This window comes from Salvia hispanica, chromosome 2 (genome assembly GCF_029641045.1).
Source record: "Salvia hispanica isolate PSC_SH4W2 chromosome 2, Shi_PSC_v1, whole genome shotgun sequence".
Lineage (NCBI taxonomy): Eukaryota > Viridiplantae > Streptophyta > Magnoliopsida > Lamiales > Lamiaceae > Salvia > Salvia hispanica.
In genome coordinates this window covers 24,463,361-24,603,799 of record NC_142693.1, presented here as the reverse complement: position 1 = coordinate 24,603,799, position 140,439 = coordinate 24,463,361, and the positions used below count along the sequence as shown (strand labels likewise).

General features: G+C 37.3%; 15 protein-coding genes, 1 long non-coding RNA gene and 2 pseudogenes across 28 annotated transcripts; 5 read left to right on the top strand and 13 right to left on the bottom strand.

Moving 5' to 3' along the window:
• Positions 1-28,574: 28,574 nt before the first annotated feature.
• ZR3 (Zim17-type zinc finger protein) lies at positions 28,575-30,701 on the top strand. Its single transcript, XM_048099080.2, has 2 exons — positions 28,575-28,726; positions 30,098-30,701. Exons 1-2 carry the CDS (start codon positions 28,648-28,650, stop codon positions 30,598-30,600), a joined length of 582 nt encoding a protein of 193 aa, XP_047955037.1. The 5' UTR covers positions 28,575-28,647; the 3' UTR covers positions 30,601-30,701.
• Positions 30,702-30,799: 98 nt separating this feature from the next.
• Positions 30,800-33,113, bottom strand: LOC125201129 (Tetratricopeptide repeat (TPR)-like superfamily protein). Its single transcript, XM_048099076.2, has 2 exons — positions 32,768-33,113; positions 30,800-32,269 (listed from the first exon to the last, which is right to left on the bottom strand). Exons 1-2 carry the CDS (start codon positions 33,002-33,004, stop codon positions 31,025-31,027), a joined length of 1,482 nt encoding a protein of 493 aa, XP_047955033.1. The 5' UTR covers positions 33,005-33,113; the 3' UTR covers positions 30,800-31,024.
• A 1,687-nt stretch (positions 33,114-34,800) lies between these two features.
• On the top strand, positions 34,801-39,475 carry LOC125201127 (OVARIAN TUMOR DOMAIN-containing deubiquitinating enzyme 9-like). 3 transcript variants are annotated; one of them, XR_016135785.1, is made up of 19 exons: positions 34,816-34,907; positions 35,962-36,432; positions 36,529-36,602; positions 36,767-36,821; positions 36,910-36,984; positions 37,079-37,152; positions 37,231-37,279; positions 37,361-37,448; positions 37,560-37,616; positions 37,728-37,816; positions 37,913-37,986; positions 38,202-38,256; positions 38,341-38,415; positions 38,508-38,581; positions 38,661-38,709; positions 38,785-38,872; positions 38,976-39,032; positions 39,124-39,241; positions 39,334-39,475. XR_016135785.1 is itself a non-coding variant. In XM_048099070.2 (18 exons), exons 2-18 carry the CDS (start codon positions 36,022-36,024, stop codon positions 39,171-39,173), a joined length of 1,494 nt encoding a protein of 497 aa, XP_047955027.1. In that variant the 5' UTR covers positions 34,801-34,907; positions 35,962-36,021; the 3' UTR covers positions 39,174-39,475. The 3 variants fall into 3 exon arrangements, 2 of the variants coding, with proteins under 2 accessions (XP_047955027.1, XP_088921768.1); XM_048099070.2 differs by having other exon boundaries at positions 34,801-34,907; positions 39,124-39,475; XM_089065642.1 differs by having other exon boundaries at positions 34,831-34,907; positions 35,994-36,432; positions 39,124-39,475.
• Positions 39,476-39,792: 317 nt separating this feature from the next.
• Positions 39,793-42,014, bottom strand: WCRKC2 (WCRKC thioredoxin 2). Its single transcript, XM_048087266.2, has 5 exons — positions 41,590-42,014; positions 40,482-40,556; positions 40,335-40,401; positions 40,205-40,222; positions 39,793-40,133 (listed from the first exon to the last, which is right to left on the bottom strand). Exons 1-5 carry the CDS (start codon positions 41,895-41,897, stop codon positions 40,026-40,028), a joined length of 576 nt encoding a protein of 191 aa, XP_047943223.2. The 5' UTR covers positions 41,898-42,014; the 3' UTR covers positions 39,793-40,025.
• A 1,710-nt stretch (positions 42,015-43,724) lies between these two features.
• LOC125201126 (Transmembrane amino acid transporter family protein) lies at positions 43,725-48,349 on the bottom strand. Of its 3 annotated transcripts, none has more exons than XM_048099065.2 (13): positions 47,704-48,349; positions 47,350-47,595; positions 46,169-46,488; positions 45,877-46,091; positions 45,767-45,790; positions 45,516-45,696; positions 45,222-45,441; positions 44,954-45,089; positions 44,822-44,841; positions 44,480-44,625; positions 44,305-44,348; positions 44,160-44,222; positions 43,725-44,075 (listed from the first exon to the last, which is right to left on the bottom strand). In XM_048099065.2, exons 2-13 carry the CDS (start codon positions 47,568-47,570, stop codon positions 43,977-43,979), a joined length of 1,689 nt encoding a protein of 562 aa, XP_047955022.1. In that variant the 5' UTR covers positions 47,571-47,595; positions 47,704-48,349; the 3' UTR covers positions 43,725-43,976. The 3 variants fall into 3 exon arrangements, with proteins under 3 accessions (XP_047955022.1, XP_088921992.1, XP_047955021.1); XM_089065866.1 differs by having other exon boundaries at positions 47,350-47,598; positions 48,057-48,349; XM_048099064.2 differs by having other exon boundaries at positions 48,218-48,327.
• A 3,271-nt stretch (positions 48,350-51,620) lies between these two features.
• On the bottom strand, positions 51,621-54,511 carry LOC125201131 (DHHC-type zinc finger family protein). The gene is made up of 7 exons (XM_048099078.2): positions 54,134-54,511; positions 53,024-53,116; positions 52,843-52,944; positions 52,698-52,766; positions 52,375-52,473; positions 52,183-52,278; positions 51,621-52,065 (listed from the first exon to the last, which is right to left on the bottom strand). The coding sequence occupies exons 1-7, from the start codon at positions 54,404-54,406 to the stop codon at positions 51,970-51,972; spliced, it is 828 nt and encodes a 275-aa protein (XP_047955035.1). The 5' UTR covers positions 54,407-54,511; the 3' UTR covers positions 51,621-51,969.
• A 6,645-nt stretch (positions 54,512-61,156) lies between these two features.
• Positions 61,157-63,602, top strand: ARA6 (Ras-related small GTP-binding family protein). Its single transcript, XM_048099079.2, has 8 exons — positions 61,157-61,337; positions 61,620-61,696; positions 62,347-62,430; positions 62,511-62,605; positions 62,712-62,817; positions 63,022-63,111; positions 63,202-63,288; positions 63,380-63,602. The coding sequence occupies exons 1-8, from the start codon at positions 61,313-61,315 to the stop codon at positions 63,419-63,421; spliced, it is 606 nt and encodes a 201-aa protein (XP_047955036.1). The 5' UTR covers positions 61,157-61,312; the 3' UTR covers positions 63,422-63,602.
• Positions 63,603-63,864: 262 nt separating this feature from the next.
• On the bottom strand, positions 63,865-67,462 carry AMI1 (amidase 1). Its single transcript, XM_048099077.2, has 9 exons — positions 67,303-67,462; positions 66,416-66,568; positions 65,660-65,784; positions 65,436-65,561; positions 65,102-65,287; positions 64,690-64,837; positions 64,445-64,613; positions 64,215-64,349; positions 63,865-64,141 (listed from the first exon to the last, which is right to left on the bottom strand). The coding sequence occupies exons 1-9, from the start codon at positions 67,419-67,421 to the stop codon at positions 64,004-64,006; spliced, it is 1,299 nt and encodes a 432-aa protein (XP_047955034.1). The 5' UTR covers positions 67,422-67,462; the 3' UTR covers positions 63,865-64,003.
• A 3,865-nt stretch (positions 67,463-71,327) lies between these two features.
• PUB14 (plant U-box 14) lies at positions 71,328-74,816 on the top strand. The gene is made up of 4 exons (XM_048099063.2): positions 71,328-71,913; positions 72,773-72,889; positions 72,980-73,405; positions 73,494-74,816. Exons 1-4 carry the CDS (start codon positions 71,632-71,634, stop codon positions 74,568-74,570), a joined length of 1,902 nt encoding a protein of 633 aa, XP_047955020.1. The 5' UTR covers positions 71,328-71,631; the 3' UTR covers positions 74,571-74,816.
• Positions 74,817-76,005: 1,189 nt separating this feature from the next.
• On the bottom strand, positions 76,006-80,113 carry ATRZ-1C (RNA-binding (RRM/RBD/RNP motifs) family protein with retrovirus zinc finger-like domain-containing protein). Of its 3 annotated transcripts, none has more exons than XM_048116030.2 (4): positions 79,987-80,113; positions 79,705-79,843; positions 76,494-77,005; positions 76,006-76,408 (listed from the first exon to the last, which is right to left on the bottom strand). In XM_048116030.2, the coding sequence occupies exons 2-4, from the start codon at positions 79,816-79,818 to the stop codon at positions 76,162-76,164; spliced, it is 873 nt and encodes a 290-aa protein (XP_047971987.1). In that variant the 5' UTR covers positions 79,819-79,843; positions 79,987-80,113; the 3' UTR covers positions 76,006-76,161. The 3 variants fall into 3 exon arrangements, with proteins under 3 accessions (XP_047971987.1, XP_047971978.1, XP_088921492.1); XM_048116021.2 differs by having other exon boundaries at positions 79,948-80,083; XM_089065366.1 differs by lacking the exons at positions 79,705-79,843; positions 79,987-80,113 and adding an exon at positions 77,098-77,364.
• Positions 80,114-80,623: 510 nt separating this feature from the next.
• On the bottom strand, positions 80,624-84,511 carry SPD1 (P-loop containing nucleoside triphosphate hydrolases superfamily protein). Its single transcript, XM_048099590.2, has 9 exons — positions 83,797-84,511; positions 83,321-83,535; positions 83,066-83,216; positions 82,785-82,976; positions 82,507-82,669; positions 82,060-82,415; positions 81,802-81,978; positions 81,552-81,713; positions 80,624-81,108 (listed from the first exon to the last, which is right to left on the bottom strand). Exons 1-9 carry the CDS (start codon positions 84,289-84,291, stop codon positions 80,824-80,826), a joined length of 2,196 nt encoding a protein of 731 aa, XP_047955547.1. The 5' UTR covers positions 84,292-84,511; the 3' UTR covers positions 80,624-80,823.
• A 1,310-nt stretch (positions 84,512-85,821) lies between these two features.
• On the bottom strand, positions 85,822-89,626 carry LOC125197782 (ACT domain-containing protein ACR10-like). Its single transcript, XM_048096344.2, has 6 exons — positions 89,175-89,626; positions 88,271-88,495; positions 87,779-87,884; positions 87,070-87,391; positions 86,232-86,516; positions 85,822-86,138 (listed from the first exon to the last, which is right to left on the bottom strand). Exons 1-6 carry the CDS (start codon positions 89,326-89,328, stop codon positions 86,001-86,003), a joined length of 1,230 nt encoding a protein of 409 aa, XP_047952301.1. The 5' UTR covers positions 89,329-89,626; the 3' UTR covers positions 85,822-86,000.
• Positions 89,627-92,379: 2,753 nt separating this feature from the next.
• LOC125201390 (uncharacterized) lies at positions 92,380-95,225 on the bottom strand. Of its 5 annotated transcripts, none has more exons than XR_007172893.2 (4): positions 95,121-95,225; positions 93,958-94,600; positions 92,758-93,867; positions 92,380-92,607 (listed from the first exon to the last, which is right to left on the bottom strand). It is a non-coding gene; the product is annotated as an uncharacterized LOC125201390 (long non-coding RNA). The 5 variants fall into 5 exon arrangements; XR_007172894.2 differs by lacking the exon at positions 95,121-95,225 and having other exon boundaries at positions 93,958-94,141; positions 94,390-95,099; XR_016135946.1 differs by lacking the exon at positions 95,121-95,225 and having other exon boundaries at positions 92,380-92,604; positions 93,958-95,099.
• Positions 95,226-97,791: 2,566 nt separating this feature from the next.
• Positions 97,792-100,650, bottom strand: LOC125190057 (receptor-like protein 39). The gene has a single exon (XM_048087256.1). It carries the CDS (start codon positions 100,648-100,650, stop codon positions 97,792-97,794), a length of 2,859 nt encoding a protein of 952 aa, XP_047943213.1.
• Positions 100,651-103,628: 2,978 nt separating this feature from the next.
• On the top strand, positions 103,629-106,384 carry LOC125190047 (receptor-like protein 47). The gene is made up of 2 exons (XM_089064296.1): positions 103,629-103,834; positions 104,008-106,384. The coding sequence occupies exons 1-2, from the start codon at positions 103,757-103,759 to the stop codon at positions 106,267-106,269; spliced, it is 2,340 nt and encodes a 779-aa protein (XP_088920422.1). The 5' UTR covers positions 103,629-103,756; the 3' UTR covers positions 106,270-106,384.
• Positions 106,385-114,069: 7,685 nt separating this feature from the next.
• Positions 114,070-115,381, bottom strand: LOC148931891 (receptor-like protein 33; annotated as a pseudogene).
• Positions 115,382-115,808: 427 nt separating this feature from the next.
• LOC148931890 (LRR receptor-like serine/threonine-protein kinase GSO2) lies at positions 115,809-116,709 on the bottom strand (annotated as a pseudogene).
• Positions 116,710-118,285: 1,576 nt separating this feature from the next.
• On the bottom strand, positions 118,286-122,904 carry LOC125202397 (uncharacterized). Of its 3 annotated transcripts, none has more exons than XR_007173090.2 (5): positions 121,553-122,904; positions 121,122-121,193; positions 118,975-120,045; positions 118,766-118,870; positions 118,286-118,573 (listed from the first exon to the last, which is right to left on the bottom strand). XR_007173090.2 is itself a non-coding variant. In XM_048100787.2 (5 exons), exons 1-4 carry the CDS (start codon positions 122,880-122,882, stop codon positions 118,772-118,774), a joined length of 2,232 nt encoding a protein of 743 aa, XP_047956744.1. In that variant the 5' UTR covers positions 122,883-122,904; the 3' UTR covers positions 118,286-118,573; positions 118,766-118,771. The 3 variants fall into 3 exon arrangements, 2 of the variants coding, with proteins under 2 accessions (XP_047956744.1, XP_047956743.1); XM_048100787.2 differs by having other exon boundaries at positions 118,766-119,529; positions 119,974-120,045; XM_048100786.2 differs by having other exon boundaries at positions 118,766-120,045.
• Positions 122,905-140,439: the final 17,535 nt, after the last annotated feature.

Sequence of the window (140,439 nt, the reverse complement as noted above, 5' to 3'; positions counted from 1 at the left end):
CACACGCCAGTGCATGGCAATGGTTTAGCACGTCTCTTTGTTCCCACTCTGGAATACACCTTCTTATTACTTGATCTGGACCCATTTTCCAGAGGTATGGGTCATCCCAAAAGTAGTACTTGGAATCGCTTTTAATCTTCATCCTCTGGGCCCTAGTGACTTCTGGTGCGGTAGGTAGTTCTCCAGTGACCAAATAATTCGCCAGGTCAGCAAACCAAGGCTCGTCATTCAGCTTGCCTTTTCGTTTCTCTGACTCCTCGGGTCCAGTTAATGCTAATACTGCTACCCATCTGATTGGTCTAGTGAATTCCCCTAAGTAGTACAAGTGTTCCTCTGGAAAAGCATCAGGGACGGCTTCCTCATCTTCTCCCTGGGTAATTATGCTTAAATGATCAGCCACTCTATTCTCGGTCCCTCTCTTATCTCTGACTTCCCAATCGAATTCTTGCAATAGCAGCACCCATCGGATTAGCCTTGGCTTTGATTCCTTCTTGGCTAGAAGATACTTAATGGCTGCATGGTCAGTGAACACTATGGCCCTTGACCCCAGTAGATATGGTCTGAATTTTTCAAATGAGTACACCACTGCCAGCATCTCCTTCTCGGTGGTGTCATAATTCTTCTGGGCCTGGTTGAAAGTCTTCGAGGCGTAAAATATGACATAACTTTTTCCCTCGATTGTCTGGCCTAAAACTGCCCCTATGGCAAAATCACTCGCATCGCACATTACCTCGAAGGGGTAATCCCAGTTGGGCGAGCGGATTATCGGGGCTGTGACCAAACGATCCTTGAGTAGCTGGAAGGCTTTTTCACATTTATCATCAAATTTAAACTCCACATCATTCTGCAGAAGTCGTGTTAGGGGCTGGGCAATTTTTGCGAAGTCTTTTATGAACCTTCGGTAGAACCCTGCATGTCCCAAGAATCCACGAATTTCCTTCTGATTCGTTGGGTATGGAAGCTTAGAGATGACTTCCACCTTTGCTTGATCTACCTCGATTCCCCTCTCTGATACAACATGTCCCAGCACTATCCCCTCCTTGACCATGAAGTGGCACTTCTCGTGGTTTAGCACCAGGTTCTTCTTCCTGCATCTCTCCAAAACAACATCTAGGTGCCCCAGGCAAGCTTCGAAAGAATCTCCATAGACGGTGAAGTCATCCATAAAAATTTCTATGCAATCTTCCAGCAAGTCTGAGAAAATGCTCATCATGCATCTCTGAAATGTCCCAGGTGCGTTGCATAGACCAAAAGGCATTCTCCGGTAGGCATACGTTCCAAAGGGGCAGGTAAATGTGGTCTTCTCCTGATCCTCTAGGTTGACATAGATTTGGAAATACCCACTATAACCATCTAGAAAGCAGAAGTATTGTTTTCCCGCCAACCTCTCCAGCATTTGGTCGATGAAGGGTAGTGGGAAATGATCCTTGCGAGTGGCTGCATTGAGTCTCCTGTAGTCTATGCACATTCTCCATCCCGTGACTAACCTTGTGGGCACAAGCTCGTTGCGGTCATTCTTGACTACTTGTATTCCTGATTTCTTCGGCACCATGTGGACAGGACTCACCCATTCACTATCGGGAATAGAGTAAATGATCCCCAGGGCTAGCAGCTTCAATATTTCCTTTAAGACCTCCTCCCTCATATTGGGGTTGAGTTTTCTTTGTGGATCTCGGTATGCTTTGGCTCCTTCTTCCAAACGGATGTGATGCATACATAGATCGGGGCTGATCCCCACTAGGTCAGACAGAGTCCATCCTATTGCTTTCTGGTTCCTCCCCAGCACTTCTAATAGTTTAACTTCTTGCTCCCGGGTCAGAAGGCTGTTGATTATGACAGGCAGAGATTCGCCTTCTCCTAGGTAAGCATACTTTAGACCCGGAGGAAGATTCTTCAATTCCTTCTTTGGAGGGGGTACCTCAGGGGGTAGTGGATTTTTCTCCAGACCTTTCTTGACCAGCTTGTCCAACTCTGGCAACTTTTCCATACTGGCCAGTTGAACTGATTCCTTGGACCCAGGGGATCTTGCCTCACCACAGAAATCCATTATTGCCTTTGTGATTTCTCCGTCAGATAGCCCTTGTCCCATAATTGCTTCACACCATCCTGCAACTTCTTTCCTCATGGATTTAGTCATTTCCGAGGTGTCCACCTATTCCTGCAATAGTTCGGTCTCAAGAAACTCCTGGACCAGGGGGTTAATGATATCAACAAAATAGAGGTTTTCCACGTCTAATGGTTTCCTCATAGCTTCATCAATGCTGAAAGTGAATTTCTCCCCATTGTAATCTAAACAGATGGTGCCATCAAAAACATCGATTATAGTCTTAGCGGTCCTCATAAATGGTCTCCCTAAAAGAACGCCACTAGACTCAGCTGTTTCATTGTCACTCATCTTTATCACATGAAAATCAGCAGGGTATAAAAAATTATGAACTTTTACTATCACATTTTCTAACACTCCTTCAGGGCTAATGCATGATCTATCAGCTAGTTGGATTACCACTTTCGTATCAGTCATTCTCGCTCCTACCAGTTTTTTGTATATGGAAAGCGGTAACACATTAATAAATGCACCTAAATCACACATTGCATGCTCGATTCTGACACCTCCTATAGTGATAGGTAAGGTAAACATACCTGGGTCAGTTTGCTTTGAAGGCATTATCCTTTTCTGAATTACTGCAGACACATTCTCCCCGATCACGATCTTCCCGTCAGATTTTGCCTTGCCTGCAACGAATTCCTTGATGAATTTGCTGAACGGGGGGAGCTTCAAAGCCTCCAGGAACGGGAGGTTGATCTCCAGCTTTCCAAAGATCTCCATGAAATCAACGGGGTTGTCCTTTTTCTTCTTGGCATCTCCTCTGTAGGGAAAAGGTTTCACCCTTTTTATAGTGTTGGTAGGATCTTCCTTAGAGGGTTCTTCCGCCTCTCCTTCTTCTTTTTTTTCAATTTCTACCTCAGACTCTGGGTCTAAGAAAAATGGGTCTGCCATCCGAGGTAACGATCCTCCCAAATCACCGGCTCGGAGATCATTCTCTGCTTCAACTTCTTCTTTTTGCTGGACCGGGTGGATAACGTCCTCGCTCCTTGGCACTGACCTTTCATCATTTTCCTTCAGCTTGGGTCCTTCATATGCTTTCCCAGATCTCAGGGTAACCTGGCTGATGTTTGCTCTCTCTGGTGGCTTTACTGAGGCTGGAATCCTCCCCTCATTCCCTCGCATGTCGCTCAGGGACGTTGCGATCTGAGATAATTGCTTTGACATCAGATCCATCGCGGCCTTGTGTTCCTGCTGAGCATCCTGGAGCTTGTGGACCACGTCATTATTTGCCAGCAAGTTGTTCTGCATGTGCTGTTGAGAATTCACTAGGTCATGGACCATATCATCCAGATTCCTCTGGACCCGAGTGTTGGGTTGACTACCACTTGGCCCTTGACCATGATTCGGTCCACCCCCTTGATGCGGGCGAAAATTCCCTTGACCTCCTTGGTTATTGTTGTATTGATTCCCTGGCCCATGATAGTTGTTGTTCCTCTGGTGTGGGGGTACATATGAGCTTCCTTGGTTATTTTGGTTCCTATTGTTCCAGCTGGATTGATTTCCTTGACCTCCTTGACTCCAATTACCTTGTGCTCCTTGATTCCAGTTGCCTTGCCCCTCTTGACTCCTTCCGGACCAGTTGGGTTGGTTCCCTTGGTTTCCTTGGTTTCCTTCCGAATTAGTAATCTGGAGTTGAGGATTTTGATTCCCCTCGGACCACCTAAAGCATGGATTGTCCCTCCATGGAGCGTCTTTGATTTTCCACTGGTTCCAATTGTTGCCTTGATTATTTTGGTTCCAATTTCCTACTGCATTTATATGGGCTGGACAATCCATCCCTCCTTGAGATCCGCAATAATTGTAACCATCCTCTGGACCCAGTGCTTGTTTTTCTCTTTCTGTTGGACCCGGTGACTCGTTCTTCCCTAGGGCAGCTAGGATAGTTTTCTCGAGCTGCTCCATTCTGACATCCATCCTTGCATCCACTCGGGCATCCATCCTTTCTTCATTTTGCACTGTGACTGCATCCGCATCCCCTCTCCTTAGAATGGTACGAGGTGAATCGTATGCCTTTTTTGCATCAATTAATCTTCTCAGTATCTCTCGGGCCTCGCTCACCTTCCTCTTGGTGAAATTTCTTCCACTAGCGGTGTTCATCAGATCTTTGGACTCAGGTTTTGCCCCTTCATAGAATAGATAGTAGGTTTCGGCTTCCATCATCCGGTGGTTTGGGCAAGCGTCGAGCAACCCCTTGAACCTGGACCAATACTGACTCAACGATTCATCATATTCTTGCTTACATTCTTGGATCTCCTTCTTGAGAGCATTTGTTTTGTTAGAAGGGAAGAAGTAATCCAAGAACTCCAACTTGAAGTCTTTCCACGTATTGATTGAGTCGGGTGGCAGCCTTAACAACCACGTGTTAGCTTCCCCTTTTAGCGCGAACGGGATCGCGCGCAATCGATAATCCTCCTCTGTTGCATCGTTGGGCCTCTTCTGAATGCTGCAAAGCTTACTGAATTCATTGAGGAACTCATAGGGACACTCATTCCTCCGACCCGAGAAAGTTGGGAGTATGCTCAGCACATTAGTTTTGATGTCGATCGCCCTCTGGCGCTGGGTAGAGACGATGGCCTGGGCAGGCTCGCCATCTAAATGGGCAGTGAGCCAGCCGATCTCTGGGTCGTCGTCGCCTGCGTTGGCCATGCTCTCAACGTTTTCCTCCTCTGTTTCTGAGGTTGACTTTGGTTCCTTCTTAACTGACGAAGTTGACTCCTCATCGCTCTCCGAACTCAGGTGAACTGGATCCCCTGTTGTAAGCCCCGATCTGGTGGTAACTGGGAATATAGTTTCCTTGACCCGCCAACTAGTCTGGGCGCTTCTCCAACCAGGTGAGTTGTTCCAGTGTCCGAACCGGTAGCTCCTGTTCATAAACTGAAAAAAGAAACAAAAGTAAACATGTTAAATAAATTATTTACACCAAAACATTCGCAAGCACACTAATAACACCATGCAGATTCCCCGGCAACGGCGCCATTTTGACAGGTCCTAAGAGTGCAGTGCAGGTTTGTGCTGTGTGTGATATCACTCAATCTAACAGATCCAGAGGATTCTACTAGACTCCAGAGGCTAGAAAACCGTGGAACTATCAGAAAGGGTCGTTGGGTGCACTCTGTCCCTTCAAAAACCTCAACCCACTATACTACAACTAGCATAGGGAAGCAAAGGATCGATCCCACGAGGAAGCAGGTGTTGCGGAACTGTAATTGAGGATGTTTTGGGAAAGGGTTGGCTGCTGCCACGCAATTTTTGTGGGTCGAGAACTTAAACTACTGGGTCTGAGAGATAAGCGAAATTTTAATCTACCTATCGGGTCTAATAGATCGGGAGAACTTTACTCTACCTACTGGGTCTAAGAAACGAAAGCGTACGGAACATACATGACTCAGAGAAAATAAGATATTTTTAAGTTCTAAGACAGCTGGGGTAAACTTAACTAGACAGACTTTCCTAATTTGGACAGACAAGCATAAAGTGAAAAAGCAAGACAAATTCCTTGAACTACCAGGGTCTGGAAAAGCATGTAGAAAAGTAAAAGAGACAAAGTAGATCGTACTGACAGGTCTAGCAGATATGCAGAAAAAGTAAAGTACATGCAGAAAAGTACTGACATAAAGCAGATCTGGTTCTAACTACCAACAACTTCATCTTCTTCAGGAATCAAACGAGAATAGCAGAGAAAACAGAGTTTTAAACACCATGAAAACAGAGTAACCTTAAATCTAACTTAAAATGAGACTTAGAACGAGAAATTAAAGCCTAAACTAACAGATCTACGCTACTGGACCTAAAGGATACAGAAACAGAAAGTAAATAGACATAATCATGCATAACGTAAACATCAAGCACCAAATATGCGAAACTTCAACTCCAAAACACCACGATTCAACAAGTCCAAACATCTTCATATGCAAATTCCCAACCTCCAACAACAAACACAGATCTCAGCTCCAAACATTCAACAACAAACAAAGAACGAAAGCTAAAAACAAGAGATTAACATAAATTCAGAGATATCCAACCAAAAGCAAACATAAACTTCCATAATACTAGAAATAGGTCTGAATCCAGTAGATCAAAGCAAGAAGCTAAAGTTGCGAAACTTAAAACCAACAAAGTACTAAACGAAAGCAAATAAAATTGTTTCTTCGCCTCCTCAAGGCGGTGTTACACAGCAAAATAACTACGATTACGATGAGAACCACGGTGGCCAGAATCCTTCATGTCCAAGTGCGCAGCAGTCGAGAATGAAAATTTAAGGTATGGAACTAGAACTAGAGCTAGGAGAGCATAGAAGTGGCTGTTCACGGATCTCCTTTCTTCTTCAAGGTTGAGCTCTTTATATATGTGAGGCTCTGATCCCTAGGGTATCCCCTCTGGTGATTTTACGCTCCTGCCCTTGAGTAAGAATCTTTAAAATAATTTGCTCTTGCTCCATTCTGCTCCTGTCGCCAACTTTTGATTCTCCCAGGTCCGAACGACGACTCCTGATTTTTGCTTCAATTTCATCTCTTTTGCATCTGCCAGGTCCGGTAACAACAACTCCTGGGTCCGGCAGATTTACTTCGCACCTGAACTCAATAACGCACATTAGTGCCCCAAATGCACAGAATTTTAACCCTAAACCGATGCATGAAACGAGCCTTATCAGTCATTAACCTTCCTGTCTTGCGTGATTACTTCCAAGATCCTTGTGATCCCTTGTCATACTTTTCCTCCTTCTTGGTTGTCTCAACTACTCCTCACTTGCTAACATTAAATCCTGCGGGGGGTTGCAAGTAATTATTGTTAGAAGAAGAGAGATTAGGATGAGGTCGGTTTCCATTATAGTTATTGAAATTACCGCCCCCTGATTACGGCGATAATTGTTGTTGTAATTTCTGTTGGAACCGCCTCCTTGCATGTAGTTGATTTCCTCCACTATCGGGGCAGGAGTTTCGGGTTTAGAGACCGCTATGATGGAGGTCGGTGAAATCGGATCCTCCTTCCTTGATGTATCCATTTGTCCACCCTAACTCTGAGCTTGGCCAATTCCTTCGCAGAAGAAATTTCCTCTGCCTCTTCAATTGCAGCTATCCTCTTCATGCTATGCCTTTCTTTCGTCCACCCCATGTTGTTGGTGGCGAATTCCTCTATTACCGCCATGGCTTCTTCACCTGACTTCCATAAGAATCCTCCATTTGCACCTGAATCAAGCATAACACAAATCTTCTCGTTAAACCCATTATAAAGGATTCTTACCTGATGATCCACGGTGAAACCATGGTTGGGGCACTTTCGGAGAAGAGCTTTGAAACGAGCAAACGCCTCGTAGAGGGGCCCGTCATGGCCTTGGATGAATTGGAAGATCTCGCATTTGAGCTTCAAGATTGTGCCCAGCGGAAAGTACTTGTCGAGGAAGGCAGCTACAATGTCCTTCCATGTGGAGACCTTTTCTCTGGGCATGCATTCAAACCACTCTTTAGCAGAATCAGTTAATGAAAAGGGGAAGAGTCTTACCCTTATGGCATCGTCATCGACACCGTTTAACTTGAGAGTGTTTGAGATCTCCACAAATTTAGAGAGATGGCGATTGGCATCATCTGTAGCCCTACCAGCAAAAGGAGTTTGCTCGACCCTTTGAATAAGGGGCATGCGTAACTCGAAATTGTTAGCGTCAATACGAGGTCCTTCGGGAAAAGTAATCATATTCCCATGATTGAACATGTTCATCACGGGTTGTATTTCCTGATTCTTCTTCTCCAAAGCCTCGCGGTCTGCCCTTTCCGCATCTCTATCGTCCATTAGCAGCTTTACAATTTCTTGTAGCTTCTCGATGTCTGTTCGGTCACCCATTGTTCATGATCCTTTTTCACTTCTTATTTTCCTACGAGTTCTTTCAAGTTTTAAATCGAGCGGTTCTAGGCTGTCCTTCCCAGAGCGCGTTCGCATACAAAACCTGCAAGAATCAAAAACGAAAAAAATTAAAAACTAAAAATAAGAACTGAAAGCAATTAAATTCCAAAGTAGTAAAATTATTTGTTTGAAGATATCACTCCAAAGTGAATTGTCTTCCCCGGCAACGGCGCCAAAAACTTGATGCACTTTTTATTAGCACTAAATAAACCTGCAAGTATACAGAGTATATATAGTATAGCTAAAGGTCAGTACCGGATATCGAACATGGGGAAGGCAAACGCAAAGTGTCTATCCTCTACTAAGACTCAATTACTATCTGGAAAAGCAAATATGTTTTGAAAAATTTTTGAAAACTAGAAACAATAAAAAGCATATAACAACTAAATGCAAATAAAACACGGAGAAAAGAGCGATAGAGATAAGGGAATCCCAGGGATGTGCGTTCACAGTTATGGTTATACAAATTCAAACTACAATACCCGAGCACAGTTTATACTTTGAAAGGACGAGTCACCTAGCTTATGCTCATGCGATACAAACGTTGATTACAAAATTAGGGTTGTCAATCCTAACACGTAACTCCAAAAAGCTCCTAAGACCCTTGAAAAGTCCTCACTCTCAATTAACAGTGTCGTTTTAAGGGAAGCTAACCGTAGCGTCTACTAAGTGAATCTAACTCGCTAGAACTCTGTCACAGTTATGAAGCAAGCTGTATTAAATCATACAAGATTGTGTCACTCAATCATGCAGCATCAGAACTACTTAGGGAAGAAACAAAGTAAAAACAAAACGGATATTAAATAGAAAAAGGAATTTGTATAACCAAAGTCGTTACTAACACATCCCTAGAATCCTATGAGTTTAGTTACACATGATGAAATAAGCTAAACACATAGATTGAAGGGAAGACAATTTGAACATAAAACTAAAGCAAATAAAACACGTAGGTTGAATCCTTGTTGTTCTTGATGTTCTTGAAATCCTTCTCCAACTCCTTGCACAAATGAAGTACTCTAGCTCTTGATCTCTATGAATTATTTTGCAAGTAGAAGCTCTCACTTTTGACGAAGCTTGAAGTCTTATTTATAGGGGAAAGCCAATCCTTGTTGTAGAAGGAAAAGATCTCCAAAATATGGTAAATCTGGGAGTAAATCTAGGGCTTCTCGGATTCGCCGCCTTTCTCCGACGGGCCGCCGCACCTTGGCCGGCGGTCGCCGCGTTGGACTCCAGAGAGTCTGTTCCCTCGGCGGTGGACAATCGCACGACTTCCGGCGGTCGCCGCACAAGACTTCTCTTCCAAGTGTATTTTTCCGAGGCGGACCTCTGCATTGATCTGCCCGCCAGGCGCCGGCGGTTGACGCACACATCTGCGGCGGTCGCCGGTCGCCATCTGACTCCAGATTTCCAGACTTTTCGTTTTGGCTCCCTTTTTCGGCTTAATTATGCATGTTTCTCACAAAACACGTCAAAATACCAAAATAGACAAAATATGTAAATAATGGACGTGTAGAGTGACTTTGACATCAAAAACGGACCAAATAATGGCCTTAAAATAGTGCAAAATCTGAGCGTATCACCATTGCATCTCATTCTTCAAGTTTTCATCGTTCAAATCGCTTCAAACCAAGGTGTGAATCCTAACTTATATTTCTGAGCTTTTGCTTGAATTCTTCCAAGGATTTTGCATTATTTGATGATTTTTTCGGTTGAAAAGTTTGTTTTAGCATTGGGGATGAGTTTGATATTGTTATTTCATGATTCCATTGGCTATAGTTGTGAATTGGGTAATGAATTAAGTTTTTGATAGTGAATTTCCCTCTTGATTTTTGTTGTTATACTTTGCAATCATGTTCATAGCTTTGTGAGGCTATTATTACCTCCATGAATTGCAATACATGTGTAGTTAATAGAGATTGTTGATTTTCGTTGATTATGATGACACGTCTCTGCATGGGGGATTAATTCATGTAGGGGGATGGATTATGGTTTGTTCTTTGGTGTTGATACTGTTTTACATGTCTTCATGAATCATCTTAGAACGCATGTTAGATACAAGCTTGCACAACATGATTTATTTTTGGATTATTATTTGGTTGATAGCAAGTTTGGGGGAAACCCTTGTTTGTCACTTGTTTGTTGCTCTTTTTATTGAGCTTGGTTTTTCTTTGTAGGAAGATGACAACAACAGGCAAGCCCGAGAACGCGAAGAGCTATGGGATTAGTCTTCCGTTGGAAGCACATAAGGCGATGTAGAAGAAAGTCTTGGCTAGAGAGACTACGCCTTCGAGGTACCCACATGATCTTCCCCTCGCCACTTTGGGGATTATTGAAGACTTTTAGGCATTGTGCGACGTCAGTGAGGGGAATGGCCTCGGCCATATGTTTCGTGGGAGGTGGCCATCATACCGGAGACTCACTCTTGAGTTTCTAAGTACTCTTAGGGTCAACAAGGACCGCCGCACCCGCATCCCCGAGTCCATTGACTTCCGCCTCGTCAACCACAACCACACATTCACGATGGTGGATTTGTGCGAGGTGTTCTAGTGCTACAACCCCAACCCCGGCGAGGAGGTGGAGTATGACTACTCCGACATGTGGAGAGCGATGACGATCGAAGGGGAGGACTTTGTGACGGCTTATGCAAAGTCTTCCTCCATCCGCAACCCCGTCCTTCGATACCTCCACCGGGCGATGACGCAGCTAGTGTTTGCCCGGATTGATGGTGGGAGTGTCTCCTACACCAAGATGGACGTGATTTATAGCTTGCTTAATAGGAAGGGGATCAACTTTGGGATCCTCTTCACCATCTACGTCGACCGCATCTCCAAGAAGGACGGGAGCCCTATTTGTTGCGGAGGGTTGATCACGGCAATTGCCGAGTATGTTGGCATCCCGACAGTGGACTTAACTCCGGATATGGGTGAGATGTTCATCACCTATGAGGTTTTGTTCGCGGTGGGACTTCTGAAGACCGACTCGAGCGGCCAAGCATTCTTCCTATAGTCGGCGCAGGATCACTTTCCTCTTCCACTCCCACAATTGACCAAGGTTGATACGTGGGACAACAAGGCAAATTGGAGGCTCGACACCGCCGCCCACCGGAATGCAATTGAAGCTAACCCCATTAACGGGGAGTTTAGGAGGCGGAACATGCCGCTGCCGCCTCTACATGACGAGGACGAGGTAGAAGGCCACCGTCGTCGCAATAGGAGGTACCACCGCCGAGGCCGACCGGATCCCCAAGAGAAGTTCCAAGCCAGTACTTCTGCCCAAATGGGAGAGGTATTCTCCTATTTGCAAAACATGTCTAACACTTGGGACAATCGCTGAGCGGAGCAATAGCAGGTGAACAACTTCAACCAACAAGGTTGCGAGGCCCAAGGCGATTGGCGGGCGGCGGAGACGAACTTTTGGGTTGCTCAAAGGCTCGAGGACCTTCATCAACGACAACAACTTGCCAAGCTTCGCCAAATGGCCACGGAGGCTAAAGAAGACCGTCAAACCATGAGGGAGGACATCACCTACCTCATCGGCGCCTTCGAGGACCTTAGTGCCCGTTTCCCTCCTCCTCAAGAATGATGAAGCCAAGCTCATGACTTTAAATGAGCACTTGTATCATTACTTTTTTTTATGATAATTTGTTTTGAATGTTTTGACAATTTTTTATTAAGTTTTTGGTTATTTTTATCTTGAATTTTCGTTTTTAAGCCTTGAAAATTTTCGCAGGTTTCTAGACTCCTCGCCAGTGACCGCAGCATAGCTCGCAGCGGCCCGCTGGCCATGCACTGGAAAGGTCTGACTCGTCCGCAGCAACCGCTGGAGAGCTCCCAGCGACCGCTGCCCATCTACAGTTTCCAGTTTCCAGCACGATTTTTTGAACTTTTCGAATTTTCGCCCCGTCCGGACCCCACAGGGGAATTTCAAGGTATCTTTATTGCTTTCTAGTTTACTCACGTCCCTACCGACTCTACAAACTTATTTTACACTTTGTTGTAAATAAGTTTGCGGGGATGAAGTGGTGGAACGTGAGTTTACGGTTTTTGTTTTTGTTTTTGCTTAGGTTTAAGTTTTTGTTATTGCTTTGTTTCGAAATAAACCCCGAAGATGAATCCTTGTTGAAAACCTTGAAAAATGTCGTGAACTTAACATGAAGAACTTAGAAACACGCATGCGTAGGGACACACATTAGATCGAGTTGCCGATGATATTACATTCCATCTATGTTTAAGTGTGGCTTAACGTTTTGATTTGATGGTTTGGTGAAAAGGTGCATAATTAGTGAATTTCTTGTTCGCATTGGATCATGCTTATACCTTGTGAGATTTGAGCCTAAATTCTTTCTTGTGTGATTTATCTACATGCATGTATATGTTTCTAGAACTTGCTCCTAGTCTGCCTAAGTCTACATAGTGTTTAAGTTGATTTAGGAGGATGTTAGGCCATCTTTTCTAGCCTACTTTTTATCCTAATTTTCGACCCTCTCAAAATTCAAATTTTTCCCTTTGGAGCCAATTTTGAGCCTTTAAGCCTTTTCTTTGGAAGCCAAATTAAATGGGGACAATTTCTTGGGTTAGAATAGAATTTTATATCTTTTGTAAAGGAATTAGAGAGATAAGGAGAAAAAGTTGAGGAGAAAAAGTTGAGGAATTTTATATCTGAGAATAATTGAGATGATATGCGAATCGATCAACAAGAATGAACGGCAAGATTGTGGAGGAGAGTGGATGAGCTAAGAGAGGAATTATTATTGAACCACTGAATTGGAATCGAATAGAATGAGCTCTAACAAACTCAAATAAAAACAAAACTGAGCTAACGGCTAGTTTTTAGATCTGACGGCTCAGATTCAATCTAACATACTAATGGAGATCTAACGATCCCTGAAACTCCTGAGCTTAAGTCGAGCTCTAAGCTTCATCTTGATGCAGCAAATCAGTTTGTTGATCCATCGATGATTGAGCCATCATAAGCTAACAAACTCCACCTTGATTGCTCAACCACCATCGCTTTTGAATCTGCATAAGTTCACCAAACTCATGCACAAATGAAACTTCTCCTTCGGCAAAGGTTTGGTCAGCATATCCGTTGGGTTCTTCGAAGTATGCACCTTGAACACCTTCACCATTCCCTTTTCAATCTCTTCCCTGATAAAATGCAAACGCACATCTATGTGCTTGCTCTTTTCATGGTAGACTTGATGTTTTGCAAGACTCAATGCACTCTGAGTATCACACCCAATGCTAACTGCCTCCTGCCTCACACCAAAGTCTCCCAGCATACCCTTGAGCCAAAAGCTCTCTTTCACAGCTGAAGTAAGAGCTATATATTCAGCCTCTGTGGTAGATAAAGCCACCACACTCTGCAAGTTCGACTTCCAACTTACACCAGAGCCATACATGGTGAATATGTAGCTCGTTTGAGATCTCCTTGTATCAATGCTACCAGCAAAGTCTGAGTCACAAAACCCCATCCACACATCTCCTTCATGACTGCCAGCACCACTGAATAAGATCTCATAATCACTTGCACCTTTTAAGTATCTTAGCAACCACTTCAAAGCTGCCCAATGTTCCTTGCCATGGTCTGACATATATCTTGAAGTTACACTGATGGCCTGTGAAATATCTGGCCGTGTGCTTATCATAGCATACATTATGCTTCCAACAATGTTGGCATATGGAATCCTTCGCATTTCTTGAGCCTCAGCTTCACTCTGTCGTCTTTGATCAGCAGAGAGCTTGAAGTGGATAGCAAATGGAGTTGAAACCTCTCTGATATTCTCCACCTTAAATCTTTTCAGCATCCTGGAGATATAATCAGATTGAGTTAGCCAAAGCTGCCTATCCTTTCTGTTCCTCATGATATTCATGCCAAGTATTCTTTTAGCTGCACCCAGATCCTTCATTTCAAACGCAGACCTCAGATCATCCTTCACATCTTGCACATCTGCCATATTCTTTCCAGCCACTAACATATCATCAACATAAAGTAGCAGGTAAGCCACATGAACACCTTTCTTCTTCTTGATGTAAACACATCCATCATATTTGGATCTCACAAAACCATTCTTAAGCACATGTTCATCAAAAGTCTTGTGCCATTGCCTACTAGCCTGCTTAAGGCCATAGATACTCTTTTGGAGCAAGCATACCTTTCCTTCATCTCCTGGTTTGATGAAGCCCTCTGGTTGAGACATATAAATAGTCTCTTCCAGCCTTCCATGTAGAAAAGCAGTCTTGACATCAAGCTGCTCCAACTCCCAATCATTCTTTGCCATTAGTGCTAGCAACATTCTGATAGAAGCATGTTTAACAACTGGGGAAAACACCTCTGTAAAATCAATCCCCTCTTCTTGTGTGAAACCTCTAGCCACCAACCTTGCCTTGAATCTGATCAAGTCCTCTGTAGATGACTCAATCTTCTTCTTGAATATCCACTTGCAACTGATGATCTTTCTTCCATCTGGTTTCTCCACAAGAATCCAAGTGCCATTTTTCAGAAGGGATTCTATCTCTTCTTTCATAGCCTGCATCCACCTTTCCCATTCTTTGCTATTCATAGCCTCTCTGTAGCTGGCTGACTCAGAATACTCCATCTCCTCAGCCACACAGAGAGCATAGAACAACATCTCAGAATCAGCAAATTTGGCAGGCACCTTTTTAACTCTTTTTGCTCTATCTCTTGCTAACATCCAATCTTGCAGATCATTTGGGCATTGTTGAGGTGGCCTATCTGTATCATCACCTCCTCCATCAACATCTGAACCACCAGGCTCCACCTCAGAGTCAGTAGCCTCAGGTTCCTGACTATTCCTCTGATCTAGTGATACTTTTGAACTTTGCACAAGAGGCATCTCATCCTCAGAGAACACAACATCTCGGCTGATGACAATCTTTCCATCCCCTGGCTCTATTGACCAGAGTTTGTACCCCTTTACTCCAATCTGGTATCCCAACATGATACACCTTACAGCCTTTGCATCAAGCTTCCCCTGTTTTAAGTGAGCAAAGGCTTTGCAGCCAAAAGTCCTAACTGGCTATATTCCCCATGTCTACCATACCATTTCATGTCAGGAGTCTCACCATTTATGCTAGAGGAGGGACACATATTCAGCAATTTTACAGCAGTAGAGGCTGCCTCAACCCAAAACTTCTTCTCCACACCAGAGGCTAACATCATGCACCTAACTCTCTCCAATATAGTTCTATTAGCCCTTTCTACAACACCATTTTGTTGTGGGTTTAAGGGCACGGTTCTATGCCTCTTGATCCCTTTCATTTTGCAGTAATTATCAAACTCCTTGGACAAGAATTCTAGGCCATTATCTGTCCTAAGGCACTTGAGAGTAGTGCCTTTTTCCCTCTCAACTTCAGAGCACCATTGAGTGAAGAATTTAAATGCCTCAGACGTCTCCTTTAGGATATATATCCAACACTTTCTTGAGAAATCATCTATAATACTCATGTGATATCTACCACCCCCAATAGAATTCACAGAGGCTGGCCCCCACAAGTCACTATGTGCATATTCCAGAGGAGCCAAGGAGGTGTGTTTACCTGTTGGATAAGGCAGTTTCTTGGATTTGCCAAGAATACATTCATCACATGGAGTACCTGTACTGTCCTCTGGAGCATGAATAATCCCTTTCTTGATCAGCTCTTTGACACTTCCCTCTGCAGGATGTCCCAGCCTTCTATGCCAGAGGCTCACACTCTTAGATCTTGCAATATTCACCTCTCCCTCTGAGAACTGCTGCTGTCAAGTAGTATAGGCTGCCTCTTCTTTCTGCAACCATCATCACCTTATTTCCCCTCTTGATAGTCATTGTTCCATCAGCAGAGGAGAAGGTGCAACCTTTTCTCTCAAGTAAACCAAGAGACACCAAATTCCTCTTGACCTCAGGGATATATCTAACTTCATGCAGCACCTTAACAGATCCATCTTGCATTCTCAATCTGATAGATCCAATTCCCTCAACATGGCAGACCACATTGTTACCAAGAACCACAGTACCAGTGCTTTCATGGATCCTTTCGAACCAATTCAAATTAGAGGTGATATGAATCGAGCACCCAGAGTCCATAATCCAAGAACATCCATCTTTCACCTCCATAATATTGAGTGCATCCGGAGCCTCATTTTCTTCCACACAATCCATGGTTTCACTGATTTCCCACCAGCACTTGCTTGTTTCTTCTTCCAAGCATAGCAATCTTTCTTTAAATGTCCTGGTATTTTACACCAATGACATGATCGAGTCTCCTTTTGATCAGAGGAGGAAGCCTTCGAAGTCTCTGCCTCCCTCTTAGCAAACTTCTTCCCCTTATAATTCTTGATATTTAGACTCTCTGGAACCACTGCATCTTGGATCTTTGCACCATTCTTGTGCAAGTCTTTAGCCCTCAAAGCAGACTGCACTTCCAATAGCGTGATAGTCTTCTCACGCCCATACATCATCGCATCATGGAGTTGATCATAAGACTTAGGTAATGCGTTGAGAAGAAGAATGGCTTTATCTTCATCTCCAATCGAGACATCAATGTTTTCCAGATTGTCTACCGCTTTGTTGAAGTCCTCTAACTGTTCCAAAACACTCTTCTCCTCCAAGAAACGATAGGAATAAAGTCGCTGCTTCATATAAAGGCGATTAGCGAGGGATTTGGTCTTATAGAGATCCTCTAACCTTGAAAGTATACCAGCTGCAATGGTCTCCTTCGATACTTCTCGGAGCACCTTATCGCCTAAACTCAGAACAACAGCACCGTGCGCCTTCGCTTCAATTTCGGCCTTCTTCGCGACCGCTTTTTCATCAAGATCGACCTTCAGCTTGTCCTTGCTCTCAACTTCCAACGCCGATGACAGCCCTTGTTGAATCAGCAATGCCTTCATTTTTACTGGCCAAAGACCGAAGTCGTTCTTGCCCGTGAATTTCTCAGCTTCAAATCTAGAAGCCATCTTCGATTCCGCAGATCAACAACAGAGAATACCGATCCCAACCTCAAAGCTTCGATTCCCACAGACGGCGCCAATTGAGAATAATTGAGATGATATGTGAATCGATCAACAAGAATGAACGGCAAGATTGTGGAGGAGAGTGGATGAGCTAAGAGAGGAATTATTATTGAACTCAAACTCAAGAGAGAATTACAACTGAATTGGAATCGAATGGAATGAGCTCTAACAAACTCAACTAAAAACAAAACAGAGCTAACGGCTAGTTTTTAGATCTGACGGCTCAGATTCAATCTAACATACTAATGGAGATCTAACGATCCCTGAAACTCCCGAGCTTAAGTCGAGCTCTAAGCTTCAACTTGATGCAGCAAATCAGTTTGTTGATCCATCGATGATTGAGCCATCATAAGCTAACAATATCTTTTGTAAATGAATTTTAAATGTAGAGAAAGTACAAGTTGTGAGATAGTGAAAAATTCAAAAGTATGTGCTTGATCTAGAAAAAAAAGAGAGAGAAAAGAAAGAAAGGTTGTGAAAAAGAAAAGAAAAAAAAATAATAATAAAAAGAAAAAAAATAGAAGGAAGTTGGGAAGTGAGAAGAAATATAGACAAAGTCTAAGTTTACTGAAATTTGAATTGTTGGTTGGATGCTAAGTTTGATGTGGTAGAAATTGATCACTTTTGCTATGATTGGGTGTAGTCACTTTTTAGCCAAATTTTCCTCAGCTACCAAAGAGCCTACATTACAACCAAAAATAAAGACCTTCGGGACTTTTGATGCTTAATCACATCTAGTAGATAGGGATTAGACTTTGAGCAAGCCTATGGTAAACTTTGCATGATGCATGATTTGAGTGTCGATACACTTAGCCTATATACACTTTGAGAGTGAGAGAAAGAACACTTCTCATCTTTGGAAGTTTGCCACGTGTGAGTGCTTGAATTCAAGGTGTTCCACGAGTTAGTAATGAAAGTGCACTAATAAGCCTTGCTTGATTTGATTGCGTTAATTCATGCTTAAGCTGCTCTTTCATCTTGTGAGGCAATTATGACGTCTAGTCCTTGTGCATTCTGTGCGTCTATTTTTGTGTATTTATTATTTTGTTCGAGGAAAAATAAAAATGTAAGTTTGGGGAATTGATATTGTCACGACCGCACTTTGCTAAGGATACCAAACACGGTTTATCGTGACTAGGGGAGGATTAAAGAAGCGGGGAAGAAAGGGGAATCTCTACAAAACTGGAATGAACGAAATTAAATTGGAATAACTGGAAAAATATATCAGAGTGCGTAATACAAAAGAATATAAGCTCGTTATTTACATTGCAGCGGAAGAGTCAAGAGAGAATGACACCGTGTATGGAGACACGATGCATCCAAGCATTTATCACACTGAAACACATTCGCCATCCCTGCTCAACATCGCCCCTCGTCGTCACCGGTTAACTTGCATATTTAGAAATATATGCAGGACTGAGTACAAAGGTACTCAGTGAACACATTGCCGAAAAATACATATACATTTGAAAATATTGTCAAGCCATCATCACAGTAACACTCAGGGGTTTTATTGAAAAGACCTGAGCTTACTAAAAATCATTTTCCGACTGCAGTCCATTTTCTTTCTGTATTTTGCCATATGTGATCATCTTGTGCCGCTGAGATGGTATTCTCATACGGTCACCTTCCCTGCCCAACAAGTCAGAGGTATCCTTGTGCCGCTGAGATGGTGTTCTCATATGGTCACCTTCTCTGCCCAACAGGTCAGAGGTATCCTTGTGCCGGGAAGGTGGCCACCTTCCACGGTCACCTTCTCTGCCGTCCATTCACGGTCAGAGGTATCCCATGTACACTAGTCCGAGCGGGGACACCACCCTCACTGGGATCCGAATTCGACTTATATATCATCATTCAGTATTCACTTGGCCTTAGCCAATAGATAGGCATCATACACAAAACATTTATGTCAAGACAACATCATTAAAATCACAAACATGTGTTCGAGTTTTCACAAAATATAATTTATATTTTTAGTATAAGAAAGCTCACCTCGTTCGTTTAATTTTCTTAACTTGAAATTCTCGCTCCTATGCAAAGGTAACCTTTTCGGAAACAAAACAATATAATATGATATACTAATCAGACCTCAAGAAATTCTTAAACTTTAATAGGAATGCATGCCTCAATTAATTCTCTTTTCTTATTTCACTTATCCTTAGGAAATTCTAAAACTCATATATTATTTGATGTTTCTTCTTCTATTATTTTCGGGCTTCGACTAAATTGATACTCCATACATGCTACAAATCTTACGCAAAACTTAATAAATCGGATCACAACTAATTATCTTAGCTTACTTAACCATTTTATTTTAGGCCCAAAAATAATTTAAATTTGAAAATTGGGCCTAACCCCTATTTATTTACTGCAGCACCAATTAAAATTGGGCTTACATTCAATTCCTTTTTCCTAGGCCTAAATCACTAAATAATTAGCTCAAATAAAGAACCCACTCATTCCTTCTTCTCCTTCCTCATTCCACCGGGACTAACAAAGAAGAGAAAAGAGCTCTCTCCTTCCTGCCTGCTTCTGACCGTCGGCCAGCCTCCCTCCGGCGCCGCCGCCTTCTCCTCCTCCGGCGGTCTCTCTCTCTCTCTCTATCCTCTCTCTCTCGTCTCCTGCTCACGCCGCCGCCGCTGCTGTGTGCGCGGCGGCTCGCCGTCGTGGCCCTCCACCTCTCCCCCTCGGGATCCGCCGCCATCATCGATCACCGCTGCTACGCACCGCCTCAACCCCCCCCCCCCCCCCCCGCTCTCCCGATTTGCCGCCACCGCTGCTGTGCATGCACAGGCAGCGGCTTCGCCGCTTCTTCTCCGCGCCTCGCGCTGCCGGAGCAGCTCCCCGAAGCCACCACAGTCGCCGCCTCCTCGCCAAACTCCCGAAAGGTAAGGAATGCCCAATTTTATCATTTCCCCCTTTTGTTTTATTTCTAAAGATTAAATGTTGAATTTCAGTTTGGTGTTTTTAACTTGTAGATTTATAAAGGTCTTGAAATCAGTGGCACATCGGGGTTGTGGGGCTGTCCTCGTATCGATGGGGTGCCTAAGTCCATAGCCGGAATCCGGCAGAATTATGCTTATGAGATAAGTTTTCCAGTTGATTTAGTCATTAAAGTGTATGCTTCCTTACTTTCACTTCATGAATTTGGTGATTTTGGGGCATTTGTCTTTCTGTTATGGATGGCTTGGTGGTGGAAGATGATGTTAAACTTGTTGTGGCAGATTCTGATTTCAAATTATATATGTGCATATGTTTGTACATAAATTAGAGAAAAGAAAGGCTTGGGATTTACCTTTTGTTGTGGGAATAAAGTGTTGTTGGATTGAGGACTTGACCCTATAATTATCTACAACTCTCCCTCTTTTGTTTATTCCAAAGATTATATTTTTGGTGTCCAAGCTTTGTAAATTCAGGTTATAAGGAATGAAATCAGTGACGGATTGTTAGAGCTGGGGCTATCATCGTTGGCGGCGGAGTGCCGAGCTTGCTGCCGGAATTGATAGGGTCCTCAAGCATTTAAATCACGCACAAGATCACATCCAAATCTCTCTCAATCTCCAACTTATCTTTTAATAGAATTTGATTTGATTTTGCATATCTTTTGTAATCTTTTTTATTTAATTATTTTGCTTGCTTTGAAGATATGTTTAGGGTTTAGAATTCTATAAATTATAGAATTCTCTAGTATTTTGATTCATTGAGAATTATGAAATAAATTTCTATTCTCATTCTTGGTTCTGTCGGAATTCGCCCCCTAGCACCTCAACTAGGGTTTATCTTTCCTCTATTTGTTCGTTCAAGTCGTGGTGCTCAGTCTTGAAAGGACCTATCAACTGGTTCTTCCATTGATTTACTTTTCTCCCCATTTTTACTGTTCACGTGAAACACCTAGAGCTCAATCTAGGCTTAGTTTTCCTATCACAAACTCACGCCACTTTTCTTTATCTTTTTGCCATAAATTTTGTTGAGTTAAGGTATTAATCCAAATTGATTCCTACGATATCCGAGCTCAATGCCGCTTCTCAAGGAATCACAACAACATGATCTCCGCGATATCAGGGATATGCTCGTGGAACTACGTTGCCTAGTCAGTGCTCATGGAGAATTTCTTGCCACGTTTGGGCAGCAAGCTCAATCTGAGGAGAATTCAGACAGCCTTGACGAGCGTTCGCCTCCGCAGCGTTGGTCGCCCCCTCCGTCGGTCACACAAGAACCGATGGGTTTCAAGTCTTATTCCATGCCACGCCTCAAACCTCCACGTTTTGATGGGAAAATGGCACTGAATTGGATCTGTAAGGTCCAAGAATATTACAACCACTACTACACTCCGCTCGATGATCGCCTTTATCTTACGAAATACTTGTTTGATCCACCGGTAACTGATTGGTTTCATACTTATCAAAAAACTGACATTGATGGTTCGTGGGAGGATTTCTTGGTGGCAGTCTATTACCAATTTTCTCCAGATTTAACAGAGAGGGCCGATGAAAGGCAGTTCGTCACCATCGATAGTGACAAGATGAAAAAAATTGAAGCAGAGAGCACAAACACTGAGTGTGAATCAACAGAAGCAAAGAAAGAGGAGGTAGAACAAACGCCTACTCAAGTGGTCGAAAAGGAAGCTCCTGCTGTGGAAGAGGCTCCACCAGCCGAGCCTACTGAATGTTTAGCCAAATCTGAAGCTGATCCGGTTGAAGAAAATACGGTTGAATCACAACGGGATATGAAAACAGAGGAGACAGCTGCTGGGGCTGAGAAGATCGAACCAAAAAATGACGTGGCTGAAGCAAAAAGTGTGGTAGTTGAAGAGTTGGTAGAGGCTGATGCAAAGCCACAAACTGAAGTTGTTGAAATGGCACGTGGAGGCCAAGCTATGCCCAAATACGTCAAGTCGGTGGAGAAAGACTTGTTCTGTTTGTCTCAGGCCTCGGATGGCCGTGCGATCCCTCCGTGCATGGACGTGACACGTCTGGGATTCTCGAAAGATGAATTGATTTTTGCAGGTTCTTGTATTTTGGACTATAGTTTTATGCTCAAAGCGGCTGCGTGGTGCCGTGCAACTCGTCAATTTGGTGGCGTAATTGGGGTTCGCATATTTGATCTGGGACCTTTTTATGTGTCCAAACTGATCCGCTACGGAACGTTGGAAGACTTCAGTGCAGCCCTCTCAGTAGGCATCCACAATGAAGGAGAACGCAGAACTGCAACTACGGGTGTTGCTGTTGAAGCCAAGATATGGTGTAACTTTAGCAGTGCTTATTTCTTTTTCCCACCTTGAGGACAAGGTGGATTTCAACCGGGGGAGAGCTGATAGGGTCCTCGAGCATTTAAATCACGCACAAGATCACATCCAAATCTCTCTCAATCTCCAACTTATCTTTTAATAGTATTTGATTTGATTTTGCATATCTTTTGTAATCTTTTTTATTTAATTATTTTGCTTGCTTTGAAGATATGTTTAGGGTTTAGAATTCTATAAATTATAGAATTCTCTAGTATTTTGATTCATTGAGAATTATGAAATAAATTTCTATTCTCATTCTTGGTTCTGGCGGAAATCGCCCCCTAGCACCTCAACTAGGGTTTATCTTTCCTCTATTTGTTCGTTCAAGTCGTGGTGCTCAGTCTTGAAAGGACCTATCAGGAAGTCTCTCATGCAGATTTCTATGTCATTTCAAGCTAAGTTCCTATAATTATGTGAGAATCTGCCATTTCTATGTTCTTGAGAGGCTATAGCAACTATGTCCTTGAGGTGCTAAATTTGCCTATGTGAACTCTTGCAATATGTGGAGGTATTTTAGGCAGAGGCTAATATGCAATATGTTGCAATATGTTGAAAAAGTGAGGTGTTGATGGTACTCACCTTTGTGTGATTGTGTAAAGGACTTGCTGAAGTTGTCTCGTTTATGATATGAAAAAGGTGTCGTTGGATTGCTTCCTCCTCCTGCTTCTTCGTTGGGAGAATATTGTGGTAGTTACTTATTGTTTATGTGGGGTGGGGGTATGAAAAGAATGGTGGTGTACATATATGTGAGAAGATAGCAACTTGGCTGACAAATCGCCCTCCAAATATTCTCTCTGTCAGAAAGATATGATCTTCTGTCAGCTTATTAATTGCTGCAGTCACCTTATCCTTCTAGGATACGCCTAACCTATTTTTATTTTTTTTTATATGCATTTTACTATTCTATTAGCTTAGTTATTTGGCCATTCATTCACCTAGTATTTGTTTAATTTAGTGTAGGAGAAATCCGGTTCAAGCTCGAGGCTTTGGCGTAGGAAAACGAATAACATCCACTGTCATCCCTGATGTTCCAGACTTTCTTGAAGTACGAGCACGACCGTTGAACGGCTGCCTGAGCTTGCACGTCTCTCTCTCTAATTGTAATAGGTTAGGATTCGATAAATTTGTATAATAAGACTTTAGTGGACTTCGGAAGGATGTGTTGGACATTAAATCTTTATTTGGTGTTACTTTGTTTTTTTTTTTTTTTCTTTGGTTGTACTTGAAATGTTCTTTTAAGAACGGAGCAACGATTATTTATAATTTATCTTTAGGCTAATAATAATAATAATAGTAATAATAATAAGGTACGAAAGTTCGGGCTGTTACAGATACGCTCGGATTTTGCATTATTTTAGGACCCTTATTTGGTCTGTTTTAAGTGTCTAAACCATGATTCATGTCTATATTTCGTATATTTTATCTATTTTGGTATTTTGACATGTTTTGTGAGAATTGTGCATATTTGAGCTAAAAAGATAGGAAAAAGTCGAAGAAGGAATTCTAGCGCGTTCAAAGATGCCCAGCGGCCCGCTGCGCGTGTCGCAACGACCACTGGACCATAGCGACTGCTGCTTGAAGCGGTCCGCTCCGGAAAGTTGTGCTGAAAAGTCTGAAGACGCCCAGCGACCGCTGGGACGTGTGCAGCGACCGCTCGAGAAGATCCCGTAGCCACTAGACTAATTCGCAGCGACCGCTGCAGGATGCGCAGCGACGGCTACCCAAATCCACAGCGACCGTTGGCCAAGGTGCAGCGGTCCACTGCGAGAAGGCGGTGCACGAATTAAATTAGATTTTCTCCAGATTTTACCAAGATTAGCCAATCTTTTCCTTTCCTCCATAGGATTCGACTTACTCCCTATATATACCTCGTTAAACCTCTTCATTCAAAGAAAACTTTTACACTCTTTGCTTCACAATTCTAGAGTGAAAATATTTGAGAGTTATCACTGTGCAAGAGGTTGAAGACGAAGTCAAGTGAAGATCAAGGCTACAGGATTCTATCTTTTAGGTTTTATCACTTTAGTTCTTATATTTACATTGTTTTCCCTTCAAACTATGTTTTTAGATTATTCTATCATGTGTAACTAAATTCATAGGATTCTAGGGATGTGTTAGTAACATTCTTTTGGTTTATACAATTCCGTTTTCTATTAAATATCTGTTTTGTTAATACTTCGTTTCTTCCTTAAGTTGCTCTGTAATACTGCATACTTGAGTAACACATTCGATGCTGATTTGCTATAACTTGCTACATAATCGTAAGAGGAGGTTGGCGAGTTAGATCCACTTAATAGACACTACAATTAGCTTCCCTTAAAACAGCACTGTTAATTGAGAGTGGGGACTTTACAAGGGTCTTAGGAGCTTCTAAGAGTTACGTATCTAGGATTCACAACCCTAGTGTTAGTAATCTACACTTGTACCACATGGGCAGAACTTATGTGACTCGTCCTATCAAAGTATAGACTGTGCTAGGGTATTGTATGAGGAATTTGTATAACCATAGTTGTGAACGCACATCCCTGGAATTCTCTTATCTCATTTGTTTGATCTCTAGTTTGTGCTGCATTCATCTGCTTTTCTGTTTTCAATTTAATCGCTTTCACAAAATTCTCTGGTTCTCCAAATAGTAAAAGAGGCTTAGTAGAAGATAGCCAATTGGTGATCTTATTCCCCGTGTTCGACAACCCGGTACTGAGCTTTAGCTATACTAGATCTACCATGTATACTTGCAGGTATTTTTAGTGCTAATAAATAGTGCATCATACAGTCACTTCGAAATTAGCAAAACCTCACACAATCAACTAATATTTGAAAGAAAGCACCATGATGAAATACAACTTATTTCTTCTCACTGCTTCATCACGTTTACTCCATGCAACATTGTCTCGGTCTATTTGTTTAACCTCAAATGTTGATATTTATATTCAAAACATTCTCCATGCAGGTTCCCCACCTCTAAATGTTCATTGCTTTTCGGGAGACGATGATTTGGGATATCATGATCTCACTCAAAATGCATGTTTACGATGCGCCTGGAGGTTATGTACGATGCAGTAACGATATATGCAATTATTCTGTGGCGAACGAAGGTTTCTACTTATCAAATGATTACCCACCGAATAAAGGAAGGTTTTTATGCGATTGGAACCCTAATACCTCATGTAATTAGGGTTTCTTTGAATTGCTATAAATAATTTAGTGCTTGATAATGATATCACATGTATGTTGTATTGAGATTATGATTTATATGTGATACTTTTATATACTCTCTTCTCCTTGTCCGACTTATTTTAAGTTCTTTTATATATTTCAAGTATCTCGTTTAATTTTAGTAACTAAGGAAAATGGCTTAAGAAATTACAAAGTTACTTTTTGATAAAAATGAAACAATTTGGACTTGTTTGTTTGACTAAGAAAGTAACGTTATCGGGAAAAATGATTACGGGAAATATCGATCACATTCTGTCTAAAACCTTTGGCTTCTATTGTTAGGTTTGGTATACTGAAAAGCATGTTTCGAGCAAGTTTCGCGCGAATAGAATCTTGCTTAAACTCTACAATCTACTTTAACCCAATTCAGTATTATTCGAGCAGTCTCGCACGAATAGAATCACTATTATTATTACATTGTGTTTGCTTGTGCATTTATAAGATGTTTTACAAACATTTAAATGCATAAGAAGTAAACAAAGTCTAAGTCTTTTGTTTAGTAGACCGGTTGTGGGCGTCGTCCACTTTAAGGTAACACGGTCAGATCTATGCAATGCTTTGCAAAAGAAAAAGAAGAATTTCACAACCTAGATATGCTTAGACTACCTATCGTGAAAGGTTGCAATGCCAGTCCGCATATTTCTAAGCCTTACTGAAATAAGATGACATTAGTGTGGTATAGCACTGAACGGATCTAACAGCAAGACGTGTCTTTATGCTATCTACTGAAAGACTAAGTCTTGATAAAATATTATTTCTTAATCTACATATGTTAGCATTGAGCATACGATATTGATTGTGCACTACTTTGACTTATCAAATGGTGCGGGTTTTTCGCAACCCAATAATCCTGATATATTGGGTAGTGGTGATTAATATCTAGCGGTGCTAGGATTGCTATTATGTTGAATCGTGCACGAGGTGAGTCTCGTTTGATAATGTCCTCAAGAGGAGCTCAGACAAGGTTTTATTATTCAGAAAACTGGTCAGTTGGAGTTTTATCGCTCTATGAATAATAAATAAATGTTTCTTGCTAAGTCCACTCTTGGAATTAATAAGATGTTAATTAATTAAGTCCATAGCAGACATTAATTAATTAACAGACATTTATATCTTAAGCGCGAGAAATAAATAATAAACAAAGTGAAAACCCGGATTACTTGTAATTTCGGATTTGGATGGGGAGAGTTCAATATTACTTCTGTAGTGGCTGCTCGTAATATTCCAATATAAGCTTGTATTAAATTGTGGGTTCAATTTAATTAGTAAAAAGCTAATTGGGGGAGCCCATATCCAAAACCTTACATAGATCTCTGTCTGGGCCCAAATAAGAACTTAATATAAATAGGAGAATAAATGAGACAGAATTATCATATTTCATTCACATGAAATTTTCGTCCCTTCTCTCTAGGAAGGAGAACGAAATTTTCAGCTCCTCCTCCGTGAGGAATTTTAGGGTTTAGGGTTTAGGGTTTAGGAATTTTCTGTCTTCTTTATTCGAGCCCTAGTATTTTGATAAGATCAGCCCACCCTGATATCGAGATACAGTTCGGGAACCAGATAGAAGATCCGTGGTCTAGTATCGAAGATCATCACATGGAGAAGGCGCGAGCAATCGACGATTCTTTGGAGAATCAAATCGGTAACTCTAAACCGTAGTATTCATGTTTTAGGATTTATTTTCTTTGAGCATGAATTATTTGCGTTCTAGCATGCAATTATTTGTTTAACATGTGAATTGAATAATCGGTCAAATAGATCCGTATCTGATTTATTTGTTTTGTACAAGTTTTCCGCTGTGCAAGGGGCACCAAACCCCAACACCTATATTCTCATGTCATTTCAAATGGAACAGAAAGGACAAGGCCGGCGTTCCATCTTCCTCCAAATTCCCCATCTCTACAAGTCAATGCTCATCTAATCCATCCAAAATGGACTAAATCCTAACTGGTTTTTCAATTATACAGGATAAAATAATTCATAAGATAATATTCTTGATATAAACTAAAAAATTATCATATGTTTAGAATCACATTTTGCTTTTAGTCAATCATATCTAATTCAAAGTGTCTTGAAATGAGATGCTTACTAGCTTATTTATTAAATAAGCTATAATGGACTCTTAGCCACACATTATTAGTACTACTTAAAATTATTAAAAAATCCATAATAAGTTAAAGTAACTCATAAACTATTGATGTGACTCTAACACATCTATAATCACTTATTTAACATAAGTAACTTAAAAAGACTCTTGGACTCGACTTTCCACACTTGGACAAAAGTTGATGGGATTCTCTTCAATTTGGGCCATCAAAATCTGATTTGTAATGAGGCCGCTCTTCATGCATGGTTTAGCCCATGAATTTGGATAATATATACCATTTGGCCCAATATTGATTGGTCTTTCATTTGGACTTTTATATCAAAACTAAAATCATGAACTCATTTATCTTCTTAGCTTTACCTCATATAATTGATCCGTTTGAATAATTAAAATGATCCATCTTGTTGTACCTGTCTAGCAGCTTAGTAAAGATAAACCTTCAAACAATTTTTCGTTCTTACATGGGTAATTAGCTTATAAATTCTTAAACTTTTATCAAATTTTGAATTTGCATACCTATTTAAAAATCTTTCTATAAAATTATTGAATTATTGTTTCGTCCTTACTCGCAATCAAAGTATTGATTTGTTCTCATTTTTTAACAATGTAAGATTTTGATGTTAAAATTACTTGATGACTTGCTTACGTGATAATATCGGATGGCGACTAAAACAACGTCACATTTAGGCACCAAAATGACGATATTTTATATTCAAATTAAACAACTCAATTTGTTAGATTACAATTTATATTAACGAGAAAACAAGAAATGATAAAGTAGATAGGAATGAGTACAACAAATGAAATTGGTTATATTAGCATATCACTGTACAATGTTATCTAGTTTTGGTTGACTTTCGATAATGCCATGTAAGCAAATTGATAGTTGCAAAATTAAAAAATGACTGTATTACTTAAATTCGAATATTTGAGAATTTAGGAGTATTAAATTTGCTAAAAACTGCAAAAATGTTTTACAAACATTTAAAAGTTTAAAGAGAATAATAGAGGTAAACTACCATGCACTCTACTGCAATGGCGGCGCGGCGAATTCTCTCTCTCATAGCTGCAAAATATGCGCAGAATCCCCTCCCCAGAGGTAACCTACTCCACGCTCTCTTGTGTGAACTATGCGTGTGTGTAGTTTTTAGGATTGAAGGGGATTCACATATTTGATTTGATTTGTTTTGTTTGAATGCTTAATTTCCTAATTTAGGTTTCTGAATAAGATAAATCGATCAAAAATTGGGGATTCCTCGAATTGAGCTTAGATTGTGGCTGAAATTTTGGGATTTTATGCCCAATTTGTTGCTGAAGTTGACCTAATTTGTTGAGTGAATACCTTTATATACTTACATCTATATATACATATGCTGGAATGTATAAATTTTCTCTGATTAGCTGAGGTGTTCAATTTTGTGGAGATTTACTGGTATATTTGGTTTCTTGTGAAGAAAGCTAATGCTAAACCTTGATGTGCTTATCAATAATGAAGCAATATTTGAGTGTATGTCAATTTGAAATTTTTTATGTGGATTAGTTGCGTAATCAGTTTAATGCTTGACATTTCATTCTGTGGTTTCAGAAAGAAAAATTACGATATTTGCGCCATTTAGACCGTATTCGTTTTTTCTTGTCTATTACTGTGTTATGTGATGAGCAGCTCGATGTTAATGGTTGCCGACATCTGCATAGCTGCTTCTTGTTGAATTCATATCAATATGTGGTATGTGCAGCTTATACAAACACAAAATGTGATTGTGTCTTTGAAATATGGTTTTGATTGGACTTAGTATTTTGCTCTTCGGATAAAGTATTAAAATTTCTTTGATTAGGTTGGGGGAAAAGGTTAAGGAATAACTTTTATTGTATTAACCAGATGCACCGTGGCAATAATGGTGTAGAACATGTACAAGGAGACTGTTGTAGAAGTCGTATTCTGTGGAAATTGTGTGGTGTATCACCTTTTAACGGCGTTTCTTGTACATTACCGTGTTATGTATGGTTCAGCTCGGTGTTAATAGTTGCTGTCATCTATTGTAGTAGTCCTGATTCTGTGGAAATTGTGTGCTGTATTGCCTTTTATCGTTGTTTCAGCTTAGTGTTAATAGTTGTTGCCTGCATTCTTGTTTGAGTTCATATCAATCTGTGGTAATTGCAACTTATACAAACACAAAATGTGATTGTGTCTTTAAAATATGCTTGGGATTGAGACCTTATATTTTGCTCTTCTGATAAAGACAATTAAAATTTCTTTGATCATGGCAATCATGGTGAAGAACATGGAACAGGAAAACTGTTTTAGAATTCAGAATTCTGTGGAAATTGTGTGGTGTGTTGCTTTTTATTATTCCCTCTGCTGCAAGTAACTCGATTCATAATCCGTTTTGTGACGTCCCAAGTTAAAGAGTCAATTCCTATTTTGACAAAAATTAACCTTATAATCTTTATTCACTTAACTATGTTGCAGAGGTCTCTAGGAAGTTTCGTCCTTCTCCAAACTCGTTCTCTCGCAACTGTGAGCAGTACACCAGAGGGTTCAAGTCTCTCTCAGAAGCCAGAGTTCCATCTGTGCAAAATCCAGCCGAAAACGGAAGTTGCAGCTCGAACAGTGTCCAGAGCACGAGCGGATGCGTCTCCAGCTTGAAAAATGACCAGGCTGCTGTGAAGCACCAAGTGAAATCCGACTTGAAGGTTTCGGAGAGGCACGATCTTGTCATGATGTTCACTTGCAAAGTCTGCGACACCAGAAACCTCAAAACGGCCTGTCGTGAGTCGTACGACAAAGGCGTGGTGGTTGCTAGATGCAATGGCTGCGACAATCTGCACCTGATCGCGGACCGGCTGGGATGGTTTGGTGAACCGAGCAGCGTAGAGGAGTTTCTAGCGGCTCGCGGGGAGGAAGTGAAGAAGGGATCAGCTGAGACTATGAATCTCACTCTTGAGGATCTTGCTGGAACAAAAGATGGTTAGTGTTTGAGTTTCTGTTGTTTCATTTCTTATGATTTATTTTGTAGAAGAGATTTTGGGGATAATTACACCATAGAAACAAAAATATTCACCAATGTTACAAATTGGTCCAAAAGTTTTTAAGTTTACATAAATCATACTACAAAAAGTTTACTCCATATCATATTTCAAAGGGCAATTACAACCCCTAAAACCAAGTAAATCAAGAAAAAAGATATGGTGTTTCATTTCTAGAAACTTAACTAAAAATTCCAAGAGATCACATCTACCATTATTCCAAGTTCCAACTAATGGTTGCTGAAAGCTACAAACTTTCATATGAAGAAAGTGATGCCCAAACAAAATCAGCTGCAAATCTTCTACAATGTTCACTTGAAGGATAGAAAGATAAATCTCCAACAAGTGAAATTTCAAAATTGACACAATCTCATGCCGCAGATATTTCATCTAGCAACATTTTCCCTTCTTTACTCAATTCCACCTTCTCCATCTTCACCCGGCGATGCATGATGGGACTCTTCTTCTCGGCAGCTGCGTAAGTTCGAATCAACGACTCGAACACCTTGCCTGTCGGCTCCTTCAGGATCTTCACGAACCCTTCAGCGCCCCCGACGTCCTTGCTCTGCTCAAAGTGCCGCATAACAGCCTCCACGACTTCGGCCGATGGGGCCCACTCAGCTCCGTTAGCCCAGCCAGCTGTGACGGCGTTGTTGACGCATTTCACGAGTGGTTTGAACTCTTCCTTCTTCATGTAGTAGTCAATGTAGTGCTCCCAGGTTTTGGCGTTGGGTTCCGCTCCTCTCCTCTTGGCGTGCCTCCTCAGCTTGTCTGCCTTCTCGGGCGAACCCTCTTTCAGATAAGCGCTGATGAGGACGTTTGCAATACGGATATCGAAAGTCGAGCTACCGGTTGAGTAAGCAGTCGCCCACTCGTGGAAACATTTCTCAGCACCTGGTAGATCATTCAGCATAACCAACACCTGAATCATGTTCAGATAACTCAAGTTTGCGGTTTTGGGAAAAGCTAGCTTCAACGAACGCCACACTCGATACACTTCGAGCAGATTCCCAGTGCGTCCGTACAGTGTGATCAGGAATTGGTAAGCCGAGAGTTCTCTACGGGCATTTCTGCTCTCCAGTTCCTTAAGTGCCGCCTCAGCTTTATCAAACGCTCCGGCATCAGCATAGATGGATGCCAGATTGCTGTATGTCGTCCAATCTGCTGCAACTCGGCCGTCTCTCTTCATCTCATCAATAACCCTCTCGACCCCGTCAATATCACCCTTGGCAGCAAGAGCCCTCATCCACACGTTGTAGGTGTAAACATCAGGCATGACGCCAGCCTCCTTCATTTCTTTGACAAGTGCAGGGACGACCTGTGGCAGCTCGTTTTTCATGTTTAGGGTCATGAGGCTGTTGTACGGCATGGAACTCATCTCCAAATTAAGTTCTTTCATCCTCTCGAACATAGTCTCAGCCTTTGAAGTCATTGAGAGTTTGCAGTAGCAATTGAGAAGCGCGCTGTAAGTGAGATTCGTTTTTGATGACTCCGGCAGAGACACAAAATAGGTCTCAGCAGCAGCAATGCCTCGGCTTTTCGCTATCAGATCAAGATGAATAGCTTGGTCACTCACGGTTTTATTCATACCTCTTTTCTCCATAGTCTCGGATATCTGTGGAAACAAATGACCGAGTCAGATAATCTAGTGCACGTTGAGATAAGAATCGAGCTGTAAACAAGGAAAAATATGAGCAAGCAGATTAGGCATAGTGTGATTTCAAAGGCTACAATGATTCTCCTTCACCAAATTACAATGCTCGATTCACTAACCATTTCTTCCGCCTCACATTTTCCACTCTCCTTCACAAATCACGAGTCTCACAGTTCAAATACTCGAACAACTCTCTTCGATTAATTCATTTTCTGTTCTAATTAAACTAATACAATCGTTTCATCAAATTATTTCAGTCAAGCTGCGCACTTTGCACCATCCAAATTAAGAGCCCTAACCATCAGTCATGATAAAAACACACACACACACACACAAAATCATAAGCTCCAATGCTCGATAACAAAGATCAACAACTTACCCTATCAAAAATCAATCGCACACACACATACTAAAAAATCAACAAAATTAGGGCTTGAAGGTGCTGAAATCAGTGGCTACCTTGACAGCGGGTCCGTACAGTTTGCGGCCGCGGAGAATCTTCACGGTGCGGCCAACCTCCCATTTGTAAGCACTCTTACGCGACTTGAGAAACTCGTTCGTCTTCGCCCTGACGCTCCTCTCCTCGCCGCCATCGCTGAGCAGCTTCTTGTACAGCGCCTCCGTCAAATACTTCTTCGACGATCGCTTAGCTACGGTCTTCTTCTTCGCGAATTGCTGCATAAACGTCGACGCCATTTTCCCTCTCCGATTCAATCAATCCTGAGATTTTGCAAAACTGAGCTGATTAAACTTGAATTTCAGCTTCCAATTTGGGGAAACAGTGGAAGCGGAAGTGAGGTTTGGAAATGGAGAGGGGTGTTTTCGGTAATTCACATTGTGGGGGTTTATAGTGGGCTTTTATTGGGCCTCGATTTATTAATTATCAAACCAGATAATAAAATGGGCACATCAACCCAATAAGCAAACATTTGTGAATCCTAATTATTGGGTATATTAAATTTTATATATTCTATGAAATACTTATGATATACATCACAATATTTTTTTTAATCAAAATCATTATATCTTATCCCATATATATTGATGGATATAAGACAAAATATAATTGTAAAAGTCAATATAATCAAGCATTTGTGACTCATCATGCACAAGTTACGGCGCATGTCAACATTATCATGTCATAAAAATATTGTAGTGTATTAAGTTTAATTATGACTAATGAAATCCAAAGTTTACCTAAACCACAACTCAATAAGTAGTGCATAACCAAACCCCAACACAAATCCCTAAACTCTAGAGTATAAACCTACTTATGTACTCACCTAATGATACTACTTTATCAAAAAAAAGGTAGGGAGTATTTATAAAATCTAAATAATTGATGTTTTTTTATCAAAAAACTAGCAATCCACATTTTAGAGGACCTTGTTTAGGAGTTTAAATTTAGATGCGACAGGTAATTACTTCCCTTAGTTAATTGTTACTTGTTAAGTGATTCAAATTTTTTATTGGAATTTTTTAAGTTAAGTGAATAATTTCATTTTTTGGCATTCTCCCTTTCTTTTTCTTCTCTACTTTTTTATCTATCTTACTTTATTCTCTCCACTTAACAAAAGTATAGAGAAAGTACATAACATATAAAAAGGAAAAAAAGGCTAACTTGCCCTTTGAATTGAACTTTTCTTAATTGCAAACACCCCAAAGGATGGAATTAGGCTATACATAATTGATTGATATGTGTGCGGGAATATAAAAGCAAGAGGCGGATCTAGTAAAGGCATCAGAGGCAGGGACGGATGTACATAGACTTTAAAAGGGGCAAATGCCCCACCTAAACTTCTTTTATTTATGCTATTTTTAATAGTTAATTTTAAATTTTTATGAAATATTCTTATTTTTGCCCCTTCTTAATTCATTCAAATATCTTTATACATATTTTTGCCCCATCTGTGTAGAATTCCTGTCTCCGTCCCTGATCGGAGGGGCAAGGCATTTGCCCCACTATTCCATGTACATATTACCAATTATAAACTTAATTTTTTAGTATAATTTCTCATTTAATGCTCCTCCATAAATTCTTAATTTTCTTCATGATAAATTTGTACTCTTCCTACAAATTTGCTCCTATTCAATTCGTTCTCTATTAAATGAGATGACTTTGCATGAATGTAAAGCAGAGTAAATAAAAATAAGGTAATAAAGTATGAATTCTTTTTAAATATATAATTTTAAAACAAAATAAAGTAATAAATATATGAGATTTATTTAATAAAAATGAAATGAAATATTTAATGATAAAGCGAGTATTATTAAAATTAGATATTTAAGAAATATTATAAGATTGTATCACAAGCTAAAAAAATTAATGAATATCGAATGGCAGATTATAAATAATAATGAGAGCATTCAATTTTATTTTCTTAGGGGTTCACAAAATTTACTTGAATCATCACCGACCACGTGTCCCCTTTTGATTTCAAATCAACGGTTGCGATCACCCCGCGCGTCTCTCAGCCTACCCGCCAACAATTTTAATGCCGGCGTTTCGGCAATTGTGATTACAGTTATAAAAATCCAACCTTTAAATTTATATCCAAACTCTGATTTACAATCTGATTGCTTCGCCTCGAATTCAAAGGTTGGCTACTCAATTTCACACCCTTTTTTCCTTCCCTTTCTATCTTTGTTTCTTTATTGATTTCAACTGTTAATCTTGTTAGTTGTTGGTTGTTAAAAGTTGATTTCTTTAGCAAGGGATTCTTTTGTTATGATAAACAAGATAGATTGATATTGGGATGTGTGAAATTGAGTGATTGTGTTGAATTTCTTGTTATTACGATGTGGGGTTGTTGAGTTGAAAATGGAGAAGCTGAATTTCTGCTGTTTACAATGTAGTGGTTTAACTTTGTTTGCTTCTTTTTAACAAAGGAAATGAAATGAAATAGGGAAAATATTGAGCTTCAAATGTGATATCCTCTGTTTTTTATTAGAAATTAGTATCATTAATGGTGATATATGGCTTTTGATATATCTCCATTCCTCAAAGCATTTGATTTGTAACTTGTAAAGAGTTCTGTATTTCGCGGTCGAGTGAATCGAGGAATGGTTTATTGAGTTAAAGATGATGGTTATGCTTATTGTTGTTGAGACTTACCGTTGTTGAGGTTGGATGATATGATATATTGATTTTTGCCATCTATGATTGTGAATTTGAGGTTATTAATCCTAATGTATTGTAACGTCGGTGAGTAGATTGTGATTCCGCCAGTGGCTAGGTGTTCCAGAACATTCTTTTTACATGGATTCATATGTTTGAGGCCTTGGATATGTTTATACATGTTGAGGTGTGAGCATCACTAGAGTAGTAAACTTAAACTCGTGGTATTTGTTTTCGTAGATGTGCTTTTTTTTGCCATTCGGGCTTTGGATGTAAAGAAAAGTTGCTTGTTTTGTTTAGTTATCCATAATGTGAGTTTGAGTAGGACATGTGGAGGCTTTAGGCAAGCTTGAATAGGAAAGAGTTTACAGATCAATGGGATTGGCGTAGTGTTTTGTTATTTGAAAGAATGCATTCATAACATAGATGGTATCTGGTTCATGTGAAGTGAATAGCTGTTTCTTTATTCCTGTCGATTCTTTGTAGAATTCGATTCATATTGACTTTTCTGAAGTGGAGCTGCATTCGTTTTCAGCCGGTATTAACTCATCAATCGTTTTTGGTAAGATATTTTGCCAAACTTCAGCAAAACTATATGGGGATGGTGTGTGATCCAGATCCTGATGTAGTACGTTGGGGGCTTCACCACCTCTTCGACGTTTCCTCGTTAGCAAAAAATCACTCGCCACCAGCTGTGACGTGCTATGTGGAGGACATGTCAGCAACGTATACATTGAAGGAGGAGTTCTGCAATACAGCAGAATCCGTAGTTGAGAACGATAAGGCAATCGCTCAAGCTCTTCAGGATGAGTTCATAAGGCTCGATACTGCAAATGACCAGGGTTCTGTGTCTTCACGAGAAGAACAACATCAAAATGAATCGATTCTCAGTCAGAATTGGCCCTTCAGCTCTGGTAGGGAAAAGGCTGAATCAGCTGGGTCAGCCTTTTATTCGGTTATTGATGGTGAAATGGAGAAAAGGCTGAATCAGCTGGTTCCTATTCCTGTAAGATGCCCTAATTTCCTCTTTTACTATTGGCAGAGTGTTCGAAGGGACGATGCATTGACCTTAAATCTTTCTTTGTGCTTATTTCCATTACAGCATGTTCCTAAAATCAACGGCGAGATACCCTCCGTTGATGAAGCTACATCAGACCATCAAAGGCTTTTGAACAGGTTTCGTCTCCAAAGTTCCTTATCCATGTGTATTTTTAGTATTTAGTTTATATCTCTTACTATTTCAACGTAATCTCGAAACCATTGCTTTTCACAATATGTGAGTGAATCATTCTCGTGTGCTACGGTTCCTAACTCGTGCATTTTTGGTTGTTCTGTATCAGATTGCAAATGTATGACTTGGTTGAACTCAAAATTTTGGGAGATGGAAACTGTCAGGTCGGTTGTTTTTAGCATGTTCTTGTCTTCTCATATGTATTTGCCATCATACAGAGTTCGTAAATTAAATCAACCTATTCTTGTGCAGTTTCGTTCGTTATCTGATCAAATATATCGGGCCTCAGATCATCACAAATTTGTGAGAGACCAAGTGGTCAACCAGGTTCGTTTACCAATTCAATCGGACTAGGTGTTCTTTGTCTTGAAACCGTATTTACTTTAAACGCTCATTTCTTATATTATGTTCAATCTTTCAGCTGAAGTTACGACGAGACTTGTACGAAAATTTCGTCCCAATGCCTTATGGTGATTACATAAAGAAAATGAGCAAGTAGAGCACCCTTCTGACCTACCATACTCCACTCTATCTTTTTTCGCCACTCGTCTAACAAATTTTCATCGATTTTAGGAACGGGGAATGGGGTGATCACCTCACGTTGCAGGCTGCTGCAGATTGGGTAACGATTTTGTTTCTACCCTGTTACAATGTTCTTGCTCTATAGTCTATAGCTATATATGAACGTGTCGTATTTTGGCAGCTTGGCATCAAAATTTTCGTCGTTACATCATATAAGGATACATGCTACATCGAGATCCTTCCACAGACCGAACAGAAGTCTGATAGAAGTAATCTCTCCACATTTTGTGTTTTATACATCTTGTTTCGTTTCCATCCCAACGATTTCAAGTAACGTATCATTTACTCGTTTTCCGTTGTATCCTTTGTCGTCAATGCAGCTATATTCTTGAGCTTCTGGGCCGAGGTTCACTACAACTCGATATATCCATTAGGAGGTAAATATTTTCCTCGTTTTTTGTTACCATCGTTGTTGAAACGCGTCTTCGAAAGAGCTTTCTTCTCTACCTCGTTTTATTTGTTGTTAAAACTTACTTAACTGATGGCAGAGTGGCTGGAGACACTACCGGAGATTGAAAATGATTCGGCTATTGATGGTGAATTGGGGAAAAGGCTGAATCAGCTGGTTCCTATTCCTGTAAGCTAGCCTAATTTCCTCTTGTGCTACGGGCAGAGTCTTTGAAGGGACGACGCATTGGCTTTAATTCTTTCTTTGTGCTTATTTCCTTAACAGCATGTTCCTAAAACCAACGGCGAGATACCCTCCGTTGATGAAGCTACATCAGACCATCAAAGGCTTTTGAACAGGTTTCGTCTCCAAAGTTCCTTATCGCTGTGTAATTTTTGCATTTAGTTTTTACTATTTCAACGATATCTTGTGCTTCTCGAGCTCTAGTTCTAGTCAATACATTATCATGCTTATGCAAATAATTCTTGAAACGATTGCTTTTCACATTCCGTGCAGTGAATCACTCTCGTGTGCTACGGTTCTTAACTCGTGCATTTTTTGTTGTTGGCATCAGATTGAAGTTGTATGATTTGGTTGAACTTAAAATTTTGGGAGATGGAAACTGTCAGGTTGGTTGTTTTTAGCATGTTCTTGCCTTCTCGTATGTCTTTGTATCATGTAGTAAAATTAAATCGATTCACATTCTTGTGCAGTTCCGTTCGTTGTCTGATCAAATATACCGGGCCTCAGATCATCACAAATTCGTTAGAGAACAAGTGGTCAACCAGGTTCGTTTACCAATCCAACCTGACTTGGAGTCCTTTCTCTTGAAACCGAATTTACTTCAAACGCTCGTATCTTATTATGTGCAATCTTCCAGCTGAAGTTACGACGAGACTTGTACGAAAATTTTGTCCCGATGGCTTATGGTGATTACATAAAGAAAATGAGCAAGTAGAGCACCCTTCTGACCTACCAAACTCCACTCTTATCTTTTTTCGCCACTCATCTAATAAATTTTCATCGATTTTAGGAACGGGGAATGGGGCGATCACCTCACGTTGCAGGCTGCTGCAGATTGGGTAACGGTTTTGTTTCTACTCCTGTTATAAAGTTCTTGCTGTATAGCTATATATGAACGTGTCGTGTTTTGGCAGTTCGGGATCAAATTGTTCGTCGTTACATCATACAAGGATACATGCTACATCGAGATCCTTCCACAGACTGAACAGAAGTCTGATAGAAGTAAGCTCTCTTCACATCTTATGCTTCATACACATCTTCTTTTTCGTTTTCAAGTAACGTATCCTTTACTCGTTTTCCGTTGTATCCTCTGTTGGCAATGCAGCTTTATTCTTGAGCTTCTGGGCCGAGGTCCACTACAACTCGATATATCCATTAGGAGGTAAATATTTTACTCGTTTTTGTTACCGTAGTTGTTGAAAGGCGTCTATGAACGAGCCTTCATTCCTAACGCCATCATGTTTCGTCTGTAGAGCTGCCAGAGGAAGAGAGTAAGAAGAAGAAGAAGCGAAGGTGGTGGTGATCATTGCATGCAGGGCTCACTATGTGGCTCGTCGAAGCATCTACTCTCTAGCTGTGCATAGCTACATGGTTGGCAACATTTGATTGCATATTCTTTCATTATTCAATTTCATTTAGTTTGTAGATTAGAATTTTAGGGAGCCCTGTTTATTCTCTTGTAGGTTTCCATGTGTGTACAGTAATAAATCTTCACGCCGACATGCGTGTTCGTCTCGTATTTTATTTCATCAGTGCACGTCGTGTGTACGATATAGTGAAATACGAGATGAAATAAAGACGTATATATATTAAGTTTAGAGCCAATATAGTGTCAATAGAGACATACTATGTAGAATTAAGTTTAGAGGTGATATAGTGTCATACAATTATTTACACAAAAATATCTGAACAATTTGATGATTCTAAAATAATTTCTTAAAAGTATAAATGAACATTGTGAATGAATCGTGGAAAATGCTACCAATAAATACCGTCAAGTTCAAAATTATATTTATTGATTGGTAGCTTTTCTTTTTTTCATTCTTTCTTCTTCTTCTTCGTCTTGCTTTACATTTACCGTTTTTATTTCTAATCCGACACTACAATAAATAATACTTCATCCGTTCCAATTAAGATGTCAATGACACATAATTGCATAAATTGTATTGAATCGAATTGAGCCGAACTGAATACAACTAATTCAAGATTATACAAAAAGAGACGGCACTACAAAAAATCGGGATTTACCGTGATGGAAAAATCCGTAGGTAATTTCAAAATATCTATCGGTATAGAGTTCATCGTCAAACTTGTGGCGGCCTTCATTGGAGATCTATGCCACCGGTGAATCTGTCAATAATCTCCGATTTTTGTTTTACAAACTAATTTCATTTTCTATAATTTCTCGAACCTCGTTTACTACCAAATAAGCTTTATGATGGCCTCCGATCACCTCTGCCTGCTTCTTGCCATCTCTCCATAGCTGCAAAACCAACACAAGATCTGAGAACCCCAAAAAAACGGGCATTTTGCCTTTAAAAGAACGGGCTTTACCTGTATCGTGGGCATCTTCTGTGTGTGTTTTGCAAATCAAAGAAACAAAGGAAACACAAAAAGAACAGAAAAAAGAGCGTCAGTGAGTGAGGATTCGGTGAAGTATGTTGGGGAAAATAGATGAACTTACGGTGACTTCAGCACGAACAACGAGCTTATGTGGAACACTGTTGACATCCACTGAGTAGAATCTTACTCTGCATCAGTTGGTGATGAAAAAGAAGGAATTCAGACTTCATTAGAGCATTATATAGCAAGAGAAATGGTGGATGCATACCTTGGATGATAATCGGCTGCTAGTTTTTCGAGTTTTGGCTTCAAAAAGATGCACTTCCTGCACCAGCTCGCCATCCTACATATCGAAATACTTCATATTCTCAGCCTAAACAATGCATAAATAGATCAAAACAAGAAACTGATTATGTGCAAAAAACTCACAACATAGGTGATGCAACAAAAGATGTCAAATTCTAGTTATAACAATTTCAAGAACTCGTGGAAATAATTTCTCGTTCTACCATAGGACATCCGTGTGCTACTGAACCGACTAATCGAATATCAAATACCTCAAGATTCGTTTTCTTGATAACTATTTCTCTTTTTCTTTCGACTTCCCCTTTTGCTGTCCCTCTAATCTTCTTCTTCTTCTTGGCTTTCTCTACTCTACCATTCTCGTGGCTTCTGACAATGAGAGCAGATGATGTTTGAGGACCTTACACTAAAGGGAACGAGGCCATAGAAATTGGCTGTATGGCTAAAACAAGAATATATAAGAAGTTCGCCTTATATCTAATTTCCATTGAGGAAGAGCCGGGAAAGATGAACTACCACGATAGATGACTAAAAAGTGTGTTTACAAGCATCCACATTTTTTCCTCTTCCTATGCAAATCGCAACCAAAAACTCGCCTTCCTACCTCAGCCCTCCCTCCACACATTGGACAAAAACACATCACTAGAACTAATTCATTTCCCACCAAACTCCAATCTCCAAACTAGTATAGCCACTCACGGCTACATCTAACAACGCATTGAAACGACAAGAAGCTTCTAGCCTCACTTCTCTTTCTTGTGATCAAATGCATCATAATGAAGATATGAGAATAACATTCTCAAGCATTGTTTTCCAATGTAACCTTTAGAATAAACATATTCATATCCCTATTTACCCAAATAACCGAAACCATGTTCACATAAGCTACAAAATAAGGTATATAATGAATAGAAAAAGCATTTTTTTCAGCTAAATTATTCGTGAAAACTAGCAATCAAAAGGGGGAAAACAGAAAATAAAAATACAATCTTTTTCACTGAGAAATACAGCTAAATAAAAGGGGGGAAACATCCTTCAATTGAGAAATCGATAAATGTATAGGAGAGAGAGACCATAAAATGACGACGGATTCATCGAGATGTTGAGCCTCGGCGATGACGCGATCGAAATGGGATTCGCTGGAAATGGGCACCAATTCCATCGAAAGCGGCGAAATCTCGAGCTCCTGTTGAGAAATCGGTCTGCTTTCATTAGAATTACAGCTAATTGCCAATCTCCGGCCTTTCATTTGATGAAAACTGCAGCTCCGAGAAACGGAATTTGCGCCGCCATTGGAGAAATTGAATTTTCTGCTCGAATCGATGAAACAGTGCGGCGGAATTCTAGAGTACTGCGTTTTAACTGACGGCGAGATTTTCATTGGAGTGAATGAGTGATCGAATGCTTGATTTTTGAATGTGTGTGGTTTGGAAATAATGCGAAGAAGCTTTGAAATGCTTAGACGAAGAGAATCAGGAATTTTATGGAATTGAATTTGTTTGTTTTTCGACTTTTCTTCTTTGATTTTTCATTGTTTTAGTTGGTTGGGAAATGTACCAAATTCTTTTCAACTCAAATTTCATATACTTTTAGCTTTAGGCCATTAGCAATGGATGGGCCCTCCCGGAGGACCATTCTTTTTTATTATTTCCACATCATCAACTTTTTAAAGGGCCTATCTCCCTCTAGTGTAAGGGCCCTTCCATATAGTCTTCTCATTTCCACTTCATTTCCACGCCATCATTTATTTTGTTTTAATTTTGAAGCACTTTTATATCTAAATTAAATAATTTTAAATGCAAAAAAATATTAATACACAAATCTTCATTGTATTACAAAATTAGAAAATAGAATACAACGAGAATCGCTACCGGAAGACATTGATTAAATGTATAGAGAGAAAATGTATTGAAATAGAGAGAAGATTTAAGATGTTGGTGTGGAAAAGTGAAGAATGGTAGGCGTATTTATAGTGAAAGAAATGAAGTAAAAATAAATTAAAAAATCAGAAAAAAACAAAAAAAAAAAAGCTAAGGGCCGATCGACGGCCCTCTCCCCACAATGGAGGGCCGATCGACGGCCCGTTCGGAACGGCCAAGGCCGATGCATCGGCCAACTTGGAGAGAGAACAGAGGGCCGCCGGACGGCCCCTCCTCCGCAATGGAGGGCCGATGGTGGCCGATGGGGAAGGCCCTCCCATCGGCCCACCATTGCTAATGCTCTTATGAATAAATATCTTCAGAGCACTCACGATGGGGGCTGATCCCCCGAGCCCATGGTTGGCCAGCCCATCGGCCTCTCATTGTGGAAGAGAGGCCGACCATCGGCCCTTGCCCTTCACCCCAAATGGTTGAGATGTCGGCCTTGGCCAATCCCATAGAGTTGATCATCGGCTTACCATTATGGAAATATGGTCGATGATCGGTCCTATCATACAATTTTTATATTATTTTTTTATACTTATTTTTAACTTTCTATATATGCTTTCATAATACATTCTTCTGCATTCACCCCTCCACTTCTCACTCTATACTTCTTTTCCTGTCTCTAGAAAAATGAATTTCGACAATTCAACGCAAATTAGGCCCTTTCATTGCATGAAATAGACCTTGTGGATAAAATGTTGGCATGAAAATAGGGAGAAAAAAAAAAGATAGGTCCTTGAGATGAGCAATCCCCTGTGAGTGCTCTTGGTATCTTTACTTATTTGAAATTTTAGATATAAGTATTTTGTAATTTTGATATATACTCATAGGCAGACCTACATGTTAGAGTGGGGGCCACTAGATCCCCCACCAATTCCCAATTGTAGTCGTAGTTCAAGCAGTTGCGTAGTTGGGCTAGATATCTTGAGTTCCTGGCTTGAGTTTGAATTTTGCAAGTGTAAATTCTTTTTCCACATTTTTCCTTGTTTAATTTCCTTTTTATTACTCCGTACTTATTTTCCTTGGGTTGTATTGCTTGGAACCCAAATGTAAAATTCATGGGTCCGCCATTGTATATACTCTTATACAAATAATCTTGATAATAAATATTCCACAATTAGAAGAGATATACAGAAAAATTATTTAAATATTACTGAATCAATCTCATCTAAATTCATCATTTTATTTTTTAGCAAAATAATGTCTAACTAAAGTTTGGCAATGTTTGGTACTAGTATTTTGAATAGAGAAATAAATTCACTATATATAAGTAGAGTTAGGGATAAAAAAAGTGATACACTTTTGATGAATGACCGAAATGGAAATTGTGATACATTTTTTCGTCGAAGCAAATTTCTAAAAGCATGGGATTTTACAGCAAAAGGCAACAAAAACAATGTCAAAATTCATGAAAAATCACACACTAATATCTAACTAACTAACAATTCCCAACACTACTGTGTTAGGTAGAGAGAATGCTGAAGAAATTGAGTATATGAATATGATGTGTAAGAAACAAACACACTGCAAAACATTCATGAGCTCAAATTCTGGACAATCTGGGAGAGGGCTGAATAGGTTCCGAACGCCGACGAAACCACGCCTACTCCGATCACCAGTATGCACATCGATCCCTGCAGCAAACACGAAAAAAAAGATGCCATCAAGTTCGAAAAGAGCAGAGAAAAAACCCTACTCGTGTGAGAAATCGGCCTTACTTGAAACACGGAGACCTTCCCCTTCAAGATGCTCAAGTAGCACGCGCACGGAAGAATCAACGTCTGCAGAAAGTGAAATCGCGTTGTGGAATGGAAAACTATACGAGAGGGTAAACGTCGAGGTGGGAAGAAAAAGAATGCTTACTACTAGCATGGTGAGTAGAGAGCCGATCAATGCCATCACGAGACCTGTGTGGCACAAAAACTCGTGTAAGACCGTCCGGTCCCAGTGGCATTTTCGTAATTCTCATGGATCGACAGACTCATTGTAACACAAATGGACTAAATCGAACGAGAATTAACGAGTAAGGGAGGCATACCGAAGAAGGGGATGCTGAGGCCTACGATCAACGTGGATACAACCAATGCTGTACGAATGAGGATTGAATACATATACGACTTGGAGTGGCTAGACGGGATCAGCTCTTCCAGACTCATCGCCACGGGAGACATGGTTAATGCATACGTGTTCGAAGTTAAGGAAGAAAATGTTCTATCAATCGATGATTTCTTTTTCGTTAGGTCTCTGGTTGATGGATGACTTATCGTTCTAGTCCTACATCGATAAAACTCCTAACATTCGACCAGAATTCTAATCGTTTATAAACGTCTAGAGGTATAGTATAGAAAACGATTGAATCGATGAATTGTGAAAAGGATATTTTGTAAATGGATTCACAACCTGCAAAAGAACATGTAACAAAGAGCTTAACAGAAGCAAACGAAGCAAAATACGAGATGGAAACGACGTCATTATCTAATATATTAAGCTACGAGAAGAGAATCAGACATACCGTTGTCCACACAGCGATTTTAGAGGCAAGTAAGTCCTGAGGCATGTTGAGAGTGAACTGTGATTGTGTCGACTCGCCAAACATCATGTATCCGAGCACAGCAACCGCACCATACATCACGGTGCAGATTGCAAAGCTGCAGCCATCATTTAGTCGCGAGGTTCAGACATTAGTGACAGAATCGTACAAAACAGATAGTCAAAATCGAGCATTTAGAGGCCGTCTCAGAGGTTCGATGGTTTAAGGAACGAAACAAAATTATGCGTACCTCGTGAGGAGAACGGAAGGGTACTGGCTCGGTTTGTCCATGGACGTATAAATATTGGGAAAAACAGCGTGCCCCGAGTAGCAATACCCGTAGAGACCAATAGCAACGGGTAGAGAAGAAAGGTTTAGAACTGTCCCTTTCGTCTGGAATCCGACTTCGTCCACTAATCCGACCCAAAACAAGCACGCGACTACTAAGATCGATGCAATGACTCCGCCAGCTGATAGTGTCGAACAAAATACGGTCAGATAGTTAAGATAAAGCTCGTTGGCAGCACTAAACGACGGTGCTCACCGGAGATGTAACTGAGGATGCTCATATCCCGTAACCAAACGGTTGGAAGGACGGCCAAGGTGGCCGCCACGGCAAAAAGATGGGGAGAGTCCAATTGGATAATTCCGAGGTTTAGATGTGCGTTTGGAAATAACGACGACAAGTTATCGCTCTCCAAAATAATGTATTCAACGCAGCAAGCCTGTAAACGATAACTACGGTTAATTTGCATAAACGCGATAAAGTTAAGAGTCGTTGTTAGAAGTACTTACGTATAACTCCACGTACAAAACAATCTGCAAAACGAGACAGAACGGAGAATCAATGCCTGCAACGAACATTCATCGTTTTCTCTTAAATTCGATTCTGAAGTAACACTTACAGATATGGCGACACGGCCTATGGTGCCAAATGCAGCCTGGCCAATGTCGGGATACGTCTCAAGCCCCGGTGTACTGTCCAAACAGAGGCGGAGGAGGATTCCGGTGTAGTAAGAAAGTACAGCAAAGATCAATAATATGGAAAGCCCGAGCCAGCCTCCTTCTCTGACAGCGTAAGGAGTCGAAAGGATTCCGACTCCACACAGTACATTCATGCCTAAAATCGAAGCATAACATCTCTTTACACGATCAACAAAAAAACTTCGTTTGATAGGAAAATTGACGAGCAATTACCATTTAGCACAGCTTGGCCGTATGAGCTGTGGCGAGCAATCGGGAGCTCGTGTGAGACTGCTGATTTGCCATCAGGTGTTATTTTCTTCAAACTAGACTTCCTCGATGGGATAGGCGGAAGGAGAGAGTGTGAGCTTCGTCTTTCTTTACTCTTCTCAGCCTCGGGTATAAGAGGCTTGCTGAGAGTAGGTAATATCTCGGGAGTGTGTCTCCTTGTAAGGGACGATGAGAGGAACGAGCTGCCTAAACGAGATAATGAGGGCGTCCCGAGAAAGTTGAGGCTCGGAGATGGGACGCTGCTGTATAGATCAATGGATTGCCTGTGACAGGTTTATACAATACAGCAGATTTAAGTCAAAAACCGGGACTTTCAAAAATCCGTTTTAGGAAACCACTGTCGAACGCCATGAACATAGCCCGTCTCAACATTCCAACATCGGTTTAGGACAGATTTTCATAAATTAGCATATGAGTTTTCTAACTGTCATTCGATGAGCTACCTAGAGAAGGCTTGAGTTCGTTGTAGAAGTTCTTAATCGTGTGAAATTACTCGAACTGGCTAGGAAAAACAGCTACATGTTCAGAATCTAACAGTAGGATTCAGCACAGACATAGAATTGAAAGAATGCTTTGAATCTAACAACAAAAACCAGCATCAACATGAGTCTCCCTCTCGAAAAAGTGGTGAGCAGTAGAAATGCTCAAACTCCAACAACAGAGAATTCAAGAAATGCTACAAATCTAACAACAAAATCAAGCATCATCATAGACCTCTCTCTCTACTGAATAAGTACTGGTGAACTCTTGAAATGCTCAAAATCCAAAAACAGAATTTAGCACCAAAAGAGGATGTAAGAAATGATAAGAATCTAAAAACAAAATTTAGCATCAACAATTCAACATAAGTCTCTTTCTCTCCATAAGAGCTGTTGAACTCTAGAAATGCTCAAAATCAAACAACATAAATCAGAACTAAAAGAGGATTCAAGAAATGCTAAGAATCCAACAACAAAATCCAGCATCAACATGAACCTCTCTCCCAAGCTGAAAAGTAACAAGCTGGTGAACTCTAGAAATGCTCAAAATCCAACAACAGAATCCAGCACCAACAAAGCCTAAAATCAATACTCTCTCTCTGATTGCACAAACACACACAGACAAACACAAAGATGAAAAGCAACCTGTAACTTTGAGGCCAAGAGGGGTTGAGGGAATTGGGCTTGCTCTGCTCCCTATCCCCATCATCATTGTCGTCGTTATCACTGCAGTAATTCGACGAATCAGAACCGTTCCCAGCTTCCTCACCCTCATCATCACCATCAGCTCTCCCAGACACCTCCACCTCCTCCTCATCCTCACTCTCTATGTAGAAGCTCTGCTCTGACACTGAGTTCTTCATCATTCTCTACTCCTCTCCCTCCAAACACCTTCCAAAATCCAAATTCAAAACCACAAAGTTAAGCCACTTTTAGAGACAGCCATTCACTGACACTAGATCAGAAACAAACAAAAAAAGCAGATCAATATTCTCCCACCTCAAATCCCCATCCACAGAATGAAAAGGCCATGTGAATAAATACATGTGCAATTATTCACCTAAGGCATTATTATAATATTGAGTCATAATTTAATCATTTCAGCAATGGAGAAAGGACAAATATGCAGTAGCTCCAACGTTTATCAAAGCCCCAATAGGCCAATACTTAAAATGCTGCTGCAAATAGTAATCCGATCAAATTTCTTAGCATTTGGGATTCTAACAATACACACATTATTCACAACAAAATCATAAATCCTATTTCCTCAACTAAGCTCAGCTAATTCAAGAACTCAGCATGCCAACATATACAGTAATTGGAGAGAGTGAGAGAGGGAAAGGTCTAATCTTTGTAGAGAATTGCAAAAACTGCAAAAGATTCAATTTTTTTATGCTAACGGAATTCTGGGACAAAAAAAGGTTTTAACTTTATTGTAAATAATTGCTTGAGAAAAAAAAAATGATTCTTTTCTGCTCCGAATCTTCAAGATCCACCATAGAATAAACTTCACCTCTTAACCTCAGCAAACACACAGTGAGAGTATATCTGTGAACAGATAAAACAGCTAATAACATTCACTGCTTCGCAATAGTTGAATGGCTGATGTATGTAGACATATAAACACTTATATGAACACATATATACCTACTGGGATTTTTGCTGTAGGGAATTAAGTGTGACGACAAGATTGAATAATTGAGTCATTCGTGGGTATATTGAATCTTAAAATAACCCCATTTGTTATAATATTATTAAAAAAAATATTTCTAAAAATATTATTCCTAACAATATTATTTATGAAATATAATTACTGCTAATAATTTTTTATGGATAACTTATGTTGTATTTATAAAAAAAGGGTTAGATTTGTAAACTTTAGGAATATTTAATTATCTAATAGACATAATAATTACAATAAAATTGTCTAGCTTAAATTATTAAGTAAGGAATAATATAAACTACTATATCATTCATTTTGATTTATTATTTTTTAGGCTAAACTTCGATTTTTTTTCCAATTTATTTAGCCATCTTTAAATTTTTAGGTGTATATGTCCTTACTTTAAGATAATTTTTTCTATTTTCAACTTCAATAAATAAAATGGTTTTAGATATTCTTGTAGGATTATTCAATCATTTCAAGCGACAGTGAAAAGTAGTATTAATTAAAGGTCATAATATAAATTATAATTACTCTTAGTAATATAATAAAAGGATAATTAAAAGTATAATCTACAATTTGACATGCACAGTTATGAGTTGAGCACCTTCAATTAAGTTAGTGTTACGTTACATGAAATCATCTACTCATTAAAGGATTATTTAATTCAAACATTGAGATCACAAGTAAATACCTTTAATATGCTGTTCATGCCCAATAAAGTGCAGACATCTAATAATGGTATCAAGATAATAATACTTTTATTTATTATTGTTGATGATTCGAACTCCAATAATTTATTCAGATTTTTCAAATAAAATAAATAATAATTTCCCATTTATAATCATGGTTATGATAATTCAAAACTCCCGACTTATTTCTTATAAGAAAATTATTTTACCAATTAATACAAGCCTTGGAATATTTATTTAGTAAGAGAAAAAGTTATTGGTCATTTTATTTGTTGATGAATCTTTACCACAAACCTTGGAAAATTTATTTATTAAGAGCAAAAATTATGAATCTTTTTATTTATTTGAAAGTGGATGAATCATGAATCTTTGAAGATTCCAAATTCTAGTCCTTTTTTACTTTTACCTTTGATTGGCTTACCACATCAACTTGAGCTCATAATTTACCTTTCATAATTGACATATAATATTGTTTATTGTGTAGTTAAATGTACAAGTGTATGCCACAAACTATGTGGTCCAACCAAATTAGGATTAATCACACAAATCTCGTGCCCAATTAGTAGATGCTACAAAAGCAAAATCTTTGATGTCATCCATTAAAAATAAATAAATTGATGGTAATTATCGTCTCAAGGTCTATATAGTCTTTATACATTGCAAGAAAAAACAGCAAATAGCATCATCAACTAACCTATTGTATGAGTATTTTTTTTAAGGCAACATTATCTTAAGTTTAGGTAGATGTTGATATCATCAACTCCCTCCATTTGTCTCTTATATAAAATACAAAAATAGTTTTTTAAGTGTTATAAAATACTCAACTATGACTAATAGAACAATGACATAATAAAAATACTTATAAAAATAATGAAAGCAATATATTCAATCCAAATCTACTGTAAAAAATTAACATATGAACACAAGAAACAAAAGCAAATAGACCACACATCCTTGCATTTTTCACTGATCTCATCGATAAAGTAAAAATCTATTCCACTCCTTTATTTTTTCATTTGAAATTCAAAGAATCTAACCTGAGAATCGAAAGATTTAATGTTTAAATTTGATGAGCTAAATCTTTCTTTACTTCATTAATCACATGTCCACATCAATCGTTTAAATCTGAAAAGTGGATCTCAAATACTCTTGTGACATCTTTAATGTTCTAGGACAACCTTGACATCACTTTCTAGCATTATCCAAACGCTTCTTGATTAATTTCAATTCGATTTTCTTTTTCTAATATAGTTTTGACTTATACTTATCTTTGAACCATAATGATACCACAACATAATTTGGTTTACCAACCAATGTCACTATGACTCAGTTCCTTTTGTTCCACACTAGTAATATAAATTTTGAATATAATTCGTCCCAAAATTTTAGCCTTTTTTTTAAGGTCGAAAAACGTCTGTCATCGAAAATGACCTAAAAAGTTTATGTAAGCAGTAAGCCCACGGATGGCCTGAAAACTATTGACGTTTTCGGACGGGCAAATAACCCCCAAAGATGGGCCTGATCCTACCCAACTTCCCTTGTTGGCTTGGTGGTCTTGAGCCAGGCTAATCCTTGCCTGGCTCAACGGTTTTGCCTTCTTAGCATTCTTACACATCCTCCGTCCAATAAAAATATGAGCATTTTTCATTTTCATCCGTCCCACAAAAGTATGAGCATTTATATTCATGGAATGTTATCCTCAACTCATTATATATATACATCAATTTATTTACAACTTATACTACGATCCACTATTACAAAATTAAACACATACTTTAACTACCCTTCACATCCTCTCTCTTACTTTACCAATTATGCATTAATTCTCGTGTCATTTTAATTGTTCATATTTTTATAGGACGGAAGAAGTATAAAGAATCACATCAGAGCTGTAAACTCATTGATGGTGTCCAACTTGATGGATTGGACAAAATTAAGTCTTATGAATATTTATTAGTTGGATAGATACATCACTGTACTTAACCTTAAAATAATGCGACATAGGATTAGCTCTGGCTGATGAGTGTTATCATCCCCCTTAACAAAATTAATACTCACGTGACAATTTAATCTTGAAAGACCAGTTCAATCAAGAAAATGTATGTCAATCTATCATGAAGTAGACATCACAATCCACAATGTGGATAAGTTCTCCACATGTAGGGTTAGGAGACGTAAAAGACAGCACTTTGAAACCAAATTTGGGAGTTCTTCAATTAGACAACATAAGGTTAGTTTCACTTTCAATCTTGCCAAATGCCTTTGTCTGAATATCAAATGCCCCTCTCATCATCCATTAGATTTTCAATCATCTCACAGATTTTTTTGCATTCAACTAAACATGAAACAATATGTAGATTTTAGACCCTAATTCATTCCCTAATCTCAGCTGAATCAGGATAGTCCGATCAGCTCGACTGACAGACCGATGTATATATTCATGTATATTATGTGTCAGATCACATGCGACACAAATCCTACATGTTATGATGCACAAGTATCGGTTGGATCATCTAAACTCGAGCAGCGACTACATGCCAGGCATTGGTAATGAGAGACAGTAAAAAGGGCTTTGTTGCCAACAAAGTTGATTAATTGAGGACAAATACTATACAATCTGTACAGAAGGAATTTGTATATACTCCAGCAATGTTTTGAATGAAGTTTAAGCGGAGATTGTTAGGATCTGCGAGAGCACAGTCTATGGTTTTCAAAATAATAGTACTTACCAGTTTCGAGCATATATGATATCAAGCATTTAGAGAGGTCTGAATGCATTTTCCCAGTCAGCATAAACATGGTATTTTACCCAGAGGAGATGCAGATGCCACTGTGATCCAACACATACTGCAGATAACCGAGTCGAGGGAAATTGGCTGTTTTCAGGAGATGTTACAAGATCAATGCGGGTTACGAGCTTTCACGTGTGGTAGGGAAGCTAAGTCCATCTTTGATATGACTGGTTGCCGTTGGCCAAAGCCATTTTAGCATATTAGAACCCAAAACCTGATCAAGAAAGATATTCCAACTTCAGCTGATATTCGTAGGTAATATTTCGGATATGAAACAAAACCTTTCTATGGACAATCAGATGTAGGCACTGAGAAGAAGGTAAGGTGAGACCAGGGTTGTGTTTTTGTAAAAGCCAACATCGTAAGGATGGTGGTAGCTCAGTCCAGATTTCCTCGCCAACCAAGCAGCTCGTTTTCCCTCATGGTACTGAGAAGTAAATCATTGACAGACCATTCATTAGAATTCATTACCACAGTTGGATATGAGTGAAGTAGTGATAAATGGTCAAGACACGATCCTTACCTCTATAGTTGTCATGTTATGAGAAGCAAGATATATATTCCAGATTAAGAGACTTCCAAGTGTCAAACTTAAAGCAGTAATCCACGATCCAATACCAATCTGAAAGTTACAAACAACTCAATGAGACATTCTTAAAAACCAATAGATGATTTAAGGTTACAAAACACTGTGGCTTAGTTCGGAGCTGAAAATGAGCCATCCTAGATTTTAAATAGACAGAAAGGGACTAAAAAGGAGAACTATCAACCAAGTATCTTGTTCTGGATTATAGTATGCAACAGACATGGACTTGGTGGCAGAATAAAGATCTAAGAGAAACTTACTCGAAAGGTCTTTGAAGTGGAACTGGCACCAGTATCCCAGTCCTTGATTATGCAGCTAATTATGATAGCCTGTGAATGGAGAAAAATAAATCATAATACGAAAAAACATCAACTAATGTACATAGAAATACATGTTTATGCATACCGCAGAGTATGTGGTTGCAGCAGTTGCGTAGAAGACTAAAAGAAGAAACGGCTTATAATTTCTCTGTCCCACACAGTTATTAATCCAGGTACAGTGGTGATCCTGAAAGGAAGATCGATTACAAGATAATAATGGGACTTTGATGCTACATGAGAAATCGATACGTCTAAAAGGCACCCACCATCCTCAGAACACACCTTCTGCAGACACGGCAATGATGAGCTCTAGGAGGCTTGTATGCCGAACACTTATCACATTTCTTCGGAACCACACCCTGAAAGGTATTAATCCTAAATTAGAATGATACAAGATTCTTTTGTATTTTAGAAAAATAATACTGTACTACATAAGTTTGACCAGTGAAGTATTCTCACTTATGGTAGGAAATCAGAAATCACGTCTAATAAAATAAAAAAAGGTGGAAAACTCGGATTCTCACTGGACATGGTTTCACAGAATCATCAGATTTTAGCAGTGTAACATTTCCTTTCTACATAATATTTGTTAGCTTGTTATCTATGATTAACATGTGGCAAGAAGACTAAGTTATCCTGATAATTCACATAAGTTAATTGATTAGTGGAGGTATAAAAACATTTGATCTTTCTGTCAGCAGATGTACTTTTGTTATTGAGAAGAATGAAATACCGAAAAATTCATTTACTCACTACTCACAAACTACGTGGGAGACATTCAATGACTACCACTGAAAATTGTCACCGGTTGATGCCTAATACGATCCTAGAGATTATTATTTATTCACTGAATTATAATATAACTACTCATCCTAAAAGGCTGCAGAAGTTGGCCCTCACATTGACATAGAAAAGAAGTGTGAAAAGTAATAACAGTAGAAACACTCAATCTCATCCGAAGGTAGGGATTAGCAATCTTCGGATAACTAAAAATGATACAGCAGTGTTTATCAATTCCACCAAAACAGAACATCATCTCTGAAACCAAATGCACAAACCTAATAGTTCCATGAATTGCTCCGGAACCCCTAAGAATGCTACTAATCTCGAATTTTTCGAGTTGCTAATGCTCCATACACCTAAATTAAAATTGCAGGTGTTAAAATCCCCAAAATTCACAAAATGTATGCTTTCTTCTTATTTCAAGAGAAAATTGCAATGAACTTTCACAGAATTCATCCAGAAACAGAAAAGCTAAAACCGACACAAACAAACACAGATCATAAATTGGCATAATCAATAATTCAATCTTCACATAAGCCTAATTTGCCCCAATTTCATTCGAAATTGCTAAAACGAGTGTAGAAACAGCTCACATTTCTCTTGATTTCCTGATCTGAGGCGTAGCTCTCTTCAACATCAGGGAGAAATCCAGATGGAACGCCGCCGGGATCCGCTAGAACACACACTAGAAACGAAAATACACACAGAGAAGCCAAAGCAGTGAAGATCAAAGAGTTGAGAAATCCAGCTGAGCTCTCCAATCCAATCCAATCTTCAATGAACACAAACACGGTCATGTAGTAAACGAATCCAACTAGAGTAATTACTGATAAAACTGGGATTGAAACAAATCTTTTCAGCTTCATTTTGGGGAAACTTTTTCAGTAATCATCACAACTTCGTATCTTCAAATTTGGGGCAAACAGTAGATTCAGGAAATATTTGGTCGATTTAGAAAATTCATCCACTTTTAGCCCCTTTTTAATAAAATAGCCCATTTAATTTAGAAGATATCAATGAGCCCAATTTTAATAGATCTACTACAGGTCCAAAAATTTAAAATCAACATTAATTCAAGGCGAGTCGACTCGAATCAAATCGAGTCGAACTAAAATAATGGTAATTTTAATTGTAGACTAGTCTAGTTGATCCGAATACAAACATGCTTGAGCTAGGCTCGTCAAAGTATTCTTAGGCTTGAACTAAACTCGAGTATCATTTTTCAGGCTAGAGTTTGCTTGGACATCCGACTGACTTCCGACCTTCCATTTAGTTTGCACTTGACTTGTCAGTATTGGATACATTTTTTTCCTTTTTGATGGAATCATTTATATAAATTTGAATCGATAATTATTTAAAGTGTATATAAGAGTAATAATATTTCAAAATTCGAAACTCATAAAAATAAATTTTATTACAAAATTAAAAATCCATTGCAATTCTATTATAAAACATCACTTGTCACTTGACATAAACTTTGACAAACACACTATTGTGCCATGTGCAATGGAAAACTTTGAGTTGGTTTATTTTATTCACATGTCTATATTTTTGTCTCCAATTCAATAGTTTCAATAATGCTCTAAATCACTTTTTCATTTATTTACTAATAAAATGCTAAGTTCCAATTCATTTTTCGAGTGCTATATATCGTCAATCAAATTCCTTTAAGTGAAGTGCATGGTGTGATTGTGTCCCACCATATATTCTTTTAAAATAAAATCAACCAAAACAATCCATTCACTAGATAATGAAATTCAACAATACATTCATAAATTACAACAACACTCAAACTTAACCTAAAATGAAGCTCTCTCAGCCACGCACATACACACAAACACCCAAAAGAGCACACACATTCTGATCTGATAACATATAAGAGCATGCACTAGATAATTGTTCTCTCTCTTTCTCTTGCACACACATTAAAAGCATGATGATTGTATAGCACTCTATATATCTCCTTCATCTCTTTCTCCTACTACAGAATACCAGGTTATTTGGCAAGGTAGATAACTCATCTATTTTAAAGTTCTACGATAAAAAAAATAATCAAGAAAGTACTCTCCCCTTTCTATAGTAGTGGAGTCATTTACCTTTTTAGTAAAAGTCAACATATTTCTTCTCAGTTACTTTACTCTCTCTTACTTTATTATCTCTTCATCTCTCTACCTTTTCATTTCCTACTTTATTCATCTTTTACTTAACTCACTTAACACAAATTTTTTTAAATTGTCCGCCGGTTAGAAACACCTCCACTACCGCAGAATGGAGGGAGTAATATTTTTATTATATTTTATTTAATTATTTTATATAAGAGCATCAAGATAGTTTAGTATGTCTCCCTCATGTCTCTCTCTCTCTCCCTTTATATGTATGAATCAAGATAGTAATTTAGCACTCTATCCTTCAACTCTCTCCATCTCCCTCTCATAACCATAAGAGCATCAAGATAGTTTACCAAATCTCTCATATATCGAACACACTAGCGTCCAACTACAGCGGCGAACGAAGAGAAAGAATGAGCTTCTGCGAGAGACACGGAAGAGGGCCGCTGAGATCATTCCGGCGGAGCTCCGGCCGCGTGGTGAAGGAGCAAAGAGCCAGATTTTACATCCTCCGCCGCTGCATCGTCTTGCTCATCTGCTGGCAAGATTGCACTGATTCTTGATAATATAATTATATTATAAATCAATCTAGATTAGTTTTGTATCATATGATAAAATAAAAAGGTTTCGAGTTTTGATATAAACTATAAAGTACTTGTGTGATTCAAATTCATGATCTTTAAATCATATGATCACTTATTCAGACATTCAGTCAGTTGCAATGAAAAGATCGATATTGGCACGCGTTATTAATTTTGTGTTTTCGGAATTCGTGATCTTTAAATTCTGTGATCATTTATTCAAACATTCGGTTAGTTACAATGAAAAAATGATCTTGATAACGTATTTTGTGTTGTCTGAATTCGTGATCTATAAATTTTATGATGATTTTATTCGGACATTCGGTTGGTTGCAATGAAAAAATTTATCTTCGTACGTTATTTTTGTAGTACGTATAATCGTATATATTACCAATATTACAATATATAGTTTGTAGCAAGTGAATTAAACAACATATGGTATTATCGGAGCTATTTCGATGTTAATATACAGTGATCATAATTTTGTTTTGCCTTTTCAAATCTAATAGGGATGATGATAGGGATGCGATTAAATGGAAACTCTAAATATTGTACAAACTCAAAACTATGCTCTGGACCATTGAAAAATGTCAACAGATCACAAAAAAACATCAACATAAAAATGTCAACAGAATTTCAACGGTAGTCAATGATTGATATTGTGTTGACATTAAAATCTTGAAATTTTACATTGTGTTGATATTGTATTGAAACTGTGTTGAAGCTGTGTTGGGAAGTTTTGAGTTTGTATAATATATAAGTTTGCATTTTATCATTACCCGATCATGATATATACAAGTATTTCCATGAATAGCTATAATTAAACAAAAAAAAATGTCAATCTTATATTATATGTTGTGACTAGTTATTAATATCGTGCACATGGTAATATTATCCTTATATTCTTTAAAAATACTACTCCCTCTCCGTTACATAATAATAGAGTCATTTTGCTATTTTGGTGCGTTCCATAGCAATAGAGTCATTTTCCTTTTTAGTAAAAATCAACACATTTTTCCACACATACTTCACACTCTCTCTTATTTTTTTCTCTCTCCATCTCTCTACCTTTTTTATTTTCCATTTTATTCTCTCTTTACTTAACTCATCTAACACAATTTTTCTTAATCTCCGCGCCGAACAGAAACGCTTCCATTGTTATGGAACGGAGGGAGTATAAATTAAAGGCGACGCAAATGGACGATATATGTACATATGAGAGAGTGATGGATATATCATATATTGAAATCATTTAGAATTGTTTTCATCATGTACCGAATTGATAATCGACCCGAGACTTTTTAAGGTTTTCGTTAGTAATAATCGACCGAGACATTTTACTATAATTAAAATGATTAATTTTCATTGACTCGTATACAATCTCAAATTCTCAATAAAATAAACCTATTGTACTCACAATCAACAATATGATCTAATGAATATTTTTTCTCCTAATTGTCATAATCAAGCCTCGTGTATAGTTGCGTAATACTTTTAATAATGTGTCGACGATATACATACATGATGTCATGTCACCCAATAATAGTACTATAAATTATACACAACTTAAATATATGTATGAAAATTATTGATATTTTTGAATTTATGTATTTCAAGATAGTTTTAATATGTTGATCCATCTCGTATTCAATTTTGCTAAGAGTTGGATTCCCGTTTAATTTAATTCTTACAAGATACTACTATTAAGATTCGAGATCACAAAATTAGCCAAAATACTACTTATTAAAGTATAATCGTTTTTCGATTGATATTATTATATGATAAACTTGATTAAGCGATTCGAACACGAAGGTCTTGTTAACTGAAAATCTATTCTCGTTAGTAATTAAATTAAAAATTGGCGTGTAACACTAAAAATTGGCTAATCAATAATAATTTGCATCCATTGTCGAGTGAACTACAAAAATAGTCCATGGACTATGATTTATCTCGCCAATGAACCCTGGATTTTAAAAATATTCGCAGACAAGCCTGGACTAAGCGTTTATCTCTAAAATTGTCCATTTTCACTGTTTCGTGACGAAAATACCCTTTTAGGGGGTTTTGGAGGGTTTGGACAATTTGGTCTTTCATTTTAAATATGATATTATTTCAGTTATGTACTAAATCTGATATTATTTCAAAATTATCATTCTTCTTTCCTTTTGTCATCCTTCACTTTATTTTTTTATTTCAATATTAGATTTAATTTTATAAAATTAAATTTTAAATTTTTGATTTTTAAATATCAATAATTTTTTAAATTATTAAAATTACTATTAAATAACAAATTAATAGTTTTAATCAATATTTGATAGTGTCTAATATTTAGTCAATAAGGTACGACAACACCTTAGATTTAATCAATATTTAATAGTTTTAATCATAAATAGTATATAACATGATTTAGTCAACTTCATAATATTTTTAGTCAAATTCTCCTATACATTAGATGCATATTTATTTTGGAATAAATCGTGTTATATGATCTATTTATGATTAAAACTATTAAATAGTCATTAAAACTAAGGCGTCGTCGTACCTTATTGATTAAATATTAGACACTATCAAATATTGATTAAAACTATTAATTTGTTATTTAATAGTAATTTTAATAATTAAAAAAATTATTGATATTTAAAAATAAAAAAATTAAAATTTTATTTTATAAAATTAAATCTAATATTTGAAATAAAAGCAAAGTGAAGGATGACAAAAGGAAAGAAGAATGATAATTTTGAAATAATATCAGAGTTAGTACATATATGAAATAATATCATATTTAAAATGTAAAAAGACCAAATTGCCCAAACTCCCCAAAACCCCCTAAAAGGGTATTTTCGTCACGAAACAGTGAAAAGGGACCATTTTCGAGATAAATGCTTAGTCCAGGATTGTCTGGGATTGTAAAGTTCAGGATTCATTGGCTAGATAAACGCATAATCCAGGGATTATTTTGATAGTTTACTCTTAATATAAAATAGAAATAATTAAATGACTGGAAAATAAAACACACTTTCTCAATTATTACACGTCAGGTGGGATTGTCCCCCTTAAAAGGAAGTTGGCAAGTCTACTCAAATAAACATCAAATAGAAATTCAAACCCCATCAATATTTGTATGAAAATGGACAAAAAAATTCGCATGAACAAATATCAATTATAGCACAAAAAGTTTTATTGTTGTACCAACCATTTGAAAATTCTTTGAATTTGATTGCCAATTTGAGCTTGACCAATAATTATGTGTTTTTGTGAATGTCCTAAGTGAAGTAGGGTGCATGAATGAATGTTCTGATTTAATTTGTCCCAATTACTGGTTAAGTTTAATGGTGGATTTATGTGGTGGCTCTAGGTAGCAATTGTCTCATTGTCTGCCATTTATTAAATTGAAGAAATATTCAATTATGTCGGTTTTCTAATTTTTTTATTCTATGTGGATCTTATCTACTGTGTTTTGCTTGATATAATATCATACTGCTATTATAGTAGCAGTAGTAGTTATTGTAAGTTAGGAGCATAGCAAGAGGGCATGGTTCATGCACTATATAAAAAAAAAGTGTATACCAAACACCGAACTAGTTTATATAAGGAAATAGTGCTCGGTGAACAAGGAGATACTAAGCAAATTTCCGAGCACTAAGAGTGCACTATATTAGCCATGTCGGAATTTCGACTTACTCAAAAAACTACTCGCTAGTGACACTATTTTTTCAATGTTTCATGCTACTCTTGTGTTGGAAAATTGTGAACAAAGGAAAATTTTCAAGCACTATGAGTGCATTGTATTAGCCATGTCAGAATTTTTGACCTACTTGAAAACTGCTCGCTAGTTACACTATTTTTTCGACTGGTTATAAAATTTTAACTTGACTCAAAGTTTTTCCGCAATTTCCCTTTGATTATGGGTAAATTGTCATATAAAAAAGAAGGTAGTATATCACACATTTTTTAAAAAATCTAGAAAACATCATGAAGATTGAGATTTTTACAATTATTTATTTTTTTATTTTTTCAGCGAATTATGCACTGATATGGTAGTTGATTTAAAATACGTGGATAAAACGACTAACGCTCATTAATTTCGAAATAACGTTTTATTCACATGTATTAAACTGACTACTTACATCAGCGCATAACTTGTCTAAAAAGAGAATAACTAGATAATTGCTTTATTTTCAAATTTTAAAAATGTGCGATATACCAAAATTTAATAATCTTTCATAATTTTTGATAATATATTCTAATTTTATTCAAAATTTGATATATTATGAATAATTTGACAAACTAATGTCATTAGGAAATTGTAATACTCCTATTTCATTTTTCTAACTGAAAGAGTGAACTATAAAATTAGCTCCTACGTATGACAAGTCGAACGCCAGAGGAACCTATGTTTTAAAAAATGCGTTGTTAGCCTCTACGTATGGGTATAATATCATTTCAGACCCCTTTTCACTATTTTGAGTCTTTTATACTCTTTTCCCTCACTTTTAACCTAAATGTAATTCCAAGGGTGTTTTAGTCTTTCTCATTTTTGTTACTATGTACCATGTTTATTTTATATTAAAATATTATTTTCATTTAATCCATAAATATTTAAATATAATTAAATTAATAAATTAAAATACTTATCAATAGTTATCACAAAGATAATTTATGTTTTATTTTAGTTAGATATGTTTTTATAAATAGTAATTTTTTAAAAATAAAACTGTAAATTATTTGATAATATATTCTAATTTTATTTTCAAATTTTAAAAATGTGCGATATACCAAAATTTAATAATCTTTCATAATTTATTTGATAATATATTCTTATTTTATTCAAAATTTGATATATTATGAATAATTTGACAAATTAATGTCATTAGGAAATTGTAATACTCCTATTTCGTTTTTCTAAGAGAAAAAACCTAATTTATTAATTTTCTCTCTCACATACACACACGCACATTCCAATCATAGATTCTATCGCATTACGAAAATCATCAGCTCTCAGCCTTTGCTGTGATTTGCAATTGAGATCGACGCCGATACATACGTGTAGCTATAATCTCAACACCCGGCGATCCGCTCCTCCATGGGTTGCGCTTCGTCAGCTCCAGGTGAATTTCAAAATTTTAGGTTTCCAATCGATATTTCTTAATGAATCTACCTATTTCCCCTAATTCAATGTTCGAATAATTATTTTCACGGAATAAGGGCCGTTTTATTCGCGAATTATTGATTGATTGTGTTAAGACTAGATTGAAATCGATGTTTGATAACGGTTCATGGAGTAATTCAGCTGATTTGGTAGCTATAAACTTGGGATTTTAGGAGATTTTCGGATGTTTGATAGCTTAATCGGTGTGTTTTAGAGTTTTATGTTGAATCGTGTTTTGCAGCTAGAAGTGCTGGGCAGATCGGGGGTGTTAACATCGATAATGGTGGGGCGAATGACCCGAAGAACCTGAAAGTTAAGGTGAATATTGTTTTGCTTGATTTTGGATGGTTGATCATGCTTTGTAGTAAGTGTTTTTTGCTAATTCATTAGGAAGCATGTAAGGATCTGGTGGAATAAATTTGAAGCTGTTAAGACTTTTCAATTTTGTGGTAAATTCGAAGTATTTGGCGAAGGATGGATGCCGTAGGTTACAAAGGAATAATTTTGATGGGTGAGATGTGGATTAGAATAGTGTGGCTGGAGATGTAGGTTTAGGTATTAATCCGTGTATTATGTGACTTTGAGCTCAATTTGTTTAGTCTATGAGGTGTTGGGTGTGTCTGAATGATTTTTTTGGCTCATTGAGAAGTCAATGTTATGGGCAATATGTGTGGTTTCATATGGATAGTTGGATACTAAGGGTCTTTACATACTTTCTTCTTGATTTGGTACCATTATTGAATGGGAGATAAGAATCTGTAGCTTGAGTAAATAATTTGCCTCTTTGGTCAACCCATGTTCAATTTAATGAGTTGGGTCCGGTCGGTTGAACTTTGCAATTTAATCGGTATGGGCACAGACAATATTTTCCTCTTTGTTTAGTATCACATTAGTATGTTTTAATAATGTGGAGCAAAAGAACAAAAAGATCTGATCTTTGGCACTCATTTTATTCTTGATGTCTGCAGTTGGTGCTGTTAGGTGATTCCGGTGTTGGGAAAAGTTGCATTGTTCTTCGATTTGTTCGTGGCCAGTTCGATCCAACGTCCAAGGTAATAGAAACATAATTGATTTTTGGATCGTATATGTTTCTGAGTAACTAATTTGAACTTTTAATGCTTTCACGATTCAGGTCACCATCGGAGCATCCTTTTTGTCTCAGACTATAGCCTTACAGGATTCTACTACTGTGAAATTTGAAATTTGGGACACTGCAGGGCAAGAAAGGTATCTTTAAGTTGATATTACTTGGTATACCATATTGTTTATTCGTTCGTGTCATTATGGGAAGAATGTCCTACCTTTATCGACCTATGCTCTTGTTTCCACTCAGGTATGCAGCTCTGGCACCGCTGTATTACAGAGGAGCTGCGGTTTCCATCATTGTTTACGATATAACTAGTCCAGAATCATTTCACAAGGCCCAGTATTGGGTCAAGGTATGTTTTATTAACTTAATATGTTCTGTGCAATGATTAGCGCAGTTGGCGTTCGTGATGAGATGTAACACAAGGAAATAGCTAGTATAAAGTTTCCAATTTTTATTTCTAATACCCGAGTTTCAGAATTCTTATCATTTACAATAGTTGCCATGGTTCTGGAAAACCATCACCTTATCATATTGTCTATTTTGATTTAAGTAGGAATTACAAAAACACGGTAGTCCGGATATAGTCATGGCTTTAGTTGGCAACAAAGCAGATCTAAATGAAAAACGAGAAGTACCAACTCAGGTAAAGCAGCATATATACATTGGATTCAATTCTGTTGCTTTAACGTATGTCATTTCTGAATATGCATGATGTTTTCTTGCATTCGCGAAGGATGGAATTGATTATGCGGAGAAGAATGGAATGTATTTTATTGAGACATCTGCAAAGACGGCAGACAACATAAACCAGCTCTTTGAGGTGCATTCACATATTTCCACACTTCCTTTGAATTTCCTTTCCCTTGCAGCTTGCTGACATTCTTCGATTTCATGATGTTTCGGTTTTCCAGGAAATCGCCAAGAGGCTACCGCGTCCAGCTCCTCCCTCGTGACTCTTTAGATCACAGAATCCAATTATATGCAACGCGGGTGGGGTACCTCCATTCGCCTTGCATTTAAATGTATATTCTAACTGTTGTTTTTGTTGTACACGCATTCTTGTTGACTAGCAAAACCGCGACTCCTTATATTTATGACTGTTACGATGGATGTATAATATAACGACCTTTTACACGTTTGTTGTATCGGGCTCACCAGCTGACTCTTGTTCTTGCTTCTTATTCTTCTGGCATAAAATATGTGTATACATATGCCTTTTTACCTGCATAATTTGTGTCTTATCACGTTGGATGTATGAAGAAAGTATTTAGCAATGTATGTTGATTGTATGAGGTGTGTTTATTCATTGTTGATCTACAAACAAGTACATTTTTGCCCACAACTTGTAAATATCATCACCTACAACACACTTTTGCAATATTTGATTTTCTATGCAGGAGAAAAATTGTGAAATTGATTACAATAATGTTATAAATATGGCCTTCAAAATCATAAATTTAGGGCGAGTTCTGTTATAATTTTTTTTTTATTTTAAAAGTTTGGAAATAGAGTTTTACAAACACTTCAAGAAAACCTCAAGAAAGTATGCATTCCTCCTTGAGAGCTTTGTGAAGAGTCTCCACAAAGCTTAGCAAGAACCCATCTGAGCCATGTTTCGCCACCAAAGAAACGGCGACCGGAAGATCTTCGTACGTACCTAACGGTATGCTCACCTGCTCGATATTCACAGTTTTTATGAGCGAAAAACGAAGGGAAAGAGAGAGGTTGATGGAGAGAGAGAAGAACCTGGCACAAACCGGACACGCCGGATACAGAAAGCAAGCTGAAGGCCTTGGCGCGAAAGCTTTCCAATGTCGTTGGGTCCGTTTGTAGTTTCGGTGGTGGCCCTGGAACCGTAGGCATCGCCAAGATGCCAAAATCCTGTATCAAACATGGTCATTCTGTTTACTCATCTTTGGTTACTTGCACAATGATACGACAAAGGATCCGACTCGATAAAAAACAAGCAAGCTTACCCCCAATAGATCATCGAGAGCTGCACGCAGCTCACCACGGAGGGAACGACACACGTCGATATTTTCATCCGTAGATTTGACAGCTTCCCAGACTCGTTCCGATATACCGGGGCCTAAACTGGGCTTGACTGACTCGATCCATTCGCCATGATTGTTCTTGAACTCATGCCTGGTCTTCAATCATCAAATTTTCATTCAACCAATGTAGATATACATATTGAGATGAAAATATTAACAGTATGCACCTTTGAAGCAATCTCATTGCTGTTGAGAGAGCTGCTAATGATGGTATATTATCCTTTTTTGCTTCACTAGTTGTGTTCATGAAAACCTTTAGATTTGGGAGTTTTGATTCAACGAAATCACCCAAATTCGTGTATCGTATTATCTGACCTGCACCAAATATTTGACGACGAAATGCAACTTAGCTTAGTCAGTAAGACACTTCCACTCTGACCAATAAGTCGGGGAGGTACACTCAAAACAAAAATAAAAGAACGAATTGCCAGAAAATGAATAGTTCGGTCATATTCTGGTCCATCACGACGATCCTTCTCAACTTTCAAGTACCGGGACAAAAACAGATTTGCATAGTTTGGATATTAATTGGCCAAAGTCGACAAGAAAGAATCACGAAAATGGATTAGTAAGGCTTACTTCCATATAGTTTCTCGACAGAGGTTGTGAGAACATCTTTGAGCTGGCGAGGAGGGATGTTTACGAGATCGAAACAATCTTGTGCGACAATAAGCTGATCAACTCTACTGGCATTATGATCATCTTGCAGTTGCAGCAGAACCTTCCCGACCTTCTTCAATATAACCGGACCCCTAGCAAACCACCCTGAATAAAACGTTTACATAGAAATTCATGTCAAATAAAGCGCATCTTAGTTGGTAAGACGTTTCTCATCCATTCAACAGAGATGTAAAAAATCATAGATGTTTCTACTAAAACAAAAGCTGTGGATCTGAATATCTTGACCAATTACCGACTGTGTCGAAGCTCTGAGCCATTGGTGTGACTCCGGATGTGGAGACGAGGCCGTGAGAGGGGCGGAAGCCGTAGATTCCGCAGTATGAAGCTGGAACCCTCACACTTCCTCCAGTATCAGTACCTGAAAAAAATAAAGATGATCCAAACAAGCTGATAATATTGGATTCGGGAATCCATCAAATTTGGGACTACTACTAAAAAAGGATAAGAGAAATTTGCCTAAGGAGAAATCCGCAAGTGTTGCTCCAACTGCTACAGCGGAACCACTGGAGGAGCCTCCGGGCACTCTATCTGCTGCACATGGATTTCTCGGTGTTCCATAATGCACATTTTCACCATTTATGCTGCCATGAAAATACGAGCGTAGTGTCATCCTTGTCTTCACGATTTTTTATTCCATGTTTAATTTGAATATGCGTGATGCAGTTGAAAAGAAATCAAGCAAGAAGTACTAAACAAATACTCTATTTCTCTATCTCTCGTTGTCTTCCCTATCTCTCGTAACTCCATGTCTTCCTCTTTCGAACTATCTTGTAGTGCTTGGATAGTTCGTGATTCACCTCAGTGAGTAGTATTCTTGCTGAAGTTCAAAATTTACTAAAAAATCTCTCCAAGTCTCCAACAAACTTAGTTGACACAAGCAAACTTAGACAGTGATAATTCTATGATAGCAACTTCAAAAAAGTCAGATGATTAGTTTTTTCTTTTCCAAATAAGTCACTACCTCTTACATCAGAAAACAAAGAATTTTTCCAAAAGTAGCCTATTATGTCATGATAACTAACACTCATTTCTGCAAGAAAAACTATTTCATGACTACACAAATGTTGCTGAACTGGTCAAACTAGTTTGGTGAGAAATTCAGTTAGAATCAAGATTTGAGGTCTTTTTTTCATGGAGTGTTTGACTATGAATAATATCAAGAAAATAGAGTTATAAACATATAAGGTGTTTCTATGGTTTGATGGGACAAACCTGTAAGCCATTTCGTCCATCACTGTTTTGCCAACACATGTTGCGCCGGCCTCGAGCATGGACAGCACGGCCGGGGCAGTCACTGAGGCAGCCGAGTGCGTCCTCGCCCAGTCCGGGTTCCCGAAGCCCGTGACATGACCCTCCACGTCGAATCTGGTGACCAATATCGAGAAATTAGCAAATACTCCATTCGTCCCACTCAAAGTAACACATTTCCCTTCATAGAATGTTCCACTCAAAGTGACCGCTATCTCTACTTTATCCTCTCTCGCCTTAGCATTCTAAACAACACTGCATAAATCTTGTACCGGAAGGGAAATACTTCGATTTGAATGGGACGGAAGAAGTATATGGTATCCACCCACGCTTTGTACTCCCTCCGTCCCAGACTAAGCGAGATGTTTCATTTTTTGACCTGTTTAATTAAGTAAGAGAGAATAATCTATAGTATTCTCTCTCTTACTTAATTTTATATCCACTTTAACTATTTATCACCATTTTTCCAAAACTGGTGCGAAAATGAAACGTCTCACTTATGCTGGGGCGGAAGAAGTAACTATTTGGCACTACATTTTTGTCAAAATGGTTAATATCTGTCCCAATTTCAGTTCTTCACGTGACATCCAAATCTTGTTTTCAAATAAACAAACTTTACATTGTTTGCAATTTGTTGATGATTTCACTTTTGAGCACTTTCCATATCCTAACAAACTAAATACCACAACAATCACCACAAATAAAAAGGCAGGTAAAATCAACCCCAATTTCATTTCACAATTCACAGTGATATTGTTAAAGAAAACAGTTTTTATTTAGATAAAGAAGCAATCTCAATTCACACAATCAATCATTCATAAAAATGAAGAGAGAGAGAGAGAGAGACTGACATATCTTTAACAGCAAAGGTAAGGGAAGCTAGGGGAAGATGCTGAGACGAAGAGTGAGGCAGAAGAGTGAATTTCTCCATGAACGCTCCATAATCTGTTGCCGATAAGCTCCTCGCCATTTTCTCCCTCTTTCTCTCTAAAATGATTTCAGCTTATCTAAAAATCTCATTAATCAATTAAAATTCTTGAATATTACAAATGCGTCACATCACAACATCACAAGCATTGTTTGTTTTCAAATAAATATTTACCATTGCCCAAAATATAATAAATTTTCATTTATGTAAAAATTAATTAAATTAATTTTATTGATTAGAATTTGTAAAGAAGGAGTACATAAACATATTTGGAAAACAATGGAGTATTGTATCAAGTGGAAAATAAAATAAAATAATTAGTATTAAAAGCTAATAAAGTTGTATTCACTCTCGAACCACTTTTTTGTCGTGTCACATCAAAAAATTGTTTTACTCCAAATATTTACACCATATTTAAAATTTACATTATTGTTAAATATTTGTTTTACATAAGTTTTGCAGTAACACTATATATGAGAGAATTGTTCTTTTGTTCTAGGGTGTTAATTGCATTCCATTTTAATGAAGAAGAATAAATTTGTTCCCACTCGGGGAGTGACGTATAAGCATTATGCGTCACTGTTAATGAAACACATAACTCTCGTGCGTTTATATTGAGTGACACATAAGATATATGCGTCTTTAGGTGACGCATAACGATTATGCGTCTTTAAGGGGTGACGCATAACCATTATGCGTCTTTGCATAATGACGCATAAAGAAGATGCGTCTGTGTGTGAATTTTAAAACGGGCAGAAGCAGAAGCAGCAGCGAGAATCTCTCACTTCCAAATCGCGAGCAGACAGCGGCGACTTCAAGCGTTCCAGCGGCTTTTCCGGCGAAATACTATCCTTTTCCGGCGGATTTCAACCATTTTGCAAATATATTCCAGTAATTGTTCTTCTATTTCACTACATTCATCATTTATTGCTTTGTGTTTGTAGGTTTTCCCTAATTTAGCAAAATTAGGCTTTATGATGAAATTGATGAATTTAGGGTTGATTTTTGTTGTTTTGTTCCCTATTTGTGTGTTTCACATGTATATAATGCAAGGGGTAGAAGTAATTGATTCAATTTTTTTTTTAATTGTGCCTCTTTTTACAAAGCTAAAAATTGAATCTTGGTTATATGTTACTCAAATTGAAATATAGTTTTTTGCTTTTCAATTGAAGTTGCAATTTATGTTGGATTGTTGAGTTTTTATGATAAAATTTGAATCTTGGTTGTGTTTTACAATGTTTTTCAAGTTGAAGTTGCAATATTTACTCATATGCTTTACAATATCTTGGTCCGTCTAATATGTTAGTTTTGTTAATGACATCTCTGATTGATATGTTGGAGATTATTGGATATGTAGATTTTCTACTTATGCTATGTTTTATAATTGTTGATATTAAGCAGATGGCATCTCTATGTTCTGAGACAGTTATGCTATGGACCTGAGGATCCATCACTACTCTTTTCATCAAAACGAACACATTTCAGCCTCATTGATGGCTGATGGCACATCAAATGTTTTCAGAGTTCGTCGGATGGAAAGTAAGGTTTGGGCAGTGCCAATACATGAAAATGTGAAGTATTGGCTTGATGTATGGGGTTTCAAAGGCGTGTTGGAATGTAATAGGCCGATGAGGATGGACAATGAGCTTATCACTGCCCTGATCGAGCGCTGGAGGCCTGAGACACACTCTTTCCACCTACCAGTTGGAGAAGCTACCGTAACCTTACAGGATGTGCAAAGCCTGTGGGGTTTGAGAGCAGACGAGCGTGTTTTCACTGGCTGTGACTACCCTACCGGATATGAAGATTGACCCATCAAGTGTCGAGATATGTTGGGATGGATACCTGACGTAGACACAGAAACAAAGCAGGGCGGATTGTTAATGACATCTCTGATCCACCAAGCGACGCTACCTTTGGGTGATGGGCTGCATGATTATGCATACGTCCAAAGGGCACGTATACATGCCCTGATCTTGTTAGGGGGACATATTATACCAAACACCACAGGGTGCAAGGTCCCCTTTATGTGGTTGCCTTTGACGATCCGAACCAAGTGGCTAATATCAGTTGGAGTAGTGCTGCTTTGGCATTTCTGTATCATTATTTATGCTAGGCTTATGTAGGCAGGCAGAAAAAAGATTTGGGTGGACCTATGGTTCTTTTGCAGCTATGGGCGTGGGAAAGAATGCCCACTTTGAGGTCATCCTTTGTGATATCGCCTATGCACACGCCGTATACCCCGTGTGGAGCCAAGTAATGTATTTTTTACATTAACTCACTTATAACTCACTTAATTATTTTTCTTTGGTAATGTTTGACATTAATTTTATGTATAGGTGGCACAGAGTTACTGAAATAGGAAATGCTCCCGGATATTCAGTTGCTTACTATCGTGATCAATTATCACTGATTCGTCCCGGCCAGGTGACATTTATTTTTGTTGTCTTAGTTAATGAATTTACTATACTATGAAACTAATATGATTTTTATATTATATATTTGTAGTTTTTGTGGACACCGTATGTAGATTGTATCTTGCCTGATTACTGCATTGATTCGACTGCATTCTTCTTGTGCGACACTTACTTGGTGTGCTGGTCATTTGTCGAGGCACACGAGGCTGGACGAGTTTGCCGACAATTTAACCGCTACCAGCGTATTCCTGAGTACCATGATAGGATGCTAAAGAATGCCGGACATTTGTGTAAAAGTCACCGTCGTGGGATGAAGGGTGTTGATTGGGCAAAGAAACATAAATTCTTCATTGATGAGTGGGATATGAAACACGAGAGGTTCCAATCAACTTTTGACCATGCAACGGCGAGCATGGGCGGTCGCATTAATCCGGGTTATATGGCGTGGTACAATAGGATCACGGTGTCATACCTAACTCAAACTGGGACACAGTCAACTGCTGGGATGAACGAGTCAGCCTCTTCTATGAAAGTGTTGGTATGTTTTTGTATATAAAAATGTATTCAGTTTTAAGTTTGTATAGATTGGTTGTAATGATTTTGTATTATATAGGTTGAGATGGCTTAGGGGGTATGACATTTGACCTCTGAACATGACACTGATCCTCAGTTACGGCAGATTTGAGAAATGGTTGCTGAGGCCCTTAAAGACGCATAATCGTTATGCGTCACCTAAAGACGCATATATCTTATGCGTCACTCAATATAAACGCACGAGAGTTATGTAACAGTGCTTATGCGTCACTCCCTGAGTGAGAACAAATCTATTCTTCTTCATTAAGATGGAATGCAATTAACACCCTAGAACAAAAGAAGAATTCTCCCCACTATATATATGGTGTTCTTCCATTGAAAAATTCAAAAGTAAGTTTGATTTAGTATATAGTTGGAGAAATTGTCTACACGACTACACCATAGGCGGACACACATGGAGAAAGGTTAGGGCCTAAGCCCAAATTTTTTTTTTCCCTTTTACTCTACTTCAATTTTTTTTTTAAAAATTCAAAATCAATATTGAGCCCTTAACAAGAATGAGAATAAAATGTATATACACATATACTTCAGTCCCCGTCGCAATTTTTTTCCTGCGTCTGCCACCATAAATGAGTTTTGATATATTAGAGATGATCTAATGATATTTTTTGTTGAGATATAGTTTTTTTTTTCCCTTTTATAAAATGTAGTATTAGTACTAGCTCTAGAATTGTCTAGAATCATACACTTTTCTGCATAAAACAATAGAATATGTTTTTCCATGTAAAACGACTTACTAACAATAACTAATTTATGACAAATAAGTCTAAATAAATGTGAATACTACTATGAGTTAACGTGTAACCTATTCTTTTTGTGACAAATGAATTCTAGGAAGATTCCTTTTGCCATAATTTCTCCTCCTTATAATTTTAATAAATTTGAAAAAATATTAGTATATTTATAATCATAATCAGCTTAATTAAATGAATAATCAGACATTTAGAATCACCAAATCATTACAGATTCTTCTCTCTCTCTCTTTCTAAAAAGTGGACTTCTTCCAAACATTTCATAGATAAAACCTTCCATTGTCAGATCCATGCCTCGCATTATTCAATTCCCTTCCTTTCCCTTAAAAACCCTCTAATTCGGCCATTTTCAGCTCAAGGAATTTTGTGGATAGTGTTTGATCATTCAATTTTGCAATCACACTGTCTGATTTCCCTCTTTTTTGGTGGATTTGTTAAACCTCTGGTGGAATTTGAGTCCGATTTGGGGATTATAGTTTTTGGTCGGTGATGGCGGAAAATCCGGAGCTGGAGGGGTTGGTGAGTCAACTCAGTGAGGCGGCGACGGCTATCTGCGCGCTGCCGGAGTGCAGAACGGTTGCGAAGAGGATGTACGGAAATCTGGTGAGGAGGGTGAAGCTCTTGAGCCCTCTGTTCGAGGAGCTGCAGGATGGTGGGGGCGGGATTGAGCTCGGAAACGACGTCGTCAAGGGGCTTGACTCGCTCAGGATCGCTATTGACTCGGCTTTTGAGCTGCTCAAATCGGTCCATGAGGGTAGCAAGATTTTTCAGGTAATTGGAAATTTTGTTTTGATTATTGCTTTTAGCTTGAGATTTTGTTGTTTTTTTTTTTGTTTTTTTTTTGTGGAATCGGAATGAAGATTTAATTTGTAGAAATGTTATTGTTTTTTATTTGTGTAGAGTTGAAATCTGGTGAATTAGGGGTTTATGATTGTTTGAAGATTGTTGATTGTTGCTGTTCATTGATCAGATTTAATTATTTGTGGTTTTGTTTTGATTGATATTGTTTACATGTGAATTTAATGGCTGTTCATGAGAAAGTTGAAGACTTATGCTTCTCCGTGAATTTGTCGTAGTTTTACTTCTATAACAAGGATGGATGAAGCATTATATATTATTTGGCTGGAAAAAGCTTATACAGTAGCAACTAGTTGTAATTTTGATTTCATATTGAATGGTGATTATGATCATGAGTTACAGCACTCTATGAATTCGTCGTAGTTGTACTTCTACAAGGAGGGTGGACGAAGCATCAACGAATTAACAGATTATGGCGAATTGGGATATTGAATCAAGAAACATACGAATGAAACTGGACTGGATTAAGATTCTCGTATTACTTTCTGTTGTAGTTGTCTTCCTTGTTCGTAGAAATGATGTTTTTCTCTCTTTTCCACCTGCATTGCCTTTCAGTAACTTGTTTCGTGAGGTTTTAGAATAAATGCTTTAGTTGTATGCTGCCTAAGATAGAAGAGTTTAGTTGGTTATGTGTCCGTTTTCTTGGAAGAATTTAGTATGTTTGAAGAATGAGAATTTTATCAATTTAAAGTGTAATTCTGATAGAAGAAACTAGCTTTTATCACATACAGATTGTGCTCAAATGTCTGACTGAAATTCTTGTTCGTTACAGGCTCTGCAGATTGACAAACTTGCTGGAAAGTTTGAAGACGTCACCATACAGATCGAAGCAGCATTGAGTCAGGTTCCCTATAACGAGCTTGATATACCTGAGGAGGTTCGAGAACAGGTGAAGCTTTGACATTTTTACACCCGACACTAGTTATGTCCGTTGCCTTTGACTTCCCTTTATTCATAATGCTTTGCTATTCCATGCTAGATCGAACTCCTACATGCGCAATTCAAACGAGCAATAGGTCGGCTGGATTCACCTGATCTGCAATTGGTGAAGGACTTGGCTGCAGCGCAAATGGATGACGACCCTGATCCCGCAGTTTTCAAAAGACTTTCAGAAAAGCTGCATTTGAGGACTACAGCTGATCTAAAGCGGGAGTTGCTTGCCATCCACGAGATGGTCATCTCGTGTGGTGGGGTTCCGGAAGGAGTTTCGGAGGAGTATATTGAAACTATGTCATTCCTTCTTAAGAAGATAAAGGAGTGCGTGTCAGCGGATAATCCGGATGTTGATGCTACTGATATTGACAAGAGTTCGATGAAGCACAGATCTCCGATCATCCCGGATGACTTCCGTTGTCCAATATCATTAGAGTTGATGCAAGATCCCGTAATTGTTTCCACGGGGCAGGTTTGATGTTCGAACCCTCAAGTTCCTTTGATGTTTTTGTTATGTTTTATGTTGTGTGATAAGTTAGATTGGTGGTACATAAATGCAGACCTACGAACGATTGTGCATTCAGAAATGGCTCGATGCAGGGCACAAGACGTGCCCTAAGACTCAGCAGACGCTAGTGCACACGGCGTTAACTCCCAACTACGTGCTGAAAAGTCTTATTGCTCTGTGGTGTGAGAGTAACGGCGTGGAGCTGCCGAAGAAGCAGGGGAACTGTCGGAACAGACGACCGGGAGCTAGTGGTTCCGACTGTGATCGTGCTGCTATCAACGCGTTGCTGCAAAAACTAGCAAACGGCAACACTGATCAACAAAGGGCAGCTTCCGGCGAGCTTCGTTTGCTAGCTAAGAGAAATGCTGATAACCGGGTATGCATTGCTGAAGCCGGTGCCATTCCTCTATTAGTCGAGCTGTTGTCCTCCTCCGACTTGAGGACTCAAGAGCACGCCGTCACAGCGCTTCTCAATCTCTCCATAAATGAGGCGAACAAGGGCACCATCGTAAATGCAGGCGCCATACCCGACATTGTAGACGTGCTGAAGAATGGAAGCACGGAGGCTAGGGAAAATGCAGCCGCGACCCTTTTCAGCCTCTCGGTCGTGGACGAGAACAAAGTCGCTATAGGCGCCGCCGGGGCCATCCCCCCACTGATCGAGCTGCTCTGCAACGGATCGCCTCGAGGGAAGAAAGACGCGGCCACGGCCATATTCAACCTCTCGATCTACCAAGGGAACAAGGTGAGAGCAGTGAGAGCCGGAATCGTACCGCCGCTCGTGGCGCTGCTCAAGGACCCCGGGGGCGGGATGGTGGACGAAGCGCTCGCAATCCTAGCAATCCTCGCGAGCCATCAAGAAGGGAAAGCCGCCGTCGGGCTGGCCGACCCCGTCTCGGTGCTGGTCGAGTTGATCCGAACGGGGTCGCCACGCAACCGGGAGAACGCGGCCGCGATACTGTGGTCACTGTGCACGGGTAATGGGGACTATCTGAGAATCGCGAGGGAGCTCGGGGCGGAGGAGGCGCTCAAGGAGCTGTCGGAGAATGGCACCGATCGGGCGAAACGGAAGGCCGGGAGCGTTCTGGAGCTGCTGCTGCGAGTTGATGACGAGGTTGTTGGTTCGTGACAGCCCAATTGTTGAGGTTTGTGAAGATTCATCATTCATATTGGCTTGATTTTGTGAGTTAAAAGAGCGTTTGCTAATGTCATTTTTACACCAAGGGAAAGTGTATTATTTCAATAGTTAGGTAGTTTGTATAAAGCGGTAGATAAATATAAACCTCTCTCAATATTCATATTGTTGTATCGTGTGTGAAGATGGCTGTAAAATGAGACGATGAAGCGTATCTTACTGTTTTTATTCCACTAATAAGTATACATGTTTTTATTCCAACTAAAAAGTCAAAAGTTGAGTCGGGACATATGATAAACCATTATTAATCCTATTTTAAAAGAGAAGAAAAGTTGGTTGTAAAATGAAAATGTCAACGATAAGCGACCTCTTAGATGTGAATTTGAGCTTTTCATGTAGAAATTCAATTAACAATAGCGTACTCCAAGGGGGTTTCAGTTTGCAAGATTGTCCCGCGATTGAATTTGTAGTGTGTTTTATTAAAGAGATTCAATCTTATAATTCAATCACAGATGGATAATCATGAGATAATTAGTCATAGCTAAGCTTGACTAAAATATTCTCACAACTCAATAGATATATCTTGGTACTATTTTATCTTGAAAACCAGACATCGTCTCAATATACAAAAGCGTCTCTGATAAACCCAAGGCAGGCGGGTTACAATGTAGATAATGAAACATAGCTTCTGGGTTACCATCAAGATAGACGATGAAAGATGGCTTAGTTGATAAGACGATTATCCTCGACCCAATAGATTCAAGTAGTCATGGATGCAAATGGAAAATTATTATTGATCCTCTTAAAAAAGATACGATCGGATTATGATGGTTATCTGACGGGTCAAGATTCGATAGACCAACACATACAAATAGGCACGAGCAGATGGAGCTATTACTTCTTCCGTCCATAATAATTTGTCACCATTTGACCCGGTACGAGTTTTAAGAAATGTACTCCCTCCGTCCCGGAGTATTAGACTCACTTCTTTTGGGCACATGATTTAAGGAATTGATATTTAAATAGTTAAAGTGGAGAGAGTAAAATATGAGAGAGGGAAAAAGTAGGGGAGAGAAGAGAGAAAAAAGTAAGTGGAGAATAAAATAAGATAGATGCTTTTTGCTAAAAAAGGAAATGAGTCTAATATGTTGGAACATCCCAAAAAGGAAAGTTGGTCTAATACCTTGAGACGGAGGGAGTAATAGAAAGTGAGTTGAAAAAATTGATGACATGTGATTCTTATTTTTATATATTAGTTTTATAATAAAATGTGAGTGCGAATGAGTTAGTCGAATATAGGTACCACTACAAAAAATGGTAAAAATAAAAAGTGACATTTTTAGGGACGGACGAAAAAGAAAATAGGTGACAAATTTTCAGGGACGGAGGGAGTAACACATGCGTTACTAAACATCACTGAGACCAAAAAAAAACAAGCATAAAGCAACTTAACATAAACCATCCTCCAAATTCGAACACATAAGGTCACAGCACTACATAAAAGTAAAGTCAAAGTACTAGTTCATAAAACAGTGTGCTATGCCTTCCAGATACAAGTCTTGTTAGGCAGAAGATACCACGCAGCTCAGTACCGGTCCAGGGAAGGCGGGCGCCCACCCTTACGGGGCCGGTCATACGGACCCGGCCTCTCGCGGTAGTTGCTTCTTCCATCGTATCGTGCAGGTGCTACTCCACCTCCGTATCTGTCGCCACTGCCTCTTGGTCCGGCATCTCTATCATAAGCTCGATCTTTCCCGTACCCGTTCACAGGGTAACGGTCAGCAACAGGGAAGCGGTCGACAGGGGGGAATCGGTCGACGGGTGGGGGGTACCTGAGATCAGATGGGTATATGCCAATCAATAAATAGTAGTAGTTGCAGATGCTTGTAAGAGTTGAGAGACTAAACTAAGTAATACCTGTCGGCAGCATAACGATCGCGACTCCCGTAACGATCATCTTTGATTTCGTAACGATCTCTGTCATCATAACGACCTCTATCGTATTTGTCATCCACGTACCTATCGCGAACATCTGCATAACGATCTCCACGGGGAGCAGCCCCAGGATACCTAGTACGCGGAGGAGAGAATGGGCGACCACCTCCTCGTCCACCTCCACCTCCACCTCCGCCTCCAACTGATGGACAGTCTCGGGCCCAATGTCCAGGCCGGCCACATTTGAAGCAGTCATCCTGCCCTGCTGCTGGCCGGTCTCTTCCACCATAACCCCCCCTTCCACCTCCAGAATAATTTCCATAGCGAGGCCCTTGATCTTCGCCTCCCTTTGGCTGGGCCTTATTAACAGAGATGGCTCTATCTCCAAGTTCTCTACCATGCATATCGCGAATCGCATCCTCCATTGCCCTGCGGTCTGCAAAGGTCAAGAAGCCGAATCCCCGAGGACGGCCTGTATCTCTTTCAAGCACAACCTACAGAAAGCTTGTGTGTGAGAATTAACTAACTAAACAACAGCTAATGCAAAAGGCTCAAGTAAATAATCGCAAAGATCTGATTGGCATACATGTAGTAAAAGATGAAAGGTATAGTCATGTAACAGCATGGAGATAGCTACAAAACTGAGTCCGAGAAAGGAGTGAATATTTGTGATCGAGTTGATCACAAATTTCTCGTAGGATGCGTTATGTAAATACATAATTTCCTTCAAAAAAGTTAATGTAGGGTTTTCAATTTTCCTGTTCAGTTGTATAAATGCCTAAAGCCATTACAATAAATTAGAGCAGGGATAGCTCATAATTCATATATGTATCGTCTTTATAGTGCAAGAAGATCTTACATGAGTAGAAGAATCAGCACAACTGTAGATACCATCATCTGATATTAGTTTTCAATCTGACTTCTCAAATTCCAAACTCAAAGACCAGTAACAGAAAATCATGCAACCAAACAACGATAGGAAACTGAATCAGAATGCAACAATCAGATGGCTGTTCGATATCTGTGTACTACTGAAAAGACCCCAGTCTATGGCTTAAGTTGTTGCATTAAAGCTTGTCATGTAGGATCTGCATCATTTGTCTACATATCTGAGAAGTACGCACACATCCCGGAACAATGAATCCAAGGCATCAAGGAGTGGTACACACAGGTTCACTAAAACTAATGTCGGTTGGGATGCTAATTCAGTTTCTAGTATCATATTACAGCTAAAGATGTAAGTTGTAATCTAGAGAGATTCAAGAATTATATCAGACAGGCTGGGTAACTAGTTACAGACAAGCTACTGAAATGTGGTAGAATCAGCAAAAAAAAGATCCCAATTGTCAGTAAACTTTCCTCAAGGATAACTTTTCCCACAATCTCTGTCACGACATCTGCCTAAGAAATGAACATAGATTCTAACTTCTGCGAAAAACAAAAAAGGAAGGGCAACAAAAATGTAGGCTCTCATGCAAGACTAGTTTCTTCCGGACCACACAGCACGACCACTTGCACAACATCAAAAGTATCATTTGTAGAGTCGCATACAACACCCATAAGCAATGGTATCCTGCAGCATGAGCCCGGGCAACTTTCAAGATCCTTCGTCCTTGTTCACCCCCTTAGACAACTTGTTTCCTGACATGCTGGCCAAATATGGACACTGCCCCAGACAACTTAACAGCTGAACTTCATTCATTCTTGTTTCAGATAAAGCTAATTCCTCTAAACGGTACTGTCTTTCCATTTAAAATATTTAATTATCAAAATTTTCAGTTTAAACAGTTCTGACATCGGCTGCAGATATACAAAGCAAATACTAGTTGAGGCATGGTCAATCATGGAAATGAAACAGAAAAACAAAAGACTTCCCAACAAGTGCAAAGGCAATACGAATTTTCCCAGCTGGCCAGCTCTGAGAAAACTTTCATGAATGCTTGGGCCACAAATCTGTTATCTGAACATTCTGGAAGCTCATAGAGATAAAAAGTTTCTTGGAAATAAAGGACATATCAAAGTTGACCATTCTTTCTCTGCGCCAGCAACCCTTGCAGCTACATTTTTAACTGACAGCTCCAGATACTGATGGGCTACCCTAAAAAGGCTCAGGCATATTTCTTTCTACTTAATTCTTTTTTGGGTATATCATTATGTGAGAATACGCTTACAAAATATCATCCTTTCTTATACAGCAGATGACTCAAATACGCTGTTGTCATATGGAAAGATTTAACTTCTGGTGCGCCAAGGTGAAAACAACTGAGTTTATGCGAGGACAAGTGAAATCTTCAAGAAGTGTGCCCAAATATGGAGCTAGCCAGTTGCTTCCCTACTCAAACCCCTTAACGGTGAAACACAAACAATTTCCCACAGAAAAAACGTTCACAAATGCCACTTCGGAAGCAAAATCCAACCCTTATTGCGTCTTATGCTTCATGAGTCTAATCTATAACTTTCTTCAAAGCAAACATGATTTAAAAACAGCCAGATCAGAACAAAGGGAGCAGCAAAATTCACTGAGCAGAAGATTAAGACCTCCCAACTAAAACTGTTAGCCAATGCCCATATCTGATTCTAGAAAAAAAGGTTAGCCGATTGCAACGCCAGAAACACAACATAATCTGTGCTTCAGCAGTGCTGGAAATCCAACAGACCCAAAGTCCTCCCAATTCCATACAAAAAGAATTTCAGAAGTTGTAAGCAAAACAAACAAAACAGTATGAGATTAGCAGCCAAGATATAAAAAAGTAATGCAATCAGAACAAAATCCAAGTAATCAGATTTTATGGGCTTTAACCACAAAGTTCAATAGTTTACTCCGTCTCATACAGGAAAAGTTCCGGAAAATCATCAAAAAGGAACAGTTCGTAACAAAAATTTTAACATTTTTATCCATAAAATCCATTTTCACAATATCATAAGAAACCTAATTCTATGCGTCTCTGGAAGCTAAACATCATCATATTTCTACAGGGGAAATTCATGAAAATCAAATACATAAGTGTTACTATTTCAAAGGAAATCAAGAAACAAACACACATACACCTTCGATTATCCTCTCAAACAAAAGGCACTCCAAAATTGAACTCAAACACACAGATAAATTACGAAGAATCACGCCAAAACAGCTATAAGATCAACCATAGTTGAAAAAAAATCGCACAACAGAGCAATTCAAGGAAAATGAAACCTGGCAGCTGACAATCTTCCCAAAACGGCTAAAAGCGCTTTCGAGCTGCCGCTCAGTGACATCCCATGATAAACCTCCTACAAATATACGGTAATCCTGGTCCTTGTCCCCCATCTCGACGAAATCTCAGAAAAAAACCCTGAATTCAACGCGATAAAAAGCTCAATTGCATAAATCACCGAACAAAATTCCAAATACAGAGAGTAATTGAAACATATGCGGAGAGAAAAGGTAGAAATTTACAGAAAGCGGTGGAAAATTAGGGTTCCAGAAATTGCGAACCTAATTCGAAAAGGTTGAATTTTGAGAGCTGAGAGTATATGCTTATCTTTTATATGGTGTTTGGTTTAGCTATCAAACCCTAGAGTAAATATATAAATAAATATTATCTATATTTTGGTAATTTAATTTTCAATTTCGAAATTAGACAAATAATTCATCCAATGTGATTTTAATATAGTTGGATAATCTTTCCCAAAAAATTGTTAATTAATCCATCCACAACCACAATAATTAGATTTTTTTTTCATTTTTAGTCGTCCGTGCATAAAAATAATCGCCTTGCATAACTATAATTTCTCTACGCAACGATTTTGATTTCAGTTTCCACCATCGATGCATCAATTGATTTTCCTCTTTGTCTCGATTATACTTTACCAATTTTACATTCAAATTGCATCGTCTATTATTGGTAATATACATTATTATTTTCAATATTACTACTTAAAAACAATATTGAAAATGTGTTAAGATATTTGACATGTCAAAACTCATATCGCAAAACAAGTTGAAGCAACAAAAATTGTGGGCTTCCACTACTTAACGCAAAGTTGTATAAAACGATAAAACACAGTTTAATTAGTACTAACGCTTATCCTCCAACCAATAAATCGAACGTTCTAGTCACTGCAGCCATGAGTAATGAAGAACAACGCAAGAGATTTCATTTAAATTGCATTTTGTACAATAAACATTGCCACAATGAATGGACATTTTACACTTGCGAGTTAGAAATGGGAAAAAAAGAAAAAAAGAAGAAAATAAGTACACATAATGTACACAACTTTACATGAGCTGGAATGTATCTCAGCTTCTTCTTCATTTCTTTGCCTCATCAATTCACTCGGGCAGAAATGGCAGCCTAGCAACGCCCGTCCCTCCTCCGCGGGCTGAAACCGAGCCGGGTTGGCCGACTCTCACTTTCACGAAACTCGAAGCTTTCTTGCTTAGCTTGTGGGGAAGGATCTGCAACCTCGGGTTAGATTCGGTTCCTGAGTTTTCCACAGCTAGTTGATAGCTTTTCACTAGCTCAAGCTGCCGGGCGACAATGTCGGAACGCCTCGGGAGAAGCTCGACCGGCTCACCGCCCGGTATCACTATGTACTCGATAGCAAGTCGGACTTCCTGCAAGAGAAGATGAAAATAGGATATTGTTGCATTAGCGGTCGCTAAAGGGCTCATCGCTATGGACGATAAGAGTGTATAATATACATATGACATCAAAGCGACGTCGTTTAAACATAAGCGTTTTACATCTTATGTTTAAACGAAGTCGTTTTGATGATGTGGAATACCTTAAATCTCCACATAACTAAATATATCAATCAAAACGCTACACGTAAAATCCGACAACCAGAATCACTAACGAGCTATAATTTGTCACTAAATCACCAATTTTTTTCTTTAGAAGAGGATCAATAATGATATCACATTTACCCGTAGTGACTCGAACGTCCAACCTAGATTTGGTTGACGGAAGCAACTTACGAACTAAGTTGCACCTCATCGTCCTCTCACTAAATCACTACTTTTTTATTTAAAATTTTTTATGTTATATTTTTACGCACCTCCAACGCATCAATCTCCTCCAACGACGGCCTCCTCTTTGGTGCGTCATCTTCAACCTCGATATCGGAAGAAGTCGAGCCGGACTGCTTCCTCGTGAAAGTAAACGAATCCATTTCAAGAATCATCCGTATGGCCTTCACCATCTGCGCCATCGTGGTGGACTGAAACGAAACCAAAGATGAGCCATCGTGTCTCAACATCAAAACCAACGATTTCTGCTGTGGTGTAAACAATCAGCTTTCGGCATACCTTGATGACGAATACGGGCAGCTGATGAAACTTCGCCACCCCTCGGATCCAAGGGTTCCGTTTCATTTCGATACTCGAAGCAAGAAATGCATCCGCAGAACCAATATCATCCGTAACGTCTAGCTTTGCCTCGAGCCCCATCACAGCTGCTACTTGTAACAAATCAGCTTCTTGGATCTGAAACAAAGTCAGAGACAGATGGTTATTTCAGTCGGAACAATAGACGAAACAGAACACATAATGGAGGCCGATTGGCACCTCGTAAGTATAAACGGACAAAGGGTAGCTCTTCCTGGCCGGAGATGCGTTAGCACGCACTTTCTTGGGCTTAAGAGAATAATCTTCATCTTCCAAGTCAGAAACTATGTTAGTATGTTCCTTTTTGTCGGTTTTTGTTAGCCTAACGTTTCGGTCATGGTGTTCTTCCATAGGTTCGCTCAATACTACTGGAATTGTAGCTTCGTTGTCTACTCCACGGACTTCAATAACCTTAGATTTCCGAGACGTTATCACCTTTGCATCTCTGATATGGTCATCTTCGGCAGGTTGGATTGGTGTTGTGGAAATATTTTCTTCGGGATCTACACGCCTGACTTCAAACAACGGAGCTTTCCCTGAAAAACGTGCCACTTGCAGTTAATCATCGAGCCAAGAGACAAACTCAGTAAAGTTAACGATAGTATGAGACAGATTCAATTCGAATACCTGCCAGTATAGCATCAACGGTCGCATCCAATCTGTGATGAACTCGGCACTCAGTTTTCGATATAATCTCAACTGCACATGTGAATGACGGAGGGCCTTTCCTCTCGAGAATAGTTTTCTGCACTTTCCTCTTACGTGCTTCTTCGTCACCAAGAGTAACACTCTGTTTGAACAAAGTTGAATTCAACTCACATTTGATGAGCAAACTGATGCCTCGGATCATGCCACAAACATCTCGTAAATCAACACTACAACGAGGCAAGGAAACATGTCTGTACCTCTATTCCACCAACAAGAGTCTGCAACGAGGGATTCTTGATGATACTCTCGATAGTAATCCCGTGAGCTGTGCCAACGAGCTGAACCCCTCTTTGGGCTATCGTGCTTGCAGCCAGCGCTTCGAGCTCCGTCCCAATCTCATCGATTATAATGGTCTGCGGCATGTGATTCTCAACTGCTTCAATCATCACCTAATCACATCCGAGCACAAAGTCGATCTTCAGAGGCTAGAATACGAAATCACATAAACTCGGTAAACACTACACTCAGCGCTACTCACATCATGCTGCAAATGAACGTTCGGGACTTGCATTCTCCTAGCACGACCGATACCAGAATGGGGAATGTCCCCGTCACCACCTATTTCATTCGACGTGTCAACAATCACAACACGTTTCTTCTGGTCATCCGCAAGAATCCTAGCAGTTTCTCTGAGAAAGCAAATTCATTATCATCATCATCATCATCATATATCCCCAGATAAGCAAGAACAACGAAGAAAAAACGTGCTTTACTGCATTTACATGATATATACCTGATCAAGGTTGTTTTCCCGACTCCGGGAGGCCCTATGACGAGTATGGATCCCCCACTTTCAATCAAATCGCGTATGATTTCAGCACTGCCGGAAACTGCTCGACCCACTCGACACGTGAGCCCTATGATTTGCATTTTGCGGTTTCGAATGGCGCTTATACGATGAAGAGAGTTATTGATCCCGGAACGGTTGTCATCGGAGAAGTCACCTACCTAAGCACCATCAACTAACTTCACACAAATTCCTAAATCCCCAATTATCTATACAATTCTACAAACAAAAGCCATTGAAACAAGCCCTAATTCACATGAATTTTTGCATACACACAAACTCATCATTATAAAGCAGTTATCAGTAATGCTAAATAAATCATCATCATTCAATCATTCATCTTCTAACTGTGTTTAGCTAAACCTAATTGCTCAAAAACATCAAAATTGATCCCAATTTTCCAAAATGTTACCAAAATCAACCTTAGAAATGGCATGGAGCAGATCCTCCGGCTTCACCGGCTCCTCCGAGATCACCGAATCGCCGGAGGGAAATCGAGCAAGCGGCTTCCTCCCCAAATCCATCACCACCTCAATCAGCTCCCCAATTCTCTCATCCCTAATCAGCTCTCCCCTCATTCTCAAAGGCACAATCTCGAGAAACAAATCCATATCCGAGACAACCTCATCGCCGCCGCGGCCAGAGCTCGACGCAGCAGCCGCGTTCGAGGAAGCCGAGGAGAAGCCATTCCCTAGCGCCGTCGGCCTCCGGATCTCCGGCGACCTCACATCCGGCGACGGAGCCCGCGACGACGAGATCCTCCCCCGCCCGCCGCGTGTTCGACGAATTGCCGCAGAGAACGAGGGCCCGCTGTTCCATTTCTGGAGATAAGCAAAAGTTGAATTGGGGATTTGCTGAGCTGAGCACCACGAGGTGTGGAGATCGATCAGCACGAAATGGGAATTCAGAGCTATCATTTTCTTCTCTCAAACTGCTACTGTTGATCGAATAAATTAATCAACGCATATATAGATTGATTAATCGGGGAAAAAATCGAGTTTTTTTATTGCTTGTGAAATACGAAGACGTGAATGGGAGTTGGGAAATGGAATTGGGAGGAGAGAGAGGAAGATTCGATGGCATCTCCTATGGGATTGGAAGGAGAGAGAGGGGTCCATAGAAGAAGAGCAAGAAGTTTGGCTGCTTCAGACCACACGTTTCAGTTGCGTTGGCGATTTGGTCTGTTTAACTGAAATTTCAATTCCAACAATTTTAGAAAATAAATTAGTTTCAAATATCTATCACAAAAAGATGGTTAGAATTTTGCTATTTATTGTTAGGTGAAGTAGTTAGGATTTTTTTTAATAATATATGTTTTTTTATTATGAAATTGTTTTAGTAGTATTAAGTGGAGTATTTATAATCTGCATTTGATGCTAATTTATTTTGTGGTCCTAAATATTTGTTGAATATGAAGTAGGAGCCCCTCAATTTTCTTTTAATACTATAATATAACATTTGTTATTGTTTTGTTATAAAAAGACTAAATGTTATTTGTGGTCCTAAATATTCTAATTAAAAGTTGTTAATCCAGTCAAAACTCACTTAATTTCGTTGACCGTTAAAAATTTGACGACTCCATCCAGAATGGACTAAATCCGGATAACTTTCATTTGTTCAGGATGCAATAATTCAAAAGATAATGTTTTGGACATAAATCGTAAAATCGTCATATGTTTAGAACCACAAATGACCTTTAGTCTTCGCTTAATAATACAAGCTTGACTCGTCACTCTACTTATTAAGTTGAAGTTGTAGAAAAAATAACTAAATCAAGATTTGACTTTTATATAATAAAGCTAATAATTTTAGTAGTGATTTTGAAATATTATGATTAAAATAAATCATTAGTGATAAAAAAAACTAAACAAGAACAACACTTTATAATACCTACAAAAGGGATGCGCTATATTGCTAACTATTTAAATTGCTAACTCTGCTAACTCATTAATATAGTGTATTAAAATGTCAACACGGTAACATCAAAATGTCAATACATAATATCAACACATTATATTGAAGTTCAACAAAATTACGTGTTGACATTTTATCGTGTTGACATTTTTAATACACTACATTGATGAGTTAGCAAGTTAACAACTTAATAAAGTTAGCAATTGATCACACCCCACTTACAGAATATATTAATAATAGTCAAAGATATTGGAAGCACTTGATAATAATGTATTGACTATTGACATTTGATTGAGGATGAATATGTCCAGGTCCTGATGATTATGTATAAAAATAAAACATATGACAATGATTTTAATAATTTTTCTTATTGTAAACGCAGATTTAGTCCTCATTGACAAATGGCATTTTATTTGACAGAAAACATAACCATTAAACACACGCAAAAATGAAATAATATTGCAATTTTGGCCGTTTCACCTAAAAATTTAATTGGTCAATTGAATATTTAAATACACGCGACGTGACATGCATTTACAATACAAAAGGGACACATCTTATAAAGAATTAAACATTTCTAATTCTACAATAATTTACAAATCAATAAATTGACCAAGAAAAGACGAAAAAATGGAAATTACACATTTACACAATAATTTACAGAAATTCTTTACAGACACCTAATTCTGTACAGTAAAATGGCCTGAGTAGATCATTCCCAACCCATTAGCTTCTTCCTCACACATTCTCCGATCTCGTTTCGAGTCGCCGACAAGCAATCGTGTTCATCGAGCAGGATCCTGTACACTTCCCATTCCCGATCGTTGATTTTATGCCTTCCGATCTCGACCTGAAAAAGAACGATCGCACGAGAAAGAGATGATGACGGTGGTGCATTCGTATAGTGAAGGATATGCGGAATGGAAGAGTTTCCGATGAGTACCGAGAAAATGTTTATGTTGAGATTCTTGAGGGCGAGGGTGATGTCGTAAAACACGAGAGGCCGGCCCCGGCCGGAGAGCTCGACGGGGTTGACCACCAGGAGCTCCGTGTCGGGACCCCTGCTCACGACGTCGACTCTGAGGGGGCGGACGAGCTCCATCTCGAGCCGAGAGGTGAGGGCGTTCCTCTTGTGCGTGTCCGTTATCTTCTTGCCGTCTTTGTGCATTAGGAACAAGTCCATCTCGCAGTTCCCTTTGGGATTCGCGGAGAAACGGCCGTAGGAGATCTGACGAAAATGCAATGCAAAAGCGTGAATCAATTGAACGTAACGTCCTAATCTTGAAAATGTTTACAAAAACTTGCATCGGACCGTCTGATAGGTCAAGATCCGACACACAGCCCTCGTGTCCGGATCCAAGTCCGTACCTAGTGGCATTTTTGTAATTTTGCTGACGTTGAATATGGTCATCAATATTAGTAAAATTACAAATATGCCCCTATGAATAGGAAGTCCATATCCGTGACGGTCTGACACGAGACTCTCCCGAGAGTTTAGCTACGATTTTTAGGCCAAATTTATCATCAAATTTCTCGAGATCGAAAAATCACATCACCGATACAGCTAAAAATGAAAAATGAAATAATCGGATAATCACATCATCAAACTTCTCGAGACGGTCTGACAAGAGACTCTCCAGAGAGTTTAGCTACGATTTTTAGGCCAAATTTATCATCAAATTTCTCGAGATCGAAAAATCACATCACCGATACAGCTAAACACGAAAAATGAAATAATCGGATAATCGAAAAGGCGGGATTCGTAGTTACGAGATATATACCTGAATGTTGTAATCCTTCAGAGTTCTCATGATATCATAAATGAGGCCTTTGTGATCCTGGCAAAAGATCTGAACAAGGGTGTGAGAAGGGCTGAGGGAGTTATCGAACGCGATGGACACAGAATCGGAAGCAATTAGCCCGGCCGATTGTTCAGCGGAAAGCGCGATATTCTCCAAAACTGAAGATGGAAGGAACGACTGCAAGCACGAAGCAACTTCAGGGGCAGCCAGCTCGATGTCACAACTCATCATGGCGTCGCCTAGCACAACCGTTAGGCGCTTGATCGTCTCATCCCGCCTCGTTTGTGTTCGAAGCAGTTCCCTACATTATAGAGATCATTAAGATAAATTCCAGCTTGATATACACCTTTATGATAAACAAAAGTCGATGATACGTGGTCCATCAACAACGACGAATAAACAGGAAAATCGAGCTTAGATTGTCCATAAACAAACTACAGATGCTCGATGACGTCTTATAAGGTAGGATAAACTGTGGAATCCGGTTTAAGATGGTTAGAGGGAACGCAAAGTTCGAAGGATTAGAAGACAAAACTAACTAGCGTTGTGTAGTGATCGTTTCTATTCTCCGGGAAGTAGTTGAGTGGTCGATTTTGAAAATTTCTATAAGATGTTAGAACTTCAATGACGAAAAACAAATCTGCAGACGGCAGAGAATCAGACGAGATGCAAATAAGGACAAACAAACCTCGTATCCGTGACAAAGAAGAGGTCCATCACTCTTCCATCAGGTGCCGTGTAAACTTTGACTCTTTTAATCGTTAGCTCCAGCTCACAGAGAACCTCGGTGACATCTGAAGTCGAAACAAACAAAGCAAGAAACCAAGAAAAGCTTCAAATATTTGATAAAATCTAAGCTATGAATAGTGACATGTAGACTTAATTCTAAACAACAATTTAAATTCCACTCTGTGATTCCTCATGCTGACTGCAAACTGTCATCACAGCGATAACGACTAAGCCTCGAATCATAGATAGGCCGGCTAAGGAAAAGCATCCTCAACGAGCATATAATAGTATTATATCTTTTCACATACTCAAACTGCCAATGAACTCAATTTTGAAGTCAACTTTGGCTAGAGATGATTGATACAGGGGAGCAACTGTTCTCAACGACAACATATTCGATGATAAATTAATTCAACAACGTATTATTATCATTCATTAAGTCAAAAGGTACCATGTAAAAGGCCTTTACGGTCATAAGAGCACCAGAACTTGAGGAGGAAGACCTCCGGGGTGCGTGGCTGCTGAAATTCCGGGATGTAGTAGAATATCCCGGATGCGGATGGTGGGCAAGTGGGGCAAACCTCGAGCAGCCTATTCTTCAAGAGGTTCCACCTAGTTGTGGGCTTACCAACGACCCAAAACACCAAGTAGCACCATTTGCCATCTGTTGAAACGTCTGTTCCAAGCAAAATAATCGAGGGATAATGATATCGGATCAGTTTCTTCATCGATTCAGGGAAAAAGGAGAACTACTAAAGGCAAACTTGAAAGCCTGACTAACAGCAACGAATTCAAAACTAATTTGCACCAAGATATCCTAAATTAGGTTAATGTAAATCTGAAATCAAGAAAGTTCAAAACTTGATCAAACTAAAATAGGTTAATGTAAATCTTGTAACAAATCAAGAAACACACACTGACCCTCAATCTCTTATCCAAATTCCTGCCCAAATATAACCTAGAAACACACACTCACACACACACATAAAGATCACATTTTTCCTCCTCCAAACACTAATTTGCACCAAGAATTCCTAAAGTATTCAATACTTGAAAGTAAATCACAAATTAAGGAGGCTCAAAACAGCTAAAATAGGTAGATGTAAATCTTGTAACAAATCCAACTTCACATATACTAGAACAAAAGATTATACTATTCAAGAAACACACACATATACAAACACTAACCCTCAATCTCTCATCCATATTCCTGCCCAAATAAAACACACACACACACACACACACACATATAAAGATCACATTTTTCACCCCAAAAACAGAACACTTGAGCAATTTTTTATATAAAAGTGAAAAATTGAGCTGAAAAGGAAGAGTGAGATTCATCAAAGAGCTACCTCCTCTAGATATGCTAATCCCAAAAAGCAAAATAATTCTACAGAGATCACAACCAAGCCCAGTTTTATCTGGACAATTCACAGTGATCACAGTGTGCTCACAATCCCCTTCAGCTTCCTTAATCTCAACTGCATCTTCATATATGATTCCCATCTCATCTCTCTCCAAATTTAAGAAGTGGGGAAGGAACAAATCTTTATTGCTCTTGAAATTTAAAGCAAAGATTCGATTTTTAACTAGTTTTTCCCCTTTCGTGGGAAATGGATGAAAGTGGAGAGACAGTGCCAAAATAAAACCCCCAATTCAAAACAGATAAAGGGTGTTGGATTAAAAGGAGTTGTGTTTCTCTCTCTCAGTGTATGGTGAATTGAATTCTATTCCAAATGTTTCGGGTGGGGAAATGGATACAGACAAGAGAGAGAAAAGAAAGACTTGAATTGAAGATTCATCAAATTCTTTTACTATTTTAATTTCTTTGATTTTTGTTGCTATTAATATCGATTTTTGAATGTGTCCATTTCGAGGAGCTTTGTGTTTCCTTATTTTATTTCACACATTTTCATCACTTAATTAGTGTTTTATTTGAATACAAGGATTGAGTATGTTAAAACGCAATTCAATTAATATGATTTTCAATATTAATTTATAATATACTAATTAGTAGATCAAAAATTCGATTATGTAAATAATTGAGAAGTAATTATGCTTCTGTCTTTTTGACTATTTAAATGATCAAATCTTTAGTACTAGTAAATGGTAACAAAGCAAAATATTTATCTATTTAATTGATATGCGATTTATATAAAAATAATTAGATAGAGGAAGATAAAATTCCATTATTTAGATGGATAAACTAGTACTAATATTTCATAATATTTGATTATGTTATAAGATACACATATCACATGTATTAAAGTGAAATTTAAAAACGTGACAAGAAAAATCAAACACTCTTTTCACACTTTACTATCAATATAAGTATTTTTTCTTTTTCTCAATAATTACTTGGTATTTGGTGGAAAGTAGGTTTCATTGTCTCTAATTAATTAATATTAATATTTTCTTTTTTGTGCCGTAGAGTCAAAGCATCTTTTTCTTTAAGGCAAAATAATATAAAAAAGAAGTGCCACGCCTATACTTATTGAGTAAAACAAAAATAACTACTTTTTCCTTTTCCCTTTTATTTTAATTATTTTATATTTTCTTATATTTTTTAAAAATTTGAATAAATTTTTTTCTTATATGAGTTTTTCATTATTTAGTTTTAAGTAGGCAAAAATAGTGATTAATAGTTTCTCAACAAGTAAAATCTAATCATTCAACAAATCTAATTGTTACTTTACCCCCCATTAATTAACATATATGACTGTTTATTTACACTTGATTTAATTTACCACTAATGTATAGTTGTATCACATCACTTTGGTGGGAGTTAGTTGTAACTTTAATAATGGAGGACAGAAAGATATTTCATTTAATTTGTTTGATTTTTATTGGCATTTTTGATAGCTAAGCAATGACTTCATCGCATGATGTAATTACCAATTCAAACTCAAAAGATTTTCTTATAATCTTGATATTGACCCTCCCAATCTTTCACACCAAGTAGGAGTATATTCTTTTAGGATTTATTTTTATAGATAAACTATTTCTTTTATATTCAAATAGTAGTATTTCATAATTTTATCATTCCCATTGATATAAGTCTTTAATTAGTTGGTAAATTTTCTCACTCTTTCTAGTTATTTCACATATGGAATATTTATATATGAAGATATCAAATATTATTAACCCTTCTTAATTTTAGCTATAAAATACTCCCTCCGTTCCATAGTAATAGGAGCATTTTTCTATTTTCGTCCGTTCCATAGTAATATAGTCATTTCCCTTTTTAGTAAAAGTCAACACATTTTTCCACACCTACTTTACTCTCTCTTACTTTTTTCTATCTTCATCTCTCTACCTTTTTCATTTTCCACTTGATTCTCTCTTTACTTAACTCACCTAACATAATTTTTCTTAATCTCTGTGCCGAAAAGTTTTTCCTCCATTACTATGGAACGGAGGAAGTAACATGCATTGAGGTGAATATATTTTTATTTAGGAACATTACACGGAAAACATTGAAAGTTTGAAACAATTTGATGTAAAAAATGTTGATAACAACTTTAAAATATAAACATAAATCACTTTAAACCCATAGTATAGAGTAGTAATTTTCAGGAAATTTTATTGTCCAATTTGTGAATTATTGAAGATAATTCCACCATTTACCTCAAAGTTTTAGGCCCATACCCTGCACCACCATGTTTTTTTTATTCCTACTCAAAGTCAGTCCAACTCTAATAAAACAATTAAATAAATTAGTAGATTAATTTATTTTGTGTCGGTTATAACCTCGACAGTGAAGCCTTGTCAGCATCAAATTAATTAAATAACGACTTTTTTAGCTTAGTCAAATAATCCATATCCTAATTTTTTCTAGATAAACCCAAAAATTTCGAGTTATTTAGTACACAGTCTCCTCACACTTTTTAAAATTTCAAAAAAAGTTGAAGATTGGTTCATCCATTTCTATACGATTACGAATATTTAAAGCCACTAATACAATGATGTTTAATTATAATATTATCAATCCTAACTAACACACATTTTATCTCATATAAAATCAAAATTACAAAGTTGCAATTTAAATTCCCCCTATGAACCCATAATCTACTCTCTTGTTGATTTTGTTTATTTCATATGACAGTATAATAGTATTCAAATTAAATTTTCTATTTTTTAGTAATGATTTTGTGCTCTCTTTCATATGAATCATCTTAATCGAGTATTTATTTATTTTTAAATGGAATCTGGTGGTTGTAGTAAGTAAAGAAAATCACCTAACTGAAGTTGAAATTAATCGGGAACAAATATTTTACTTCATTGATTTATGTGGAAATCAATCTATGTAGGCCCCACGTTCTTTCTTCACAATAAAGGAAGAAAATAATCAAATATGTCCATTTGACCAAGCAAAGATTTATAATACTAAATATGTGTTCAAAGTTTCTAACAATATTAGATATCATAGGCTTGTAAAACATACAAACATCCACGTGGTTGCATATTATCAAATGAAACTTTTAAAATCTTTAAAAATACTTATGGACTAGATAAGGGAAATATCACCATACATTAAAGTAAACAACAATCAACAAAGAAACAAACAAAACCAAGGAAATTGATATGAACACATGTCACAAATTTAATAGAATTGGTTGCTTTTTAAAGAAGGAAAGCAAAAGAAAAGGGGAAAAGAATATACTCCCTTTGTCTCAAGTTAATAAGTCACTTCGGGCACATCCGATAAAATTGGATGGCCTTAAAGATGACACGCATGAATCGAGAAATGGCCCGTCCCAAATTAGTTGAAGTGTTTCATTTCTGCTGAAATTTAAGAAAGTGATAGTTCGTGAGTTAAACGAAGAGGATAAAGTAGTGATTAGAAAGGTTGATTTTGCAAAAAGAGGAAATGAAATCATTTAGCTTGGGATTTCATGAAAAGGAATACGAATTGATTAACTTGAGAGGGAGTACCTCTTTTCTACTCATTCATGAAACCCGAGGTAGCTCAGGTAGGGACTCCCGGTGATGGCGGGTTGGAATTCAAAACGGCCGCATGGTCCCCAGCACGAGCAATGACATCAGCATCGTTCAAGACCTCCACGCGTTCAAGCCCCAGCTGAAACTGAATCATTTCAAGATTCTCCCTCCCTCTGGCCTCGCAAGAGAGCCTATACTCAGATCAACTGATTCTGAATCAGATATTTCCTCGAAACTCTAAGAACAAATGGATACCAATACTCGAATTCTTGCTTCATCTCATCAAGAAGAGATGAAGAAATATCTGAGGATTTAGGATACGGACCGGTAAGAAAGAAACATGAAATCCCACACCTCATCAGTCAGCTGCTCTGGCTTTACGAAAGACCGGTTTCCTCCGGTACATATCGCCTCCCTGCAGAATATGAGATATCGTACAGAGACTCCACCAGGAAGCCCTCATCCCACGGGATACGAGTTCCAAGCACAAAATTTTGTGAGTACGCCCACTGAGCCAGCCAGCTCAAGGCGTGACGTGCTCAACCCAGACAAGCATTCCTCTGCAGCCTTCCACAATTCATCGTCTCCATATTTGATGTACCACTGATCAGTCAACACAACAACGATCTTGACACGGCTTTCTTTTCAGGCTCGCTGTAGACCAGCTCTAGAAGCTTTGCCCTTATCAAATTTTCAGCCTCCGGAAATCATGGTCCCCTTGTAGACTATTTTTTTGGCTCATCGAGCTTCTCTTTCTCGTTTTGGCTTTTGATCTTTTTGTCACTGCAAATCCTCTCAGCAGGCTTGTCACCAAAACCAAGATGGTGGATGATCTCAAACAGAACACCCCGCTCATCCTTCACTCTGGATGCCGGTTTTGCTTCCAAATCATGTAGTCGTCAGGAGAATCACTCGGAAACGAACACTGGTGACATTTCCCGTACCATTGTCCGTAAGCACTGATAACTAACATGGGTAGAGTGTATATAACATTGGTGTATGCCAACAGGGATCTCAATAAGATCTTGACCAGTTAACTCGACCAAACAAGCAGGTTTCTCAGGAACACGAGACAGCATCTGATGAGTCAAATGCAGAGCTTCCCTGTCAATCAAAATAAACACATCAGTGTCATTAATCTCAAAGGCCCCATACTCTCCATTGGGCAACACCCAACAATTCGTTTGCCCATACATTGTCTCTGGCCTCAAAGTTGCAGCGGCAAGATACACACCTTCTTCCCGTCCAGAACACTCATCTTAGGTGGGAAAGGCGAAACAACCTCCATTTCATGAGATTGTACTCTTGTGGGTTGACACCTTCCCCAGAAGCTCGATCGTGATCAGCACAGAGCAGACCATCCAATGGTGAATATGTACTAATATCTCAAAGATTCTCAAGTTCAGATGTATATTATAATTATACATAATTATACAATTTTGTCAACAAATCTACACACGGATCCATAATTAAGATTCTAGATGAGAGAAACTGAATGTGCTATGCTCAATTTCCTCATCTTATTTTCATTTTGGAGTGTGATCTTAGCACACTTCAATGTATGATTACTGGCAACAAAATAGGGACAATAACAAAGAGAACCAGAACAGGCGAGCAGCAAGTCACCTTAGCATCGGCCATCGCATTGGAAATTGGTTCTTCGAATATCTACCAACCACTTCCCAGATTAAGATTAAGCAACTTCTCATCCAAATTGTACAGGCGAAAAACGGGAACTGTGGACACCAACCTTTAATCCACGAACCAAGAATGAGTTTTTTCGAGATATCCTAGTTCGGTTTCATCAGTCCATGTGGGGAAGCAAGATGCAGGTCCCCTGCGCAAGAAAAAGACGAGATTCCAGCTAGAATCAAAATAGATACTACTCCTACTAATCATCTCAGCTGAAAAATATGCAAAAACAGAATACTAATCATCTCAGCTGAAAAATATGCAAAAACAGAATACTAATCATCTCAGCTGAAAAATGATGAAGGCAGCTAAAATCAATCACATGTAAATACTAATAAACCAATACATAATGCCCCAAACAAGATAAGACCAAATCAAACAACACCAAATCAGAAACAAATTTCCCCCAATTTCACTGCTTAAATCAAAACACCAAAATCAACACAAGCAGTAACAGAGGATTAATAAAACAACATTAACCCCAATTCGCCGTTTCAATCTAAACAGCAAAATCAACAGACGGCAGTAAGATAGGAGGAATAGATCCACAAAAATCAAGGAAATTTCCAATTTCTCATCGGATTCAATGCACATCAGCTTATAACAGCATAAAACAGCAAAATTAAACGGAAACTGCAGGGAAAAATTTGTGGAAAAAGACAAACCTTGATTTGGATGAGGGAGAGACACGGTTATTGCCCACTACACATATGTGAAAGTGATTAAATAATGTTACTTATCAGAACAAATATTTTATCAGTTTTTTGTTAATTTTATCAAGTACTGATATTTTAAACTGTTAAATAAGATAAGTGTACAGAATTTATATTTAAATTTTAAGAAACTAGTAGTATATGATTTTTTATAAAATAAATAAATAATTTGTATTTATAGTGTAACGTTTGCGTTAGTGTGCTAACTTATTTATAGTAATAATTGATTAAAATTATCAATACAAAGATATAATTATCTTAATACAACATGTAGATTTAAATATCAACACAAATACATAAATTTATCAACACAAGAAGATTGATAAATTTATGTCTTTGTGTTATATTTTTAACATCCAAAATTGATATTAGTTATTAGTTATTACTATTATAACTTAGTTAGTGTTTGATCACACACTGATAGAGTATTTAATTACTATATTTTATTTTTCACTCAGTTGGTTATATATACCCTCTGACATGTATGATTGGTTGAACCACAAATACGTAGCTTGATAGTTCGTTTACCGGTCTGATTTTTTAAAACATTAATGAATAGTAGTAGTACCCAAAAACAATGTGAGAAGTTAGTGGTTTTAAGAATCAATATCCCCTTTTAATATCATCGCAAAATTTAAAGTCACCGTAGTGCTAGGTGAATATAGATCGGTCTCATATTATGGAAACCTTACAAATTTAACTAATCCTTGTGCGGAAAAAGCCTTTCATTCGCTTCTCTTCGATGCAAGTTTTGGATTCCTATAATGTGCCCTAATTTTCGGCCTAATTCATCTTCTGATGATCGATTCAACCTCTGGTCCAAAACCACGGCCGCAAATATTTTTTGAATAAAAAAACAAAAAGAAAAACCCCGGGCGGTTCATTGGTACCACCCGGGGTGCACATTGTTATGAACTTGGCGGCAGTACTGTTGGCACGCTGGCAAGCAGGTGGCCTCCGTGGCGGCGGTGATTTGGAGACACACTGGCGTGCAGTGCTTCAGGCAGTTCGACAAGGTCCCAACCGGCCGCTTTCCCGGCTCCGGCTGCGGATCATTCGGATTGGCGCTTTTGCACGCTAAAATCATTGCCAATACACATAACAAAATCAAACAATCAGCCGGTTTCTTATCCGCCATATTTAATATTTCCTCTCTTTCTTTCTCTCTCTCGATCGAATGGATGGATGATGAAACGAAGAGAAAAGAGTTATTTTTGGCTAAAAATATAGAGATTGGTTGAGGAAAATTTGTGATGATAATGGCTACGAGAAATACTTGGAAGAATGTTGGAACTTTTTCTGGCCATTCTTAAAAAGGTATTGAAATGATTTAATATAAAATTTTGTAACACAAATTTTTTTGAAATTTTAACTTAATATTTGTATATTTAAGAAAAAAGTATATTTTTTACTAAATATTGTATAAATAAATCAAGCTCGAAATTATGTTACAATTTCAAATAAAATTTATATATCACTTCTTTCGGAGTATAATAATACAACAAATAAGAAAACTAATTTTTGATTAAACTCACTTAAATTAAAAAATTTAAGGATATTATGTACATGTACATTTATAGGGGTGCGTTAGGCTCCTTTGGACCCTAAGTGTCCTATTTCCTTCTTAATCTCAGCCCTTGGATCCTTGAATTGGATGGTTGTGATCAATGCATTATTAGTCTATAATGTTGCATTATTAGCCGCTGTGGATTATTAGAATGAAAATGTGTATTATTAGTCTATAATGTTGCATTATTAGCCGCTGTGCATTATTAGAATGAAAATGTGCATTATTAAATGATACGTGGCATTAATCTAACCGTCAGATGACAAAATCGTGGGGCTAGGATTAAGAAGAAAAAAGGACAAAAGATATTAAAAGTATTTGAATACATCCCTTTACATTTATCTTTTCTCTATTTTGTAATTGATTTTGTCATAATTGTTTTATTGCAAACTTCCAAAATTTGATTTCGATATATATTTATAATGTAATTTTAATAAGTCGGTTTCAATATAATACAAAATCGCTACACTAAAGGCAATCTCTTTCAGAAATTTCTTCGAACAGCTTAAAAACACTGGTGGTCTAGTTCAAGTTTCATTTTCGGTTTTCTGCTAAAATCTTGCGCTTCACCGCGATAATAAAGTTGGGCTTCTATTTCGATCCGTACATCGTGACCTTGCTCGTACAACAACTCTATGTAAAATATGGGTAACTCGCCACTGCACGCTAAGTGTTCGACGATTTGCCTGAATGCAAGATATTGAGTAAAGACATTGATGGTCATTTCAAGAATGGGTTCATTGGCGAAGGCATAGAGCTCGGATTCGTCATATGCTGGTTTCATTCCTGGTAAGTTCAATGCTTGTTGAGGTGTACGGTGTAAAATCGATCTAGTTTGAAGGATTGACCTTTTTTGGCTACTATAATATATTTTGAATTTTGAGTTTTGGTTGATGCAAAGGATATACTCTATCCATATATAAAAAGTCCACATATAATAAGTGAAAGTAAAATCTAAAATGGAAAATCTGAAAAACTAATCTAAATTACATGTAAAGTTGATGGTAAAAAGATCAAAGTACCAATGTATTAGTATAAATAGCATCACTAACAACACTATTGTGTGTAGACTCTACTCATGGATGCTCTTCTAGTTCGTCTTCTCTTGCATCCGTAATTCAATATATCTTCAACAAACTCATCTATAATGTCGAAGTATTTCTCTCTGAAGCTTCGACAGAATAGAAGTAGCCAACCAATGCTTCCTAAGGCCACAACATATCCAAGTGCCGCGAATACATATTCCCACTCAATCTCCTCATCTTCCGATGGTGATTGGTCGCTATCATTGGTACTAGTACCGGTGCATGTTACGTTGAGAGGAAAACCGCATAGCCCTGAGTTTCCTTTGAAGGAATCAACGGAAAATGTTTGTAACTGTCGACCGTTTGGAATCTCTCCATTGAGTTTATTGTATGACAGATTCAAGAATGAAAGGAATGTGAGCTCTGCAAACTCGCGAGGAATTGATCCCGACAATAGATTCATGGAGAGGTCGAGTGATTCGAGCTTGCTCATCTTGCCAAATAGCTTCGGGATTCCACCATTCAACGCGTTGTGGGAGAAGTTGAGGACATGAAGCGAGTTAAGATCACCGATTGCATTTGGTATCCCGCCGTGGAAACTATTGCAAGAGAAATCGATGACATTAAATTCGTACCAAATCTTAACAAACTGCTCCTCAACCCCTTTCAACATTAATTTCACCCCACTCGTTGCGCCAAATCCCTGTAAATAGTAATAGCCTTGCAAGTGTGTATCGTTGTCTAGCAACATCGCCCCCCAGCTAGTGAAGTTTATTGACTCCAGACTTCCATTGAAATGATTCGAAGATATATCTATAACTTGAAGACACGGCCAACTGTTGTGACACCTTACTTCTCCATGGAATCGGTTGAAATGTAAAACAAGAACACGCAGGCTGGATGACAGCATGCATGGGAAGACGTCGTTGATCTTGTTGTTCCCGACATTCAAGACCACCAACGACTTGCAACTTTTGAGTGACTTTGGGATTTTCCCTTCCAAAACGTTGCCATTAAGATCCAGATATTCTAGGGAGCAATGGCTGGAGAAACGATCCGGGATGTGACCACTGATGTTGTTCTTCCCTAGACTGATAACACGAAGAATCATGGTGTTTTCAAGTAGGCAAGAGGGTATACCACCACTCAATTTATTAACGGACAAGTCAAGAATACGGAGATACATGGCATTGCAGAGGGATATTGGAATTGAGCCACTGAAACTGTTACTAGCCAGAGATAACACTGAGAGTTCAGATGTCCGGTTTCCAACGTTGGAAGGAATCGGAAGGTGCAACTCGCCCCCAAGCTCGTTCGAGTGCAAGTACATGAATTGAAGAGAAGTAGGAATATGGTAAGGCTTCTGCAGACTAGTCAGACGATTCGAGGAGAGGTCCAGACGTTGAAGTCGCCTTCCCCAAATCCAACCAGGTATCTGTCCATCAATCCAATTGTTTGAAAGGTCTAACTCTACCAAATCACAATGTTTTATGAAACCTGGAAATTCATTCATGTTACATGAAGATAGTCTTAGCACTTCTAGCAATGTAAGAGCACATGAACTTGGATTGCTATTTCCAACTTCTACTAAAACATTTTTATTGCCAGATAGATCAAGCTCTGTAAGATTGACAAGATTTTGAATCTTGTCTAGTTGAAAAGTGCCATTGAACAAGTTTTCAGAAAGCAATAGGAATTCGAGACTCTGAAGGTGGAAGAGAGAGTCAGGAATAGGCCCTTCAAGTTGATTGCAACTCAAATCTAAAGCAACAAGTTTGGAGAGACTATGGAACAATGTAGAAGAGAGTGATCCTGAGAGGAAGTTATACGACAAGTCGACATGCCTTAGTTCGGTAAGGTTAGTAAAGGTGGATGGTATTGATCCCGAGAATCGACACTTAACTAGGTCTATGTAAGACAAAGTTTTGAGATTGCTAATTGAACTTGGAATCGACCCGAGGAAGTTGGTGAACCTCAACACTATAGTGTTAAGCGATCCGTTCCGAGTAAACGGAGGAATGCTTCCACTAAGTAGTGCATTAAAAGATAAATCAAGAATTTCCAAAGTAGGTATGTGGAAGATCATACTAGGAAAGGAGCCCTTCAAATTGGAATAAGCAAGAGTCAAGGTGGTCAAACTCGAGAAATTGGCGAACGAGTCAAGAACCACCGTTGATAGATCATTGCCATCTAGCCGGAGAATAGAAAGGGAATGGAGTTGTGAAAAGGACTTAACCAAATGGCCAGACAAGCCACAATCGCGCAAGCTCAACCCGGTGAGGTCGGGTAAATGTGATGATATAATGTGGCTCCATTTTTTCCTCTCATGAGAGGAAGTCACATTGAGACCATCAAGATAGAGCTCCCTAAGCCCGGTTAGGTTTCGTACAACCATCTCCAAATTTGGATTCTCGAGCTTTAGGGTTTTGTCGTCGTTGGATATGTCGAGACTAACCAGTCTCCTCAAGAAGGAAAGCTCCTTGGGAACCTGTCCACCAAAACCAGCAAATGACAAATTCAAGTGTGTCAAATAGGTCAAATTGTGAATACGTTTTGGAATAGGAGACAAGTTGAACTTATTGTAGGCAAGATTTAGCTTCTGCAGGTGGATAAGTTTGAACAGACTCGACGAGTCCCCAATTCCACCGGAGATGGCCTCATGGTCGAGCTGCAGGCTCACAACGTTGCCTGATGCATCGCATTCAACACCATACCACTCATCACTTTGAGGCCAATGAACCAATTTTGTTGATATGGAAGAATTGAAGATTAACTCATTCTTGAGTTGAAGCAACAAACTTTTCTGATGGTGAAGAAATTTGTTATTATATGAATGAGTAGTGAAAATGAAAGGGGAAAGTATGGAAATAAAGATAAACTTTTGCAGCATTGTGAAATATTCTTGGGTAAGTGTATGTTTGCAGCAATGATATTGTGCCTTAAATAGAGAAGGTGGCACTAGTGCAGTTGACCCTTGTAATAATTAACTTTGAATTTAATTAAAATTGACTAATGTTTATAGCATAGGGTTTGAGGTTTTTATGTCCTCGTTAATGGTCTTATTTTATCATTTTCGTATGGCCCACACTAATTAATTTATTTCAACTTTACTATATTTAGTAATTTGACTCGTATTTCACTAACGCATTTTATCCACAATTATTATAAAACTAACAAGTAAGATTCATATTCTATTATTTTTTTTCTTCAAATTTTTTTAAAGTCGAACAATTTTTTAAAATCTGCTGGTAAAAAATAGGGCAATTAAAAGGGAACGAAGGGACTATATTTGTACGTTTATAATGGAATTTGTTCGACCACTAACTCTGATCCACGTCAACTTTAGTTTGTCGAAAAATTTACCATTGGTCAAAGTTTATGCTTTTTTAACAATAATTCTAAATTTGAGATGAAACATTTTCTTCTAATTCTTTGACAAAAACAAAACAGGTTGAATTATATAGAGTTAGTCCTAAACCTACTCTCACGTTTCTATTAAGTTAGATGTTTTTCTTTGAGAAATGGTAATGGACTCTCAACGGATTTAATTTCACAGTCGATTTTGACCAACCGCATAACATCCACTAAAATTAAATTAAAATAATAATAAAGGTGGAGAAAATAGTTACTCCTATTAAAGTGGTTGACTTAACCATTTAATTAATTCTTTAATGATCCAATTTTCTAATTATAAGATATTCGTTAACCACTGCAACAAAAAAAGGCTAATATTTACATTTTAATATGTTAACAAAGACGCTAATTATTTCAAATTATACCATCAAATACTTCATAAAGTGTAAATATGATCGGTGTTTCAATTAAAATTAGAGGATACATGAAATAAAATATTAAGATAATTTGTCCTTAATTTAGGGACATTTTCTTTTGCATCCCGATTTGTAATCATTTAAAAAAAAATACATAATTGCGTTTTAGTTTTTGTGTCTTTAAGTTTTCTTCTTTTCCAGTGAACTACCGAAATCTCCATTTATTGTTTTCCATCCGGCCTTCTTAATTTTATGATGTATATCAAAATCAAAATCAAAGTAAGCCTACCATAAACACTAATAATTATTTATTTTTATTTTTTCTTTACATTTTTTTAGAAATTTTGTAGTTTTTTTATAATCACCCATGAGAGAGAGTGAGATCATGTAGTTTGGATGGCAATTTATGAAAATAAATTAATATGTAAAAAGTAAATAGAGTTTGAAGGATAAACTTTTTAAGTGTCAAATTCCTCTTCTTATTTTGTTTTGGAGTATGATAGCACGAAAATTGGATTACAGGAAATCCCAAAAATAAAATATAAAAATTCATGTAATTTTCATGAAAATAATAAAATTAGTTAAATAGCAAACAAGAAGTAAGTTATCAATCTAAAAACATAAAACATATTTTTATAAATTCTTAAGCATAGAAATTGAATAATAATAAATTTTAAAAATTATCATTAAAATAAATAAATGCCATAACTTTTTATGAAAAAAGTTGGGCCTAGGCCCAATGGGGGCTCGCACATGATTCTGGTCTCCCAAGTGAAAAATTGAAAAGCCCCATTCTAATTATAAAATTTGGTCCCTCAAGTATCCATAAATATAAAATCAGCCCCCATGCTTCTAACAATTTACTTCCACAACCTTCAAGTCTCTAGAAACTACTATAGAAACCTATAACTTGTGCAAATGGGTTTTCAATATTAGAAAATGTTTCTACTTCATATGTTACCCCATGCATGTATGTTTATTATGGATGAACATGTGGAACTAGCCATGCATAAATTTAATGGGAAATTTAAAAAAAGACTATTTCATTCACATTGAAAACTATTGAATTACAAGAAGACCAAAATGTCTCTATTTCCTATCATTTTAGTTTACTGACTGAACGAAATCAGTAAAAAAAAAAATTTAGTTGGAAAATTTGGAAATGATTGGTGAAAAAACCAATTTTTGGAATGAGATCTGCTCAGAAAATATGAGATATTTATTTAGGGAACTTATGCATATATTTCACATCCACCAAGACTCTAAAAGTCATTGCTGTGTATCAAAATAGTCATCCTAATTTTATTTTTTTTAGTGGAAAACCGTAAGCATCATTTTTAAACACACGGCATTGAAAAGTTTTTCTCCAATTAAGACAAGAATACTTTAAAGAAGAAAATGATGTCGTATTATCTTTATATAACAATTGCTAAGTCTGTAATTGCAACTCCATACGTGATACACATATTTGTTTCTCCAAACATTTAAACCAAACTTAAATATGTCACATAAAATTTTTGCAGTAACACCAAATTTAAAATTTACACCATTTTTAATATATGTCTTACAAAATTTTTGCACTGACACTATATCTGGTGTTGTTCTATTAAAAACCCAAAAATATGAGTTTGAGTTTGATGTATGATCGAAATTTTTTTTTATAAAAAAATGAGTGTTAGATATACGATTGGAGATAATCACAATTAGAGTTCTCATTCAGTTTCGGCCATTCTTGTGGTAGGTTTAGAAGATTGTATTGTATCATAAAAATTAATTTACTATGACCAATTCAAAGTTTCAATGCCATACTAATTAATTATGGCATATAGAAGGTGGACCTCAAGTCAACTCGGCAGTATTCTATAATTCCCATCAAATCCAAATCATATAGGCCTACTTGTGGAATTTAAAATATGGATTGTCTTTATTTATGTATGTACAACATTTATAAGTCTTCCAAGTCGTGGTCCTAAAAAGATATCCAAGTAAGCCAATTGCCTATTTAAATCCATATTTCACATATCTTCATTTGTACACAAGAATTATCAATATCTTCTTTCACAATGCTTCCAAAGTTGTTGTTCATTTGTATACTATTTTCATCCTTCATTTTCACTACTCATTCATATAATAACAAATGCCTTCGCCATCAGGAAACTTTGTTGCTTCAACTCAAGGATGAGTTGATCTTCAATTCTTCTTATTCGACAAAACTAGTGCGATGGAATGAAAGTGGCGAGTGCTGCAAGTGGCATGGTGTGGAATGTGATGCTTCTGGCTACGTCGTTAGTTTGCAGCTCGATGGTGAGGCCATTTCTGGTGGAATTGGGAATTTTTCGAGTCTCTTCAGATTTAAATTTCTGCAGAAGCTTAACCTTGCCTACAATTACTTCTTCAATGATGCCATTCCAAAAGGTATTGGCAATCTGACCTGTTTGACACATTTGAATTTGTCAAATGCTGGTTTTGGTGGGCAGGTTCCTTCTGAAATTTTGACCTTGACGAGATTGGCTAGTCTTGATATCTCCAAGGACTTTGGAAAGATTATCCTTGAGCACCCAAATTTAGAGATGCTTGTCCAAAATCTAACAGAGCTTAGAGAGCTCAATCTTGATTGGGTCTATATGAGTTCCTTGGATGAAAGGAAAAATTGGGGCCATATTATATCATCACATTTACCCAACTTCACCTCTTTGAGCATGGTTGGTTGTTTTCTTTATGCCCCTTCACCTAAATCCTTTTGGCAACTTCATTCCCTTTCTATTCTTCGACTAGATCGGAACAATCTTTCATCAGTAGCAGTTTCGGATTTCTTCACCAAATTTGCATCTCTGAACACATTGAGTCTTGAAAGCTGTGAATTGAAGGGTTCGATTCCATCCACCTTTGCTAACCTAACCAAGCTGATTTATGTCGATTTGTCTTCTAACTACTTGACAGGCTCACTTCCTTCTACATTGTTTGAAGGTCTTTCCAATCTCACTCATCTAAATTTGGGGTTCAATTCATTCTCCGGTAACATTCCCCGCTCACTTTTTGCTCTCCCTTCATTGTTGGAACTTGATCTTAGTGACAACCAATTTAATGGAACTTTTCAACTTGACAACTTTCAAAGCCTTCCCAATCTAACAACCCTTTATCTATCCGGCAATAGCTTGTCAGTAGATGTTGGCAACTTCAATTCGAGTCTAAAATTAAACGTGTTGTACCTAAATTCATGTAACTTGTCCAGTTTTCCTGATTTCATCAAACATTCGGATCTAGAAGAATTGGATCTCTCAAACAATAGTATTGCAGGGGAAGTACCTAGTTGGGTTTGGGGAAAACGACTTCGGTATTTGGACTTGTCGTTCAATCTTCTGACGAATCTGCAAAAGCATTACCATATACCTGCTTCTCTTCAATCTCTAAGCTTGGAATCTAACCAGCTTAAGGGCGAGTTGCAGATGTCCATTCTACTTCAATCTGAACTCTTGTCCTTGTCTCTTGCTAATAATAGTTTTAGTGGATCAATTCCATTCTCCTTCTGCAATGCTACACATCTCTATTCTCTTGACATGTCTAGAAATAAATTAAGTGGCAGCATACCCCCTTGCCTACTTGAAAACATTAATGTCCTTGATCTGAGTCGAAACAACATCAGCGGCAACATATCCCTTTGCTCACTTGAAAACATTAATTTCCTCGATCTGAGTCAAAACAACATCAGCGGTAACATTCCAGATACTTCTTCAATGGTTTGTGGGCTATATTATTTGAATCTTAACAATAATACTTTGGAAGGGAAGATCCCAAGGTCCCTTGAACACTGCAAGCGGTTATTGTACATGAATGTTGGGAACAACATGATCAATGACACTTTCCCATGCATGCTAACAGATCAATGGTTGCGTGTTCTTGTTTTGCACACCAACAGATTCCATGGGGATTTAAGATGTCATGGAAATTGGCCAAATCTTAAAATTCTAGATGTATCATCGAATCATTTTAGTGGAAATCTTGAATCAATCAACTTCTCTAGTTGGACGTCTATGCTGCTACCGAGTGGTGGAGATTTCGGAGGCACTTTTGGCCGAAAGCTTGACGTGGCATTAATCATTAAAGGGCGAATGATGGAGTTTCAGAAGATTTGGTCAGACTTTAGTACCATTGATTTGTCTTCCAATAGTTTCTACGGAAATATACCAAATGCAATTGGTGATCTTCTCTTACTCCATCATCTCAACCTCTCCCACAATGCCCTCAATGGAAGCATCCCAAAATCATTTGGTAGGTTGAGTAATCTCGAATCACTTGACCTCTCTGTAAACCAATTAGCAGGGCCGATCCCAGAGGAGCTTGGAAGGCTCACATTCCTTTCAGTCTTGAATCTCTCCAACAATAATTTTGTGGGAGCAATCCCAAAAGGGCGCCAAATTCAAACATTCACAGCTGATTCATTTGAAGGGAATTTGGGGCTGTGTGGTTCCCCTCTCGACATAAGCTGCAGTAATACTAGTGTACGGTACAATGAAAATGGGGAAGAGAAGAGGGAGATAGAGTGGGAATACGTGTGTGCTGCAGTTGGATATGTTGTGGGAGTAGGAAGCATCGTGTGGCTGCTTTTATTCTGTCGAAGCTTCAGAAAGAAATACTTCGGCAAAATAGAAGAGGTTGTTGAAGGCATGTTCATTGCCAGAGACATGAGAAGAAGACGTGCAAGAAGAGCAGCAGCAGCAAGGAATCGAGTCAGGAGATAGTAGCATTGGAAATTTTATGTGTTTTTTATGATTTATCAGCATTTTTTATCTTAAAGTTTGTTTGTGGTACAATGTAATGGAATTATGATTTTTAGTTTTAATTCATGTTTTTGTATTCAGTTTTTCTTTCTTTGTTTTCGTTATTTCTTTTGATGAACTGCCTTTACTCAGTATCAATACAGACAATGAAAGGAAGCAATCATGGATCATACAAATGATAGTAGTGAACTTAAAATCAAATTCCAAAACCCTAGTGCTTCAAATTATTCTATAGCCAATCATTCAAAGTTGGAAAACCATAAAAAGAAAGGCTTACTTGTGATGTTCCTCAATAAATAAATTTGATTATCAAAATTACTAAGCCTTTGGAAAATATGGGCATGGCCCAACTCGAGAATTTGGATCGGGACTAACTAAAGCATAATCCAGCCCAATCCAAAATAAGGCTTACCCAGCCCATTAGACCACCACATAATTTATCAAGTTCAGATGGATCGGATCGGGTCGGGTTCATGTGCCAAATGGGGGAATTCGGGTCAAGCCAACTTAAATTTATGGCTCAACAAGCAATAAATATATGCACCACCAGATTTGTGATTGGATTAAACTAAGAGCTCTTGTTACATTTTATTCTCTTGGGCCGATAAGTTTTAAGAAGAGTATTGGACTATGACAATTGTTAATTTTGTTGGGCTGATTTTATTGTTGGCTTTTTTGGGCTGTAGATTTACACTAGAAGGTTAGAATTTATTTATTTAATTCCCGAATCGAGTTGTTTAAGGGTTATCTCCGTGGGAAAAGTTCAAGTCGAAATAAATTCAAGTTTAGAAAATTAAGCTATCAAAGTGGACTTTCTTTTAATATATTTTGAAGTATTTTGCCAAATGATGGTTGATGTATATATTTGCCAAATACGTTATGGCTTGGCATATTTTGGTTTTGGATAGAGTTGCCAATCTAATTGTTACTTTGATAGTTAACGAATTCATATTTGACTAGGGGGTGAGCCCTTACTCAGACTAGTGTGCATAGATCTAACTAGTGTACACACATGGGGATCGTGGACCATGTTGGCCAGTCCACGGGTTAATTCTATTTTTATTCTAGGATGCATAAGCCATTCCATCTTAATACTAGACTTTATTTAGCTTCCTTGTTTGGGAAAGACGCATGAGGATCATGCGTCTTCCGTTAATGAAACACAAATAGAATCATGCGTTTTAGTGTAAGACGCATGACCGTATGCGTCTTTTAATTTTTTAATTTTTTTATTGAAAGACGCATGAGGGTCATGCGTCTTTCCCTAAGACGCATAAGGAACATGCGTCTCTATTTTGAACATAAATCGCGAGAGCAGAAGGCAGAACGCAGAATACCCGGCGTGAAAAAAAGGCAGCGGCGATTTCCGGCGATTAGCGGCGATTCCCGGCGAATTCTTCCAATTTTCCGTTTTATTTCGGTGAGTTTTCTTTAATTCTTCAACATTCCTCACTTATTCGTTGGTAATAGGCTTTTTTGTTTTGGTTTTAGGTGATTTTGTAAATTAGGTTTTTGATGAAATTGTTCAATTAGTCCGATGATTTGTTGTTTTGTTAATTGTAATGGGTTTTTGTTGATATTATGCAAGCAATTGATTCTATATGTTTGTGAAATTTGTCCAATTATCAATAAGGACTAGCGATCTATCCGTGTGCTGTTGAAGAACATCTGCTGTTGAATCTGCTGTTAAAATGAATTTTTTCTTGAAAACTTATTTCATATAAGTATTTATGAACTTATTTCATATTTAAATATATCGAATCTGCTGTTGAAGAACATCTTTCAATTTGCAATCATAGCTCGCCTGCACCGTCTGCTTTCCGTCACTGGCGACGGCGGAGATTACTCCGGTGGCCGCGGTGTAGCTGATTTTCAGTTCAACCTCCTTCCCAATTGATTCTATATGTTTGTGAAATTTGTCCAATTATTGGTCGTATGGCTTGACCCTCAATAGTTGGCCTGATTATAAAAAGTTTTCGTTGATTTTCATTTAGTTATAACCGAGTTTAATTAATTCTAATTCTAACTAATCAATTAGATATTAATCAATTATGATGAAGTTGACGAGTTAGATCGACAACATGGTAGTTTTTGGATTTAATAAATTGAATATCAATCCAACCAAAAACAAATGAGCTAGTCCCAAATAATATTCCAAAAAAATATGAAAATTAGCGGTTTAAATCCAACAAAATTGGACTTGGTCAACTGTTATGGTTATAGAGTAAATAAAACAACACATCCCAAATTACTAAGGATGTCCAATGGTCCATGAACATCATAGCACAACAATGACTTTGATTCCTCAACCACTTCCGCAAGCATTACGTGAATTTGATGCCATAATTCAAGTCATTACAACACAATCAACGTTTTCGGTGTCATTTGCTGGAACTGCATCAAAATGCGTCAACCATGTGTGCACAATTGATATAAAAGGGACCAAAATGGTTCAAATTTTCCTTATAGTAAAAAAAATATTGGATAAAATTCGTACTATTTCCATATAATTTACTGCTAATTATTACATTTAATGAAAACTCAAGTCACCAACTGTAACGGCCCAGATTTCTAGGGTATAATAAATACGGCGATTTCCACCTAGGCGGTCTTAAAAGCAATAAGAACATAGGCTAGGGTTTCATTTAAAGAGATTTGACCAAGATATTTAATGAACTATTAAAGCAATAAGTCAACGACTTAATAAAGAAAAACAATGATGAATAGACACCACGGCTAAGCTCAAAAGTCAAGGTTATAATGTAAATCCAACAAAACACATTATGTCTTAATATTCTAATTCGAAAGGAATAAGTTCAAAAACAACGATACTAATTTTCATGTTTCAGCGGAAGCAACCAAGAGAAAAGTGAAGTCATGTATGAAGAAACAACCCCACCCAATGTTTCAAGACGATCATATTATTGACTCAACTTTATTTTACCCAAATAATACCCACAAGTGTACGGGGTTATCGTAGCAAAGAGCAAGCAAGAGTATATCGTATCCCACAGAGACAATATAGTGTAAACCTAAGTACCACGAACAAATTTCAACTACTATCCAGACGATCGAGAATTTTGGTTTTAAACTAACAACTACTAAAAGCATATAAAATCAAAGATTAAAATAAAGCACTTAAACAAGAAAACAATTAAGCAAGTTGTAGAAAATGATAAAGAAATATGTAGAATTCAAGAATCCGATGCGCAACTCATAGCCTAACCCAATTGAAACCGATTTACCATTTAAAGTCTCCAGAATTGTTGAATCAATCACAAATATAGATTAAACCCCCTCCCGAGGTGAGAAATCTGTAGATTAGGTGTAATAATTGAAGTCCCCTTCTAATTCTTAGACCTAACTCCTAATAGTTCGATTAGATTAAAGATCCCACTCAAACCTCAACTCTCCCGAGTTTTATTGAATTAAGGTGTGAATTATTCTTCTTTCAAGGTTAAATGTTTCATCTCCCGATTACTCTAAGAAACCCTACACTCCCAATTGGTGATCAAGCAATTGTTAGGAAAAAGCACAAGAATAATTCAAACAATTGCAAGAGCAAGATAAAAACGAAGTCAATTGGATTAAAACTATGAATCAATGCATCTTCACCAAGAATTCTACGTATAAGATGTTTAGCTACTCATGTTCATGGTAGAAAACAAAAAGCAACTAAACAAAACAATGGAAATCATGATCCGAATTGCAATTGGCGGAGGAATTGAAGCTTGAATCTTCAATCTTCTTCCAAGAGTTCTTCCAAGAGTGAGAGTGGGTGTTTGGCGGCTTGTCGAGAATGCCTATAATTGACCTAATTCTTCCTTCTTATTCCCCTCTTCAAAAATAGCGTTTCTGCTTTGGAAAACGCCAGATTGACGGACCCGGTGATAAACTCGTAGTTTAGCAAGTGTTTTGGTTGTTTGAAAGTGCATAATTGAGTATTTCGTAGCACATTACTTGAGTTTTCATCTATGATCCCCTACTTTAGTGTTTTGATGAGTTTGTCGAGTTTTTGTAGTCACAACAGGTGGAAACGGACGAAAATGGCACCAAACCGAAGGTCGGGCGTTTCACTACAGCCAGTCGGGCGTTTCTACACACCAGACCGGGCGAATCGACCCTCAGACCGGGCATTCTCACTGTCCCCGGGCATTTTCCATTGGGAAATTGCCTGGGTCGGGCGTTTTGTCATGTTTTCGGGATCTCGAGCAAAACGCCCGTCCGGGCATTTTTACACTGCAGGTCGGGCATTTTGCTTATGCCTTGCAATTGCTGCATTTTTCGCCCCAGATATAAATAAGACCTAGGGTTCGACTTCAAAACACATTCCACACGCCCCATAAGAGTTTTTCAAAGGTTTTGAGAGTAGATTGAAGAGACGGAGAGTCACAATCATCAACAAGATTGAAGACGAAGACGATTTGTCATTCAATTCACCTTTGGGAGTATCTTTATTAGTTTTCTTATGTTCAATTCACTTTCTATGGATTTCTCTTGTGAATTTAGCATCATATATGAGTAGCTAAATCATTTGTAGAGTTTTGGTGAAGACTACAATGAATACTTATGATTAATTCAAGGACTTTTGATTACCTTTGCTCTTGTGATTTCTTTGTTTCGTTCTTGTGCCTTTTCAATTCAATTGCTTAGCTACCAATTGGGTTTGTTGACCTAGTTTTGAGTAATCGAGAGATACCTAATTAGGATTGATAAAAGAATGAACAACACCTAGATAATTTGCATCCGAGAGAAGAAATTCTAGAGTGAGGGCTTGAGCCTTTGTTTTAAGGAGTTAATCGTGACGTATTAGAAGGAGACTTCAATATTAATGATTAATCAACTGGTTAAGTGCACTCGAGAGAGGGCTTAGTCTAGATTAGCGGCTTTCCTAGTAATCCTAGAGACTTCAAATGGGTAATCGAAGTTGTTGAGTTGTTCACATCGTGTTCGTTGTAGTTAGATCCAAGACTTTACCCCGTTCTCTTACTTGAAACTCGTCTTTTGTTGCGTGCTTTTGTCTTGTTTATGTTTAATTGTTTTTCAAAATTTTCTAGATAGTAGTCAAAATCGGTTCATGGTACTTGAGTTGCACAATTTGTCTTCGTGGATACGATACTCGTACTTGTTTATTGCTACACTAGCCCCGTATACTTGCGGGTAATTCTCGTGTTTAAAATAAATCGAGTTACTCGGCCGGGTGGAATTGTTGTGGGACTTCTTCGGTACTCTCTGGAGTCTCGCAGGCTTAATTACGCCACCCGGCCGGGTGGAATTATAGGGTAATAATTCATCCGGCCGAGTGAGATTTTCTGGACAGCGTAGTGTTCGTATAACGGCCATAACTTATTCTACCGAACTCCGATTGAGGCGTAGAAGATACCCACGCGAAGATCTTTCGAAAACGAAGAGATTGATATGCATTAGGGGCTTATTGGACTTCAAAATCTCCAGTAAATATTGTCTCAAACCAAGGCTGCTGCACATCCACATATTTTGTACCTTTTTCTACACATTCTTAACAAAATGGTCAACATACCAACATAATAGAGAAGTAGATATAAACACGCCTAATAATAGACGAAATATGCTCAAATTCCTACAAAACCACCCTCTAAAACCATGTAAAATCCAAGTATGTCAATTATCATTCAATTTATTTGCTCAACACCGCCAACCACTCGTCGCCGCTCAACCTGCACATAAGGAAAACACATATAGGGCTGAGTATTTTGAAATATCCAGTGGACTCATGCCAAAACTTTTTATTAAATTATGCCACCCTTACCATAGTGAACTCGAGTGTTTGCAGTTAACAAAATAAATATCAGCGAGTATCACAAAAATATTTTCATAGACTGGCCAGTCAAACAACTCTCCCGTTTTCTCATCAATTTCCACAATCACAACATTTCCATGGTGCGACGAAAGTGTGGCCACACTTTTCGCCCACGAGACTGGCCGACTAGCAAGGACGACTCCCGATCCCACCGTGTACACTAGCCTGGTAGGGTTTGCAGCCCTACTCATACCCGAATTCGTTTATACATATCCATAGCCCTATAGCCCAATGGAGCGAACTCTCAAACTAGGCATCAAGCGCACAACATTATCAAAATAATCACAAGCATGGAATAACAGTTTAAACCACCCTTATCTCTCCACTTTCATAAATTTGCAACATAAAAGAGTTTAAGAATAAAGTCCACCTTGACTGCTTAGATTTCAAGTATGTTTTTCCCTTTTGTTATCCTGCTTCGCAACTAAGGTTTCACCTTTTAATCACATATGCACATATCATGTATTAGTTTCAACATCAACTCCTAAAACATGCATGTCTCAACGCTTCCCCTTTTTTTTCCACCGATCCAGTTTATATTTATCATTCAAAAACCAAGACACGCTCATCATATAAATTTATACACTCAACAATCTTATATCTGTCATCAACTTATGTCACACATGAGCGTTATTCACACGTCACATATACACACACGCACACACACACACACACGCACATGCACTTCCTATATACCATTTATCCCACTTGAACTTAATCTAAATGCATGAGGGTTCAAGAACACCGATTAATCGGTTAGATAAGAAAATAGGAAATCAAGGTACCTTTTCTTGATAAAACGAACGGTAGAAACAAAGTAGAGACTTGATTCTTCAACAATTCTTGAGGCTCAAACTCTAATTCTTCTCAAAAGATGAAGAATTATTGGAGAAAAGTAGAAGAAAAATGGAGAGAGAGTGGGGAGAGAGAGAGGCGTGATTTTGAGAGTGGGAGGGGGCGGTTTTTATTTATTTATTTTAGGTTTAGGGTTCTCTCTTTATTTATAGAGTTCAATAAAATCTCTAGGTAATTAAATAGAATATTTGGGAAGATTTGATTCTCCACAATTAAATAAAATAAAATAAATATTGTGAAATAGAGAGGAAGGAAAGTGGCGTGAATTAGGGAAGAATAGGGAGTAGGCGATTTTTTGCCTATAATTTATGTGTAGGATTTATTTAAATATTCACGGAGAAGAAAGATATCACGGAGTAGAATAAAAATAATAATTCTCCCACCAATAATAGGAAATAGGCGTGAATATTGATTCCTCCTCCATAAGGAATCAATTTTAAATATTAACTAAAATAAGATATGGCAAGATCTCCTTGAGATATGGTAAGATTTGCTAGAATATTTATATTTATTCATGGAAGAGAATAAATAAGGGATCAAATAATATAATTAATAAATCTCATCTCCCATAAATAGGAGATTTTCGAAAAAAATCTCCTTATAATAGGCATGGGGGTCGAAATTTCATGAAGGAAAATAAGGAATAATCGGACTTTGGATTTAATTTAGGTAATTATCCCAAGAAATAATTAAATCCAAAAAAAATAGAATTCCTTCTCCAATAATAGTAGGGTTCGAAAATTTCAAATAAATAAATAATGATCCTATTAAATCTCACTCATCTCTTAGGTAAATAATTCACCACAATATTATCAACAATATTGACTATTTAATAGCCACGTGATAACATCAACAAGTTTGACTATTCAACTCAATCTCAACTCCAATTCGCAATTAGGTCACAAGGAATCATGCAATAAATCGCTCATCATTTAATTCACGTCTCCCACGCCATCAATAGTATTAAATAAAAATTTTACGGCTCTAAAATTAGGGTTCGAAATTTCGGGATGTTACACTAACAACATCAAAGAAGTTGAAGAGATGAAGTGATTAGTATCGTATTTTTAGCTCCGTCTCCATTTGGATACAAGCACAGGATTCCTAACGTAGAGCCAATCTCCAACAGCATCAAAGAAGTTGAAGAATGCAAATCTCCATGATTTCTTTAGTATAAAAGAACCAATAACTCCCCATAATCCGAAAATAAAACCGAAGGCCATTGATATGCCAACTTCTTGCATAAAAGATAGGTTGTTGCTTTTCTCATCTGCGGGGTTTATCGTTGTCCCATTCTCATCTTTGCATTTTTTTATCAACGGAAGTCCACACAATCCCAAGTTTTCCATGTATGAATCATTCTCAAATTTGGAGAACTGATCGGATCGCGGTATTTGCCCAACAAGATTATTCATTGAAAGGTTTAATTTCGCAAGAAATGTCAACCTTGTCAATTCACTTGGAATTTCACCATCCAATTTGTTTGTTGACAAGTCCAACGATTCTAGTTCACTTAAGTTTCCAAGAGATGAAGGTATATGTCCCATGAGGGTATTGTGGGACAAGTTCGGGTATTTGAGAATCTTGAGATTTCCTATGGAAGGTGGAATAGTTCCATTAAATCTATTGTAGGATAAGTCAATTACTGTAAATGTTTCCTAATTAACTGATCCTGACCTTTCAAGAAGAGCCTCATCTCCAAGTCATCTAGAAAGTAATCATTTTGAATTTCTACCGGCTCAATCATTTCTTTGAAATTGTTGAAAATTTTTTGAGGTAGAGAGCCCTGAAATTCATTATGAGACACATCGAAAACTTGCAACCTTGGAAATGGAAACTTGGTTCGTGAAGGAAGCGACATGTTACCACCAAACTTGTTAGACCTCAACACTAGCACTCAAAGCTCAAGTAGGCCTTCCATCCAAAAAGGAAATTTGTCTTGTATTTTATTATTTCCAATGTCGAGACCCCTTACTTGGGCAATTAATTAAGGATTTAGGTAATTGTCCGTGGAATTTGTTACTATCCAAATTGACTGACAAAAGACTACAATTCTTAGAAAAGGTTGATGGAATGATGCCACTAAATTGATTTTCCTTTAAATGAAAGATGGTCAAAGATCCGCTGAAGTTTCCAAAGCATTGTGGCAGTCTTCCTTCCAAAGTAATATTTGAGAGAAGAAGATACGAAAGGTGTGACAACTTGCAGATGGAGTATGGGAGCTCACCATTTAATTTGTTGGAAGAGAGATATAAGGACTCCAAATTTAGGAGATCTCCGATTGCAGATGGAACTGGACCTTCAAACAATTTTTGAAAGATTAAAGAATGGTAAACAAAATTTCTTGTATCGAAGGTTACATGGATGAATTTTACTCATTGCAAGCATACGTCTGCATTAGATGTTAACATTTTCCGACTCATTCGTGTCCTATCGTATTCATAGTATTTATATTAGTATCCCGAGGAACAAAATTCAAGTTCTAGCTAGCATGTAGGGAATCACTATAACAAAATGCTCTAGAAATGACATACTAATATTTTAGGCATTTTGAGATTTATATATTGTCATTACATAGTACTACTATGACATCTTGTATGTGAGTAAATATTAAACTTAATTATTTTCCCAACAAGATTATGCAAGATATTCAAGTTGCAGATGGAGGAGGAGAGCTCACCATTTAATTTGTTGAAACGAAGAACCAAGTGCTTCAGATTTGATAGATTTCCAATGGTGGATGGTATTGGACCTTCAAACCATTTATTTGAAACATGAGAAGGATATATATCAAATTTCTTCAAATCTAAAATTGTGCATGCATATTATGTGCTGTGAACTTATATATTGCAGATAAAAGATTTAGTTTTGTGAAATAAAATATGCCACTTAAAGAATTATTCGATAGGATAAGTCAGTAAGGCTTGTCATGTTCCCAACTTCTTTTGGGATTACTCCGCTGAGTTCGTTAAATCCCAAACGCATCAACTCCAATTTATTCAGTCGACCAATCTCTTTCGGAATAGTACCTGTACAATTAATTTCAATAGGTAAGTGTAATGATCATAACATATAATGTGTACGTATTTGGGAAACGTATAATGTGTACATGAAGAAAACTTAGTCAAATTATTACTATAAATATAAGATCACACCTTTTAGATTGTTGTCATAAATGCATAATCTCTTAAGGCTTGTAATGTTCCCAATTTGTGCAGGCACATGACCCACATAGTTGTTGTATGACAAGGCAAGAATCTCAAGTTGTGGACGTTCACCAAACTCAGTGGTATCTATCCCTCCAAAGTATTATTGGATAGCTGAAGTTCTTTGAGTCCTGGAAGGTTATTGTAGCTGCAAACCTCCTTTGGCAGGTAACCATGAAGAGAGTTTCCACTTAAATTTAGAGAAACAAGAAAAGAAAGGTTTCCGATTTCTGGTGGGATCCTACCTCCGAGTTCCATATCCGAGAGATCCAAATGAGTCACCCTATTACGAGGTGAATCACAAGTAACTCCAAACCATGTACAAACATAGGTTCCGGCGGTCCAATTTTTTTACAATATATTGAAAGGATCTGAAGTGAAGAGGGATTTAAAACCAAGAAGTGGAAACTCATCACTATTGATTTGATTAGTAGTAGCAAGGCCAAGACAAGAAAACAATACAAGAAGAGAAAGTATGAAAAATGGGGAAACTCTCTCCATATTGTAGATGCAAGAGAGCTAAGTGTTGTGATGTTGGGAAAAAAGAAGCCTAGGAGATGCCCTTTTATTCAAAACTAAAATAATATTTTCAAAAGTCAAGCCCCACTAAAAATGAGTCAAGCTTTTCCATTCAATTTTGCTCTCTTCGTTCTCTATTAATATCTCATATTATCATTTTCAGATATCTATGATTAAATGTCTTTTACTAATTTTGGTTATAAGATCTTACATTTCATTAATTAATTTTACCCAAATTTTATCCTAAAACTAACATACACACCATTCGATCCCCAGTATATGTCCCATATTTGATCGGTGCACATTTTAACAATATATTTGACTTTTTGAAAAAAGCGGTGAAAAAAAGTTAATTGAATGTGATCTTACTTTTATATATTAATTTAATAATAATTGTGAGTAGAAACCAATAGCAGAATATGGAATCCACTGACTTGGACTGTGATTGGGGCTAAGAGGAAAAATTGGCTACTTTAAATACATTCAAAGATAAAATTATTGTAGCATTTGAAGTATAATGATAAAATAGTTGTTGCATTTGAAAAAATATTGGCTACTTCCATGTCAAGTTAACTGCAAAACGAGTGAAGCTCATGTAATCAAGTCCCACTTTAAGTATAAAGTCGCAGTAGGTGTCTCATTATTTGAAATTAGGGAATCTTCTTTAATCAATTCAAACCAAACATTTTTTGACTTGACGATGCAATTCACTATTTTGGACTTGAAAGTAGAATTATTTTGGGCCAAATTGTCTAATAATCTTTTGGGCCTTTGTAAAGTTAGATAGATCATGGAAAAGAAAATGACCCCAAGTTTGTATTCTAATCACGAGGCCTTGAGAAATTATTTGGTAAACAAAATAAAATTTTATTTTGGGTCAAATTATATGCTAATCTTTTGGCTTCCAGTGATATTAGATTATTAGAGTTTACAATCTCTTTGGGTGTAGTACCTGAAAAGTCTCTCTGTCCACGCCTAACTGAAAAACAATCTCATGTACTCCCTCCATATTCAAAAAATAGATACATTTGAAACGACACGTATTTTAATACATAATTGATAAAGTAAGGGAGAAGAATTGGTAAAGTAAGAGAGAGAAAAAGAAAAAGTAGTGAAAGTAGAGTTATTGGATTATGGGTTCATGTCCTAAAATAGAAATATTCTAAAATTTCTATTTTTAAAGAACGACCCAAAATAGAAATAGTTGTTATTTTTAAAAACTGAGGGAGTATATGGTTTAGAAGAACTCCTCAACTTGATTTCTACCCTACATGATTTGTACAAAAGGTCTAAAAGAATTGTTCAGTTCTCTGCCTATATAAAACGGCTGAATTTTGTTCCATTTTTGAAATTGATAAAGTAGACAAGCAAGAGAAAAAGGCACACAATTCTCTTTCTTGCACTTCTGAAGTTAAAATTCAAATCCCAATTGTCATCACAAAACATCGCCAACTAAATATCAATCTATGAATTCATTCATCATCTCATTCTTCTTTTGCAGGCTGTGATGCAAATGCGTCACAAGAGTGACAGAAGCTGATGGAGAAAACACATAACCTAGCTTTAAATTCTAAAATTTATTAATAATATCTGAAACTGATTGAAAAACATGAAATCCATTATTTATAAGTGGTTTGAAACCCTACCTATTCAGAAGGAAGTAACAAATTTACAAATAAAAGGACAATTTTGTAACTTAAAAAGGATGTCCAATGGTCCATCGAGCATATTCATAGCACAACGATGACTTTGATTCCTCAACCTGTTCTGCTAGCATCACGTGAATTTGACGCCATAATTCAAATCATTCCAACACAATCATCGTTTGCGGCTTCCTTTGCTGGACCTGCATCAAAATGCATCAACCATATGTGCACAATTGATATTAAAGGGAGCAAAATGGTTTAAAATTTTCTTTTTAGTAAAAAAAATATTGGTTAAAAGTCATACTATTTCCATATAATTTACTGCTAATAACATTTAATGAAAACTCAAGTCAATATCAAAGAAGTTGAAGGGATGAAGTGATGATCAGTACCTTATTTTAGGTCCGTCTCCATTTAGATACAAGCACAAGACTCCTAACATAGAGCCAATCTCCAACAGCATCAAAGAAGTTGAAGAATGCAAATCTCCATGATTTCTTTAGTACGAAAGAACCAATAACTCCCCAGAAACCGAAAATAAAACCAAAGGCCATTGATATGCCAACTTCTTCCAAAAAGGATAGGTTGTTGCCTTTCTTACCTGCGGGGTTTACCGTTGGTCCATCATCCTCTTTGCATTTTCTTGTCAACGGAAGTCCACACAATCCCAAGTTTCCAATATATGAATCATTCTCAAATGTGGAGAACTGGTTAGATCGCGGTATTTGCCCTACAAGATTGTTCATTGAAAGGTTTAATTTCGCAAGAAATGTCAACCTAGTCAATTCACCTGAAATTTTTCCATCCAGTTTGTTTGTTGACAAATCCAGCGATTCGAGTTGGCTCATGTTTCCAAGAGATGAAGGTATATTTCCTGTGAGGCTATTGTGGGATAGGTTCAAATATTTGAGAATCTTAAGATTCCCTATGGAAGGTGGAATAGTCCCAAAGAAACTATTGGAGGATAAATCAATTGTTGTGAAGGTTTCCAGCAGTCTATTCAACAACTGATCCTGACCTTTCAAGGTGACTATCATCTCCATAAAACCTTGATACTGGTCATCTTCTTTTTTGTCGTAAGAACTCACTGTGCCATCTCTTTGCTTTTCCTCTATCATTGCTCTGAAATTCTTGAAATATCTCTCAGGGAGAGAGCCTACAAATGCATTATGAGATATATCTAGAACTTGTAACATAGGAAATGGAAGTTTCGTTGGCGAAGGAAGTGATAAGTTGCCATCAAACTTGTTAGACTTCAGCACTAGCACTTTAAGCTTGGGAAGGCGTTCCATCCAAAAGGGAAATTCTTCTTTTATTCTATTATTTCCAATGTCGAGACCCCTTAGACTTCGGCAATTGACTAAGGATTTAGGTAATCGTCCGTGGAATTTGTTATTACCCAAATTGATGGAAATAAGACTACAATTCTTAGAAAAGATAGATGGAATGAGGCCACTAAGATGATTCATGTTTAGGTGAAAGATGGTCAATGATTTGCTGAAGTTTCCAAAGCAATGTGATAGTCTTCCTTCCAAAGTATTATTCGAGAGAAGAAGAGACTGAATATGTAACAACTTGCAAAGTGAGGATGGGAGCTCACCATTTAATTTGTTGGAAGAGAGCCGTAAGAACTCCATATTTGAAAGATTTCCAATAATGGATGGTATTGGACCTTGAAACAATTTATTTGAAAAGTGAGCAAGTATATAATCAAATTTATTTTTATCGTAAAATACACATACATGACATTTTAGTCAATGTAACAGTATGGCGGTTATCCGCATTACATATAAACATTTCACAGCAGAGGGACCACATAAAATCAAAATGTAAGTTGTCAATATGACCAATCTTTCATGAAATAACTCCCACCATTGAGAATGTTTTAATAAAGTTAGAATTTTCAGATATAAAAGTGTTGGCGAAAATATCACTATTCATCCTAATGTATTAACTTTTCAATCTCCTTTTTCTAACCTATCTAGATTATTCATGTTAGAGTAAAAGGTCAATATCGGTCCTAAACATATGACCAAAATATTAATTTGGTCCAATACATTTACTTTTTGAAAACACAGGTCCATAACAATTGAAATCCTAGTCGAAGTGGTCCTTTTTTTTATGGTTTCGTCAAAAAACTAACGGCCATACCCCTATGCAATTAGCGTTAACCGTTAGTTTTTTGACGTAACCGTAAAAAAATAGACTGGCGGCATTTTCATTTGTTATGGATTTGTGTTTCAAAAAGTGAATGTTTTGGATTAAAATACTCCCTCTGTCCCATTAGAAACGAAACGTTTTCCTTTTTAGGTTGTCCCATTAAAAATGAAACGTTTCTAAAAATGGAAACAATATTCTCTCTACTTTTTCTTTTCTCTTACTTTACTCTCTCCTCATTAACTCACAAAACAACACTACATAAAATTTTGTGCCGAAAATCAAATGTTGCATATTTAATGGGACAGAGGGAGTAGTATTTTTTGTTGCATATGTTTAGGACCAAAATGGACTTTTATTCTAACATGAATAATCTAGATATGTTAGGAAACGGGCATTGACCTTTACTCTTCTTGTTAATATCTAGAGTAATGAAATTCAGATCCAATCTGCCTAGCTTGCATATAGGAAATCATTATAACAAAAACAATTATAAAAATGACCTATTATGCTATGTATTCTGAAAGTTATAAAAATGCCCAACAAGATTATTTAACGAATGTCAAGTTGCAGAGGAGAATGGGAGCTTACCATTTAATTTGTTGGAAGAGAGATCTAAGATATCCAGCTTTGAAAGATTTCCGATAGTAGATGGAATTAGACCTTCAAACCATTTATTTTATAGTTAAATAAGGTATAAATACAAAATCTTTACTTTTAAAAACATAGATGCATAGCATTTTAATAGCACATTTATGAGTAATGCATTGCATTCTTTTTTAAAAAAAAGTATTCAATTCAAACTGTTGATAGTTGCAAATAATTAAATATATTAGAAATGGGTCACCCACCTTTTAAAAGGCGTTATATTGAGCTAGGTTCATCACCAAGTCAATGTGAGACAAAATTTAAGAGTTTTAACACGATAAGTATATTGCATGTGAAATTATAATTGCCAATGAATATAAAGCATTGTTTTCCAAGTTGCATGAGTAATCGGCTTATGAGTTGAGGTATTTCACCTGAAAAGTTATTGGTTGAAAGGTCCAGCCACCACAAATTTTGTAGGTTTCCTATCTTTGGTGGGATGCTGCCTGAAAACGAGTTATTATAGAGAATCAGATACTTGAGGTTTGTGAGCAAGCCTATTTCTGATGGAAGCTCCCCACTGAATTCATTATCTTGAATTATTACTGAGATTAGTTTTCTCCAACTCTTGACGAAATGGGGCAATATTTCACCAGTTAGGCTATTATTAGATAGGCTCAACTCAGATAAATTGCCCAGATTCGACAAGGATATCGGCAATGGCCCTGAGAGTGAATTATGGGATAAATCTAAGTAGGTCAGCTTGTTACACAGGCCGAGCTCTCGGGGAATGGAGGAATTGAATCTGTTCATTTCAAGGTCTAGAAATTGGAGATTCGTGAGTAGGCCTATAGAAGGAGGGATTTCTCCTATAAACGAATTATTGTACAGCTCCAGAATTTGTAGGCTTGGAATAAGGCTTACTGAATCAAGAATGTTGCCAGAGAAGAAGCTGTCGCCGAGGCGAAGATCCTTCAACTTGGAGAGATTAGTGATATTTGGTGACAGGGGACCTTGAAAACCATTTCTGGTGAGGTCAAGATTTTCAAGTTTGAACAAATTGGTGAACAATGATTCAGGAATTTGGCCCGTGAAGTAGTTTAGAGACAAATCAAGAAAAGTAAGGTTGAGACATGTGGTTATGAAGTGTGGGAATTCCGAGTTGAGTTCATTCCAACCAAGATTAAGGTGAGTTAGGAAAGGGAAAGTTGGAAATCGAGACCAGTCATGAGTTTCAAAGGTATTGGAGCCCAAATCCAAGAAGCGCACCTTCCTCAGATTGCCAATCTGATATGGGATTTCTCCAACCATGAGGTTATTGAAGAAGCTCAGGTATCGAAGCTCTGTCAAGCGGCCGATCTCTGGTGGAATGGCACCGGAAAACAGATTGGCGGAGAGGTCCAAGAGAGTGAGGCTTGTGAGGTTGCCAAGAGCACCTGGTATGGAGCCATTGAGATAATTTCCACTGAGGTTGAAAGTGGTGAGATTCAGCAATGCAGTGAAATGGAACTGGTCCAATGTTCCTGCAAGGCCTGCACCGGGGAGATCAATCCCAGAGACATATCCCTCGTCGTTGCAGCGAATGCCAATCCATCTGCAGTGGTTGCTGATGTTGTTGACGGACCACGACTCGAGAGAAGCAGAAGATGATAGGCTGGATTTCCATCTCATCAAACCCTCTGCTTCACTTGTGGCTGCTCTTGTAGGACACAAACAAAGTGTTAGGAGAGAAATATATGCAAGAAAAAGGTATGTTGTTTTCATGGCTGATGTTTTTGTCTATCTACTCTGCTTCATTTGCCTATTTATATGCAAACTAGGAGATGCCCTTTTACTCAAAATTAAAATATTATATTCCAGCAATATAGAGTAAAAACAATAAACAGAAATAAAAAGTTAAGATTAATAAACACGGCAGAGTTTGCCGTGTTGAATGGTTAGACGATGATAATGGGTAAACAAATTTTTGAAGAGAAATGATTGAATGGGAAACATAATTCTGTACAAGATTTTAATGTGAATCACATATTCTTTTCCATGGAATAGTCAAGCTCTTTTATTGGTGATATGACTAAAAGTTGTTTACATACAATGACTCAAATTTGTGATTTATTCCTATATTAGTTATTACATTTATATTAAGACCACATGAGGTCTAATACTACAAATACTTTATTAAAACCATTTATAGTTTATGTTCAGATCACATGAGGTCTAATATATTATTCCTATGTTTCATTTATATTTAGAAAATCTAATATTAATAATTTTTTGTAAACCATTTATAGTTTATTTTGAGAAGGCGTTAGGTGAAATGCTACATGGAAACAATCTTTATAGTAACAAATAGACTAAAGTTCAAAATTGGTTGCGTATATTTACCTAAATAAAGTTTTTGGGCCTACACTGTAACATCTGCTATTTTCGGATATTAATTTTTTTTATGAATGCGATATGGTGAGTTAAATGGAACTTTTTGAAAATAATATTTAATTTCCCGCAAAGCAAGGAATTAAATATTTTGAGATTCGCACGAATAATATTTTTAGAGCACGATGAGTTCTTTTAGTTCTTTGTAAACTTGGCGAAATACGAACCTTGAGTAAGTAATCAAGTGGATGTGATGATGAATTATTGTAGTACTCAGCATAACACCAAATGACTAATTATTGTTGATTGCGCGAAGGGAAGTGCGTACATTGATTAAATAGTCATACTTGTGTAGTGTGATTTGTTTTGTTGAGAGAAATAATTTCTTCTCGTCGGAATTTAATTAAGGTACTATACATAGCGTGTTTAAATTGAGGATTAATCTTAAAATTTATATTTGGAACAACACCAAATATTAGTTGGATTGCGTTGGACAAATTTAATATTTTTTTTCGTTGGAGGCGGGACGACGAATTAATTAAAGTTTCCGTGAACATTAATTAATAAATAAAAATGTGAAATATAAAGCGATACATTTGGGCTTCCCACCACAAGCGATCAATTTCCTTTTTTAGCTAAAAACAAAACTTTAATCACCTCTTACTTTATTCTCTCGCTCACGTTATTCTCTCTTTCTTACTTTACTATCTCTTTATCTCTCTTATTTTTTCTCTCTCATTCTTTACTCTCTACATTTTAACTCAATACATATCATTTTCTTAATTCCCGTATCAAAAAAAGAAAAATTCATCACTTGTAGTGAGACGGAGGAAGTATCAAAGTTTTTTCGCAAATGGCTTTGGGCCATGAAAAATAAGAGTAAGAATTAATTTCTTTTACAAGTCTTGGGCCTATTCTTTAAATCTAATTTTATTTCCTACCCTAGGAAATAAAATTGAGGAGGCCGAAAACTTCTTTAAAGGTGGGAGTATTAATCAATTTTTTTGTTAACCAATTATAATATATTTTGAGAAGGCGTAATTAGGTGATATGCTACATGGAAACAATAACTTTTTAATAACAGATCTAGATGAATGAGATTGGAAAGACGTTTGAACAACATAGAAGAAAGTGAGCCTGTCAAGAAGTTAGATGCCAAATTCACATGAATCAGCTCAGTTAGGTTAGCAAAGGTGGATGGTATTGAACCCTTTAAACTGCACTCACTAAGAGTCAAGGTGGTCAGACTTGGAAAATTAGAGAACAAGTCAGCCACCGCTACTATTGAAAGATTCGCACCATCCAGTCGAAGAATCGAGAGGGAATGGAGTTTCCAAAACAACCTTGCTAAAGGGCCAGAAATAGAACAATGGCGCAAGCTCAAAGCGGTGAGGTTGGGTAAATATGATGAAACAACGTGGCTCCATTTTTTCCTTTCATGAAAGGAAGTAATATTGACATAATCAAGATAGAGCTCTCTAAGCTCTGTTAGATTGTGGACAAGCATCTCCAAATTCGGGAGCTCAAGAATAAAATTTTCTTGATTGTAGTTGGTGATATCGAGACTAGCCAATCTCGTTAAGGTCGAAATTTCAGAAGGAACCTGCCCAACAAAACCAGCATGTGACAAATTCAAATGTGTCAAACAAGTGAAATTGCCAATACCTTTTGGAATGGCATCACTGAAGAAGTAATTGTAGGCAAGGTTAAGCTTCTGCAGATATTCTAAAGAGACTCGACGAATCACCAATTCCACCAGAAATGGTCTCATTATCGAGCTGCAAACTAACGACGTACGTAGCCAGAAGCATCACATTCCACACCGTCCAATTGCAGCACTCGCCACTTTCATTCCAACGCACCAGTTTTTTTTGTCATGGTTTGTTACAATAAAGTTTTAAATTAAAAAAAAAATGCGTGTTTAAAGTTAGTGCTTTGCTTAATTAAAGAAAAGCAGCACTCAATTATGATAGTTACTAACTACAAATTAAAGGTGATTAAATCCTCTCCTTCGGGGTTTACAACTACTCCCTCAATTAGGCAATAAAATGTCCAATTGTTTACCAACTCAAAGTTTTAAAATTTTATTTGACATTATAAAAGAAATTTGATAGAAAAAAATAGTTAAAGCACTTGCGAAATGAGACATTTATTAGCGGGCAAATGAAATAAAAAGATGGAGTAATAGTTTTGTTCATAAAAATTTAGTCTTTCATTTTTGTTAACACGGTCCATCATTTCTTTCTCTTTCATTTACGATTTCTCCAATTTACAGATTTCACATTAAAACTGGTACCATCTACAAAGAATATTGGTAGTGGAACAGATAGAATGGAGTATAATATTTCAGCTCGTAAACCGGGTTGCCCCGCCTGATGTGGGAATGTAACGATTCCATATCTGTTATTTAAATTATTTACCCAAAAAAAGATGCGTGTTCACCGTCGATATGCACATCATAAAACAAAGTTACTTTGGTTAAAGAAAATTAAAGCAGCACTCGATTATGACAGTCACTAAATAAAAAAAAGTGATTAATTCCTATCTTGTGGGGTTTACAATTAATATTTTTTTGTTCATGAAATATCACTCCCTCCGTCCGCCATTTTAGAGTCTCATAAACAGAAAATAGGTGCTAAAATAAAAGTATCTACATTTATACGTAAAATGTTAGTCTATCTTCTATGCAGTCAACCTGTTCGATAATTTGCCAGATAGGGATTCTGAGTAGATGGAGCATCCTTTTGGGGGAGCCCAAATTCATTTTAGGCCTTCTTTGGGCTTTGAGCCCTGTTATAAAGTCTTATGGTACAAAGCTCCTTGTGGAAGTTTCTATGGGCTTCTGAGCCCAATTCGTTTTAGGCCTTTCTCAGCCCACTAATGATTTAGTTTATTTTTGGAATTATTCTTTAGGACTTCATTTCCTTTTAAATTAGAAATCATTTTTAGGTCTATATTCATTGGGTTTGCTTTATGTTTGTAGCAATCAGTTAAATTAGTTGTTTGTAACAGTGTTTCTTCTAAACATGATATGAAATATAAAAATACTTGAACATAGTACAAATGATAATAGCATCTTAGCATGGACCATAATCTGCTTCTGCTAGACAAAAACTGATACGGAATAATCTCGTATCGTTTAAACTTAGCACGTTTTGATCATTCGTTCAAGAGAATGAGAGACTACTCTAGATTTGAGAGTGTTTTGGAGCTAAATAATATATATTGATAAGTATTAGATTTATTATCGAATACTGAAACAAACCATGCATTTAAACCTAATCTATACGGTTCGACATCCTAGTCTGTTTGTGAAAGAACCGCAAAGAAACCATAACGGGGCTTTAAGCCCGACTCAATTTAAAACAAAAAGACTAAAGAAACAAGAGCAATTGGTTCATCCTGCTCCGTCATCACCTCTTCCTTGTGGCGCTCTTCCACAAACACATACGAAGAAAAAAAATCTCAAGAAATTTAATAGCAATACTGTTGGGTATCGGTGGCGCACACTCGAACTCCGCATTAGTATGATATTGTCCGCTTTGGGCAAAACTCTCACAGTTTTGCTCTTGGTACTCCTCAAAAGACTTCATACTAATGGAATTGGGGTAGCCCATTTATACACTTGCAATTCTTTTTCATTTTGCGATGTGGGAATTATTTTGCCCTCACAAATACCAACACTAGTGTATCCTGACTCGGTTACTGGCAGCCTCAAACACCTCTTCAATAATCTCATCAATTTTTCAGAAGTATGAATGTCTGAAGCTTCTGCAGCAGGGACGGAGACAGCATTGGCCAAGCCACCGCTCGAGCGGGGGCTTGGCCGGTGCCGAACTCATTACCCAGCCATGACTACCCCCGTTCAGATGTCATGTCTGTTATATTGAGAAATTTAATATCCGTGTTGAGAAGAGAGAAGAAGAATGAGTAAATTGTATAGGCAAAGAAGAGAGAAGCAGAAAATAAATGGCAGATCGGAGCAGATTCATTTCGCAAGGAGGAAGAAGATGATATGGCGGCGGAGTAGATCAATTGGGCTTTTTTAATGGGTTTTGATTAATTTGGTCAAATAACCCATATTTGGTTAAAACCCATTACTATTTAAAAAGTTAATAAACAACAGTTTGGAAATTGAAATAGACTATAATTTATTTTATTTAAATAAATGTATCACGTAATTAAACGACTCCTTTACATTATTTCAGTATTAAATTTAATTGGATTCATCTAAATTATATGATACAGTACTTTAAACAAAAGAATATATATATATATATAGGTTTGTGTTAAAATGACACCTCCTCTTAAAATGACAACGTGACAACGCTTATACAGCAATATTATTAACGCTACACAGCAATATTCAATACGGTAGACAGATTGCTGTATAGTGTGTCGGATATTGCTGTTCAAGAAAAATTGCTGTTTAAAGAACAGCAGATTGCTGCCCGTCTTTTTCCAGAATTTTTTTTTTTTGCCACGTATATATATAGGGGCATGTTAGGGTGCCACCACCCCTTAAAATAACACCATACCACCATTTCTAGCCAATCATTTGTACACGTGGACGAATAATAAGCTGCCACGTGGCAAAAAAAAAAAAAAAAACCAAAAAAGACGGGCAACAATTTTGTGGTCTTTAAACAACAATTTTTCTTGAACAGCAATATCCAACACATTAGACAGCAATCTATAGATTGCTGTCTAACGTGTTGGATATTGCTGTGTAGCGTTTATAATATTGCTGTATAAGCGTTGTCACGTTGTCATTTTAAGGGTGGTTGTCATTTTAACACAAACCTATATATATATATATATATATATATATATATATATATATATATATATATATAGGGTAGCATTAAACTCCTTTTACCCCTTTAGATACTATTTCCTTCTTAATCACATCCATTAGATTAATATGATGGATGGACTAGATGAAGCCCCACAAAATCATCCCGTGTTGCATTATTAGGTTTATTCTGTGCATTATATGGGTAAAATTGTAAAACAGCCATGAATTAAAACGGCAGGAGCGAGATTTAAGCAATCCTTCTATATGCTCACTCTCTCTCTCACTCCAAACGTCTCTTCCCATCAGCCCACGATTCTCAAATCGTCTCCCCCATTTCAAACTAGGAAAAACCCTAGCCGCTACTCAAATTGAAGAGACACCACCACTCCCGCCGATTTTTCGCCGTGAAAGCACCGCCGGTCGACGATTCATAGTTCTAATGTGATTCCTTCGCCGTGCGATGATAGATTTACAGTCGACAACAAGGCGGGTTTCAAAAGTTTCGATTTTTGGTAAGAGACACTTCTAATCGTCAATTTTCGTCATTAAAACAGTGACGATTTTTTCACACATTTGGTCGACACATTTAATGATTCAATTTTTCGTAATACCCACTGTGAATCGCCTATTTTCACCACCGACACACAACCTAATCGTCGATTATTGATAGGGTTCATTTTTTCGTAATACCCACTGTTAATCGCCTATTTTTTCGTAATACCCACTGTAAATCGTAAAATCGTGTTCATTTTTTATAGGGTTCTGTCCATTATTGAAGTTTGTAGTGAATGACTAGTTTCCAATTGTGTATTGGGCGATTTGGTAGATGAAATCGTATCTGGGTTGATTTTTGGTTTGTCTTGCATTTGCCTTTATATTCATTCGTGCATTATTTGATGCAATGTGTACATTATTGTAGGTAGTGGTGTGCATTACTTTTTTGTTTGAATCTACATCAGTCGGTTTGATAAAATGCCTTAAAATTGAGTGAAATTTGTATTCATATTTGCATTATTTGTTGCCATTTGTACATTATTGTAGGGAGTGGTGTAAATTATTGTATGGAGTGGTGTACATTATGTTTTTTGTTTTACTTTAAATGCTTCGGTTTTATAAAAGGTCAATGGTTGATAGAATGTAATATTCATTGGTGCATTATTTGCTTACTTTTGTACATTATACAGTTAGTATTGTGCATTAATGCGATATATTATTGATTTTCGGGCAGCGGCGAAGCAGCCTTGGTTAGATATTGACGAAGCGGTGGATGATGTTCTTCCACTTGCGATTGCGCAAAAGTTCAGGGAGAGGTTGGTTGAGCAGCAAAGGTCCTATTGCCTCCCGTCTGATTTCCAAGAGGGAAAAGGCTATAAAGGAGACTACTAGGCCTCTTAGACGGTGCAAGGCTTGCGATGAGATGAGACATCACGACTCTAGAAACTGTCCAATGTTTAAAGAGATGGCGGAGGAGAAAGAGCTTCATAAGGGCAAGAGGAAATATTGATGTATCTTGTACCTAAAAACATTATTAGTTCTAGTTTTCGGTTTAGTCTTAGTTATCATTTCGTTTCGAATGTGTTATTAATCCTACCACTGTCAACAATTTATGCATAATAATTATACATTATTAGTCTGTTAATGTACATTATTAGTAACGAAGTTGTACATTATTGTCTACAAGCACTTAACTTTCTGTACTTAAATAAAGGGAGTAATGCACATAAAATCATTATTAATGCAAGACTATTGTTCGATAATGCACGTTAACAAAGTAATGGAATAATGGTATAAATAAAGGGAGTAATGCACAGAAAATCATTATTAATGCAAGGCTATTGTTCGATAATGCACATTAACTCCCGAAAAATGCAAATTTATTATGCATAAAATGTTCACAGCGCTAGAAATAATAAAACTAAGACAACGAAACAAATAATAAAACTGAATACAAAGACGAAAACTAATTTTTTAGGTACAAAACACATCAAGCTTTCCTCTTGCCTTTACTAAACTCTTTCTCCTTCGCCATCTCTTTAAGCATTGGACAGTTTCTAGAGTCGTGATGTCCCAACTCATCGCACGCCTTACAACGTCTAAGAGGCCTACTAGCCTCCTTTACAGCCTTTTCTCTCTTTGAAATCAGTTGGCTCGCGGAGCTGCTAGCATGACCCTTGGTCTTTACAACATTCGGAGGATGGACCTCTTGCTACCCTCCCTGTTGCATACGACAGAATACCTAGTAGTTACACCGTCCGCCGTCTTCCTCATTCCTTGTTTTCGCGTATCAAAACCGACGGTGCGGGCGTACGCATCATAAAACGCATAAGCAAAATCAAGGGATTGGAACTTCTGACCAACCACAGGCTTCAATTGTGGAGAACATTCAAGTATAACAAACACTATACATAAAATCAAGACAACAAGCATATTAGAATTTAGTTTCATTATATGATATGAACCATACATTAAATATAAGAAAGAATACATTACACAGTACTATTCGTACATTATATAAATCCAGAATTACAACACAGCAGCACATAAAACAAAATAAACAACAAACCCTAGAAGAACACGAAAACAATAATATGGCGTGATACGGGGCTGCTCCAATATGGCGACGACGAGAAGAAGTCGAAACTAATGCTTAAACCTTGCGAAAAAAAATAAACACTCAACCCTAGAAGAACTCGAAACTAATGCTGAAACCATGCGAAAACCTTATTGCTTATTGATTTAACAAAAAAACCAAACAAAGGGTTTCTAGTCACGCTGAATCAGTTTAATCACAAAATAAATTCGTCTAAAATTACCTTCTTCCATTGTTCAAGAACACGAAAATGATAATATAGCGAGCACGATACGGGGCTGCTCGAATATGGCGACCACGAGAAATAAAACCGCTGCAATCTGTATAATTTTCTGCAATGGAGAAAGATTGAAGAATACCGGAAGAAGAGAAAAAATATTTTGTAGAATCTTTGGATTGAGATAATCAAGCACTTACCATAACCGTCTGTATTGTGATTACCCTAAAAGCCCTTATCAGTTTTTTTAATTAATTAAAAAGTATAAATCAGCATCTAATTTCGTCCATTAGATTTAGAAAATAGATGGCCAAGATTAAAAAGGAGAATAGAACATTATATGGAAGAAGGATATGAATACATCCCTATATATATATATATATATATATATATATATATAGGGATGAGATTTTAAATAGTAGACATTAAAGCTCACAAATGAGATTTATATATATATATATATATATAGGGATGGCCAAGATTCACCCTTGGATTTTAAAATGAGTGGATGAGATTAAAGCTCACAAATCTCAATAAATAGTAGACAAAATATCAACAAAAGGGTAATATCGTCATTATGTTATCATATGATAATTTTCGTGGGTGTTTTTTTATATCAACATTGTGTATTACAAATATCAAGAATATGACATTAGAATATCAATACAAGAACAAGAAAATATCAACACATTTTTATTGAGATTGGACATGCATAATATTGAGATTTTGCCTACAATATATTGAGATTTTTTGTTGCATTTGTTGATAAAAGCTGCTTATCAACATGTACGAAAATTGAAATATAATTTATCAAATTTCATCACCCGAACATCGTCGGAACATATGCAATTGAGATCTCGTTGGAATCCTTATTAAATTATCTTTAATTTGATATATTTTTTGCGAAAAAATAATTTAAATTGAGAGAGTTACGTAAATTTAAAGATTTGAGATGATTTTGAGGAGAGAGAAAGTAGTTAGTTATAATTACTACATATAGGATTTGACATTAATACCCTTTTAATTTAATTAATAATTATTTAAATTTGAAATATATTACACTTGGCATTATATTAACCACAAGATCTTTTAATCTAATGGTTGAAAATTGGTCTCAATTTGGGATTGGTAATTAGTTAGCAATTGATTACATCCCTATATATATATATTGAGGATTGTTATATTGCTAACTCAATCCTTAATTGCTAACTACAACTCAATAATAGCCATTAGATATTTAAATTAAAGGCCTAGATCATTAACCACAAAATGTCAATACGATCAACAAAAACGTCAATAAGGCTATAGGATTAATTCCAATAAAAATCAATAGGGGTATTAATCTCAAGTTAGTTATAACTAACTTTTAAAAGAAATCCCAAAACTTTAAATTCATATAACATATATTAAATTAAAGATAATTTTATAAGGATTCCAACGATATACTACATGTATATGTTCCGACGTCAAAATTTGAAAAAAAAATCTAGAATTTTCGTATTTTTCTTACACAGGTTAATGTCAATGCAGCTAAGATAATATGTCAATATAAAGCATATACAATGTCAATCCTAAATTTGTGTTGACATTCTCAAAGCATTGGGTTGATATTTTTGAAACCCTATATTGACATTTTCATCCAAAATCCTAATTTGGCATTTTTTTTTATCTTTTTCGATTTAATTAATAAAAATGAAAATTACACATGGCAAATTGTAGACCACACGTTTTTTTAAATTATGTGGCCTTAAATTAGTTGTAATTAGCAATTAAATGATGAGTTAGCAATTGATCACTCCCCTATATATATTATATGTATATAGGGGAGTGTTAGGGTGCCACCACCTCTTAAAATAACACCATACCACCATTCCTAGCCAATCATTTGTACACGTGGACGAATAATAAGCTGCCACGTGGCAAAAAAAAAAAAAAAAAAAATTCTGAAAAAGACGGCCAGCAATATGGTGTAAACTATACAACAATTTTTCTTGGCCATCAATATCCGACACGCTATACAACAATCTATAGATTAGATTGCTATGTAACGTTGTAACGTTTATAATATTGCTGTATAAGTGGTGTCACGGTGTCACTTTAAGAGGAATTGTCATTTTAAATGAGAAAATAACAAAATTACAACAATTTAGATTAGTTTTGATTCTTATACCTCTTTTCATAAATGTATTTTGATCTAATACCTCATTTAACTTAATATTTTATTTCCCTACATCATGCTTGTTTTCAGATTTCAAACAATATTAATTTTTAAATTTGATATCACATTTTTTTTATTTTTAAAAAATGAACAGAACAACGACTCAAATTAAATACACTGATTACATCTCTCTTTCTTTCTCTATATTATAAATTACTTTTTCAATATTATTATTATTATTTAAATAGTATTATTAAAATTTTATTGAATTGTAGCACCGGCTAATTTGTGTTTCTGGTTCCGTCCCTGATTGTGTATCTAGATTTGTTAGTAATACATGGAGCATTAATATAATTCTTTATATGTTTATTGAGTTATTTTTAATTCATTTAAATTAATTTATTTAATTCTTTATTTGTTTAATGTTATTGGATTTGCCAATAGTTAAATTATTTAGTGTTTTTTTTTTACTTACTTCATCTTGATAAATTTAATTTATTTATTATTTTATTTGCCTAAAATTTTATTGAGTAATGTTCATTAGTTATTGTTTGTTAGTCAATTGAACTATAAAATCAAATAATCCATAAAAGTTTTTTATATTTAAACCAATAAAGCTGTGGTACTATGATTTCTGTAATTGTAATATCCTTAAATGTATTTTAATTTATATTTCAATATGATTGTAATATTTTTAATATATTTAAATTTTTTAAGTTAGTCTAATTTTTTTATATAATATGGATATAAGAACTAAAATACCATTAAAAGTTTTTGAAAGATGATACTTTGGTGAAGTCAAATCAAATAAGTGTATGGTGTATTTCCCAAATATAATTATAATTTACAAATTGAAATAAATCACAAATGTCCTAATTTCAGACTAATAAATTTGTGTACAATGAATTTATTCAAAACTAATAAATTAAACTATATTTTCACTTTGTCACCAATGGTTAATTATCATATTAATAAAGTAATTTTTATGTGAATTTGAATTTTAGTAATATTTCATTCTTATTGAAATTTTAAAATATCTATTCTAACTCCAACCAATGTCATGTGTTGAATTATTTGCAATTTTTACTAAATTTGTTAATATCTAATTGTTGTTTAAATAATCATTTTTGTTTTGCATAGTGTAGATATTGGATTATTATAGAGTAAATTAAGATTTGTGCATCGCACAGGTTGTCACGACCGCATTTTCTAAAGATAAAAAACATGGTTGATCGCGACTAGGGGTGGGTTAAAGAAGTGGGGAAGAAAGGGGAAAAAGGCACAACTCAACCAAAGCTCGATATAATAGAAATAACTCGAATAAAAATCATAGTACCATTCGACAATCAACAGCTCAAAATGATATTATCTCAACTTATACATTGAACTCAAAAGAAACAACATTCAGCAGAAGCATTTCGAGAGTAGAATAATGCAATGTATGAAGATGCAACATATTCTGAACATTTAGATAGACATTCTTCACTTTTATGCTCAACATCCACCGCGCTCGTCACAACTCGACCTGCACATAGAGAAAACACATACAGGGCTAATTACTTGATGTACTAAGTGAACTCATGCCAAAGATATTTTCATAAATAAAGTTATGTCAAGCCACCGTTGAGTGAATCTCGGGTTTTACTTTAAAAAAAATGCCGAGAACACTAAAATTATTTCCATCGTAAAACTTGGTTGCGCAACCATCTATCAGTGCACTAGTCTAAGTAGGGGTTCAAACCCTAGTTAAACCTGAATTCGTTAACTATAAGAGTCTAGTAGGATGTTATCCCAATAGACAATCAGATAGGCAATTCAAAATATAAAAATACGGCATGACATCACATTTAAACCACCCTTATATCACCATATTCATGTCTTTGGAAAAATAAAGAGTTTAAGAAATAAATCACACCTCGTTCGTTTAATTTTTCTGAATTTGAAATCCTTACTTCTGACTTCAATATTATTTGCGGAGAAAATCCCTTCCTTTAGTTCATGCTTCTATTCTCTTTCATTTATTTTGCGAGCTCCGGCGGCCATTCACATCCACTCATCTGCCCAAGCACATTTATTTTTCCTTTAGCCCAAGAAATAAACTCTAATCATCCCAACTCCTTCAAATAGTCATACTCAAACTCATTTCATCAAATAAATTCCTCTCGGCCAACTTAAACATGGAATTAGCCCATTAATCACTTATCTTTTCCAACCACACTTTAAACTCACATACTAGCTTTTGTTATCCCAAATCATAATAAATTCAAACTTCTTATTCTCGTTACCTCATGTCTTCCAGCTCTCTCGGTTTCTCAGCTCTACACCGTCGTTCTTCCATCCGTACCGTCATTCAGCTCCACCACCGACAATATGCCCGTCGCCTCTCAGTTTCACATAGTCACAGACTGTTGCTGCAGTGCGTGCGGCAGCTCGGCGTTGCACTTCACTCTCCCGGCCTCTCCCTCTTTCTACTCTCTCTTGTATGCCATCAGCACCACCGTTGTTTTGGGCCTGCTGTAACCGCCGTTCAGTCTAGCCGCTTGTTGGACATTATTTATCATCATATATTCAAGAATACATAATTGAATATAAATAAAGCAAGATCTTCAAACATCATGTATTTCACGTAGTAACCATAAACATAATGGATCGAATACTTACCTTTATGATCCATAGCGGAAGCGATTGGGAAAGACTGAGAGAATTTCCTCGGACTTTCTTTGGCGTAGTAGCGCAGCTCCAACTCCAAGGATTTGTTTCTCTCTCTTTCCCTCGTTTATGTGTTCTCTATAATGTGTGTGATTTGATGGGATCACCACACTTGTATTTATAGGCAGAGAGAGGACAAACCCTAATTATGAAACCTTAAAAGCCCTTTCCATCAAAGAGGCCCAAAATAATTAGTAAATACGTTTCTTATTGACCAAGAATATAATATTACTAATTGATCACAATCAAATCTTAATGATATATACGCACGATTCTTTACTTGATGGCCAAGGGAATGAATATTCATTCCATAAAAAGATTATGTAATCAATCTTTTCCAATCATTGGCAATTAATCGGCACATATGTATATGAACATATATTCTCTTTGGAGAAATATAATATGATTATTTAATTAATTGATATGTGACAATAATTAATTGATAGTCAATTAATTAGGGTAAAATGTGTCTTATACCAAATAATGTATTATACTAAAATTCAATTCTATTTAGGATTCTATCACATGTCACATATGTGAGACACAAAACTTACATTCTCCCACTTGGCGAACATGTGGGACACAAAGCTTTCTATTCTCCCACTTGTCACACTTGACAGAGCCACAATAAAATAGACATAATAAACATAAGGCGCGCATAATATTGGACTTTATAAATACTTTCATCATTGGTAAACATAAGTATTATATTAGAGAGACTACTAATGCGGGTCATGGCGGGCGTATATCATTCAATCGATATAGTTCATTCCATGTACCACATCACCAATATCCACTCTAATATAATCTATAAGTGACACCGCGTCCGTAATTGTCTTATTTCAAGACCTCCTGCATTAATACTAAAAACGTACATATGCATATCAAATAATAAGTATATGCAGGAAAAACAGAAACAACTTTATTGAATTCAAAATATCTATAACTTAAGTGTCTGAACTAACATGGAAACATAAAGATTAGACGTTTCCATACCCAAGACCCATTCTGTTAACTTATTCCATAAATGTCTTAGGCGGTAACACCTTAGTCAATGGATCAGCAACCATAAGCTGTGTGCTTATATATTATATAGATATTCTTTGTTCCCAAACTTCATCTTTCACGACAAGAAACTTTAATTCTATGTGTTTAGCTCCTTGAATACTTGTCATACTTACAGAAAGATACGATTGCACTATCATCACAATATAATTTCAACGGCTTGGATATTGAGGAGACAATACCAAGGCCTGAAATAAAATTTTGCAATCATTAATGCTTCAAAGCAAACCATAAATTTAGCTTTAATGGAAATCCAATAATTTCTAGTTGATCAGATTTCCGTAATGTGAGCATAAAATCTTTTGTTCATTTTAAGTATCTCATTATTATCATTGCAGTTCTCCAATGTTCAACATACAGACTTGAGCATACATCAAACTTCCCACAATAGATGCATAAGGAATATTTTCCATATCCTTACGTTCCAATTCAGTTTTTTTTTTTGGACATTGATCCAAATTGAATTTGTCACCTTTATGAATTTGAACAACACTTGGAGAACAAGCACTCATGCCATATCTCTCTAAAAATTCGATCTATGTAGCTTTTATGAGACAATCCAAGAGTCCACGTGATTGATCACAAGATATTTCTATCATATGACATAGGATGTCTCACACATATCTTTTATGTTGAAATTTTTAGAGAGATAATTTTAGTGCATGTAGTAATCCAATGTCACTATTAGCAAGCAATATATCATCAACATACAAAACCAAAAATATGAACTTGCTCCCACTAACTTTGAGGTATATACACCGATCAACAGTGTTTTCTTTAAAACCAAAAGCAGTAATAGTGTCATGGAATTTAAAATACCATTGTCGAGAAGCTTGTTTCAGTCCATAAATTGATGTCTTAAGTTTGCAGACAAAATTTTCATTCCATTTCTTAATGAAGCTTCTTCTTACAAATCGCCATTTAGAAAAGCAGTTTTCACATCCATTTGATGTAGTTCCAAGTCGAAATGGGCTACAAGTGCCAAAATAATTCTAAGTGAGTCCTTCTTTGATACAGGAGAGAAGGTCTCTTTATAATCAACACCATCTTTCTGAGTGTAACCTTTGGCAACAAGTCTGGCTTTAAATCGTTCGATTAAACCGTTCATGTCGAATTTGGTCTTAAAGACCCATTTACACCCGATGCACTTGTGTCCATCAGGCAATGCGACAAGGTCCCAGACTTCATTAAAATCCATAGATTTCAACTCTTTTATCATGGCATCAACCCATTTATTAGAATTATTACTCTTAATGGCTAGTGAATATGAAACTGGATCGTTGCGTATCCCTATATCACATTCAGATTCTTGGAGATATACCAAATAGTCATCAGAAATTGCCGATTTTCGTTCTCGTTGAGAATGCCTTAGTGGCACTTCTGGAGGTGGTTCTTCCACATCTATTTCAATGACTTCGGCATCATCATTAAGTGGTTGGTCATTCAAGTGTTCAATATTGTTAGGTTGTTCAACAATATTTGGTACACTTGATTCTTGAGGAATTAAGGGAAGGGGGAATTCTACCCTTATTTCACTAATGACCGCATTACGAGTGTCAGAACTCCCACTGATCTCACCATTCTCAAAGAATCTTGCATTTCCAGTTTCAACAATTCTCATGCTATGATTAGGACAATAAAACCTATACCCTTTGGATTTTTCCGGGTAACCAATAAAGTAACCGCTGACTGTTCTGAAATCCAATTTCTTTTCTTGCGGGGAATATACTCTAGCCTCCGCTGGACAGCCCCAAACATGAAGGTGCTGTAAACTAGGTTTCCTACCTGTCCAAAGTTCAAAGGGAGTCTTTGGCACAGCCTTACTAGGAACCCGGTTTAATACATAAATAGCGGTTCTAAGAGCATAAATTCACACAACAATATGGGTAAGGTAGAATTATCATACTTTTAATCATTTCCATGAGAATTCAGTTTCGTCTCTTAGCAACATCATTCTGCTGAGGCGTACTTGGCGTAGTATATTAAGCATAAATGCCACGCTTTTCTAAGAATTTGGCAAAAAGTCCAAGTAATTGACTTATTTTAATGGTACGACCATAACATTCACCACCTCTATCAGATCGAATAATTTTCACCTTTCTATTTAATTGTCTTTCAACATCAGTCATAAAATGGTCAACTGTGCCTGAGATTTTTCTTGCAATAAACAAATCCATAACGCGAAAAAATCGTCAATAAAAGTGATAAAATATTTTTCTCCACCAAAAGTCGAGACATCTAAAGGTCCGCAAATATTTGTATGTATAATTTTATGGAGCTCATTGCTTCTTGTGGCATTTTTACTATTGTGTTTGGTTTGTTTACACTTAATACAATCCACACAAACGGTAATGCTTTGTAAAGTCTAAATTCGAATGAATATTATCCTTTGTAAGCCTCTTAATTCTTTCACTAGGATCCAGTTCCTTTATGCCATAAGAATGATAAATTCGAATGAATATTATCCTTTAGATGCTCCTTCGGTTGCAGTGTGAGCATGAGATGCACCCATTCCATACTTCTTCATCTTATGCTCCTCCTAGACCAATACGTTTCCCAATTCTAAGAGTCCACCAATCTTTTATAGTGAATCAATTTGGAATGGTCCAGATTGAGGAGGTAAGAAAATTAGGGTCAATTGGACAAGGAAATCCTTATTCACCTATAATCCTAATTTCAGCTTAGAAGAGATGTTATTTATGTCCATCACATGCTCGTACATAGTCCAAGAACCATTATATTGCATGCTCATGAGATCCTTCATAAGTTTTCCTGCAATAAACTTTATATGCAGTTGTGAAGCGATCCTCAACATTCTGCAAACATTCTTTTGCAATGTCAGTCGTTGAGAGACTTTATCTGCAACGAATATTCTAATGAACTGTAAACTTAGTCCTATTAGATTTTTCCCTAGTATTATGGGTAATCAGCCAACTACTTTGATCATAAAATAATTGGTTTATCATTCAACAGTGTTAGGTCCTAGTCCATTACTTCAAGAGTGAACTTAAGTTTCTCTTTCCATTCAGAGAAGTTAGTTCCATTAAGTGCGGGAAAATTTGAGATAAACATACTAGTAGCAAAAATATATGTTTTTTACATTATAAGAGCAATTAAGAAATGAATGCTCACATATAAAAACTTTGAATAATAACACAAACATTAATTTGAAAACCCATATCATGAGGCAATTATGAAAACTCCTTTGGCTAGTCTTCATACAATTATAAAAATCATGCTTTTAATATTCATATCTTAGTTCAATAATTGAGTAATAATAAATTGGCGTTACCTTTGGGTAATCGACACTAATTTAAATTATTAACTCCATAAGTGTTTATTATGTTGCAAAGACTATTTCCTTTGGGAATCTAGACCTTATAACAAACAAACTATGTAGATAATGAATAGCCA

Excerpts from the sequence above, each read along its gene's own strand:
- LOC125201129 (XM_048099076.2), bottom strand. The coding sequence starts at position 33,004 with ATGGCGTCGACGTTTATGCAGCAATTCGCGAAGAAGAAGACCGTAGCT. Across the intron at positions 32,270-32,767 it reads TGTACGGACCCGCTGTCAAG|ATATCCGAGACTATGGAGAA; the intron begins GTAGCCACTGAT and ends TTGTTTCCACAG.
- PUB14 (XM_048099063.2), top strand. The coding sequence starts at position 71,632 with ATGGCGGAAAATCCGGAGCTGGAGGGGTTGGTGAGTCAACTCAGTGAG. Across the intron at positions 72,890-72,979 it reads CTGAGGAGGTTCGAGAACAG|ATCGAACTCCTACATGCGCA; the intron begins GTGAAGCTTTGA and ends ATTCCATGCTAG. Across the intron at positions 73,406-73,493 it reads TAATTGTTTCCACGGGGCAG|ACCTACGAACGATTGTGCAT; the intron begins GTTTGATGTTCG and ends ACATAAATGCAG.
- ARA6 (XM_048099079.2), top strand. The coding sequence starts at position 61,313 with ATGGGTTGCGCTTCGTCAGCTCCAG. Across the intron at positions 61,697-62,346 it reads CGAAGAACCTGAAAGTTAAG|TTGGTGCTGTTAGGTGATTC; the intron begins GTGAATATTGTT and ends TGATGTCTGCAG. Across the intron at positions 62,431-62,510 it reads AGTTCGATCCAACGTCCAAG|GTCACCATCGGAGCATCCTT; the intron begins GTAATAGAAACA and ends TTCACGATTCAG.
- LOC125190057 (XM_048087256.1), bottom strand. The coding sequence starts at position 100,650 with ATGCTGCAAAAGTTTATCTTTATTTCCATACTTTCCCCTTTCATTTTC.
- ATRZ-1C (XM_089065366.1), bottom strand. The coding sequence starts at position 77,229 with ATGTATTTACATAACGCATCCTACGAGAAATTTGTGATCAACTCGATC. Across the intron at positions 77,006-77,097 it reads CCTTTCATCTTTTACTACAT|GTTGTGCTTGAAAGAGATAC; the intron begins GTATGCCAATCA and ends AGCTTTCTGTAG. Across the intron at positions 76,409-76,493 it reads GATCGTTATGCTGCCGACAG|GTACCCCCCACCCGTCGACC; the intron begins GTATTACTTAGT and ends ATCTGATCTCAG.
- ZR3 (XM_048099080.2), top strand. The coding sequence starts at position 28,648 with ATGCACTCTACTGCAATGGCGGCGCGGCGAATTCTCTCTCTCATAGCT. Across the intron at positions 28,727-30,097 it reads GCAGAATCCCCTCCCCAGAG|AGGTCTCTAGGAAGTTTCGT; the intron begins GTAACCTACTCC and ends ACTATGTTGCAG.
- AMI1 (XM_048099077.2), bottom strand. The coding sequence starts at position 67,421 with ATGGCGAGGAGCTTATCGGCAACAGATTATGGAGCGTTCATGGAGAAA. Across the intron at positions 65,785-66,415 it reads ATGGACGAAATGGCTTACAG|CATAAATGGTGAAAATGTGC; the intron begins GTTTGTCCCATC and ends TTTTCATGGCAG. Across the intron at positions 65,562-65,659 it reads ACTTGCGGATTTCTCCTTAG|GTACTGATACTGGAGGAAGT; the intron begins GCAAATTTCTCT and ends TATTTTTTTCAG.
- SPD1 (XM_048099590.2), bottom strand. The coding sequence starts at position 84,291 with ATGATAGCTCTGAATTCCCATTTCGTGCTGATCGATCTCCACACCTCG. Across the intron at positions 83,217-83,320 it reads GGGAAAACAACCTTGATCAG|AGAAACTGCTAGGATTCTTG; the intron begins GTATATATCATG and ends TTGCTTTCTCAG. Across the intron at positions 82,670-82,784 it reads CTCTTGTTGGTGGAATAGAG|AGTGTTACTCTTGGTGACGA; the intron begins GTACAGACATGT and ends TTGTTCAAACAG.
- LOC125202397 (XM_048100786.2), bottom strand. The coding sequence starts at position 122,882 with ATGAAAACAACATACCTTTTTCTTGCATATATTTCTCTCCTAACACTT. Across the intron at positions 121,194-121,552 it reads TTCAACCAATAACTTTTCAG|GTCTAATTCCATCTACTATC; the intron begins GTGAAATACCTC and ends AATGGTTTGAAG. Across the intron at positions 120,046-121,121 it reads CTCTTCCAACAAATTAAATG|GTCCAATACCATCCATTATT; the intron begins GTAAGCTCCCAT and ends AATTGTTTCAAG.
- LOC125201126 (XM_048099065.2), bottom strand. The coding sequence starts at position 47,570 with ATGATGAAGAACTCAGTGTCAGAGCAGAGCTTCTACATAGAGAGTGAG. Across the intron at positions 46,092-46,168 it reads CGGCCAAGCTGTGCTAAATG|GCATGAATGTACTGTGTGGA; the intron begins GTAATTGCTCGT and ends CTTCGATTTTAG. Across the intron at positions 44,223-44,304 it reads CTCTACTCACCATGCTAGTA|ACGTTGATTCTTCCGTGCGC; the intron begins GTAAGCATTCTT and ends CACTTTCTGCAG.
- LOC125197782 (XM_048096344.2), bottom strand. The coding sequence starts at position 89,328 with ATGGGAATCATATATGAAGATGCAGTTGAGATTAAGGAAGCTGAAGGG. Across the intron at positions 88,496-89,174 it reads GATTAGCATATCTAGAGGAG|ACGTTTCAACAGATGGCAAA; the intron begins GTAGCTCTTTGA and ends TGCTTGGAACAG. Across the intron at positions 86,139-86,231 it reads TCAACATAAACATTTTCTCG|GTCGAGATCGGAAGGCATAA; the intron begins GTACTCATCGGA and ends GTTCTTTTTCAG.
- LOC125201131 (XM_048099078.2), bottom strand. The coding sequence starts at position 54,406 with ATGAAGCTGAAAAGATTTGTTTCAATCCCAGTTTTATCAGTAATTACT. Across the intron at positions 52,945-53,023 it reads GAAGGTGTGTTCTGAGGATG|GATCACCACTGTACCTGGAT; the intron begins GTGGGTGCCTTT and ends TCTTCCTTTCAG. Across the intron at positions 52,279-52,374 it reads ATAACATGACAACTATAGAG|TACCATGAGGGAAAACGAGC; the intron begins GTAAGGATCGTG and ends TTTACTTCTCAG.
- LOC125201127 (XM_048099070.2), top strand. The coding sequence starts at position 36,022 with ATGGGGATGGTGTGTGATCCAGATCCTGATGTAGTACGTTGGGGGCTT. Across the intron at positions 37,449-37,559 it reads CGAACAGAAGTCTGATAGAA|CTATATTCTTGAGCTTCTGG; the intron begins GTAATCTCTCCA and ends TCGTCAATGCAG. Across the intron at positions 39,033-39,123 it reads CTCGATATATCCATTAGGAG|AGCTGCCAGAGGAAGAGAGT; the intron begins GTAAATATTTTA and ends TTTCGTCTGTAG.
- LOC125190047 (XM_089064296.1), top strand. The coding sequence starts at position 103,757 with ATGAAAGTGGCGAGTGCTGCAAGTGGCATGGTGTGGAATGTGATGCTT. Across the intron at positions 103,835-104,007 it reads CGTTAGTTTGCAGCTCGATG|GTTCCTTCTGAAATTTTGAC; the intron begins GTGAGGCCATTT and ends TTTGGTGGGCAG.
- WCRKC2 (XM_048087266.2), bottom strand. The coding sequence starts at position 41,897 with ATGAAAATCTCGCCGTCAGTTAAAACGCAGTACTCTAGAATTCCGCCG. Across the intron at positions 40,557-41,589 it reads GAATCCGTCGTCATTTTATG|GATGGCGAGCTGGTGCAGGA; the intron begins GTCTCTCTCTCC and ends TTCGATATGTAG. Across the intron at positions 40,402-40,481 it reads GCAGCCGATTATCATCCAAG|AGTAAGATTCTACTCAGTGG; the intron begins GTATGCATCCAC and ends CAACTGATGCAG.